Source organism: Tasmannia lanceolata, unplaced genomic scaffold (genome assembly GCF_043159265.1).
Source record: "Tasmannia lanceolata isolate RefF3 unplaced genomic scaffold, GAP_Taslan_0.1 ptg000020l, whole genome shotgun sequence".
NCBI classification, from domain to species: domain Eukaryota; kingdom Viridiplantae; phylum Streptophyta; class Magnoliopsida; order Canellales; family Winteraceae; genus Tasmannia; species Tasmannia lanceolata.
The window spans coordinates 8,939,861-9,084,039 of NW_027518697.1; the positions used below are offsets into that span (position 1 = coordinate 8,939,861).

At 38.6% G+C, this 144,179-nt stretch overlaps 7 protein-coding genes, 2 long non-coding RNA genes and 3 pseudogenes across 17 annotated transcripts; 6 read left to right on the forward strand and 6 right to left on the reverse strand.

Annotated features, from left to right (window-relative positions):
* Positions 1–878: 878 nt before the first annotated feature.
* On the forward strand, positions 879–9,452 carry LOC143855124 (cadmium-induced protein AS8-like). Of its 3 annotated transcripts, none has more exons than XM_077365319.1 (3): positions 879–1,006; positions 2,597–2,843; positions 8,761–9,452. In XM_077365319.1, exons 1-3 carry the CDS (start codon positions 935–937, stop codon positions 9,042–9,044), a joined length of 603 nt encoding a protein of 200 aa, XP_077221434.1. In that variant the 5' UTR covers positions 879–934; the 3' UTR covers positions 9,045–9,452. The 3 variants fall into 3 exon arrangements, with proteins under 3 accessions (XP_077221434.1, XP_077221435.1, XP_077221436.1); XM_077365320.1 differs by having other exon boundaries at positions 885–992; XM_077365321.1 differs by having other exon boundaries at positions 948–992; positions 2,582–2,843.
* Positions 9,453–20,096: 10,644 nt separating this feature from the next.
* On the reverse strand, positions 20,097–21,240 carry LOC143855201 (uncharacterized). 2 transcript variants are annotated; one of them, XR_013237728.1, is made up of 3 exons: positions 21,132–21,240; positions 20,651–20,761; positions 20,097–20,581 (listed from the first exon to the last, which is right to left on the reverse strand). It is a non-coding gene; the product is annotated as an uncharacterized LOC143855201 (long non-coding RNA). The 2 variants fall into 2 exon arrangements; XR_013237729.1 differs by having other exon boundaries at positions 21,004–21,223.
* Positions 21,241–22,242: 1,002 nt separating this feature from the next.
* LOC143854035 (F-box/kelch-repeat protein At5g60570 pseudogene) lies at positions 22,243–25,918 on the forward strand (annotated as a pseudogene). 3 transcript variants are annotated; one of them, XR_013237341.1, is made up of 5 exons: positions 22,243–22,478; positions 22,618–22,694; positions 22,796–23,029; positions 23,854–23,944; positions 24,181–25,918. The product of XR_013237341.1 is annotated as an F-box/kelch-repeat protein At5g60570 pseudogene, transcript variant X2 (transcript). The 3 variants fall into 3 exon arrangements; XR_013237340.1 differs by lacking the exon at positions 22,618–22,694; XR_013237342.1 differs by lacking the exons at positions 22,618–22,694; positions 23,854–23,944.
* Positions 25,919–33,170: 7,252 nt separating this feature from the next.
* On the forward strand, positions 33,171–42,415 carry LOC143854418 (small ribosomal subunit protein eS7-like; annotated as a pseudogene). The gene is made up of 7 exons (XR_013237513.1): positions 33,171–33,719; positions 33,801–33,840; positions 40,492–40,571; positions 40,652–40,725; positions 40,820–40,944; positions 41,254–41,436; positions 42,096–42,415. The product of XR_013237513.1 is annotated as a small ribosomal subunit protein eS7-like (transcript).
* On the forward strand, positions 37,661–39,074 carry LOC143853738 (uncharacterized). The gene is made up of 4 exons (XM_077363479.1): positions 37,661–37,924; positions 38,027–38,131; positions 38,220–38,445; positions 38,527–39,074. Exons 1-4 carry the CDS (start codon positions 37,661–37,663, stop codon positions 39,072–39,074), a joined length of 1,143 nt encoding a protein of 380 aa, XP_077219594.1.
* Positions 42,416–44,930: 2,515 nt separating the features above from the next.
* LOC143854417 (cysteine-rich receptor-like protein kinase 43) lies at positions 44,931–52,317 on the reverse strand. The gene is made up of 5 exons (XM_077364391.1): positions 51,975–52,317; positions 49,965–50,175; positions 46,675–46,912; positions 45,719–45,869; positions 44,931–45,593 (listed from the first exon to the last, which is right to left on the reverse strand). Exons 1-5 carry the CDS (start codon positions 52,164–52,166, stop codon positions 45,234–45,236), a joined length of 1,152 nt encoding a protein of 383 aa, XP_077220506.1. The 5' UTR covers positions 52,167–52,317; the 3' UTR covers positions 44,931–45,233.
* A 1,330-nt stretch (positions 52,318–53,647) lies between these two features.
* LOC143853740 (uncharacterized) lies at positions 53,648–56,275 on the reverse strand. The gene is made up of 3 exons (XM_077363480.1): positions 56,242–56,275; positions 55,334–56,106; positions 53,648–55,006 (listed from the first exon to the last, which is right to left on the reverse strand). The coding sequence occupies exons 1-3, from the start codon at positions 56,273–56,275 to the stop codon at positions 53,648–53,650; spliced, it is 2,166 nt and encodes a 721-aa protein (XP_077219595.1).
* Positions 56,276–64,413: 8,138 nt separating this feature from the next.
* Positions 64,414–66,447, reverse strand: LOC143854322 (uncharacterized). Of its 2 annotated transcripts, none has more exons than XM_077364207.1 (2): positions 66,308–66,447; positions 64,414–66,049 (listed from the first exon to the last, which is right to left on the reverse strand). In XM_077364207.1, exon 2 carries the CDS (start codon positions 65,569–65,571, stop codon positions 64,759–64,761), a length of 813 nt encoding a protein of 270 aa, XP_077220322.1. In that variant the 5' UTR covers positions 65,572–66,049; positions 66,308–66,447; the 3' UTR covers positions 64,414–64,758. The 2 variants fall into 2 exon arrangements, with proteins under 2 accessions (XP_077220322.1, XP_077220321.1); XM_077364206.1 differs by having other exon boundaries at positions 66,192–66,329.
* Positions 66,448–70,711: 4,264 nt separating this feature from the next.
* Positions 70,712–93,271, reverse strand: LOC143854109 (AMSH-like ubiquitin thioesterase 1). Its single transcript, XM_077363892.1, has 14 exons — positions 92,595–93,271; positions 88,593–88,657; positions 88,346–88,421; positions 88,062–88,253; positions 87,700–87,800; positions 81,668–81,773; positions 81,545–81,591; positions 80,981–81,296; positions 80,256–80,345; positions 80,098–80,160; positions 79,927–80,001; positions 71,380–71,442; positions 71,195–71,247; positions 70,712–71,107 (listed from the first exon to the last, which is right to left on the reverse strand). The coding sequence occupies exons 1-14, from the start codon at positions 92,703–92,705 to the stop codon at positions 70,933–70,935; spliced, it is 1,533 nt and encodes a 510-aa protein (XP_077220007.1). The 5' UTR covers positions 92,706–93,271; the 3' UTR covers positions 70,712–70,932.
* A 7,417-nt stretch (positions 93,272–100,688) lies between these two features.
* On the forward strand, positions 100,689–102,561 carry LOC143854384 (uncharacterized). The gene is made up of 3 exons (XM_077364332.1): positions 100,689–101,632; positions 102,076–102,153; positions 102,275–102,561. The coding sequence occupies exons 1-3, from the start codon at positions 100,844–100,846 to the stop codon at positions 102,278–102,280; spliced, it is 873 nt and encodes a 290-aa protein (XP_077220447.1). The 5' UTR covers positions 100,689–100,843; the 3' UTR covers positions 102,281–102,561.
* A 28,686-nt stretch (positions 102,562–131,247) lies between these two features.
* LOC143854985 (zinc finger protein GIS3 pseudogene) lies at positions 131,248–132,207 on the forward strand (annotated as a pseudogene).
* Positions 132,208–143,275: 11,068 nt separating this feature from the next.
* LOC143854709 (uncharacterized) lies at positions 143,276–144,052 on the reverse strand. Its single transcript, XR_013237576.1, has 3 exons — positions 143,938–144,052; positions 143,600–143,670; positions 143,276–143,482 (listed from the first exon to the last, which is right to left on the reverse strand). It is a non-coding gene; the product is annotated as an uncharacterized LOC143854709 (long non-coding RNA).
* Positions 144,053–144,179: the final 127 nt, after the last annotated feature.

Here is a 144,179-nt window from a genome sequence, read left to right on the forward strand (position 1 = left end):
TCCGGAAAACAGCCTCTTTTTTCCTTGACAAGACAGAATTCTGGTGTTCACTTGCTTTCCAGGGAAAATAGAATTACACATGTGAAATTTCTGCAATAAGTCAAAAAATGACATGGAAAAGCCTATTTTCCACCCTTTCAGTTCCGACAAAAAACTAGTGCAAAAAGAAGGGCAAGCGTTTTCCCTGAAAACCTTTTCCTGCGCAAGTGAACAGTCCAGGGAAATCTTTTCCTGCACAGATTCCCTGGATTTCTTTTCCTAATCCTAATGCCACATCAGATTCCGAGGAAACATTTTCTTTTCCTTTTCCGGAAAAACAAGTGAACAAAAGTGTTCCCCCAAAATTAAGGCTAAGGCTTAAAAATAGCTGTAAAGACGGATCACTATATTACTGATATTGGCACTGACATGTCTTAATAATTGCACAAAATTACCTTGTCTGTTAAAGTTTAACCACCTGTTAAAGGTTATTATAAGGAATAGTGGGGATTTGCTAGCCAATTTTGTGGCAAGCAATTTGCAGCTGGGTTTTGCATGTGAGAATAGACACCTTAGATGAATTAAATAAATAAGACAAAATATGCCAAAAAGTGGTGTGGGCCTCATTGTACATAATTAGTTGATCTAAACCGTTCATTTGACGGACCCCAAAGTAGATCGGCCGTGCCCCAAAAATCTTCTCCGATCTCCAAAGATCGGATGATTAGAACATCCAATGGAAAAAGATAAGTCGGATACAGCCTATCTATGTTGGGCCCAACAAATGAACGGTTTAGATCACCCAATGACGTATAGGCCCCAATCTATTTTTTGCTGCACGTGCCTACACGACCCTCCACCAAATAAAAACTCAGATTATCCAATGGGAGAAATGATATTTCCACCCTCTTTCCCATATATAAAAAATAAAAATAAAAAAACTCAGATTTATCCAATGTCAATTGGCTCCATGCGCGGGAGAAATTTTGTTCCAGAAAAAAGGAGCGTGAATGGTAATGGAAACCCGGTAATTTATTTTCTTTTGTTTTGTTTTGTGTTGTTTTTTATCTTTCATATTGTGGTTTTAAATGTTTCAATGTTTTTTAATGGTTGAAGATGATCTTAGTTCTCTTCTAGGGTTTAAGGAAGAATTTTTTTGGATGTGATGTACTGAGGTTTTGAGTTTCCTTTTAAAGTTTTGATTTTTTAGGGTTAGCGAGAAATTATTATCTTTTAATTGTCCATCTGATTTATGAGTTTAGATTCATTACATGAATTTGTTTTATTTTACTTTTCTTGATAGGTTCTTGGATGAATTGAAATTTTGAACGAGAATGATCATTTTCTTATGGAAATTTTGTAGATGAAAATTTTAGACTATTCTCTTTGTTTAATTGTAAGTTTAGATGTTGTGGATGAAGAATTGCTATTTTTATTTTTGGTTTGCTTGAGAATGCAATGGGTTTTGAACAATTCTCTGGTTTTTTGGTATGTTAAGCAAATGGAGATAATGATGCTGAATAGAGTATATTTAATGGTTAATGCTTTCATTGATACTTTTGAGTGTTCAAATAGATATGGTAAAACAGAGGATGATTCAATTGCAATTTGTGGTTCCCTCTATTTTCTTAATTTATGACACTGTACTTCTTGGGTTTTGCTTTTGCACTTGTAACGTTTTGATTTCTTATGTTACAAGAGACCTTGAAATAGAATGTTCATTCCCAGTACCTTGGCATATGTAGGTTCTAGAATAGTTTCATTAACGTTTAAAAACTTGAAACTTGGCTTTGGACTCGATGGGGTCGAGTCTGAGTCAATTTGGAATGTGGTAAAATGCTTGATCAAGTTCATGAGTTAAAAACATATATGGGAAGCTGGTAGGTTCTGTAGACACAAATACTGTCCCAGGGGATTTGTTCCAAGAGTGAGGTCAAGATGAAGAGGAATCGCAAAGCTGATTTTCTCTTTCCAGCATTCAGAAGAGGAGGGTTGAGGAGACCTAGAAATTAGAAAAAGAGAGCTTTTATGTGCGTAGAAGCAGAAAATGAGAGTGGTGGTGGTTTATATGCATACATTTAATTTTCAAACTTCCTGAATCCCATCATTCTATTCTTCCCAATTAACACTATGGATTTCTACAATAACCCACCATATATAAAATTATACACACTATTGAACTTCTATTTCAGTTAGCAAATGTCAATAGTAATTTGGCCTTTATGGAATAGTAGGATATTTGGTCCATCCTTGTATTCTTCCCAATTAACACTATGGATTTCTAAAATAACCCACCATATATAAAATTATACGCATTATTGAACTTCTATTTTAGTTAGCACATGTCAATAGTAATTTGGCCTTCATGGAATAGTAGGATATTTGGTCTTTACTTTCAGCTCGAGTGGTTTTAACATTCCAAATGTCGTAAGGTATAAGCTCGTCTGTAACTATAACCTATTCTCGATCATTCTCTTTTCCTGTTCTGTCTCATATAACTATTTCATTATTGGATCCATCATACATGCGCTTTTTGTTCAAGTTTGACCACAATTTGGAGTTTCGTTTACTGGCTTTTAAGAATTCTAATTGCTTATCTTAGCATCTCTGATTGCAGGTCCTTATGATTATTAAAGGTTTGTTTAGGAGGTATGAAAGATGGAACCCTGTGCATCCAACTTCTGGAGCCTTTTGGGGCATGGGAATAGGCATTGGATGCGGTGTTGGATGGGGTCCAGGTTTTGGCCCTGAGGTCATTGGTTATGTTGGAGCAGGATGTGGAGTTGGATTTAGTGTTGGCATAACTCTGGCTGGTGTGGGTATTGGTCTTCCTACCAACTTCCTCCTTGAAACTCCTTACAATGGTGCGCTTTTTTGTTACTTGGATGTTTGCTTTTGTTTTCAATGGTTGATTTCAAACTTTCCCCTGGCGCTGTATCATGAGTATTATAAAATTTAAATGCCTATGTGTTGCGATTGATCTTCTATGATACTAGTAAGCTACATATTAACTAAAAAAAGATAAAAAAAAATAACACTGACCGCAACACATCCTGACCGAATTTCTTACATTGTATGCTACACATTGTATATTACAAAACTGCAACTATGTGCTGCTATGTATGGCACAGGAAAAATTTGCAAAATCCCTTTTGTATGCACTCACTCTTCCAAAAACCCATGAGTTCTCAACTTTAATCTGCCCCCGTCATTATTTTACTTTTTCAAGGACCTTGGAACTAGTGTCTGTCAGTGATTTTGTTTTTTCGAGTCCATTCGCTGCTATCAGAAGGTAATGGATTATATCATTTCTTTTTTCTGGTTGCCCTTCATTGTGATGGTTTTAGGGGGGAAAACGATGTGGTTCTAACTTCCCACCACAATCTATCACTCAGACCTGATTGCTATAAAGAAATTGGAATCGAAATCATGATAATAGTCTCTCATGCACACATTGCACCCCCCAAATGGTTCCCCGTGAGCCAGAAGTCCCTCTTTGATGCCATCCTTGCTTCTTCCTCTTCCTTTGTTGCCCGCACCAACATCATCCCATAAATAGGGTAATCTGGCATGCTAGTCAAATCTTGCCTCTCCAACCATGAGTTTGACTGTTTCGTGTTCACTCTAACTTGCTAAAATTCCTTGATGAGGACCTTCGTGGGCCCTGAATTCCTCAGGTTCTCACTTTTCTTTTAGCAAGAATCACTAATGAGAAGAATCTTTGGAAATTTTGGCAGGATCTTGGGCGCCCAAGCCCATAAATCTTGGTTATCTACATCGCCTGGCTTGGTCTCAAGAAAGCACCTGACCTTCTTCCCATTCTCTCTAGATTGTACCTCCCTTGCATGATGAGCTTTGCTGAAAATCCAGTTTTCTTTCTCCATTTTTCTTAGCTTTGCCGCTACTAGTACCTCGCTTGTTTGTTCTAGAAAGTGGTTTTAGTGTTGGATTTTAAGGAGAACCCTCTTTTTAGCCAAAATGGTGAATGCCTCTCCAATAGAAATAGGCAGAGTCGGTCTCTCAATAGGTTGTGCTGATAGAAGCGTGGCCTCAAGAGTGCTCATTCTGATCAAATTTAGGACCGATTTCACTAAACAAAGAGAGGGTTCTGTTCATGTGTCAACCTTGCGACTTAAAATACATTGGATAAATTTTTGACCTGTGATGTAGGAACATCATCATTCATCCTCAAGATTTAAAATAAGAAGACCTACCAAAAAAGAAAATAAAAAATAAGAAAGAAGAACATTGTATTTCTTGCCTTGACTATCTCGGTCTCGCTTTTCTTGCTTTAATGAAATTTCTCTATCTTTAAAAAAAAAGGATAATTCAAGTAGTTTTTATGAGTTCCATATGTTTCCATCATTTTCTTTTTGGTCTTCCTAGGATGTTTAGTAGTCATATGGACCAGAATTGTGGACAGAAACTGGATTTTGTGGTTTCTATATGGCTAAAGGTCATTTAGATATTGTAAAAGTTCGCTAGAGTTGTTTTATGTAGACCTTATCAATGTAGCGCATTAATATTTGCTTTTGGGGGCTAAAACTTTGATTTAAGCCACCATTACAGTTTTCTTTTAGGGTCAAGTTAGGTCTCTTAGGTTTCAAAGATCAAGGGCTAGGATTCGTCGGTACGGTACCTGAGATTCTTCTTGTGGAGTGCTTCTGGAAAGGTTCCTGAGATTCTTCTTGGGGAGTGCTTCTACAAGGCTCATGTCATGTGATACTGCACAATTAATGCTGTGATGCTAAATGATCAGTAGTGTGATGTTAGCAGATAGTAAGTTCTCTTGTTCTTGAGTGTGATACTTTCAGAATAAGATCAGAGTTTGCGTTCGGATTGAAGAAATACTCTTTGAATTTCTGCAATAGTTATAGTTTCTTGATTATTGTTTTAGTTGCTGGAAAATTTTTCTTGCACCAATAGTGGTCTTCAAGTTATATTATTTGTTGTTTCTTTTGTGAGTTTCATGTGAGTTTTGGGCTGAATTTTCATGTGATAATTCATGTGAGGGTTCGAGGGAGCTAAATGGGAGAAAAATGGAACCTGATGGGGATTTAACTGGAGAACTTACTTGGAGGAGTTAGTTATTCCGAGGAATCAGGGATGCACAAAAGTGTGTGTGGAGGAAATGCTTGAACTTGGAGAAATTGTTTTTTGATTGGGCTTCAAAGGGGTGGATATGGGGGGGTTTCCCTAAAAAGGCTAATCATGATGTTGGAGGGTTGGTTGGGGATGAAATGGAGAGGAGGAAATAGTGTTTACAGGACTAGGGGAGGGGGGGTGGTTATTCATTTTACTCCTATCTGACCATTTTATTAATTCTTTGTCCGTATTTGCATGAGTGAAGTACATAACTAAATGACGTTAAAAATGGAAAATGAAAGTAATGCTCTCGTACAAAAAAAATAAAATCCTTCTCCAATCTCCTCCTCAGGCTGGTGCATTGTTATCAATTGAGCTCAAGCTTTGAGGTAGATCCTATGTTGCATCGTACAGGTACGAGTTTCGGAATCCGACAGGGTTATGAGTGCTGGATTCAGCAAGCCTAAAAAAGAAAGAATAATGGATTCGCTGAAATATTTTAATCAATTATGAAATTTTTATTCCCGTGTAAAAACTTACCATTAGGATGGATAAAACTCAAAACATGTGGTAATTGTAGTTGTGGTAGTCCATTAAAAAAAATTAGATAAAAGAGATCTAGAAGTGTCGCATTGAATCCTGAAGTATTGGAATCCGACACGTGTCCGACATAGGTACTTTGCCTATTCAGAATAATCCATGTAACATAGGGTGGATACATAAAACTTTTCTTTTCCAACTATCTTGGAAATGTTTGAGCCAGTTTTACCTATTACTTCCTTTGAGCCGCATTCTCCCTAACAAAGTGGCAATCAACTTCAATATGATTTTTCATCTTGTAAACCCACTAGATTTAAGGCAATGCCTATGTATGCTTGATTATAACTTCATTGGATGTTCCACTATCGAATATTCATCCAAGTCATTTCAAATGTTGTGTGAGCATGGCCATATACACTGCTTGCATTTAGCCTTGTAACAGCTATTTGTTTCTTGGTTTTTGAAGGGTCGAGATTTCTTCGACCACAATGCAATATCCAAATGTAGATTTACTATCTATTTGTTTTTTTTAAGTTCCAAATGACCATTTTTAAAACACAAAATACTTTTCATAGGAGAGGGCATTAAGTATCTTAAAATTGTATAGACAACGTCTAGATGGAAATCCCATGGAGCATGCATAAATTGACGAACCATAGTTACAAACTTAAGCTAGATGACAATTCTATGATACATTGCCACATCTTCTAGTAATATTCCTTGTTGGTTATCAAGTCGACGGTTTTGTTGCATTGGCTATGAATAGGTCTCACTCTAAGTTTACCTATTCCACGCAGCAATTCTAGTGTGTATTGTGGAGAGTAGCTTTTATATGTGACTTAAAACACCATTCTATGTGTATATGAGTCGTGGGGATACACCACCTTGTATACGACTTATATACACATGCAAGTCACTTAGGATAGACTACCGTTATGCTTAGCAGTTTTGTATACAACCCGTGGACAATTTATGTAATTTGGTTTATTTTAGATATATGCAAGGTTTTAAATTTCGGATTTCGGTCCACACCGAAACTGAAACGTTCCAAAACTGAAATTCCCAAAACGTACCAAATTTCAGTCAAAATTTCGGGAGAAAATCCGTTGTTTCGTTAACTTCTACCGAATTTTGACCGAAATTTCAGGATTTCGGTTTCGGTGAATCCCGAAATTATAGCCGAAACCGAAATTTAAAACCTTGGATGTATAAAGGAGAGGATACAAGTTGTGAGACCTAACTTGTAATCCTTGAATTCCTTCGTGGCGTTTCTCTTTCATATTTCCTTTTCTCTCTTCTCCTCTTCTTTCTTAAATTTAATTGAGTATGATATGTATCTGAGCTAGTGAAGATCTATTGAAGCACTCTGTGAAGAGGACCTTCAAAAAAAATTCGTGAGGAAGCTCCCTCATATCTTGTCGTGGAGGTTTACTCATCTGTTTTGATATGTGTGACTTTGATCTAGACCATCTAAATTCCCTCGAATATCCATAGGGCAGTTCCTCCCTCTCCTGATGAGATTGGGTTAGGAAACCCTAATTTTATTTGGCAGGATTGAGAAGGGTCTTCTTGATGGAGTTGTTGATCCAAGAACCCTGAGTACTTCTTGCATGATCGGTGTTGGCCAATCGTAAGTTGCAGAGACTGGAGAGTTTGGGGTCGAGACTGGTGTCATCTCCAGTACTGGATTTATCTGCAGAGGAGGATGCTCACACAAGAAAATACCTATTATATCTCTGACTTAAAACCATAGAAAATACTAATATAGATAGCTATAACTTTAAAAAAAAGAAAAAAACACCAAGGATGGGCCTCATTCACATCAAAACTTGTCTTCTTCGCTTGTGTTGTTGCTCCAATCTTGGCTTTCCTTGCATCGGTTTTAACAACCTTTAGATTCTCCATCGCACTTACTGATCCACTTCATCATGAGGTTTTACCACGTCAAATCTGAATCATATCTCATAAATAACCTTATACTATATGTTGGCACAACATATTTGTTAATATTAGATGTGATGGATTGAGGGTGGCTTTGATATTCTACTGGTTGTATTCATTACTCTTTCTTACATAGAACCTCCTTCTACCAATTTTCTTAAAAATAGACTAACCAAATACTCATACAAAATAGCCTAAACCTTTTCCAAAGCAACTCAGCAATGTTTTGCATCTATTTTTGGAAGTCAGTGGATAAGATATCTAAACATACATATAACAGTCCCTCACTTTATGAAATATTCAAAATTTCCACCACCTAATTGTTAGAAATAACACATGGTTTACGTGTAGAGTTATGATGTAGGTAATTAATAGTAGTTTGGCAATTGCTTACTTTCATCCATATTTAAGTCATTTTATTAATGACTTGCATATATAAGCCATTTTTAGTGACTTCCATATGCGAGGCATTGTATTAGGGCTTTACATTAAATGATGAGACAATCAAGCTCCACTAGTCGATCATTGACTTCTCATCCGAATCCGAGTATTGCCCTACCAAGTCAATCAAAAACTCCTTTGACAGCAGAGTAATTGAAAAGTTGACCGCATCAATCATGACCATGGTTTAAAATTTCGGTTTCGGTACCGGTTTCGAAACCCTGAAATTTTGAAAATTCGACCGAAATTCCGAAATTTCGGCCAATTAACATTTCTTTCGTTTTTTTTTTTTTTTTAATTGCATTTTCTCGAAATTTTGAAAAGGCCGAAATTCAAAATTTCGGATTTTGGTCGAAATTTAAAACCATGTTCATGAGTGACTCACCCAAGTCGACTGCTTTTTAGCTTGACTGAGTTCTCATCCAAGTTCCGAGTTTTTAAATACCAGTTTTAACATGGTGTCAATCATCTGATATTGACTGAAAGGTTATCTCCATTTAGTCCAACAGAGTTAAAACTCCTACATCTCGAAACCCTAGTTTCCCCAGTTTTTTCTCTGAGTGGGAGACCCTAGTTTTTACTATTTTTCTCTCAAAATTCTGGCTTCTTTTTCTTTTAAACTATCAAAAACAAAACAATCACTGATCACAGAACTATTTCTATGCGCCGGCACATCTTCACAATGTACATGCAACTACTTGGACATGTCCCACAGATTTTCTCCATGCTGCCATGTGTTTAATTCTAAACTAAATGATTTGTTTTTCCTTTCAGCTTTGGTGGGAGCAACAAGCGGTGCTTTGGACTTTGGCAGATCCAGTGCTCTTCCTATTGTGAAAAATGTGGCAGGGGATGGTTGGAACCATGTTGTCCCACGCATATCCGGTTTCAAGAAAGAAGCCCATAGGAGGCTCATTAGCCTTAAGGTTGATCACTCCTTGGATCAAGTGGTTAACTTAACTGAGCTGAAGAAGAGTGCGACACAGCATGCTAGGTCAGCTTTGCAATGTTTAGGAGTATTCAGAACTCGATTCTTGCCACCTAGCAAAGGTACATGAGCCTTTTTCGTAGTTAAGTTGGGATTGAACCTCTGACCTCAAGGTTGCAGAACAAAGCCTTAACCAATTGAGTTAGAGGCTCGACTCTCTCAACATAATACACACATAATTCTTCTTTCGGAAAAAAAAAGAAAAAGAAAAAAAAAACATATACGTAATTCTTAGCAGATTATATCATCATCTTGTCTGTATACTTGACAGCCCAATGCTGAGAACTATTCTTATAGTTGATGCCATGGTTCTAGCTTGAGTTTCTCATTGCTTGTACTATGTTTTGATCTTTCCTACAGCCACCCATTAAAAGTTGAAGAAAAAGATCTCTATTGTAGGCTGTAAATATATCTTGAATGATGTAAATCTGCAACTATTCATGATTAATTATGGTATCTTAGATTATTATCTCATCTACATTTTGGTGTTCTGGAGAACTTGGGCATTGGTAAATCTTTCAATTGACAATTGCTGAGCAAGTACAGGAGCACAAATCTGCACTTAGAACATTGAAAGGGACAGTTACAAGAAAAAAATTGATCTGAAAGGAAATATCCAAAAGGCTGGTACTCATTAACGACAGAGCCAAAACCACATTGTCAAATTGGAATAGATCATTTTCTTGAGATTACTCTGTTTGATTCAATTTGTGAGCTATGTCCTAACCACTTTCCTGTTTTTTATGCCTTTTGGGGCCATACAATAGTGGCCAGCACATACAAATTGAAAATGAGGGGCATCAAATTAATTTACTCTACAGGGTTTTCATTGGAAAAGATGGACCCCGTCACGAAAAGGGTCCCACTGTTTTGAGGGTGAGTTTGACATTGCCGCTACGGGTGTCAACAGATCTACTTCGGATCAGTTCCACTTCCACCTGTCTTAGTTACGGTCCATTCAAATCTCGTATCGGTCGGATTGGAGTCATAGTGTTCCTTGGATCGGATTCATAGTGTTCTTCGGATCCTACTTGTGTCTTGGTCATGATCCATTTCAAATTGAACTGTCCATCAGAGTGTCCTAGTAGGTCCTACTTACATTTTACTCATAAAATTCTCAGAAGAGGGCAAGGGAGAGAGTAAGTGTGGGCCTTACAGTTGGCTGTGACGTTGAGCCACATCACCGGCCGGCAACACAGTGAGGGCAGTGGGCTAGGGACTTAGGGTCAATGGTTAGAGGAGAATGACTTCAGACTTGAGAGAGATGAATGAAAAAAATACTAAAAAAAAGTCATTCGAAAAGATGCATGTCTTATTTTTACTAAAATACCCTTGAAATGATATTTAAAGTTTAAAAAAAAATAAAAAAAATAGGAAGTATTTTCGTAAAGAGGGATGCTAAACTCAAGGATGCCTTTGCGTAACTGCGTAAGTAAGATGAAAGGGTGCCTCCATTGGTTGAAAGTCACCACCTTGCATTTATAATGGCCCCAAAAAATGTTAAAGTCAGAGACATTAAATCCACAATGTAACTTTCAACCAATGGGGTCGTCTTTTCATCTTATTTATGGAAGGGTGCTCCTGAGTTTAGCATTTCTCTTTAGTAAAATAGTGTAATAAAATCGGATATAGGACTGTCCTAGGACTTTTGTTAGTTGTCTTAATCCGATAGGTAATAATTTCAGATCCAGGGTCTTGAATTGTGTCTAGATCTCGTTCGTTTAAGACCTTTAAGTTAAGATTTGGATGGCCCATCTGGGTCCATCGAAACCCTAATTGCCCAAGTAGGACGGATACCGTGTTGTTTGACTTGCGTCTCAGCATCGCCTTTTTGTCACAATGTCACTCCCATCGAAAAAATTGACAGTCGGCACAACCATGTTTTAATAATTGCACAAAATCAGCATGTTTTTGAGAGCTTTAAATAATAAAAGACAAGATGGTTAATGCAATTATTAAAACACGGTTGTGCTAATATCATTTCCTTACTTCACTGGGGCAACTTTGTTTATTATTTAGGCTTCTGTTATTGGCACTACCATGTTTTGATTATGGGCTGAACTCACCTTGTCGTTTCTTTTTTAATTGGTTGAAGGGCTGCTGAGAACTTTTATAGGAATTGTAATAGCTTTTGACAGGTGGTTAAGTCATAAAAGATAAGGTGAGTTCGGCTCATTATCAAAACATGGTAGTAGCTTTTTTTAGCTTTTATTAATTAACTTTTCACGGCTATTACAACACCCAAGAGAATATCAAGATCCAATCAGAAAGTGGAAAACGAAGTGATAGTGTGATTATCAAAATGTGGCAGTGCCTATATCACTTCTCTTTTCTTTCTTTTTTTAAAAAGGAATGTTAATTAAACTGAAGGGTACCATTGCAAAAACACAACGCAAGGGCGTCTAGTTGCATCCACGTCACCCCAAATGCATTTATTACATCACTGAAAAATACAAAAGTAAAAGGTATGATAAATGTTGCAATGGGGCATACTTGTGGCAGTTTTTTTGGCAAGGGCACCCGTCAATTTCGTAGGGCTGCAACTCGGGTCGGGCGGGTCGGGTTTTGGAGAATCCAACCCTACCCGATAAATATCTCGGGTCGGGTCGGGTCGGGTGTTTTTTCGGAAAACCCACGATTCCCAAACCCGGCCCTACCCATGATAAATCTCGGGTCGGTTCGGGTCGGGTCGGGTTTTTTCATGTTGACGCAATTTTTTAACGAAAATTCTTGTTTGGCAAGGCAACTCAACTCATAGAAGCAGAAATTACACTCACTTTACACTTTGAATCAAACAATGATGTAATTACACTCACATTACACTTGAATCAAACAATGCTGTAATCAAACAATGTTGTAATTACAATCAAACAATGCTGAATCAAACACTTGAATCAACTCAACTCATAGAAGCAGAAATTACACTCACATACAATAACAGTGGGTGCATGAGTTTTCACTTTTAACTTTTAACCAAAAATAAAAAAAAATGTACATACTATAACTTATGTAACTCAGGTCGGATCGGGTCGGGTCGGGCCTCTTCAAACCCGGCTCGACCCTAGATTCATGCGGGCTTTTGAATGCTCAACCCGGTTCGACCCGAAACCCATGAAACCTGAACCCAAACCAGGCTATTTTCGGGTCGGGTCGATGCGGGTCGGGTAAAACCCGGCTCGAGTTGCAGCCCTACAATTTAGGATTCCTCTCTAAATATTCCGAATAATTCAGTAATTCTCGCATCTTCTTAAAGAGAATTTATATGATGCCCGACCGTCAAAATCTCAAGGGCTAGGTGTGAAACCACCTGCCCTTGGATTTTGATCCAAGTGTTTTGACCAGATCAAAATCTAGTGGGTGGTTTGCCAAACCACCTAGCCCTTGAGATTTTGACGGTCGGGCATCATATAAAAACTCCTTTTTAAAATCCAAATTTTAAGAATTAAATTTTGTCTTCTTGCATAATTCTTCAAAAAATTATACATCATCATAAATTGGTAATTGCTAGCCAATTACACGGAAAGCCATTTCACGGTCACGGCTGACTTTTGCACGAGAGAACAGCCACCACAGATGAATTAAATGAATAAGACAAAATCTGCTGAAAAATGAGCGTGTGTAGCTGTTGCAAAAGTCAGCCGAGAAATGGCTATCCCCGAAATTCCCTAGCAAATCCCTTGTAAATCTGATGAGAAATCCAAAATCATTTAAAAGGACAGTGCAGTGAAAAACTGATCCTACGTCCTAGGAAACACATGCACCTACCCATCATTTTTTTTTTGCTATGTCCTTTCTTCCGAAATCTTTCCAAGCATTTACTGAACTCTTCCCGAACAACTCTAGTAGCAGAAGACTGATAAAAAGTGTACTTTCCCACCCTCTTTGAAGTTTTTGGGGATTAACTGCTTCTTTAGATGAACAATGTGTTGCAGCTTAAAAGTTTACAGAAAAAGTGCATATAGTCCACAAACACTAAAATTATCTCTGCACACTTGCCATGGGACCACTCATGATATCATGAGTCCCGTTGCTTCCCCCCCATTGGGAACATGCCAGCCACCTTGGGTCCATGGAATCGATTCTGTGAGTTATTACTGTGAGACAGGCATTGGATGCACCCATCTGGGAAAATACTTGAGTCTGATCAGTAGCTTCTATCACTGTCAAGAAAATCTATTAAACAAGAGGATTTGCTTAGAAGCAACCTTCCCTCCATCCACACATCCCAAACTTGCCTATAGTTTCTTCTCCAATACTCCCAATGCCATATTTACTCACCCATGATCATGAGAGGAGACATGCGTTGGATTTGCCTGGAACTTACCTCGGAGAATAGTGATAAGTAGTGTTTGTGTTATCAACCATAACCCAATGTGGTTCGTAGCGGAATTGATTTTCCTTGAGGGAATATCAGCCTCTTGACCCACTTCGAGGGAAGGGTCGGTCCTCCTTTGTGCTAAAAGACACTTTCCAAAATAAATTTCTTCATTAATTTCTAAAGACTTGTTTACATGTTATTTATGTTGGGACACCCGGTAGAACTCACCCTTAAAAGCTAGCTGTTAAGGGGAGGGAACCCATTCCCTTATAAGCCCATCCACATCGTTACACTTTTCCGATGTGGGACTATTTTGCTTTCACGTAGAACCCCCCAACAATTTATTAATAAAAAAACTCACTTACCACTTCCTCTAAAACTCCTACCCTAGCTAATCTAGAAACCCTAACTCTTATATCTGAGAATGCTACTCAGATCAAATAACTAATAAAACAAATCTCACAACTTACAAAATCTAATCTAATTCATTCCACCCAAGTGGGACCAACTCATCTAGGCACGTAACATTCCACCCGCCTTGAAATCAATCTTGTCCTCAAGGTTGGAGATTAAGCCAATGCGTGAAAAATTAAATCTTCTTATGCAGATCTTCCTGAAATTCTTCTTTATTCTCTTCTTCTTCTTCTTTCCTTCTTGCTCCCTTTCTTCTTCTCTTCGTCTTACGATTAAGCAGCATTCCGTATTCCACCTTGATTTTGTCATTGCAGAAGAAAAACATGATCTAAGACCCTCCAAGGAGGACTGGAGTGTCCCCTGCTCGTCTTCGCAAGCGGTTTAAGAGGTTTTTTTTTTTACCTATAATAGATAATAATTAGTCAACCAGAATTGTGTACCTAACTAATACGCGAAAATCCTCGGGACTGATGGAACACGTTAGGCTAAGCCTCTTAAACTTGTCACATGCGAGGTTGGGTTCCACACAGTTCTATATTTCGGTAAGCCCCCACTTATGACCGTAACATTCCATCATGCTTCTGCATTTGTTGTCCTCGGTGGCCCACTTTGTGGCGGCTTTAACTCTGCTTTTTTCCCAGGTAATCCTTTCCTCAGGTTGTCCTAGTGGTAGTTTCACTTTTTACTAGTTAGTCATCTCTATAGGTCACCTCTTTTTGTATGGGTGTAACTTGGATCGGGTTCAACCCTGTTTTCCTCGTGTTGGGTTGGCGATTGTTTAGGTCGGTTCGGGTTGGAAAAAGGAACCCAAATATTTTTCTGGTTGGGTTAGGGCTGAGGCGGCGGGCAACCTAACCTGAGACAAAAACCGATCTTTGTTACTTTGTTTTTTTGTCACTTTTTATTAATTTTAATAGTCTAGTATAAAAGCTATTTTAACTTGAAACCCAAAGGAGCCGTTTGGATACGCGGATTTTAGAATCCATGATTTCTTCAAAATTGTAGTTAAGATATAAGAGAAGAAGTGGACCAGCCGTCGTTTTTTACTTCTCGCCCTTCTTTCTGACAGCAAGAGAGTAGCAGATCCTCCCATACTTCTAGGTTTCAGAAATCTCAAGATGCAAGAGAGATTTTTAAAACCTGGATTTTTCACTTAAAATCCAAGAAACGCTGTCAGGACAGCATACAGTTGCTTGATCATGAACCCTCTTTTACATTGTTTTCAAACTAAAATCTTGGATTCTAAAATCCGCGTATCCAAACGGCCCCTAAAAGTATTGTTGCATCTCATGTCGGGAAGTTCGTCGTTGGGTTTTCCTTCTTAAACCTTCTTCTCTGCCTCCCCTCTAGAACCCTCTTGAACTTGCATGAGAAACTCACATGTTTTCACCAGAAGGAGAAGAAACCCTCTTGAACTATGTTCTCTCTCTACCCACTAGTACCGCCACAAAGAAGGAGCTTATGAAGAAAAGTATCCACTCTGAGATCAAGAACGAAGACGTTGAAGCTTCTGGAAAGCGGTTCGATCTGGTGCTGCCACTACCACTTTCCGTTCACACCACGTTATCTTTAGATCTTTGGAATTTTGCCATTGCGCATTCATGCTTGGAGGAGAACTGAAGCTAGTCGACACCGATTGGTGTAAATCTCTGAAGGTTACGACCGTCTCGGGTTGGGGAAAAAGTCGGGTTTGGTTAGGGTTTGGGTTGACCCTCCTCGGTTCGGGGCTCGGTTTGGGTCGATCGAGTTATGTTGGGAAAATGCGCTTCTAGGTTGGGTTCAGGTTGGCCTCAACCTGACCTAACCTTGGGGCTGAGTTTCACCCCTACCTTCTCGTAACAAAAACACGTGACGTTGTGACTACTCTGATACTAAATGTTAGGTACCTAATTAATATGCCAAAAGCCTCATAATTGATGGAACGTGTTACGCTATGCCCTTTAAATCTGTCCCTTACTAGGCTGGTGCCCTCCTAGTCCCATACCTAGCTAGACTCCCACTAAGGATGATAACGGACTTAGCCAAATGTTAAATACTTTTTAAATAAAAAAATATCAACAAATCCTTAAATGCTACTTGTTTTATAATGTTAAACTTCTAGTTCTTCTTTTTTGACAAATTAACACTTCTCATTCCACTTCTCATTCTCGCTTAAAGAATCGAGCGGAAACGGAGTGATGAGAAATTTTAGAAACTGATATTTATCGCTTCGAGGAATCCTATTTTTTAGTCGACAAAGTAGCATAAATTTTGGAAACGGACCTTAGTGGGTCACGCAGCCGAACATGATTTTTGAGATTTTTTTTTGCTCTCGCATTCTCCACTCCTAAAAGGGGGAAATTCCGTAAAAGAATAGTTGCCGAACACACCCTTATTGTAAAACCATGTTTTTGCTTTCAATATTGATATGGAAAGTCCTCCATACCGTTCCAGACATTTCAAACGATGGAACTCCGAAACTCAAATGTAAGGGTTGGCCTAAAGCGGGAGAGAAGATAAGATGAGAAAAGAGGAATCGGTGGGGCCCCACTAGAAGCCACAATTCAAAAATAATTAAGTGCGATTAGACCCCCACATGGGGTGCACATGGACCTGGTACACGGATCCCCATTTAAAATCACCAAACTCCCATCTCGTTTTTTAATTGCCTTATTATCTTTACTATTTTTATATTCATGCCAAAAAATGTCTCAAAATATATCCCTTCTTTAGAGCTTTAAAGTAAAACATAGCAAATATTGAGGTGGGACCGGATTGTGTGATCCTAGCTGTTCATTTGATGGGTCCTACGATAAGGATACGGCTGAAATTCTTCACCCAACCAAATAAAGTCCACTAATTTAGTGTCTTGGATCATCTGCTAGATCAACGGTCCATGGATATGGGTTTCTTTGCATGTTGCTTAGGGCTACCACAAGTAGAAAGATCAGTTTCCTTGAAGAGGATTAAATCCTCAATAGTGGCAAGAGAAGTAAAATTAAAGATTGTCACATCTGCCTTGCTTTTGGACAAGTGGAAGTGGTTAGACCCTCCTAACATGACATATGATGGCCCACTTAGTTACCAAATTGTCGTCGTAGCTCATATCGGATTCCACCATACCAACAAAGGTGTGGATATATCTTGATATGTAGCCATGAGTTTCGGATGTCTTTATACTCCGATGACATTGTTATTTTTTAAGTTTATTTATTATAAATCATGATTAATGATGTTTTTGTATGATTTTACTTAGAAATATTATTAAATTTAAGAAAACGTTCATCGTACTAATATTTTTTATTAATTTTTAGAGAAAACTGTTGGTGAGCTTCTGCAAGGTTTTCTCAATCTTTACAAGGATGTTTTATGCGAAATATATTGGGTTTTAGGGCACCAACTCTAACACCATTTGTTTGAGGAGTTCCATTGTAACTTGTCTTCTTATTTGGATAGAATTGGATGAGCAAAAGTCGAGATGGACAGACCAAACTCGTTGTAAATAAATGGGAGAAAGGTTTGGACGAATTCTAAGAGTGAGAAGTCCAAAAATCCGTCCCCCCTTCTCCCCCATGAAAAATTAAACGTACCATTTTTTCGGTGTGCTTAAGTTGTTATAACGCCTCTCATTGGTGCGCTTAAGCGGGACCCAAATATTTAAACGAATGGGAGGCTTTATAACAACTTAAGCGCACCAACAGTTTTCTCTAATTTTTAATATTATTATGCTAGTATAATTATCTATTTTTTTAGTAGTTATTGACTAATGTGACCTACAAAATACCAAGCAATAAATAAATTCATAACTATATAATATATTCCAATGACTATGAATCCCAATAATGAGAGTGAGTAGAGGAGTCACAATTGTCCTATTCTTGAGGCCCACTTTAGATGCCACCAAAATTAGTCCTTTTTTCATATGAGATTATTTTAATTTGCCCTTATTTGCATGTAGGGCATCAAGTGTATCATTTTCAAAACTATTATCATAACCATTATTTGCAAATAATTTTCAAAACTATTATGATAACAATGGGATTTGCTAAACAATTTCACATAAAGTCTTTTTGCAGCTCACTTTTGCAAGAGAGAGCATCCACCACAAATGACTTAAATTAATAAGACAAAATCTGTTAAAAAGTGAGCCAATGTAGCTGTTCTCTCCTTAAAAAGTGACATGCGAAATGGCTTTTGGCGAAATTGCCTAGCAAATCCCACCATATCCTTTAATATGGTTGGACCGTTTCTTAAATTACACCGTACACGTGTTATAATCAACTGCTCACCAAAATAACCAAATTTACCCCTACAACTGGTTTGGAATCTCTTTAAATGGTAGGGGCAAATTTGGGCAAATAACATTCGCCAATTAAGCGATGAATCAGCACTAGACACGTCCGCAACACGACAAACAAAGCTGAATAAGGGTATTATCGTCATTTCATCCACTCGATCATTATCCGAGAATCTCCATTAGCGAGGTGGTATTTTATTGTAATAAAGATCAAAGATAGGAATAATTTACAATAGAGGACTGATAAATTCGCACCCCTTTTAGAATAATTCGCACCCCTTGTACGTGAATTATTCGCAGAAGAAAAAGCCAAAGGAGGGAGTGTGGGGCCCACAGCGAAGAATGCGCATCGATTCGCCACAATGGGAAGAATCTGGCGGTGGTACTTTTTCCGTTAAAAGAAAGAAGTAACAGAGACCGAGAAGGATTGTCTTTTATCTCCATTTGTCCATTTATTTACGCTTTTGGGACTTTGCTTGCTTCAGTGGGAACCGAGTTTCAAAAGGTAATAGAGCTGACGGAAAGTCTCCGTTAATGGGACCAGTAACGGCACGGGCTAAGATCTGTTTGTAGCTTCCATTTGATATCCCCACACCTTTCGTTTTGATAAGGAAAAATTGCCAGTGCGAGATATCAAAATACGAGAATTGCCAATACGGGACACACTTTTGAAAAATTGTTAGAAGGGGGCCGAAATGGGGTTTTCATCAACCCTCTAATGGGGTAATCAAACTCTCGAAAGGGGGTTATGAACCCTCTTTAACCATTTTTCAAAAGTGTGTCCCCCGTTAGCAACTCTCGTATTTTAATGTCCTCCACTGGCAATTTTTCCTTTTGATAATGATAGTGCTCACTTTGTTACACGCTTTTTCATCCGACGTTGATAGTTTTGGGGAATTGCAAGATCCTTTAACCAAGGTTTTAAATTTCGACACAATCGAAACGTTCGAAACCGAACCAAATTTTAGAAAAATATTAATTTTTTATTCCTTCACAGAATTTCAGCCCAAAAAAAAGGACATTTCGAGAGCCGGTTAATGCCGAAATTTGGGGATTTTGGCTAAAATTTTGATTTCGGATAGGAACGAAATTACCTCCAAAACCGAAATTTAAAACCTTGCCTACAACCAATGATTTAATGAGTATTATATGTTGTGAGCCCTTATAGCACTGTATTTTTAAGAAACAACTGTACCGACCACATCATAGGATGATCCAAACCGTCCATGTGAGGGACCACAATGTAAATAGGTTAGAAGGGTGGCCGAGTACACGAAGCTCCCGCCATTGCGGAGGGTTAGGGAGGGCTATATGTACGCAGCCTTACCTCTACATTGCAGAGAGGCTGTTTCTGTGACTCGAACCCGTGACCACTAGGTCACAATGGAGCAACCTTACTATTGCGCCAAGGCTCGCACTATTACAACGTAAATAGGTTGTGCCCCAAAAATCATTTCCATAGGATGATCCTAGCCTTATGATCTATAGAGGTTTCCATAATATGTAGTTCCTCTATAGATCGAAGGGTTGGATCATTGTATAGAAATGATTTTCGGGGCACACCCTATTATGTCGTGGAGGGTTTGGATCATCCTATAGTGTGGTCCGTATAGTACTTTTTGAAAAATAAGGAACTACAAGGGCTTACGCCATATAAAATCTCTGATTTAGCATGCGATCATAAATTGATAAATTTAAAGAATGTTGTTATCAAAACAAGGGAGTGTTAATATAATTTTTCATTAAAGTAACGGGAAATGATAGGTGCGCCCCTTTTCTTTATTAGGGACCGCCAGCTCTAGTGTACGTGGCAATCAGGCCCCTTGGTTCCTTCCCACGTGGAGTATATCATCCCCTCCGCTGTCGTTGATAGTTGTCCCTAGTAAAAAGAGGGGGTAATATATCCCAAAATGACTTAGCCTTGTTTGTTTTGCATTTCAACAATTGAATCTGAGTCCAAATCTGATTATTATACTCAAAATTGCATTTAGGCCCTATTTATTTTGGATTTTAAGGACCTATTACAGATCCAAAATTGATTATTAGACTCAAAATTATGGGCAAAAACAGATATGATCGTGCACAAGAAGACGAAAAATAAAAAGAAAAGCAAATCAGAAAATCAACATTGAGGTTTTACTATGAGAAAGCAAAATTAAAAAAGATTACAACGAGATTAGCCTGCAAATCTACAAACCTGCAAACCGCAGCCATTTCTCTTACTCTCTCAACTAGGACCGTATATGAGAGTAACCTAAGAGAAAAAAAACCCGCCAGAGACAACCCGAGAAATCTCTCTCTCTCTCTCTCTCTCTCTCTCTCTCTCTCTCTCTCTCTCTCTCTCTCTCTCAGCGCTGATAACCCAAAGAATAAGCATTATTGCCAACGCTTGAAGTTCAATCCGTCAAACTTCTCATGCCAAGTGTAATCTTCACAATTCATATTGAACTAATCCGATAATCTCTTAAGATTGTTGAAAAAGTCGGGGTCAAGTAAATTAGTTTAACAATCTAATTTGAAAAAAATCAAATATCTAAGAATAAAGAATACAAGATTACCTTTGAGAAGTATATGCAAGCCACAAAGCCATATGCAAGACCTAAATCAAATATGTTAGAAACTAAAAGAGATTTGAGTGGTAGAGGCACGTTACTGGTTTAACACCAACCTTAAGATAGATTATCGCCCCCACCACAGTTGGTATGCAATCAGGCTTCTTTTGCGACCTATCTGCAGCCATGGTTTGAAATTTCGGTTCCGGCATAAATTTCAGACCTAGCTGAAACCAAAATTTCGGTCGAAATTCGGTAAAGATGTATGAAATGCGGCCGAAATTTGGTCTGGTAAAGGAATAAAAAATTAATACTTTTTTCCGAATTTCACCGAAATTGTCAAAATTTCCGAAATTTCGGCTGAAATTTGGTAAGTTTCAGCCGTTTCGGTTTCGGTGTCGGTCTTGACCGAAATTCGAAATTTCGGATTTCGGTCAAATTTTAAAACAACGTCTGCATCATACAATACCATTATACATTGTCTTCGACGGTGTGCACGCACAGGCTCAGACCTAGCATACTCGTTCTATGCTGAACAAATTTGCCCAAGTAAAAAGAAAGATTGCAGAGACTTTGAAGAATGGAAAAAGAGCAAACCTTTAGAACTTGCAAAATATACAAGTCTTATGGAGAGAACAAGAGAATAGAAGAGTAGAGATTTTCTATCTTCTGTGTTTGTCCAGCCAAGAGCAAAGTGAATGGAGCCCTAGTACACACTAGCAATGTGTATATCTACCCATTCCACAACGTCTCTTCCAAAAGCAAGAAACGTGTGCAGAGAATAAAATAGCCAAAAGCAGATTTTTTGTGTGTGTACACATGTCATATTCTCATTGCAGGTCCCATGCTCGGTGCTACTCTCGGTCTCCTTATCATTTTCCTAAAATAAAATGCAAATACTGTTAAAACATTGAACGAGGAATAAAATGGATAAAACGCTAAACAAATCATAAAAGATTGTAAACACAAACAGTTACAAAGTAAAAACATATAAATATTGAGTCAAACAGTCAAAAGCCTTTAAGGCTAAAAATATTAAATTATCCAACACTACTCACTCTCTCTTCTACACTTTTTTAACTGGATGTTGATAGCTTTGTAACGGCCCTGAAGTGTAAAACAAAATGAGTGGTGCCATTATAAAAAATATAGTAGTGGGCCTAGTGGCAGGAATGTGGAAAATTTGTCCACCTCGATTATTAGAACTTGAGCTAGATTCCTAAGTAACGGCCATTATACGGCGAGGAGATTTGTCCGTTTAATGACGTCATGCTTGTATGGAGAGTACGGATTCAGGTAGAATATTTATGGAGGGTAAACTCGTCATAACACGAAAAACCCAACTCGGTAAAAAGGCAAAACCAAAAGGGCTTCGCCCCAATGTAGGATAATGCGCCCCACTGGTAACGTGATTTGACGTTTAAATGAGGGCGCATTATCCTGCAGGGAGGGGCGAAAACATATCTGCCAAACCAAATATGACACATTCACATTCCGAAGCAGTAAACAGTGTTAGTTTCGTAATTTAGAAAAAAGGGGATGTCATATTCTCGGAGGGTATTTTAGTAATTTCGTTATCTCCATCGACGCGTTCCTTATCCAGTATGACAGACGGAGAACGGTATGCGAATTACCGTTTTTTTTCTTCCTTTGTTTTCTTTACTACGAAGTAAAAACGGGGTTGAAAACCGCTTTAAAACGTTGAAACAAATCTCAGACTCTGGAAGAGAAGGGAAATCTCTCTCTCTCTCTCTCTCTCTCTCTCTCTCTGTTTTTTCTCTCCGATGGGGATTTTCACTTGAATCGTTGATTTTTCCGGCGATCTTCCTGGGGGCATCTCCGGCGAGATTCCGGCCATCAAATGAAAGAGATTCCGTTCTCTGGCAGCGGCGATATTTCAATTTCCTAGCGATTTTCTGGATCAGTTTTCCGTTTTGAAATCTGGTGAGATTTCATCTGTTTCTGTTGTAATTTTGTCGAGACTCCTGTTTTTTTTTTTTTTTTTTTTTCTGAAATTCCGATCTTTCTAGTTCCTGATGGTTTTTAGGGTTGAGGATTTTGTGATTTGGCTTTCTGATTTCAGATTTTGATGTGAAGAAGCTTGATCCGATAAAAGGAGTTACTTTTCCTCGTTTTTTTCTCTGCCGATCTGAATCTGAGGTTTAGGTTTAGTAATTTAGGTTGAGGATCTTGTGTTGTGTGTCTTCTTTCAATGCATGCTTCTCGGATCTGAAGATCTGTGTTTTGTTTCCCTTGATTAGGTTAATTTATGAGATTTCTTGACGAGAGAGGCTGTATTACTGGCCGAGGAATGGACGATTGTTTGTTTTGATGTGAGATTGTTGGAGGTTCTTGTTTGAATCTGCTCTTTCTCCATGCAAAAGGCTAAAACGCGGATCAATTGATGGGGAAACTTTTCCTGCCAAAGCTGATGCAATTTCTCCCCCCTAAAAGCTGGGATTCCAATAGATAAGCAATGAAAATGTTCTTCTGAGGTAAGATTTTCCTGTTGATAGGTTCGATCATTTTTTTTATCCATGGAAGTTATGTTGACAGGGTGTGGATCACTTTTTCTTTTTATTAGAATTCTCGAACATTACAGGCGGTTTGCATGCATGGATTATATAATCCAAGATACAATCCAAGATTGTATAATTCTGGATTTTACAAGCTAAAACCTGGATTTTATAAGCCAAAACCTGGATTTTATATGCTAAAACCTAGATTTTACAATCCTGAAAATGTACAATCCAGGTTTTGGCTTATAAAATTCAGGTGTTGGCTTATAAAATTCAGGTGTTGGCTTGTAAAATCCAGGATTTTAAAATCCTGGACTTTAAATACCATGTAGGTTTTTCTTTTTACCACTGCCTGATGTTCCAGCTGAAGGATAATTGAATTATTGATTTTGATCTGTATAAAACGCTTCAATTAAATTAGAGAGATCTTTCAAAAAACCGTTTGCGATATATGTTGAATGTTCTCTTATTCAAAGAAGTGATTTGCTTTGGCCTTTCTGGGATTGGATGCTGAACATTTTTGCTTTGGAAACTGTAAAGTAGTAATTTTACACAAAAATGGGTAACTTCTTTTACAATCGTGGCTGTGTTGTTATAAATATAAATTATTGTTCTTTAGTGCTTTAATTTCCTCTGAAGCTGGTGTTTTTTAGCAGAGGTAATGAAAGAGAAGAGAAAGGGATGGTCATCATGAAAATGGCCACTTTTTTTTTTTCTAAATTTTGGCTGTGTTATTCTTGCTGGATGTTACATGTGAAATTTTAGTTTCTTCCATCTGAAAAAAATCATTTTTAACTCAGGTAGTTGGGCTCTTCATGATCACTTTATTTGGTAGATGACGAATTGAGGATGGAATTTAAGTTGTATTGCCACAGCTTTTCTCTAATGAAGGTTTGATATTTGTTTGGTTTTTTTTTATTCTGCTTTTATTTTGTACTGCTGGATGATTTAATCTTAAATTTATGTTGAAGGAGAAAACTGTTTGGCTTAGCAATCCATAAATTTTAGTTGATTGATGGGTGAGGTTTCCTTCACGGGAAGGATTTGATATTGTGGTTTCCATTCCATGTTGTTTATTGGTTTTTCTTCTTCATCTGTCTGACCGAAGGTGGCATGTTCAATTGCAGAGTCCTTGATGTTTTTGAGCTACTCCTTTAAGAAGCCAGATAGGAAAAAGGAAGCGCCGGATAGTAAATCAGAAGCCATGGTTGGGGCTCATGGATGTGTGCTTTCACAACATCCCAATTCCTTTGACCGGGACCGTGGATCTTTTCAGAAGAATTGGTATTTATTAGCTTACGTGTTACTAGCAAAAAATGGGGACTTGTTAAAAGATGTTAGGAAAAACATATTTGACAAAAATCTGTTTATACCTAGTTTGGAATTTATTGGGTTAAAGAAGGAAAGACTTAGTGTTAAGACACAACCTGGAGGGGATTACGATGGGCAAGCATCAAATGATTGTTACCTTCCCGGTCTTCATGATGACATGGCATTAGATTGTCTGGCCTGGACCTGTCGGTCGGATTACACTTCACTTGCCGGTGTGAACAAAAGGTTTAAATTGTTAATTGGTGGTGGTTATCTGTACAAATTAAGAAGGAAGCTGGGAATAGTCGAACACTGGGTCTATTTAGCCTGCAGTTTGATGCCTTGGGAAGCTTTTGATCCTGTAAGACAGAGATGGATGAGATTACCTAGAATGCCTTGTGATGAATGCTTCTCATCTGCTGACAAGGAGTCTCTTGCGGTAGGGACTGAGTTGCTTGTCTTTGGCCGGGAATTGTCTGGATTTGCTATTTGGATGTATAGCTTGGTAACACGTGTTTGGTCTAGATGCCCGCTGATGAACTTACCTCGTTGTCTGTTTGGTTCTAGCAGCTGTGGAGAAATTGCTATTGTTGCCGGAGGGATTGATAGGAATGGTCAAGTTTTAAAATCCGCTGAGTTGTACAATTCTGAGATGGGTCATTGGGAAACCTTGCCGGACATGAACTTGCCACGCAAACTGTGTTCTGGCTTTTTCATGGATGGGAAATTCTATGTCATAGGAGGCATCTTGAGCCACACAGATTCCTTGACTTGTGGCGAGGAATATAACATTGAGACGCGGACATGGAAGAGAATAAGAAACATGTACCCCCGTGGCAATAGGGCTACCCAACCTCCCCCTCTGGTTGCTGTTGTAAATAATCAGCTCTATGCTGCTGATCAGTCCACCAATGAAGTTAAGAAATACGATAAGTCAAATAATACATGGAGTGTTGTGAGGACATTGCCAGTTAGGGCTGACTCGTATAATGGTTGGGGTCTAGCATTCAAGGCATGTGGTGACAAGTTACTGGTGATTGGTGGGCATCGAGGGCCCGAGGGTGAAGTCATTGTGTTGCACTCTTGGCGTCCTGAAGATGGTAACAGAGGAGAACCTGCTGACTGGGATGTGCTTTCCATTAAGGAGCGAGCTGGAGTTTTTGTGTACAATTGTGCAGTAATGGGTTGCTAATGCGTGCCTTAGTATGCTTATGTTCTGGATAAAGCCCTGGATCGATGATGAAAGCAGAGTCACTTCTTTGAATTGGAGAGGCGACTTGTGTTTTCTGGGTATTCTCTATTTAAGCACTTACATTGATAACTTATGTATTTTATCACACAGTTTTATGATCTTTCTATCTGATTATGGTTTCTGAGGGATCAAAGTGGAGCATTGAGTTGATATGAAGGCTTATTTTTCCTTTTTATTAGTTCTCATTAACAGGAGGCCTGTAAGAGGTATGTGTCTTGAGGAAGGAAGCCTGACTTTAATGTTCGTAGAATTCATTTGCTAGGTTTAAGATTTACAGATATCATGGTACTCATATTTTTTCATGTTTTGTGGTTCTTTCCTGTAGTTTGCATCTTTTAAATTATTAGAAAATAATTGCTTTTATGTTTTTCTATTGTCAGTCGGCAACACTAAATTGTATCCTGCTCATATTAGACTGGTTAAGAAACTGTTATGGATAAGAAAATAGAAAGGATAGTTGTAGCATATCAATATGGATGGCCATCAAATTATTGGCTATTGAAAAATGTAAGTATTCAATTCCATCTACACTATGTGTTATACAACAATTTGGATACTAAATAAACGGCACAAGATGAAAATCTGTTATGGGAAAAGATGAGGCCATCAAACATGTCTACAAAAGTCTACTTTCATTACATAAAGATGATATTTAGGGCATGTTTTGAAACCATGGAAATTTGTTACTATTTTTTTTTCTTTGAAAAATATTTTTCTGTGAACATTATATCGCATGTAAGATATATGGTTAGCATTGTCAATTTTCAAAAAAAAAAAAAAAGGATATATGGTTAACATTATATTTATTATTACAACTGCTCTTGTTTATTAAAACTTACCATTATATTGCATATAAGATCTGGTTGCTCTTCTTGTAAAAATGTGTATATGATATCTATGTGCTTCATTTTGCATCCTTCTATTCTAATTTATGACCAACTGACCTTACTGAGGTTACTGCTATTTTTTATTTTTATTTTCGTTTCATTTTTTGTTTAGGAGAACTTTTCCTCATTAGGCATACCATCATGTTGTTGGAGCTGTTGAATTAGGTGTTATTGAAGATAGTAAAAGCTCTTTTGCAGAAATGAGTTATTTCTTGTCGGTTATTTATATCACACTTTAGGTTTAGTAAATGTTTCTTATGCCGCTTCACAAATCCTGTGTTTGACTCATACAACTTTACCTAGATCCTGGCCTAATTCATGCTTTATACCAAGATCTTGGATGGGTTGGTTTGGCTTCTCTCATGATGATTTTCCTAGTTTTATAGCCCTACTAATGTCACAGATTATATACTTCATTAGTAACCTCTAGAAATCTGGGAACAATTTGATTTTAATCCATTGTACAGATCCGACCCCAACTAGTTTGGGACAAAGGCTTAGTTGAGTTGAGTTGATCCATTGTACAGATGCTCGACAATCATCATCAAAACAGGTCCTGAAAGGGTTCTTGACATTGAGTTCCCGCTGTCCTTAAGGGCATGCTTGATAGCCATGGAAAAAAATCCATGGAATCTCATGTTTACCCAACATGAGAGGGCGGCAGAGAGTGAGGAGAAGTTGAGGGGCTGAAAAAATAGGGGTAAAAACTGGTTTGAGTAGGGGGGTTTCACCCTTTTTTCCAGCCCCCCTCTCGCCCTTTCAAGTCTCACTCTCTCCCGCCCTCTCTACCCCTCTCTCATGCGGGGAAACATTGATATTCCATGATTTTTTTTCATAGTTTCCAAACATGCCCTAAAAGTTCCTTGTTTGATGACTCTTTAAGTCCTACCATGTGTGAACACTAGGAGTTATAGGGATTTTGGTCGTAATATTTATCTCTATTTTTATTATTTTTGGAGGATATGTAACAGAAGTTTTATGCACTATCTTAAAAACTTCCCGAGTCAATTTGTTTTTACCTTTGGCATTTTCTTGTCCACTTTTGAGTTTTTAAACTCTAGCTTTGTGGATCCATTCTGCTGTTATGTTCTTATGACTCGTATGGGAGACAAACCATGTTTTTACATTTGGTAAGTCCACACTTGCTTGGACTTGTTGCTATAGGTTTGTTCGAAGCATTTAAGTAGGAGCGTAGGAAAATGATTGGTGTTACAATTTTAGTGTGCATACCTGTATACACACAGACGCACGCGCGCACACTCATCCATGCACGCACGTGTATATATAAATACAGCCTGCTTATATGTGTGTGTGTGTGTGTGTGTGTGTGTGTCTTTTATCCATATCCAATACTACCCAACACCCTTTTAGGAAATCCAAATCAACATACCATACCAAACAATTCATGAAACCAATATTTCCTACTGAAGATGGGTTTTATGGTCCTATTCTCTTCCACATATATGAAACCAATATGTGTGTGCGCGCGTGCGCACGCAGTGTACAGACCACGTAAATGTGCTCCCTACTTTACCATATCCCCCTTCTAGTGGCTTTCGACGTTTTAGAAAGACAAGATTCATTAGCTGTATGAAATGGGATTTTGTGGTAAAACAGTGAGCACATTTATCATCTCCTATCTCTGTGTAGGATTTTGATTTTTTTCCTGGAATTTTTATGGTTTTGTAGCTTTGAAACCCTAATACAGATTAGAGGGATCCTGGTCATCTTCTTTAATCTGTCTCTTCTACTAATTTACTCTCAATTTCTTGTGTTTTTGTGATTAGAGTCAATCACAGTAAGTAGTGGCATGTACTAGGTGTCCAGCCCTTCCCATAGTTATGTTCATTTTTGTAAGACTTCATTTTGGCATGTACTCATATCCATAGAACCAATTCTGTTCAAGAACTACCAAGAACAAATGCGACTTAACAATGCAACCGACCTTTCTCAGTTCTAAGTTCTAACTGTACTGCAATACCAATTGAATTGATCAAATCCAAGTCAATTTTCTTGTGGGAACCTACGGAAACTAATGAATCTAAAATTTCAACTCTGTTGCATTTCTAGCTTTTGGGACCAAACCTGTCAAAAACACACTGAAGACTTTAAAAGAATGTTAGATGGCGAAAAAATTCTCACACTATACATAAAGTTAGATGCAAACGGGTCGTAAATTCATATAAGAAATTCACAGGGGAAGCAGTAAGATTTCTTTTGAGTTCTTTCTGGAAAAGATTTCTTTGAGTGGTGGAGACTGGTCTCCAATCCGTGAAACTCTCTCAGCCAAAATCTAGTGCCAAGTTCCAAAAGAATGCTAAGGATCTTCACTGGGAAGTGGATCTCAAAGGGTTCATCTATCTAGATTCTTGGAAACAAGAATGTAAGATTTTAAAGAAGGTCTAAGATATCAAACTGGGGATGGTTCAAACATTTCTTTAGGCTTGATAAATTATGTGATGATTCCACCTTTGCTGACTATTTCTAATTTATTTAGGTACTATATCCTAACTTTTTTTTATCACCATTCAAAAATAATAATTATAGGAAATTTATGAATTCCAGTTTTATATTGTTTTAAAATATTTGTATAGTATGGATTTTATATTTATGAAAATTCAATTCCATTTACACCATGTGCCATAAATTGTGATTGAGAGTCTGAGACAGATTTTTGGAATTTGGGCGAGGACCGGCTTGGATTTCAGGAAAAACATTTATTGCAGAAAATTTTATCTCCAGTTTTTTTTTTTTTTTTTTTGGTTTCGGATTTAGAGGGAAATGATATGGTTATGGCATATTTAGTGGAATATCATTATAAATTGAAGGTCTATAAATGTTTAAAAAAAAATGAACTGTAATGGTGTAATAAAAAAATTTCTATAAATAAAAAAAGATTTTCCCAATTCCCCCCCCACCCACCCAACACACACAACATTACAAGCATGCCCAGACAGAGAAAAATACAAAAAAAAAAGAAATTAAGTAGGAAGAAAGTCGAAGAGCTCCAAAGCCTGCGTCACAGCCCCATCTTTAGCTAGCTTATCTGCTACTTCATTATAAACCTCTACCTACATGATCTAATTATGGCCTGTAATGCTGTACTGTAATGCTTGTTGGCTTTATAACTAGTATGGCCTGGTCTTCACTAAATCTCTTAAGAGCAAAATGTACAAGTTGATAAAGAAAGTAAATTTTAAATATAAATGATGCATAAAATGAAACATTGAAACATACGAATGGTAGTATATTTCTACAGTGCTGAAAATGCTGGAATAAGCTTCCCAAAATCATTATATTGCTCCAGAGACTCTGTTTACTATTTCACACTTATTAAGATATACATGCATTTATTTTACATTCTTTTATTCTTAATTATGATCAGGGGATCATGTTGCACTCCTTCTGACTCACCCGAGTTATAACCTCATCAGTCATAGGCTCTACCAACCTCATCAGTCATAGGCTCTACCGGTATCTGATTCCCTTTATGACTGCATCAATGAACAACTCAACCTCATCAGTCATAGGCTCTACCGGTATCTGATTCCCTTTATGACTGCATCAATGAACAACTCTGTTGTTTGGATAAGCGGATTTTAGAATCTTAGATTTCCTCAAAATCGTGGATGGGAGACAAGAGAAGGAGATTGTCCGTCGTTTTACGATTTATCGACCTTGTTTCCGTCGAGCGAAAGAGTATGAGATCGCCCCCTGTTTCCAGGTTTTAGATATCCCAGGATTGAGGAGGGATTTCTAAAACCTGCTCACTTAAACCCTTCTTCTGCATTCTACTTCCCCCACATCTGCAACCTACTTTTAAAATCCAGAATTTTACACTACTTTGAAACTATAACTTGGATTCTGAAATCCATGTATCCAAACAGGGGACTAAGGGGGAGAAAATCAAAGATCTCTAGGCTGGTGTTACGAACCTAAATCGGTTTGTAACTGATTTGATCTTCTTACAGGGAAGATCAGTCTCTTGACCCACTTCGAGGGAAGGGTCGTCCTCCTCTGTGCACCAAACACACTATTTTGGGGATAGAATTCTCATTGAACAAAGAAAGGCTACGTACAAGTTATTTATTAAAAATCCCTAACCTAGATAAGCCTTATCTCTAAGACTCCTAACTAACTAAATAACTACAAAGCAAATCTCACAATAACAAATATCTCAACCGATTTATTTCAGCCAAGGTGGGACCCAAATAAGCACGTAACATTTGGCCTTGTCTAACCTGCCGTAGCTAACCTGCAAGGGCAATTGAGCTTAGCAAATAACAATATTCAGGACAATTGTTTCCGTGGTCAATCTCACCAATTGAGTCTGGTACTGCCATATGCTTGACGAAAAACCCTAAGGCCCTGTTTGAAACAACCAATTACTCCAAAAGCTTAAGGGCCTATTTGTTTTAGATTATGACAACCGATTGTGGACTCCCCAACCGATTATTGGACCTAAAATTGCACTGAATTTTAGTTCAATAATCCGTTGGGGACTCTACAATCGGTTGTCATAATCTAAAACAAACGGGGCCTAAGATGTTACTGTCAATGTTATTTAATCATTTATGCTTCAACAACCACAACATTAACTAGGTGCATAGATTGGGAGATAAGTCTTCTCTTGCTCTCGCACCATCAATCAGTTGTCATAATCTTAAACGAACAGGCCAATTGGGAGGAGTCCAAAACCAATTAAGTCCAATAATTGGTTTTGGACTCCTCTCAATCAGTTGTCGTAATCTTAAAACAAACAGGCCAATTGGGAGGAGTCCAATAATTGGTTTGGGACTCGCAGTAGGTTGTCATAATCTCAAACGAATAGGGCCTAAATTATTGATTTGATGCCTAAGTCGGCGCAATTAGTCCTTGAATCCTCGTGGTTGCTTGAGTTTCCATTTATTTTGGAGCATCATATGTTTCAAATGCTTGATCAAACCATCACGGGACACCGAATTGACTTGATTCGAGGGGCATTTGATGCATCATAGGCGTGATGAAGCTCATTATATAGTAGGTATCAATTTGATATAATTTAATGGGAATTGTTTTTCTGATCCTTAAAACACCTATGCCGTATTTGCAAGCCCTAATTGAAGTGCACTCCAGGCTTGAATTCTCCATCTTTGCTTTTGTTTCTCAGCTCTAAAGTGTGTTTGCCACTTAACCTTTGCTCTTTTTGAGACCACCTATCCCTAAATATCTCTCCATCTCCTGAAAAACTAACGCCCCGCTTGTAGAAGAACAGGGCCTAAATATCTAGGGTGATACCACGGGTACCAATAGTATGACCGAGCGGAGAACCAATCAAATCTCTATTCGCCACATGGCCTAGAGAGCAAGGGTGCTTCATTTACTTTGAATATCAAAAGGGCAGTTTTAGTATTTTTAGGGGCAAAATACTGTATGGAGTAGATTATGGACGGGGCTCGCATATCATTTTCCAAGTATCAACTGTATGGCAAAATGTGGGGTGTCTACAGTTGGGCCATCACTAAGTGCGTGTTTGGCATTTGAAACACCGTTTTGCGGCCAAACGACTGTTTGGGAGTGTTTGTGTTCGCAGCCACCGTTTGAAACGCCGTTTGAAACACCGTTTTGAACCCTCAAAACGGCGTTTTGCAAACGGAGGCGGGGAGGTCCGTTTGCAAAACGCCATTTTGAACGGAGTTTTTGGGCTGTGGCTTTTTACGTGTTTGCCCTCACCAAAACCCATTTTTACATATATGCATGCGACTTTATGCGTTACGTCAAATACAAAAAAAGTGGGGGTATTAATATCATTCTTGAGGACACAAATTTGTTAAATTGTTAATATTTAATTCAAAACAATGGGGCTGCTGATATCATTATATGATCTCTTAATTTTGATTTTTTAAAGACAAAAGAATTAAAAGAAACCCCAGTTTCTTACTTTCTTCATCTACTTTGCAAAGTTGCAAACCACTCGTCTGCCTCACTGCCTCAGCGCCGCCACTCATCCATCAAATCCGGCCATTACGAAGAAGAAGGAGAAGAACTCCAAAGGTATAGCCATTTTTTTTTGCAATGATGTTTAATTTTAATAGTGTTTGAATGAGATCCTAATGACCTTTTAATATTGGGCCTAATGAAAAGAGTAGTTGATTTACATTGAGGCCAACCAAACAATGCCCTTTTTGGTCATTTTACCACTAAAACTCCGTTTTGGGGCATTTGCAACCAAACACACAATATCTCCGTTTGCCGTTTTGATCCGGCGAACCAAACATGAAAATGCTGTTTGGCAAAATGCCGTTTTGAACCAAAACACCGTTTTGCAAAACGGCGTTTTAAACGCTATTTCAAACGGTACGCCAAACACACCCTAAGTCCCTCTTTAGATTGCAAGAAAAACATTTATGACAGAAAAATTCCGCTATAGGAATTTCTTTTCTTCCCACGAATTAGAGAGGGAAATGATATAATTGTGGTTAGGGATTTGCTAGTGTCCATGGCGAAAGGCATTTTGCGGATGGTCAGTTGCATGTCACTTTTCAAAAGATTTTGTCTTCATTCATTCACGAGGTGGCTGCCATGCAACAGACCATCCGTGAAATGCGTTTTGCGATGGACGCTAGCAAATCCCGGATGGTTAATTTAGAAGGACTCTCTAAATAAAAATTGAAAAGGGTGGCACAAGTCATCTTTTCTCATATTTTTAGACATATTTTTCCTTTCCAACCTTTCCTAGAAAATCCCTACAATCCAAACAGGTAGTCCAGCTAAAATAAAAGGACCCTAGCCCAACCCAACTATTCACTATTTCTCCACAAAGAACGGGAAATGATATCAACACAACCACATTTTGATATTTTCACAAACCATCTTGTCTTTAAGTATACAAATATCTGTAAAAAGGTACCATTCAAAAACAAAAATTCTGTTAAAATGGTTATTTCATTTCCCAAAAAGCTCTCCTAGCCAATTAAAGAAGAAAAGACAGGTGGGTTTGTGCAAATATCAAAATATTGTTGTGCTGATCACATTTCCCTCTACATAACTAGTATTTTTGTGGGCCTTCCTCACGGCCCAGTTCTAATAAAACCCATATTCCATCTCTTAATCAGAGCCGTTCAAAAACATCAAATCATCTCCGCCGTTCTTTTGTCCTATTTATAAACCCTTCCCTCCGCTGACTAAGTTCTCTCTTCACTTTCAAAGCCCCAAAACCAGGGTTTTTCATTTCCAGGTTCTAAAATTTTCTTCACCATTCTCTAACCTTCTCTTCCTATTCTTCATTCTTACTGATTTTCACCCTTTTTTGTTTCAGATCTCAGGCTCCTGTTCCGTCCTCTCAGGATCAGATTTAGGTATGCCTGTAAAATTCTTTGTTTTTTTCTTCGAAATGGGTTCTTAGTTAATGCTTCAGATTCTGTTCTTAAATTAATGGAATAGGGTTTTAGGTTTCTGATTTTACTTCTCTAGGGTTTTGAGTTTGTGTTATTTGCGTGTTCTCGTTTTGAGATCGAAGGTAGAAAGCGAGTTTACTTAGCTTTAGTTTGTGGTAGACTTTTTTTTTGAAAAGGAGTTTGTGGTAGACTTTGATTTTTGTGGTACTGAAGAAAGGCGTTATGGTTTTTCTAGGGTTTTGAAGCTCTGGTTTTTCTTATAGTTCCCCTTATGAGATGATAATTCATGGGGTTTAGCTAAGTTGTATGCTGAGGATGTCATTTTTTTTAATATTGTTTGATCATTCTCATTCATTTATCAGCCAGGACAACTGTTTATAATTGTTGGAATTTGTGACTGAATGTTTTGTAGAGGGTCACATTTTATTGTGTGTTTTTTCTCTCCAACTTCAATTCATACAATAGGAATATTGATATTAGGTGTTGGGCCTAATTTTTTTGCTTGATAATCTCATATTATTTAGTAACTTTGTGTTAAAAAAATCCAGGATATCAAATGATTGGGAGATCATATCGAATCAATGAAGATTAATATCTCTCCATATTATTAAATGCCATTTAGAATAGTTTGGTTCCTTTGTATATCTTCAGAGAACATTGAGCCTGTAAGAAATTCTGCCAGTTCCTATAAATATGACTGTTTTAGGTCCTTTTTAACTAAACAGAAGATGAAATTATGTGCATTTGTACCGAAACTATTCAATATTTTGCTGAAAAATTATAAGTGATTGGAGTTCTGATTTCTCGCGCTATCCATGTATAAACGAAGAAAATGTCCAACTGTACTGCATCCTTGTAAATAGGTGTACTACATTACATCTATTCATTAATTAAAATTAAAAATAAAAAATTAAATTAAGTTTGCTTATGGCTCTGTTCGGTTTGCTGGGAGAGTAGTGGAAGTAGTAGTCAACAAGGAGGTGACAAGGATTGGAGATGTGTAGAGTTGTCTAGAGAAGAATAGGGGAAAAGTGGTTGTGTGTTTGGTTGGGCCTCAAACCATGTGGAAAATGTAGGGGTGTCATTACCAAAATACATAGTAGAAGAGAGAGAAAGGGAAGAGAGAGAGAGAGAGAGAGAAATGTAATGATTACACAAGACAAGACATATTCTACTCTTCTCCCTATGGGTCACGTAGGAGTCACGTAGGAAAAAAGCTAATAATGGTGCCCCCAAGCAACATCTCGCATTTCATATTCTGGGAAATGTCGAGCCATCTTCCACGTCTTTTGCAACCAAACAGGGCCTATGCGTTGTTACATTTAAATAGGATTTTGCATACATATATTTGCGTGCATTCATTTAACCATTGTACATTCAACATACAGACATGAATACTTTAACCTTTACATGCATATAGACCCATATACGCATGCATACATATATGCATGATTGTGTTTATATTCTTTTGTTCATCTCTCTTGAATTCTTTTATGGTGTCTTCTTAGATATTCAGGGAATTGGTTATGCAATTATTATATGTTTGTGTTGATATTCAAAATGATCTCTTGGTACATGTTGAAAGATACGTTCATTGGTAAGGCATGCTATTGTGGGCTTGGCACAATTTGCATTTGACATTCATTTTATGCTGATAAATAGGATGGGTTGGAGTTCCGATATAGAAACTAGAAACAAAAAAAGCATGTAATTAAGGCATCCTTTGTGATGGGCTTACCAATTCTCTCCTTTCGAGTATTGTTACAGGCAATTCAAAAAATAAACTTAAAAAGTAAAATAAAAAAGAAGAAGTTTGCTGGACCACTACATTTAGATTGGCATATAGGACATATAAATACATGACTGTATTTTTGTATTGCATGCATTGCACATTCAAACGTGCATTCATGCACACTCGATGTTTTGCATGCTTTTAGACTTGCGCATATTTGTTTATGTATTAAATGTATGTTTGCATGTTTGAGTGAGTTTAATTTAACAATTAATATTTCTCAAGGTAGAAACAGGCACATATACGTTTATGTATTAAATGTATGTTTGTATGTTTGAGTGAGTTTTATTTAACAATTAATATTTCTCATTTCTCCCTTGAAATATAAGTATTCTTTCCCACTATTCTCTATAGATTAAGGAAAACCCCCTATAGTTTGGGTCAAAACTCATTGACCGTCCATTTTCTTGGTTTTGTTGGGAACCATTTTTTTTTTAAAATCTGACTAGGAAACCTGAAATATTAATGTGTAAAGGGGCTTTCCATCGAAACCGTTTCCCTCGCTCAGCCGTAGAAAAGGAAATTTCCTCGACATTTCGCTCTCATCAAAACCTTCTTTCTACTCGAGTTTGCATCCGGTGCATCTCCTTTCTTCTTCGCGCAGGGTTGAATCTGGTGCATCTCCTCTCATCCTCGACATTTCCTCACACAAGGTTTCTCTCTCTCTCTCTCTCTCTCTCTCTCTCTCTCTCTCTCTCTCTCTCTCTCAGAAGATCTCACAACTTTCTTCATTCCCATCTCTTGGAAGATCTTGCAGCTTTGTTTGATTCACATCTTTTCATTTTTAACATAAACTCACCCCTTTTGAAACTTGGAAACCTTTACTTGAGAAAGGAAAAACCCTAATCCTTGGATTAAGGTTTTGCGGATTTTTTGTTTTTTTTCTTGGGATTTTCTGTTGTTTTCTGAGTTGTTCTTGTATTTTCGTTTTCCAAGTTCTCAGTCATTTCCCCCATCCTTTGATTAGGGTTTTCCAGCTTTGTTTTCTCACTTTCCAAGTTCTTATTTGTTTTCCTCCTGTTCGGATTTTATGTTCTTTGCTATTTGTGTTGTTACATGAATAGTCCTTTCATAGTATTTGAAAGATTTCAAAAAGATTAATCAAAAGTACATTAGAAGATTTCAATCTGAAAGTCCTACGATTAATCAACATAAACTAGACTATGTTGGGAAACTAACCCTATGTCTGTTCTGTTAGAAGGCACTTAGTAGTTTCTATTCGGTCTGGATAGATCCATTTTTATGCTGTTGTGTTTATGCTTTCTTGAGTTTGGGTTCTTTAGTAATCAGTTTTTTGTTGTTTGCTTTAGCTGGTTGAGGTTTATTACATTTGGACTAGTTCTCTGGATGTGTTTTTTGCTCTGTGGTGATCGAAGTTCATGTATTATTTGACAAATAACAAGTTATATCTTTTCATGTATGATTTGACAAACCTAATTATCTGCAAGTTAATGTTATGTTATCATATATTTTCACAAAGGTGAGAAACCATCTTATATGTTATCATATATTTTCACAAAGGTGAGTGTTAAGCTCCTGCCACCTTGATAGTGACAGACTGAGAAACCATCTTCTATGTTATATTCTCATGTATCTCTTCCTATTAGCATGGGACTGCCAGTAATGACTCCACCAGCGAAAGAAAAGTTATAACATGTTATTTAAATTTTAGGAGAAATTATATGGTGAATGCGCATGTAGATCGGTCTTGGTAGTACGACTGAAGTACAACCCTTGATATTTGATCCAGCAGCTCCATATCAATTTGAGTCCTCGTTCATTTAAAACTGTCCATCTCACAAATTTTGAGAAAGGCACATGTATTTTCATATGTTATCTGTGCTTGAAGCATAGGTGGAGCAGCTCTGCATAGGTTAGGGCTATTTTTTGTTAATGTGTTCTGATATGTTCTCCATTCATTGATAGAAGAAACAAGAATCCTTCGCTACATTTCTTATGGCTCGTCACCCTACAAAGAGGACAAAGTTGATGGTACAAGATGCTGCTTCAGTAATGACTGCGGCCACAGCTGCACTAGTGTTATTTCAACAACACTATGAACAATACCTTGCTAGAGCTCTTTATGAAAGCCACTACTTTAGGCCTCAGACGTTTGTCAGTCATCTTGTGCAGTCGGATGAAAACTGTCTTCACTTGCTTAGGATGAATGTCTACTGCTTTCGACGCTTTGTTCAATTATTCAGGAGCATGGGCCGGCTTCAAGATACTATTGATTGCAATGTGGAAGAGCAGGTGGCAATTTTCTTATATATAATAGCACACAATCGAAGGAATCGTAGTATAAGAGCATAAACTAGACGATCAGGGGTCACAATTTCTTATTATTTCAACAAGGTGTTGAAAGCTCTTGTTAGCATGCAAGATTTGTTTATAAAACCTCCATCAAGTGATACACCAGGAGTCATTCTGAATAATCCGATATGGATGCCGTACTTCAAGGTAGCCTCACATTGCTTATAAACGACACGTTCCAAGCGCACTAACTATTAATTTTAAGTTGACAATTAACACTTTACTTTTATTTTAGGATTGCATTGGTGCAATAGATGGAACTCATTTTCCTGTTAAAGTCCCCCCCATATCTGAATACAGGTTTCGTCGTCGTAAGCAACGGCCATCCCAAAACGTATTGGCTGCATGTGACTTTGATTTAAAGTTTACTTACATCTTGGCTGGATGGGAGGGGACAGCATATGACGCAAGGGTATTCGGAAGTGCAATAGCGAAGCCGAATGGGATTCCTTGCCTTCCAGGTATTATAGATATTATTAATTTCAAATGAGTGGTAGGCCTGGCTGATGAGGGTACTCATATATTGATTTCTTTGATTATAGGGAAGTATTATCTCGCTGATGCTGGATACCCTTTACGTCGGCATTTTGTCACCCCATACCGAGGCACAGCATACCATCTTAATGAAATCAGAGATCAAACTCCACAAACTGCGAGGGAGCTATTTAATCATAGGCATTCATCGCTTCATAATGTAATCGAGCGTGCTTTCGATGTCCTAAAGAAGCGGTTCAATATTATCAATGAAGAACCTATGTATTCATTTGAAAAGCTGATCGATATTGTGCTTGCTTGTTGTTGCGTCCACAATCATATTAGAAATGTGATGCCAACTGATTCACTCATAGATGATGTTGATCGGGAGTTATTAACAGAATTGTCGCAATGCGATGACCCTATCTCAGCTGGTAGTAGTGCTGAAGATGAAAGAGAAGGGAATAGAATTAGAACTTCAATCACGATGGCTATGTGGGATGACTTCCAAGGACATGCCATCGTTAGGATAATGTCGAATGATTATGTTATGTTTAACTACTCCGAACTTTTATTATATTATCTTAGTTCCGTGTGTTTGGATGGTAACTCATGATGTATATATTTGAATGGTATAATCATGATTCTGTTGTTTGGATGAGATATCATGATGCTGTTGAATGACTCAACTATTACTATTCGGCACATTGAAATGGTTTTGGACTTTTGGTTATTTGTGATACTTATTTTGGAATATATATGTTTGATGTAAATATTATGAATCATGCCTTCAATCAAGATGGAAACTGAATGCATATCTATATCATATATTTGATACTTATTTGTAAATATTACATTTGAGCCCCATATTTCATGCCTAGACTGCCACATATGGGTTCCAAATGATGGTTGAGATCAAGTCAGTGAAGTTTCTGTTGATTTTCCATGCAATTGAATGCTTCATTTATATTTTTTCTGGCTACTTAACGCCCATCTCACATGTTTTTCATTATGTTTCTTTTCCATTTCCTTTCCATTTGTCACATAATTTCCATTTCCTTTCTATGAGAACCAACTGAACGTACCCATAGGATTGTTTACTTATGACCATGGTTTTAAATTTCGGGTTTGGTATGTATTTTGGCCTTCAGCGAAACTGAAATTTTGGCCAAAATCCGGTACACCAAAAAACAATATTTTATTCATTACCAAATTTTGGCCGAAATTACCAAAATTTCAGAAAAATACTATATTATTAAAAAAAATTGAATTCAGTGAAATTCAATTACCAAATTTGGTAATATAGAAAAATACTATATCATCACCAAATTTCGGAAAAATACTATATTATTAAAAAAAATTGAATTTAGTGAAATTTCCGAAGTAGCAGAAATTTGGTCCTAAATTTGGTTAGTTCGAAATTTCGGATTTTGGTAAATTCCAGTTTCGGTCCCCACCAAAATCCGAAATTGATTTCGGATGGAATTTAACAAATAAATCCACTTGATCATAGCAGCCCAATGTGGTGGTGTTTTATCTCCTGGCCCAAATCATGGCTTTGTTTTTTGACCCCGAGGTCGGAGGTTCCTATCAAAGAAAAATCTCGTTGATTCAAGTTTGCAAGGCCTAAGGTGATTCCTGGGGGATTTTAGTGGATCCGAGTCTGAAGGGTCAAATAATTAAAATATATACACACTGCACACATCCATACATGCTCACAAAAATCATGTCAGCTGGACTATTAAGACATTTAGTTACAAATGGATGATTTATAAATAAATTTTTTCAAAAGTTGGCTTCACTGGTGAATCCATGATTTCCACTGTTGATATCTTTGCTTCATATCGAGGATTTCATTGTTTTATATCTTTCTATTGTTGATTGTAGATCTTAAATGGCCAATTCCCTTTTGCTCTTTTGATAAACTCACTCCACCTTTTTTCTTCAAATAAAAGATAAACTCACACTACCCTCGGCTGTGATCCTCTTATCTGTGGTTCTAATAATATTATGTTCTTTGCAAGTTATTCCAGTCAAAATGTTTACAGCCAGGAGGAAAATTCAGAAAGACAAGGATGCTGAACCTACTGACTTTGAAGAGTCAATTGCGCAGGTTAAACCTTCAAACCGTGTCTTTTACATGATTTAGCTTCTCCACCCCACGGCCAACCTCTGATATTTGCTATCTTGCAGTCTTTATTTGATTTGGAGAACCACAACCAAGAGCTTAAAAGTGACTTAAAGGATCTTTTCATAAATTCAGCACTGTAAGGGCAGTCTATCGCTTTCCTCAGAATTTTACTTGCACTTGCGGGGAATGTTAGTAAGCTTTTTTTTCTTTCCCTTTGAATATTTATGCAGTCAAATGGATGTCTCTGGAAATCGGAAGGCTATTGTCATTCATGTTCCCTACAGGCTCCGGAAAGCTTTATCGGAAAATTCATGTCAGGCTTGTGAGAGAGCTAGAGAAGAAATTCAGCGGAAAGGTGAGTTAGACTGAATAGTGGGTAAAAAAAGCCTGGAAAACAGAGAAACAAAAAACTCTTAGCCAAGAACTCCACCCGCTCTTCCCCTCTCTCACCACATGGAGAAACTAATTTATCATGAAAAAGAAATTTATTATGGTTGCCCATACAGGGCCTTAATATTTTCCATCAACTTGGCCAACCGGCCAACTTTTACAGGGGCTCTATCCAAATTTCTTCCGCGGGCAATTCATATCATTATTCTCTAGAAATGAACTTTAGATTTTTCTCAACCTAGTATATTCCATCATTAATTTTTTTCATCTGTAGGATGTGATCTTCATTGCCACCCGAAGAATAGTGAGGCCCCCAAAGAAAGGTTCTGCAGCCATTCGCCCTCGCAGCCGCACGCTTACTGCTGTGCATGATGCCATGTTGGAGGATGTTGTATATCCTGCAGAAATTGTCGGGAAGCGAATTAGATACCGTATTGACGGATCCAAGATCATCAAGGTAATTAAATTGCAGTGATTGGCATTCTTTTTCTTTGTTGACCTTGATTTACTTGCTCCTCTCCCCCCCTTCTGGGATTATTTCATAGGGGGGGTGCAAACTAGGGTTCATTTTCTGGAATTTGGGTTGAGCTTTTACCATAAAATCGGGTTGGGTTTGAGTTGATTCCAATTCATTCTTTTACCAAAATCGCAAACCAATCTGATCCAAGTTGCACCCCAGTATGTCACGCAAGCCTCAAAATGTCCGTGAAGCAGTCTTATCCCTTTTCGCTATGTTTTCTATGAGTTTTTATGTGAGGTAAGCCCTTATAGTCCCTTATTTTGCAAAAAGTACTGTACGGACCACATCATGGGATGATCCAAACCGTCCATAAGATGGAACACAACCTAAGTAGGCAGTTCCCCAAAAATCATTTCCATAGGATAATCCTAGCCCTCCGATCTATAAAAGTTTCCATAATAAGCAGTTCTTCTATAGATCGGAGGGCTGGGATCATCCTACGGAAATTATTTTTGGGGAACAACCTATTTACGTTGTGTTCCATCTTATGGACGGTTTGGATTATCTCATGATATGGTCCGTACAGTACTTTTGAAAAAAATAAGGGACTATAAGGGCTTACACCATACAAAATATCGTTTTCTATAATGTCTCAGATATATTTAGACCCGAAGGAGCGAAACAGCAGAGTACAAGCTGGAGACCGTCTCTGGAGTTTACAGGAAGCTTTCAGGAAAAGATGTGGTGTTCGAGTATCCGATTACGGATGCATGAAATATGATGGTATTAACTTATGAAGTTGCTTATTTATGATTTGAATTTTTTTGATTCTGAGACTCCTCAGAGAAACTGAGTTCTTTTTCTGTTACTGAGCATGCAACAAACTCCTTATTTTGGATTTTGAAATCAGCTTGGATTCATCTTTACTATGATTTCCATTATTGGGACTACAGCAAAAGTGCCATCTATGTTGACCTTTCTTTTCTCTAGTTCAAATTTTCAAGTTTTTCTTTCCTTTTTTTTTATTTTTTATGACATAGCGTATCCCCACCCCAATTTTTTAGGGCGGGGCCCCTTACGCAATCACCAATAAACCACATGTATCGGGTATGCCGGGGGATTTGAACTCACGTCCATGGGGAGCATTCCCATGACTTTAAGCCAAAGAGCCACACCGGTACGGGTTTATACCCGGGTTTTCTATGATCACTTAACAAGCTCTATCCTCAAGAAAGAAAATCTAATCTAATCTAATCTGACTACTATATATAAAGGCAAGATGATGGGTTATGTAAAGGCATTTGTGTCATTTGCTGTTATTTCCACCTGTGTCCCACCTTTTGATCCACACGTCAGCATTACTCTTTTACCATTATCCCCTTTGCTGATATCTATGAGAAATTATATGAGAAATTATTTGAGGGTAAAATCGTACTCTACATACGAAAAATACCGACATAGTGTGCCTGCCTATGACAATTACAACAAAAAACTACTAAGAAGAGGTAAAGACATATGACAATGACGAAAGAACTATTTTATATTACTCATGCAGGACACTTACAAAATACTGATGGATTCCGGGCACCTGAAGAGGAACAACAATTATGGAAACCCCTATCGATTGGAGGGATATGATCAGCCTATATCGATGGAGGGCTAGGATCAACCTATGGAAATGGTTTTACGGGCACAACCGATTGATGTTGTGTTCCATCACATGGACAGTTTCGATCAACCTATAACCCTCTATAGATCGGAGGTTTCGGATCAACCTATGAAAATTATGTTTGGGGCACAACCTATGTAGGAAGTGGCCAATCCAAAAGAAATTTCTTTTCTTTTTGTCTAGGATTTACATGACAGCATTACTCTTTTACCATTAACCCCTTTGCTGATATCTAACATCTATCTCTATGAGAAATTATTCCAGGGTCAAATCGTAATCTACATACGAAAAGTACCGACACAGGATACGGGCTATACCGTACATTTTAATAGAGTGAGGAGTGTGATCATCAAAATACGGTGAGTAGTGCCATTATAAAATATGGTATTGAGAACATTAGCACTATATATAATTTCAAAACGTCGTTGTTACTTGGATGTTCCCACGCAGGACAGGTTCAACCCGAATTTGGGTTGGGTCGGGTTAAGCTTTTTCGCAAATCGGGTTGGGCCGAGTTGGACTGTCGGGCAACCCGACCCGACCCAAAATCCGAATTTGGGTTCCATCTGAAGAAGTTCTGTATATGTGTGTTTTTCTTTTTCAGCATTGCAATAGTCTCCACAGTCCACAATGGACGGTTTGGATAATCCTATGGTGCGGGCCATACCATACTTGAATAAATTGAGGAAAGTCATCATCAAAATATAATAGTGCGGATAATATTTCCCTTTGTTAATTATTAGTCCCTGTTTAGTTTGGATTTTGAGAACCGATTGTGAGTTAAAAACTGATTATTGGTCACTCACTATTGGTTCTCAAAATCCAAAACAACCCGGCTTGAGTTGAGGTGGTCAACAATTGGTACCGTATCAAATCGGGTCAGCCCGACCCAACCCAACCCGAATTGGGTCGGGTTGACACCCAAGTTGCACCCGCGATTTCAGGAATGTTGATATTATGAATGTAGGACAACAATCATGGAAACCTCTATAGATTGGAGGGCTAGGATCAGCCTATGGAAATGATTTTACGGGCACAACCTATTGATGTGGTTTGTACAATTTTAAATGGATAGCACGTGCATTTTTACTAGTACATAAAAAAGGAAAATATCTAACTCAGGTTGAAACTGATACAAGTATGACGACTACAAATATATCTAGTTTCTTTATTTGTTGTTTTTCTGCATCGATTTGGAGGTTCACTTAATCTTTTACAGATTTCTGTCAAGAAGGTACTGTTTTGAATTACTGATATATCCACCCCTTTTGATTACTTGGAACACCCAGCAGCAGTGTAAGTGGCAATCAGCCCCATTGAATCCTTCTGACGGGAAGTTGGGCTGCTGCAGTCATTTGATACCCTGCTGCTTGGTGTCCCAAGTAATCGAAAGGGGCGGATATATCACTTCCCCATATTTATTTTCATCAAATAATTATGTGGAAGGATTTATAAAACAAAAAATATCTCGAATGAGGAAATTAAAAAAAAAAAACAAATAATTAGAAAATAGAGAAATCTCACTGTCAAATCCATTTCAAAATCGAATTTTAATAAAGGAAAAATTGCCAATGGGTGACACCAAAATACAAGAATTGTGAACGGGGGACACAATTTTGAAAAATTGTTAAAGAGGGTTGATAACTGCCTTTTAGAGACTTGATAACCCCCATTTCATCCTTCTCTAACAATTTTTCCTTTAATAAATATGATTTAATTGAAAAACCGTTGGGGGAGATGTGCATGTAATTATTTTGGTACCAATTTGATAATGCATATTTTTTTATAACTATTATACTAGTGATGTGATGACAGAATTAGGTCTTACAAATCAAAATATTATTAGAGGGGACCTTGAGGTTTAGATTTTAGGGTAACTTACAAAATGTGTGACTATTCCATTCCTTGAAACTGAAAAAAAAACCACTGAAAGTTGTAGATTCCATATAATTACAATGGTAAGAAGAATGTAAGGGTATAACAAGCTTATACGAAAAAAAATAAATAAATAAGGGAAGTGACAAATCAACTCCCCATGTGTCTATCTCTCTCCTCTTTCTCTCTCTAACCAGAGGAGAGAGAAAGACACATGGGAGTCGATTTATCACTCCCCATAAATAATTGTTCACCTGCCTTCCTCTGTAAAGGAAACAGAGATAGAATTTCTTGAAGTATCTTCTATAAAACTGCTACCAGTAGAAAATTTAGTAGCACCACTAATGTTTCTACCAGAGGGAGTAAGAGAAGCCGTAGAACTCCAACGTCCTCGTCGGCCCTGAAGTCCAGGTTTCCCAGGTTTTGGTAGTTTAAACGAATCGCTCAAGAGCATGAGATGAACTGAGTACATATCGGGCCGTTCTGACACACTAGCTTGACAGCATAGCAACCCCATTTGAATGCAAATCGCCGCCTCATCTTGATCATATGTAGTGAGACTACGGTCCACTAGCTCTAGTATCTTCCCCTCTTCAAAGAGGCTCCATGTCTGAAGAAGGGTCGAAAACAACAATGTTTGTATGTAATTTTAACTAGTTGAATTGAGATACACCGCCAATAACACAATGGTACTTGGGTTAAAGTAAAACTTTGTAGAAAATTCATTGAACTTACACGGATCAAGAGGTCTCCACTTTCAACATCCAACTGCCGATCATGGTTCTTTCTCCCACTCACTATCTCTAATACCAATATGCCAAAGCTAAAGACATCTGACTTCACAGATAAGTAGCCATGCATGGCGTATTCAGGGGCCATATAACCACTGCAATACCCAAATACATTGAACAGTGTTAAGGCATCAATTCTTGAAATTTGTGAAAGTTTCAAGTGCAATACCAAAAACCATAACAGTCATAAGTTTAGTATCTTATGCTAAGGGACAAAATCAATTGGAGAATGTTGAAAACCCTGTGATCTTTTTTGATTGACCTACTTAATTTGCTGGAGCTCAAATTTGAAGTCGATTTGCCTTATAAAAAGAAGATATCAATGATCAAAATGGTTTCACAGGATTCAGTCAATTATCTCAAATCGTGGGATATGAAGAGCAAGCATTTACAGTCCTTTAAGCGCCTTTCCTTGAATACCCGGATTTTGGTCCCTGAATTTTATAGTTAGGAATCTCACAATTAAATTTGACTGTCAATCAATTAATCTGTAAATACCACCTGTAGAAGATAGTTGGACCCTCTAATGTGCAAGGATGAAATGCCAATATATATACCAATATACACTTAGTAACTCTTTAGAAAACCAAATCAAAATGAGCGTAATTTTGGAAATTTATCGGTAGAAAATTAGGACACCAATTTTTTGAAAGATTCAATTGCACTTGACAATGAATATCTTGTAAATGATATTGAAAAATGATTAGAACAAATTCATTGAAACTGCAATGATTTTAGCATACATGAAAAACTGATCTTGGTTTCCCACAAGAGATGAGAAAAGATAGGAACAAGAAATGGGGGAAAAAAAACTTAACAAGGAGAAGCCTATCTAAAGAAGAAGCCATAAACCTATCTAATGAAGAAACAGTAGGTAGATAGAGTGAAAAAACAACTCACTGGGTACCAGATATCCTGATTGTATTGACATGGGTGTCATCCCCAGGGAAGAGCCTTGCCATGCCAAAGTCTGAGATCTTTGGATTCAGCTTGTCATCTAGCAGTACATTGCTTGCTTTGATGTCTCTGTGAATAATTCTAACTGGGGATTCTTCGTGCAAATAAAGGAGACCTTTTGCTATACCTTTAATTATCTCGAAACGCTTTGCCCAATCCAGAGATGCACTCTTGCTACTGTCTGAATACATAAAAGAGTGTTAACAGTTTATAGAACTGAGACAAAAGAACTCTCTACATACACATCACTAAATATGCTAGAGTAGTGTCAGAAAAAAAAGAAAAAAAAAGAAAAATAGGCACACCCTCCCTAAGTGGTCTCTCTCTCTCTCTCTCTCTCTCTCTCTCTCTCTCTCTCATGCCAAGACGAGAATGATTAAAAGGGATTCTACCTATTGACTCTCTGGGCTATTCAAGGCTGTAGCCACAAAGCCTTGTAGCCATAATCTTTACACGTCGGCTTTCAAGTATCTCCTTGTAGTCAAAGAATTTCTTAATAGCACTAATCCATTCAAGAAACTCTTCAGGTTGTAAACGACCATGGAACTTCGACAAATCAATCTTGATGGTGTCGAAATCACGATAGAACATTCCCAACCTAGCCTTCTCACTAGTATTGGCGAAGGGGTTCACACCGGACTCGTCACTAGAATCTCCACAGCTTGATCCACCCCGCTCCCTAAGAGCCTTTTGGCGTTCAAGTCGCATGGTAAGTTGCTCAACTTATCTTCGAAGCACTTGAAGTTCATCATCTCTTTCATCTCTCAAATCTTCCATCATTTAGTTACCATGCCTTCCCCTACCTCTTCGTGCCCCATGAAAGAAAGCAAATCAAAGCTAGCCCGAGAGAGTACCGTTAGCTCTGATGCCAGATAATGCGTGTGCTTAAGAGGGAAGAAGAAGAAATTAGAACTCAAGAACATAACTAAGAGAAGAAGAAGAAAATGGGAGGAATGCTCAACCCAATTGATATATTATCAATCACATAAGTTTATCAAAATCCAAAATCCCCCTCTAAAGATGATTTCAATCCCTTTAAATGAAAGATTCCAAGAGGAAATTCGTCCAAGCTCCTCCACTCTCTAGCTTATGGACATATATATCATAAATTACTTTGGACTTGTGACCTCATTACCCTTCTTATGAATCCATCAAGGGGGCTGATATTGCATGGTTCAAGAAGGGTAATGAGGTAAAAGTTACTACGTGATGTTTGGTTTCATTTTCTATGGGCAAGAATTACCATGATCAAGTTTGGTGTGATGTAATTCCTATGGATGTTTGTCATATATTCTTAGGAAGGAATTGGTAATATGATAGACATCTCAACCATGATGACCGTAAAAATACATACATCTTTCGGATGGAAAAAGTAGAGAATGTTCTTTTGCCCAGTAAAGAGAAAAATGCATCTAAATCTTTACAAGAGGAGGGTAACAATTTTCTCATTTCATCAAAGTTTGCAAAAGAAAGTGAGAGTAGCGGTATTGAGTTACCCAATGAACTTTCTCCTCTAAGAGACATTCAACATCAAATTGACTTGATTCTCAGTTCTAGTTTCCTTAACAAGGCTCACTACCGTATGAGTCCTAAAGAACATGAAGAGTTAAATAGGGAAGTCGTGGAGTTGTTGAAGAAAGGTTACATCAAAGAAAGCACGAGCCCTTGTGCGGTTCCGGCCTTATTAACTCCAAAGAAAGATGGAACATGGCTTATGTGTGGGGATAACTGTGTCATAAAGCAGATCACTATCAAATACCAGTTTCTCATTCTAAGAATTGATGATATGTTTGACATGCTTGCTGGTGCAAAGATATTTTACAAGATTGATCTTAGGAGTGGCTACCATCAAATTCAAATCAAAACCGTTTTCAAGACATGTGAAGGCTTGTATGAGTGGATTGTTATGCTATTTGGCCTCTCCCATGCTCCAAGTACCTTCATGCGGGTAATGAATCAATTCTTTCGCCCTTTCATTGAAAAGTTTGTTGTTTATTTTGATGACATTCTTATTTCTATTCATGATAAAAGTGAGCACGTAGAGCATTTGAGGGTTGGTCTAACCACTTTGACAGGTGAAAAACTTTATGTATACCACAAGAGTGTTCTTTCATGAAAACTAGCGTAGCTTTCGTAGGCTTTGTATTGACTTAAACAAGGATTAAAGTGGATGATGAGAAGATCAAAGTTGTCCAAGAATGTGCTATACCAAAGAGCTTGCAAGAAGTTAGCAGTTTCTATAGATTGACCTCATTTGATCGCCGATTCATAAGAAATTTTAGCACTATATCAGCCCCCTTGACGGATTGCATGAAGAAAGGTGGATAAAGGAGGCCAAAAAGAGCTTTCAACATGTAAAGGACAAGTTGTCTAGTGCTCCTGTGCTTGCTTTACCAAACTTTGAAAAGGTGTTTGAGGTTGATTGTGAAGCCTCACATGTGGGCATTGGCGGAGTACTTAGCCAAGAAAGTCATTGCATTGTCTTCTTTAGGGAAAAACTCAATAAAGCAAAGATAAAGTACGCTACTTATGATGTGGAAATTTTATTCCATTGATGAAGCGCTTTGTCATTGGCGATCCTATCTTTGTGGAGTTTATTTTTGAATTCCAATCATGAAGCCCTCAAGCACATCAACAATCAAGGAAGCCTAAATTGACAACATGCAAAGTGAGTTTCTTTCTTACAAGAATATACATTTGCCTTAAAGCGCAAGAGTGGAAAGTGCAACGAAGTAGAGGATGCTCTTAGTAGAAGAGCGGCTCCACTTTTTCTGTGAGTGTGTAACTCGAAGAGTTTGATGCCATTAGACACATGTATGGTAATGATGAAGACTTGGGTGAAATTTGGAATCTTTGCAAAGAAAAGAAGCATGGAGATTATCTTCTTCAAGTTGATTTACTCTTTAAGACGAGTCAAACAAAGTTTTTTGTTAAAGTAACTAGAATCAAAGTCTAAACATTGGTACTATTGTACAAAGGTCAATATAATATGCATTGAAAAGCAATAAAATAATGAAAATTACTATTGCAAGTGCATTAAAATAATGGAAGCATGGAAAGTAACAGATGCAACAACATGAAATAATGAATGGGTCCAACGCTGTAAACGTTATATAGTTGAATTTGATTCATAAGAATAGTATAAAGTAAACAACAAAGCTTTAAAATATTATAAATTTTCAACAGGTATGACATAGAGAGATTGAAAAAGTGAAGGAGTAAGAGGAAAGTACCAAAAAGGAAATGGTCTAAGCTCCGATTAGGCAAGTACTCGTAAACTAATGCAGTCTCGCCTCCTTCCCCGCAACATCCCAAAAGGGTAACTAAGTTTTTGTGTTGAACTTTCAAGAGTAATCTCACCTCGTTTGTGAATTCTCTCAAACCCTGTCGAGAATTCAACGATAGTTTCTTCACTGCTATTTCCTGTCCGTCTGGTAGCCTCCCCTGTTAAGAAGTCATCCAAACATATTCAAACCCCATTTTTCCTATTCATCCACGGAAGTAATATGGAAAGTCTAAATCCGACACCGAAGAGAAAAGGGTAGGGAATTTCGCGGAAAGGGTTTTGTGGCTGCCTTTTGTACGAGAGAACAGCCACCTCAGATGACTTAAATGAATAAGACAAAATCTGTTGAAAAGTGAGCCTATGCGGCTGTTCAGCTGTTCTCCCATGCATAATTATAAAATCGGATTTAGGACTGTCCCTAGGGCTTTTGTTCTGATCGGTAATAATTTCGGATTCTATGATACGGTCCCAAAATGGGCCCAAGGATCTCGAAATGTGTCTAGATACTTTCTGTTTAAGATTAAGATTCAGATTCGGATAGTCCCGTTAATTGACACCCTACTTGTACCTATTATAGAAGTAAATTTCTAAATAGCTATTAAATACCTTAGCCTATAATTTTAATAAAATGAACAAACTCAACTTGTCTTTTCCTTTCTAATGGGCTTCTGATAGCCTTCTAAAGGGAGATGATAAATTCGCAACCGTGTAGGATGTTTCGCACCCATTCGACGTGAAATGGGTGCCAACCATCCTATAGGAGCGAATTTATCATCACCCTATTTAAATTATAAAAGACAAGATGAATTTGTGCAATATCAAAACATAGTAGTGCCAGTATCATTAGCCTATTTTCAAGACTTGTTTAGTTTCTAAAACGGGATCTCGTTTTAGAGGGCCCTTGTGGAAGCAGGGCACTTTAGAGAAATTGGGTTTTTATGTGGTGGACCATGGCCGTACAAAACATACAGTGGAGCCCACCTAAAAGGATGATCTAAACCATTCATTTTTACAGTGGAGCCCACCATAAGATATCCTAAACCATTTGATTTGTGGAGTTTTCATTACTTGCCAATCCAAGGTAGAGGCCAAAAAATAAACCATTCATGTGGACACAACTATACTTTTTCAATCCATTCATATGGGCCCAACTATACTGTTTAGTCTGTCTTGTTTAGAGTTGGGCCCACCCACACAATGGTCCCGTCATTACTTTCCGGCCTGCCAGGCTGCCAGCGGTAATGGGACCTGTCCCATCCGCGGGTCAAAGCGTCGGTTGGATGCGACCGGTACGGACGTAGGGTGGGGGGCCCCATATAGATGGACTGTCAGGATCAATCATACATGACACTATTTTCCTAAAACGAAAGACGGATTTCACACTTGATAATTATGGGACCCACGCTTCCTGCCTAATTTCTTTGGTGGGACCGGGTTCAATTAAAGAGAGCAAAACCATGCGTGAGTATTGGGGTCGCCGGTCGGCGTACCTTTAGATAATCATATACCCAGGCGCACGTTAGCCAATTTGATAATCAGAGATATTTTAGGGGCAGTGCTCCGCCCCTCTGATGGCTATTTTCCCCTTTAACAGTTTTCGTTAACTTTTACGAAGGGGTGGAGAAGCAACCGTTAACTCCAAAAGCATAAAAGTTAACGATTTCTGTTACACAAGGGGGGCGGGAGGGTGGCGGGGGATATTTTAGTTAACCTCCACCGGAAACCGATGGAAAGAAATAAAGGGAAGTGACATATTCGCTGAACTTTGTTACGTGGGACAGCCCCAACTAGTGTATTTATGAGTTTATGACTCTGCTTTAGAGGGGGCTGTCCCAAGTAAAAAAGGGGCGAATATATCATTTACAAAAACAATCAAAGGAGAAGAGAGATTTCTGGTTTCTTGTTCGAATTTAAGGAAAAAAAAAAAGAAAGGAAAGGAAACAAGAGATGAAATTACCTTGAAAACAGGGCCAAAACCTCCGCTCCCAAGGCGATTTTCGTCAGAGAAATTATTTGTGGCGGTTTGAAGAGTCTGAAGATCAAAAAGCAAATCCCAATAACCCTTGTCTTCATCATTTTCTCCTTTCTTAGATTTCTTCCCCTTCTTCCTCAGCTCCAAACAACAACAACGGCGGTAGAGCCCTATCATTGGCGATCGTCAACCGTAGGATTTCCCGTTGGCGATTTTCCCCGTGATGAAAATAGGAGGGGGATTTGTCTATCGTTTTACTCTCTAATAAAGGGTCAGCTCTTGGAGTCAATGCCGCGTTTTTCCTTACTTTTCACCAGTAGATACGAATCGGTCGATTAAATGGGTGAGTGGGCCCACCCCAGGTATGAGACTACGGGGTATGGGTTAAAGAGAAGGGAAAGGGAAATGTGTGCGTACTCGGGTTGAGTAGATAAGCTTATCCTTTCGCTTTACGTAGAAAAAGAAGATAGGTTAATTGAGGAAAGCCAGACCTCCAAATACTGTAGGTTCTTTTATCCTTTCGCTTTACGGTTCAACCTTTCTTTATACTAGTTCTCTTCTAACCAACGGCTCGAATGCGCTGCTCCTGCCTTCTGTTTGGTCCTGATGGCAAAAGGGTTGTCTTGACTTGTGGCTTGCACTGAGAGACAAACGGTTAGGGACACTGTTACGAGCTTAGATATGATGTAAAAATTCAGAGCAAGAGCAGAGGTTTCTGAGGAAGAAGAAGAAGATAAGAAGAAGAAAAATCTGTATTTCTTGAAAGGAAAGAAACTGCATTGACTGGCTTCGAGGCACCAGAACCTCCAAAATACAAGAAAAGTAATTTCAACAGAAAAATATCACATACTCTGCTTTTCCCCTTTTTCTACATTTATAGCCATAGTAATACCCTCAACTGTCTCAACTACTTCGTTCTGTGAATGACAGCTAAGCCCTCAGCCTTGCTGGTAGTTCCCTCTTTCTACTACTACTAGCCCTCTTGCCTAACTCAGTAGTCCTTTGGCTCGTAACAATTGCCTCCCCTTGAAAAGGAACCTTGTCCTCAAGTTTCAAGGTAGGGTAATCATGTTTCAGAATTGAAATATCCTCCCATGAGCTAGCTTCAAGAGGTAGCCCATCCCATTGTATCAGCAATTGGGGATTGTTTTCGTCGTTGCGCTGAATTACTCTATGATCCAATACAGCTAGAGGCTGACAAAGTGGCTGAGTGCCAGTTGACATTTGTGGTAAAGCTACCACTGTTATTGATGGATCTCCAGTAAATTTCTTAAACAAAGAAACATGAAAAACTGGATGGATTTTTGCTCCTTCAGGTAATTGCAATTTGTAAGCTACTCTGCCAATTCGTTCCAACACCATATATGGGCCATAAAATCTGCGAGCAAATTTATTTGAACTCCGTTGTGCCACTGAAGTCTGTCGATATGGTTGAAGCTTTACAAGGACATAGTCTCCTACTTCAAAGTGTTTCTCTTGCCGATGTTTATTTGCTTGAAGTTGCATTCTCAGCTGAGCTTGCTGAAGATTAGTTTTCAGCTTTTGTAAAATATTATCTCGTTGTAATAATTCTTGGTCCAAAGCCTCTAAATGAGAAGTACCCTGTTCATAGCGCAAAACAGTGGGTGGTTTGCGGTTAAACACAGCTTCAAAGGGAGTCATTTTCGAGCAGCAGAATGGAATGATGTGTTATACCAGAACTCAGCCCATGGTAAGAATTTGGACCATTGTGCAGGACAGTCGCACACATAGCTTCGCAGATACATTTCAAGACAACGGTTTAGAGCTTCAGATTGCCCATCAGATTGGGGGTGGTATGCACTACTCATAGCAAGAGTAGTTCTCTGCAACTTAAACAACTCTCGCCAAAATCGACTGAGAAAAACTGCATCTCTATCACTGACTATAGATTTAGGAATGCCATGGAGCTTGCAGATATCTTGCGAATTTGGAAGGCTGGTAATAAAATCCATTGCCCAATCCTTCAATATTTGTTCCGGAATTGGTAATGGTTGTAAAAGTCCAGAAGGTGTTGTATGTTGAGATTTCGTTTGCTGACAAATGACACAGGTAGAGACAAAGTCTCTAACATCCTTCTTTAACCCTGCCCAATGAAAATTTAGGCCAATCCGAGCCATAGTACGAGAAATTCCAGCATGACCACCTACTGGTGAAGAATGAAATTCTTGTAATAATGTTGTCTTCAACCCCGAATCGGTAGGTATGATGATCTTCCCTTTATAAAGTAGCAATCCATGACGCCAAGTATAGTGAGTAGTGTCTGCTTTTATAGGAGCAGTACCAAATTTCAGAGGGATAGCATGGTCATGTGATCGAGCCGGAGGAAGAGACTTAGGTTCTTCAAACACATAAGCAAAATGGTCAAGCAAGGACTTCAACTCGTTGTTTGGATTAGCCTCAATTGCAGAATTTTCTAGTTCAATAAGTTGTAGTTGGAAATACATCTGAACCCCTGAAGTTAGAGCTAAACGTTTGAAGGTATGGAACTGTAGAGGTTCTTCAACTATCCGATTCTCCCCTTGTAAATGAATAGCCTGATTTTTCCATTGGAAATCCATAGTGAGCCGTTTATAATCAAATATAATTGGTCCCAATAACTCCAACCACTGAACACCCAGCACTATGTCTGCCCCCATGAGTGGAAGTACAAAAAGATCGACTTGAAATTTATGATTTTGCATAGCAAGAGTGACATTTTTGCAAAGACCTGAACATTCCAATCGTTCGCCATTGCCTACCATTACATGAAACTTCATTTCAGGAAACATTGGTAATTGTAAATATTGTACCAGTCTCTCCTGTACAAAATTATTGGAGCTGCCTCCATCAATCAGAACCCTGATAATTTTCCCATTAATGTTTGCTGTAACCCTCAAGGTCTTTGGATTAGCTTGACCTGTTAAAGCATAATAAGAAATTTCTGGATTCGCTACAGAGGTATCCAAGAGCGATGTACTTCCATCCGTAATCAACGCCTCTGACTCTAGATACTCATCCTCATTGAAAGTAAAAAAAATTGTTTATTTTTGCATTTATGACCTGGGTTATACTTTTCATCGCATGTATAGCATAATCCTTTATCTCGTTTATCTTGTAATTCTGCAGTAGTCGATCTTTTAATTGGACCACTTTGGGGAGGTAATTTGGTGTTTAACGTAGAACTCCCAGCAGAATTGTCATTTGCAGAGCCATTTACAGGGGAAAATGGAGCTTTGAAACTGGTTTTGTAATTAATTAATCCTTTTGGCATCATTAATCTTGGCTTCTACCATTGTTGCTAACCCTACAGCTTGAGATAAAGAAGTAGGTAAGTGAATTTGTACCTTATTTTTTATCTCTGGTTTTAGTCCAGACACAAAGCAATCGACTAGAAATTGTGAAGGCAAATGAAGTGTGCGATTTGCCAAAGCATCAAATTCAGCCTGGTAATTCCCGACAGTTGAAGTTTGCATCAATTTAGCCAATTTTCCTTGAGGATTATCATAAATGGAAGGACCAAATCTGGTTTGTAAAGCCCTAGCAAGATGTGTCCAAGAACCAAAAGGTTGTTCCCTTTCCATGGCTTGAAACCAATCATATGCTTTTCCATCCAAATGGAATGAGGCAATCTCCAGTTTCAATTCATCAGAAGTATGATGAAATCGAAAGAATTTGTTAGCCTTAGAGATCCACGCTGTTGGATCAGTGCCCTCAAATCTTGGAAATTCCAATCGAAGTTGTCTTGCAGAAAAACTCCCAAAATTATTGCCATCTCGCATTCCTTCTTGAATGCCGTCTCGCATTCCTCCTTGAATTCCATCTCGCCCTCCTGGAAGAAGATCGCCTGGTTCAATTCTCCTTGATAATTGATTAACTCTGCCATCCAGAGCTGTAAGTTTGTTAGAAATGGCCAGCAACACATCTCGTTGTTCGATGGCGAGTTCTTGCTGATTCTGTAATCGAGTTTCCTGAGATGTTGTAGTGTCGATTAGTTTCTTGATCGCATCATCTAAGCTCTTCAACCTGGTGTTCTCAGCAATGAGGTGAGAAGTCAATGAAAGCACCAATGTTACGAGCTTAGATACGATGTAAAAATTCAGAGCAAGAACAGAGGTTTCTGAGGAAGAAGAAGAAGATAAGAAGAAGAAAAATCTGTATTTCTTGAAAGGAAAGAAACTACATTGAGTGGCTTCGAGGAACCAGAACCTCCAAAATACAAGAAAAGTAATTTCAACAGAAAAATATCACATACTCTGCTTTTCTCCTTTTTCTACATTTATAGCCATAGTAATACCCTCAACTGTCTCAACTACTTCTTAACTGAATTCTGTTAATGACAGCTAAGCCCTCAGCCTTGCTGGTAGTTCCCTCTTTCTACTACTACTAGCCCTCTTGCCTAACTCAGTAGTCCTTTGGCTCGTAACAGACACCCAGAGTTTGAATCTCTGGGGGAACCCTTCAACATTCAAGTCAGATAGAGGCAAACAACAGAATGAGAACTTAGCATTAGAGTTTGTACATTACCTTTGGTTTGGAGTGGAGGGTTTACTTTTATAGACAGAGATTCTGTGCTCCAGGGTGCGATGTTTCACCGTGTCAATCGCTGAAATAGGACACCGACATCTGGCATTGTACGGCCGCTGAAGGAGGAAGGTGATTGGAAGCTCTTGCGGTGTGGTACGGCCGCATGGAGTGGAAGGTACAAGGTACAAGGAATGGAGGTGATTGGAAGGTTTTAGCAGTGTCCTTTCTTTGGGCAGGTACATGATGTGGCGTGTTCCCCAGGAAGCGGCGCACAACAGCGAGTTGATGAGCAGTGGGGGCCTTGTATGGCCCCAGGAGGAATTGTATGTCAGTGAGTTGGCAGTTGATGGGGACCCAGTGTGCTCTTGGGAGGCAATGCATCAGTAGTTTGGAGGGTGATGGTGACGGATTTCGGCCTCTGCCGAGGGCCCCATACCTGATCGAGAGTAATGGAGTGCCGGTCGGCTGAGTGTTCTCCTCTTGGCTAAGGTGTTAGCGGTGCCGCGTAGCAAATCCCAACCACGGTTCTCACTCCCCCACCCCCCACTACAGCGCGGCGTCTTAGGGAGTTTTGGGCTTCCATGGGTTCACTTTCTATGGGTTCACTGCCGCGTGTTATCATCTGGCCGGTTGCTTGATCTTACCCTCAACAAATCAGATAATTACTTCCAAAATCAAGCAATTACAATGGTACTCTTTTATTTAGAAACTCATAAAAAATGAAATATAAGTAATTTGGGAAGGTTCCTGCCTCCTCCCTTATTTTCAACCTTGTCCTCAAGGTTGATTGAGTGCAAAATCAAGAAAACATTCACCAAAGATCTGAAAATTCTCCTATGTAGCATTCTCCACTAGCAAGTTGGCCCATTGAACAATACTTTTGTGATTGCTCGATTACCCCGCTTGATCATTCTATGATCTAATATAGTGTGTGGTTGGAATTGAATTTCTCCATTTTCATTGGTAGCAGGCAATTGGCTTTGAGATTTGACATGATCCCCACCTTTTTCTTTAGATATAACACATAAAAAATTAGATGTATTTTGGAACCAGGAAGAAGTTCCAACTTGTAAGCAATTATCCCAATGTGTCAAAGTACCTAATATGGTCCATAAAATCAAGGAGAGAGTTTCATAGATTCCCGAACCGTCATTTATGCTTGACGATATGCTACAAATATAGATGCGCCCAACCTCCAACTTGGAATTCTCATTCTGATCAATGCTTACCTGTCTGGTGCTTCATTCTTGCCTGCGCTTGGTGGAGATTATTTCGAAGAGTTTTTAGCATACGATCTCAATCCTTTAACTCACCATCCACTTGATGCACCTTGGTAGATCCATGAGTGTAGGATGTGATGAGTGGTGCGGAACAACCATAAACAATTTCAAAAGGTGTTTTCTTTGTTGAAGAGGGATACATTGTGTTGTACCACCACTCATCTCAAGGCAGCTATAGCTTTGATTCATCTCTTGAAAAACACCTCGAGTAGTTTTCTAAGCATCTGTTGACCATCTCTGTTTGTCTGACCATTTGTTTGGGGGTGGTATGAAATACCCATTTTTAGCTCGGTTCCTTGCAGCTTAAAGAGTTCTTGCCAAAAGTGACTGATGAATGTTGGGTCGCGATCACTAACTTTGGATTGTGGCATCCCATTTAATTTAAAAATATTCTCAATGAATAACTGGGCAATAGTCGCTGTAGTATATGGATGGGATAACAGGCAAAAATGAGCATACTTTGTAAGTCGGCCCACCACCACAAGTATGACACTCTCTCTTTGTGAGAGAGGCAACCCATCTATGAAGTCCACAGAAATATCTGCCCAAATTTGGGTGGGGATGGGCAATGGCTGTAGTAATCCTGGATTGACAACAGTTTCACCCTTATTTTTCTAGCAAACATCACATCCTTTCACAAACTATTTGATATCCTTCTTCAAGCCACGCCAATAAAAAGCCTGAGCAATACATTTGTATGTGTGTAGAAATCTTGAGTGATCAGCACTAGGAGATGAATAAAGTTCATTAATGATCAAGGCCTTCTGGGTAGAGTGGGTTGCTAAAACAGTTTGACCGTTATGACGAAGGTCTAATGCATCCCTTGTGTAGTGTGGGGCGGAACTTGGATCTTGTTGTAACCGTTGAATTAGTACTTGTATATCATTGTCTTGTGCCAATTCCCTCCATATGTAAGGCCACTAAATATTAGAATTGACATGGTTGCAATCTCCGCATTCTCATACATTCTTGAAAGTGCATCTCCGGCTACATTCTCCTTCCCTTTATTGTAAATGATTTCAAAATCATACCCCAATAATTTAGAAACCCACTTTTGTTGTTCCATGGATGAAATTCGTTGATCCAAAATATACTTGATGCTCTTATGATTAGTTCTGATATGAAAATGTTGACCCAGTAGATATGGCCTCCATTTTGTTGTCGCATGAATAATAATCACCATCTCCTTATCATACACTAACATGGTTTGATGTTGGCAAGATAAATCCTTGTTGGTCTAAGCTAGAGGCCATCATATTCCTGTAAAGCTCATTAGAGTAATTTTTTTTAGTTGTTTTATTACTTCGGGGATAGTTTAGCCATTTTTAGTCCTTCTATGTGCATTTTAACCATTTCATTAAGGGCAGTTTAGAGATTTAAACCTTGTAATGGGCTATATAAAGGCTCATTTTCATTTTTGTGGGAGCTTTTGATGAATATTATTTGAAACTTTAGGGGTTTGGGGAGAGAACCTGTTCTACAAGGAGAGAGGAAAAGGCAAGCTTGTATTCCAAGCTTCTTTCAGCAATCTTCATTTGTTTTTTTCCATGTAGATTACAAGGATTCCTTCCAATTGCAGAAGAAATTGGGCATCGCCAAGCTCGATTCAGCCACTTTGTTTGAAAATCCTCAAAGAAGCAAGAGGTTTTTGTAAGTGATCCTTCATTTCTGTTAGTTATATTCTATTTCCTTGGATTCTCTTCAATGTGGTCAAAAGAGGTATGTGACAGTTTCACGAACTATGCAAAATTTAATGATTTTTTTGGTATCCTATGTTGCCACTTATGTATTGAGAATTAATGGCTAATGAAGACCCTCTCAATTTTGGATTGAAAATGGTTCTTTAGCATCAAGAAATGGGAAACTCTTAGATCTGACCAATTTGCAAAGAGGTCAAAGGAAAGATACCGACTCCGTAACCTCCCACTTATGTATTGATAATGCTTCTGCTCCTTTAGCCTTTTTGGAAATCTTTTTCCACCTAGACGGATTTGGATCCAAGTTGTCTTACAAATTCAGTTTGGTGTTTTGATTTAAACCATTGGAATGCCTATGCACTAAAGACACAATTTCTGTGTTCCAACTGTCCAAAATCTGCTCGGGAAACAGATTTTATAACAATCATTCGATCCTGTCCTAGTGAATTTCAATAATAGATTTCCCCTATAAAACCACTTCCTATACTCAGTGGAATTTGACACCAAATTGGATGAAAACAATGCTTAGTCCATGACTGCGTTGAGCTACTATTGACCGTCTCCTCTCAATGTTGCCATGAAACTAATGCCCAGACTACAATTCGGATTCTTACAAATCTGCACAAACCGAGAGTGTTATCTGCTCTGAGCATTAGCATGAGGAATGCTAATGAATTGGCGGATGTTCTTGTACCCTCTCGTATCCCTAGTTGTATTTAGATTTGAATCTGCGTCGGTTGTGTTTGCAAATGAAAGGAAATGACACCAATGGCTATTGCATTAACTGTCCATTATTGTGAATTCAATTGGTGGAAGCTTGGAGTGTTAAAGCAACAAAATTCTCCAGATGAATCTGTTGTTACATGGACTGTAGGATTTCAACACACTTAAGGGCCGTTTCGATACGCGGATTTTAGAATCCGGGATTTCTTCAAAATTGTAGCTAAGAGACAAGAGAAGAAGCGGACCAGCCATCGTTTTTTTACTTCTCCCCCTTCTTTCCGTCAGCAAGAGAGTAGCAGATCCTCCCATATTTCCAGGTTTTAGAAATCCCAGGATGCAGGAGAGATTTTAAAACTTGATTTTCTCACTTAAAATCCAAGAAACGCTGCCAGGACAGCGGCAGCAGCTTGATCATAAAGCATCTTTTACACTGTTTTCAAATTAAAAGCCTGGATTCCAAAATCCGCGTATCCAAACGGCCCCTTAATGTTTTGAAAAGTTAGAAATGCTCATGTTCTTGAATTCTAGATGGTGGTCTTGAACCTTGTTCTCTAGGAAGCAGAATCTTCAAGAAGAATGCCTATAATAGTGGAATTGACCTTTATGCCTGATTTTAAGTTCGATCCACAAGTGTAAGTTGACTGGTTAATTATGTTTTATGATCACCAAGTGAACTCTGAACTTTGAACTCACCAAAATATATAGCACATTAACCTGAATTGTAGTGAGTCTTGAATTTCCATTTGGACAGCAATTGAACCTCAGTACTTGCCGAAGGAATTCTTGTTTGCAAAGAAAGTCTATTGATCCTAAATTTTGTATGATGTCTTGAGCATCAGCTACCTGGTTCCAGTGATATCCACTTTTCCTTGAGAGAGTTCAAAACACTATTCTAATTTTGGAGTGACGGCCAATCAGCTTTGTTAAGCCCAAGCAGTGCTCCCACACTTAACCTGCATCAAATTGGTATCAAAGCAGGCCAGCATGATTCCTCAATCTTGCTTATCCTGGACATGGTTGGCAGGGGTGTCATGATAGGTATATTTGCACTGACAGCTTGTGTGGCTCATTTTATCCATGTAGTTTATGTTGTGGCTGGTATAGCTTGTTTTGGGTAGTGGCTTCGGCTTGGTTATTCCTGTTTGGTGCTATTGCTTGTGACGAGAGAAATATTATGTTGATTGGCCGAGAGAAATATTATGTTGATTGGCCCTATTGTTCATGATTGGATGCTATTGCATGACTTTGATGTGGTGAACCTCACATGTCAAGAATTGTTTGCTCAACTTGTGGAAAGTGGTCGAAAACAATATGCTATGTTAGAAGAAATCCATGGCCACAACCGAAAGTGGGATCAACTTAAAGTTCAATGTGTTGGAACCCAGGTAGAACTCACCCTTAAAAGCTAGCCGTTAAGGGGAGGGTGCCCAAGCCCTTTTAAGCCCAACCACATCTCATCACTTTTCCAATGTGGAATCTTGCTTTTGAGTGGAACCTCAATACAACGGAACCAATCCCCCTCTAGTAAAGAACACTTTTCAAGAAGGGGAGCGGGTTGAGATGCCACCTTCGTCATTGTGACCAACATTGGAATTCTTATATTGGGACTTGCATTCCCAAAGTCTACTGCTTAAGCTTTTGGAGTAATTGGTTGAAGTATAAAGGAGAGCTGCTTCAAATTCATTGTTGCCAAGGAGAGCCGCTTCAAATTCACTGTTGAAGTATAAATGATCAAATAACACCAACTCTAACGGCTTAAGATTTTGGAGTAATTTGTTGTTTCACATGGTACCAGACCATTCAAAAAAAAAAAACCAGAGCTATTTCCTCACAGCACAAATGATTAAATAAAACCAACTCTAACTTAGGAGCTGCATGGATGAAGGTTGTAAGTTCATATTCAAGTTTGCATATCATAATGTCGGTCAAGATAGAGATTGTTGGGATCGATAAATTGTATCATATTAATAACTAATCACTATGGTAATTCTGTACATTTAACCCTAACTAGTGGGGCTAAAGGTAATGCCCTTACTCGTGAGGTCACAGGTGAGCAGTGCTCCCATGTCCATGGCGCTCCGAAGCAGAACTCATTATCTAACCACATAAATCTTGATGTGTTTCGACATTTTTTTTTAGTGAAGTTGAATTGAGACTATAAGTCTGACTCATGCCGTTGGCCCCATCGCACCTTGATCCAACGATCATCCTAGCTCCTCGATCCATCTAGACTATTAGGGCCCTGTTTGTTTTTTATTTTGAGAATTGATTGTAGTCTAAAACTGATTATTGAACTCAAAATAAACGTAAATTTGAGCTGAATCACTAATTTTTATAGGGCTTTATCTCGTGGATGGAATGTCCTATCAGCATCGGGTCAGGACAATAGGTGCCTCATGATGGTATGTGATCAATGGTCGCAACCACACATGCATGTCTCGAATACTTTGAGGTTTGAATTGTCAGGAGGTCGCCAATTCAAAGTTCTCTTTAGACATATACTTTGAAATTTTGTAACATAGTTTACAAAGAGTAATGCGGTTAAAAATAAAAGATTAGTGAACATTAAGATGTCGTCCTCATTATAGTTTACAAAAAGTTTGATGAACCTTTAGGATCTAATTTGATTAAAATCGACATGGGTACTAATTTTTGTCTGGTAGATCCTTTATGCATTCAATTTGTTTTGGTATGTAAGCTGAGATTGAACCTCCAACCTCAGGGTTAAAGAACATAGTCTTTACCAATTGAGCTAGAGGATCATCTCCTCCTTTATAAATTCATACTTCAATATCTGATTAGTGATTAGGGTCTGAAAATTAATTGATCCATATTTGAGATTTTAAAAAATTGGAAATTTGATTGAGTATTACAAAAATACTCAACATGTTTTATATACTTCAATTTTAACTTTAAACCCTCCCATTGGTTCGTATAGCGGTCCACCTTTGCAGGTCAACAAAAAGTGACGAATGGGAGGCTTTATAAGCCATTAAAGCGCAGGGAGCTCCCTCCAGCCGGCTCTTGCATGATAGAACACCCACCTATGATGAATTTACTGAATAAGACAAGATCTGTCAAAAAGTCAAGCTGCGTGGCTGTTCTCACACGCAAAAGCCAGCTGCGAAATCGCTATCTGCAAAATTGCATCGCAAATCCCACATAACAAATATGTAAATATTCACTCAGTGCACTAGGTAGTAACAACTACATTGCATAATTTTCATAATGATAGTAAAAGTCTTGTTGGATCTTATACCGAACAGTCCGAATCTGAATGTAGTTGAATTTAAACAGCAACAATTCCTAGTAGATTGTGACCTAGATATGCGTGGAACTCATCCTAATCCGACCTGTTGTAACCCATCTTTATTTTATAAAGGATAGTTAGTAAATTATACTAGGAGATTTTATATGGTGGGTGCACGTTAGTCCAGTATTTTTTAAAAATATTCTCCATAAGATGGTCCTAATTCTTGGATATATAGAGGTTTATATAATGTGTCACTTCAAAACTACATTTTATAATCATTCAATTGTTGGCACCAAGGATTTGTTTGTAGAAAGGTCGAGAGAGACCCAAATTGGTAGAAAGGTCAAACTAATATACAAACACAAGGCCATCGTTCAAACCCGCCTTGATCGAATGATCTAGGCCCTCGATCTAGTAGGCCCCATTTGAGGTTTCAACAAGAGAAGCCATGGGACTTAATCTTCAAACGAGATGTCCTTTCGGCTTGTACAAGGATTAACCTTCATGGTTGTGCCGTGTGGGACACAATACATTGTCGTTAGGCTTGATCCTAAGCTCCAATGGGAGCTTATCTCAAACCATTAAACCAACTCTCCTAAAAGAATTGAAATGACCAAACTACTTTGTAAATAGACATCACATGATATTAATCTACAAATTTATTAAGATTATTTTTAGGGGAAAAAAAGAAAGAAAAAAGACCAGTTCCAATCATTTTCCAAAAGAGTAAACAAAAGGCCGGAATACCTAACTACCCATGATTTGATTAAGCATATAATATGGCCATGAAATCTTCATCTGCATCAAACCATTAAAAAACAGAGTAGGAACAAAGTGGTAAGTGGTAAAAAAAAACCAAAATATTAATAATCGATTATCAATCAAAGGAAACAGATATTAAAAAAACAAAATGTAATCACCAACCTAATGATTAGACAAGTAGAAAATATGAAAAACCCAATATTAATAATGGATTTCTTTCTTCTACATAAGCCACTGCTTTTACAGAAAAGAAAAAGGAAAATGTAAAAGCCTTAGAATATGCTAAAGAAATAAAGTAAAATCCAACAACATCAAAGGAATTAGACAGCCATGAAAGAAGGTACCTGTTCCTCTGTCTCCCAAATCTTCAACATTTCAATAAGCAAAAACATATGAACAATCTCACACACACTGTAATTTCCTGTTCCCAGCTAACAAAATACTAAGACATCATCCAAATTCAGGTGTAACAGTACATTATAATGCAGAATTTTATGGTAGATCTATTGAGAGAAAATTGAAATACCCAATTAGATTCTCTCCCAGTGAGAAGGATGAGGAACTGAGGATGATTTTTTCTTGTTCTTGGTAGATTTTCCTGTGATGAAGAAACTGAAGAGACTAGTTGTTCCTTTGGAAATACAAGGAATTTGGACATTCAATATAGGATTGATACGGACACCTCCATTGCTCTGAGACCCATAAAGGTTTCTTCCACTAGAATTGTTCTTCTTCAATGGAGGCTTTTGTGAGGATTTCCAACTATCTTTCAATTGGGAGCCTCTTGGATTTGGATTTGGATTTGTCGAACCCGTGGAATTACTTCTAGATAAAAGTGGTGGCAAAGAACAAATCAAGCTTCTCTTATAACTGCTTGCACAATTGAGACTGCTACTTCGCGTGAACCCCCAAAATGATTTGGAGTTGGGTTTTTCCTCTGGTTTGGAGACCTCCATGATCTCTTTTAAACTCTCTTTCTTTTGATTTTGCGGTGGTGGCGGGCGAGGAGGAAGAAGAGATTGCGGTGGATTTGATTTTGGTTGAGGAATTTCTGCATTGGGGAGGGTAAAAACTTGGGTTGTTTTGGATTGGATTTGAATGGGGAGAGGAAGGATTTTGCCATTCGAGAAGAGCTCATCCGCAGAAGAAGAAACCTCCTCACATGGGTCAGTAATGCAGAAATCGAAATCGGGAGAAGATGAGTCTAAAAGAGAAGAATCTAATCGGTGGCGGTCGATGGGAATGTTTTCGGTTTGAGATAAATCATGAGAGAAAGAGATTCTAGGACTCAGTGACCAACTCGGAGACGAAGAAGAAGTCTCCAAGCAGATTTCTATAGCCATTGTTGATACTTTGGTCGAGTGCTTACCAATATGCCAAAAGCTCCAGAGATGATAGAACGTTAGGCTAGGCCCTTTAAACTTGTCACATACCAGGGTCTCATATAGTCCAATACCTAGTGTCACATATGCCTTTTCCTTCTGTCAAATCAAACTCATGCGGCACCCCCAACATACTGTGCAAGGCTCTGAAGGCACAACATGCCCAACACCTCTTGATGCTTTTACTTTGCTAACAATCTCCAAGCTATTCAACAGGCGAAATCAGGATCATAATACCAACTGAGTCCGATGACACTAGGCCAGGCCCCTATTGAGGATGATAACAAAATCCAATCGGATATTAGAGAAAATAAGCCATTAAAAAGTGAGAATACTTCTCTTTCTCTAATCTTCTTTTCCATTCAACTCCATTCATGAAAGTATTGAGAAATTTCTTGGATGAGGGAGAGAGCGGTTCTCCTTTTTCTTCCTCTGACACCTGAAATTGCAGACAAAGAATTCGAGGGTGAAAGGAGATTTTTGTAGGCTGAAATTGGTTAACCCAGAAAGAAAATGAAAACCGGGTTGTTTTTTTCAAAGAGGGTCAGGAGCAGGCATTTAAAGCAGTAGAAAAATCAAACCTGTTTGAGGCAGAGAATCTCTCGTGCAAGTCAAAAGAAACTGAAAACGAGAGAGAGAGAGAGAGAGAGAGAGTTAAATAAAAATCTGTGAAATAAAACAAAGACAAAAGAAGAACCTGGAGTGATCTTTCAACACCACGCTCAGAATCTCTTATTTCAGAGAAAGAGAGAGAGGGATTTAACGGACGTTACGGAAAAAGTCTTGGCGGGAGTTACGAGGCGACGAGGAGCAAATAATAGACGACCACGACGTCGTTGCCATTTGCTTTCATTTCAAATTTTCTCCGTTCCTTTTAGTCTTCTTATTTTTGGAGATGATTTCCCCCCCACCCCGGTAGGATAATACGCCCCGCTTGTAACATGAATAGTTTGCTTACAATTCATGTTAAAATGGGGCGCATTATCCTACAGGGAGGGCGAAAAAATCATGGCCTTTCTTTTTTTACGCTGCTGATGTTGGCAGACGGCAGTACCGTGTTTTGATAATTGCAGTAAATCCTGCTGTCTTTTATTGTTTAAATACCTGTCAAAGGCTTTTATTTTTTATTTTCAATCCCAGCTTACGATTAAAAAATGACAAGAAAAGGTTATTACCAAAAACCTCTCCGAAGCTGATTAAAGAAGAAGAAACAAGTTGAGCCTCTTCAATTATTAAAACATAGTAGTGCCGATATCGGTAGCCTTTTTTATTTATTTAAAGATGCATAATCAATAAAAAATGGTTATCAGACTTGGATATTCCATGTCACGTCTTCCGGATTAAATTACAAAACTATCGGCAATTAAATATTTTGATAGTGGCACTACTCTGTTTTACACCTTTCTAAATAGTTGGATGTTTCTAGCACCTAAGTATTGTAACAGCCCCAATAGGCTAATTCATGGTGGAAAACAAAGTTAGTAGTGCTATTATGAAAATATGGTGGTGTGAATATAGCTGACCGATTTTTTAATTACTGTATAATCTCATTTATTTATTATAGAGCCTTTTGCTTGGGAAAGCATGAGAGGACAAAAGTCTAAGTAGGACCCACTTATTCAATAATCTAAACCTTTTTTATATGGTGTGTGGGCATAAAGTCCAGTATTTTCAAAAAGTACAATGGAGCCCACTTCATAGGATGATCCAAACCGATCATTTCTCGCTCTATGGCCAACAGATGAGCGGTTTGGATCATACTATGAAGTGGGCCCCATTGTACTATATGAAAAATGATAACATTTAGGGAGATGATATTTTTCACTCCCCTACATTACGCGCATGCTCCCCTAATAACGAGATTTGACGTGAAAAATGGGCAACTTTAACGCTTTTTTACATCAACTCATTATAATGGGAGCGTGCGTATATTGCAGGGGGAGTGAAAATATCATCGCCCATAATTTACGACCCCCACACTATATAAAATCTCATCATTTATCTATTAGGCCTTGCAAATGGATGGGCTATGCACCAAAATCTAATCCCATAATATGATTCTAAGCCTCCAATTTGTGGAGGCTTTCTTGATGAATGTAGACCGTTCATCTATTTTCTCACCTCTCATCTAACGGCCACAATTTTGAGGATTAGAATCATCCAACGGGGGTCAATTTTGGTTCATGACCCACCCATAGCAAGGCCTAACAGTTCAACAGTGTGGATCCCCCCCGCTGATACGTCAGTTGATAATATTGTGATAGGAAAGTACACTGGTCCAAGGCTTTAGAGTAGGTGTCTGTTTTGTCTGGTTGATTTGGGAAAGCAATGCCCATGCTTCTGTGACATATAAGAAGATTGAAATGGCTAAGATAGTAAGAGACTACAGGCTTTTAGCTGCTTTCAGATACCTACTTAAAGCCATCTTTATATGAAGATCATCTAGGGCAGATACCCTGTACATTTTTTTCTAAAACTTTGAAGCAAAATGGAAAGATGATGCATCTTTTCGCGATGCTTACGTGCTCTAATTAATGATACCATAAACTATTAGGGGTGCAACTTGGGCCGGGAGATCAGGATGAGGCCGACCCTAACCCAACCCAAGGTAGCATTACCTTAACCCTAACCCAACTCAACTCAAACCTCTGGTTGAGGAGGGTCGACCCTAACTAACCCACTTCTAAATCTCTCAGCCTGTCTAACTTGATTACAGATCGGCCGGGGTTGGGTTTGAGTGGGCTTGGGGTAAAAACAGAATAACACACAAAAATGGATTTTAGATTAGGGATTGAGCCAGGTTGGGTTGTCCTCACTTGCGGCCCCTTATTTTTGGTTGGCCATACATGTGGATTTTTAATATCAATGAATTGTTGGGTTTTGAACCCGGGGCAATCACTCTGATACCACTTAAAACAACCAGTTACTCTAAAAACTTAAGCTACTAGAGTTGGTGTTATTTAATCATTTATACTTTGAACAAATCGGGTTGGCCTTTTCTTACCCTATTCCAATCCCAACCTAAGGAAAATGCCAACCCAACATGAGCGAAAATCGGGTTAAACCCAGGTCAAGCCTGACCCAAATTACACCCTTATGGACAATAATGAAAGGGCGATGATATTTTCACTCCCCCTGAAGTACGCATTCGCTCCCCTTATACCGTGAACAGTGGGCAACTTTAACGTCAAATCACGTAAAAAGGGGAGCGGATGTGTACTGGCAGGGGCGAGTGAAAATTTCATTGCCCTAATGAAACTATCAAATCCTCAAACATAATTTCGGTTTGCTTCCAAATCTTTAAATGTAACTGGGAACAATACAGCAATGCCTTGTTTTGATATTGGCACTCCTCTCTTTATTTTAAAATTGCAACTTCTCAAATTGGCTCAGGGCAAATGGAAAATAAAGAGAAGAGTGCCAATAATTTCAAAATTTTGAAGGGGGGGTATTTAGACATGATCACACCTTGGCATGTGACAAGGCTCTGACATCCCCAATCAACACCCTTTGGATCTAAGACACTCCACCCACGTGGACTTGTAACTGACATATATCAGTCACAAAGGCATGTGTCACATACTCACATTATCCAAGTCCCCAATGTATTGTATGATTCTCTGGCAATGTACGACCTTTTACATCAGTCCTTTGAAGACCCTCTTGTAGAATTTACAATGTAGGATTCTATAGCAAAGAGATGGTAGAATCGCTCCGGTGATTTTCTTGTAAAATTCTTAGAATGGAGGGAGTGGTGGGGACTCTTTGTTCCTTATGCATAGCAATCATGCTAGTAAGGTAGCTTTCTTAAAAGAGGAGATGAGAGGGAGAAAGCCAGATGGATGGAAAGTGAAAGGGACAGAAGTATAATATACACATAAATGTATATATAAGTATAATACACACACACACACACATATATATATATATATATATATATATATATATATATATATATATATATATATATAATGCGAGAGGAATGCTAACTTGAAGGCCCTTAAGGGGTCCCCATTGGACCATCTCACTAAAATGCTACATTTAATTTTATATTTGGGATAATTACATTTACACCCCCTCTAGTTTCTGACACATCCACTTCCACCCCTATTGTTTAAAACGTGACAAATACACCCTTGTAGTTTCAATTTGTTTAAGGTAGGCCCCCTCAGCTGAAGGTTCGTCCATAGATTGAAGGGTTAGGATGATCCGATAGAGCTGATTTTTTGGGCACACCCTATCTATGTCAGGACCCATCAAATGAACGCTTTGGATCATCCAAATAATGTGGGCCCCTACCCGAATCCAAACACTACCAAACTCTCTCTCTCTCTCTCTCTCTCTCAACCATGGTAGCCCTTAGGGATCTCAAAAGTGGCAATTTGGAGACAGAAAAGAAGGCCAATGTTTAAAGCATATCCCGAACTTTGTTATCTCCTCATATATTCGTCCTAAAAGATGAAGGCCTTGCACTTTACTCAAGGGATTGGAGTGACTTTGATTTCACCCTTTTTCTCCTTTCATGTTGCTTTCATCTTATCTACATCAAAACAAAGTGTAAAAGAACAAGCACACATACCCATGAAAAGGATGGTCGACCAGCTGTATTTGGATCTAGCATACCTCAACCTATTAACATCAAAAGGCTCATTTAAATGGAAGCAAAAGAAACCCACACTCATTTGTACTCCCAAGTTATAAATTTATAATAGAGTACATGATCTAATTTATAAAAAAATTTCTAAGAAAAGCTCATATCACCAGACATTAACATTGATCTAGCAAGCATATTTCAGTTTAGTCCATCTCTTTATTTAATGTAGTGCAATGTCTTGCCATGAATCCCTCCACCATATGGATCGCCAAGTGTACCCCTTGTTTTGTGCCTTGCTTAAACTAAATTCGATCCAGTAATCGCTCTGCATCTTTCAGTGTTCAAAAATTGTTCCTCTAACATGTAACTGTGAGTTTTTCATTCTGTGTCTCCCTCCGATTCAGTAGATAATTCTCAGAAAATCATTTGATTTCTTATGCAACAGGTAATCGAGGTGGCCTTGACTCCATGAACAAATAACATGAGAGCAAAATTGAGGAAAAAAGAGAGGTCAATATGCAATCCTTTTTATTGATTTGTGACAAATTCTGTCAAACCTGACGAAAGGGTGTCATCTAGTCCGTAAAGATTTACACTCAAGAAAGCAATTCCTGATTTTCTTTTTACAAAACCAGACGTATCAAGCACTGATTACTATATTTAAAACTTTATCATGATACATGATTACTGAATAAACTGAGAGATCACAACCTCTAAACTAATCAAGCTTATCGAAGATCGATAATCTCAAATTTTAGGTTGGGATTCATATAGACATCTGTACAGTGGTCGTAGATGGGACTACCATCTGGTGGGTCATCGTGAGGATGGAAGCCACGTTGTTGGCATTCTCTTATAACTGACATGCCACCTGGAGTTGTCAGTCGGAAAATTCCATGGGTTCTGCGTGTGTGGAAAACGAGCAATCAAATCACAAAAGTTTAAGTACATGAGAATATATTTCTACAGTTAAAAGGGGAAGATTCCTACCTTGAACTGTCTTTTGGTGCCATTACAATTGCAATTGCTTCTGGCAACATAATCTAATGATATTTCAGCACCAGCAATTAAATTACACAAATTAGCAAATGGAGGGGTAGCGTTAATTGTAAGTTCCAAGAGTGAACTGTAAAGAACAGGGGAAACATAAATGAACGATATTGTAAAGGGCGCACCTGGTATGAATAATGGGTGTGCAGATCAATTGATGACATAAAACAAGTCTGGGAAGGATGTGTCTGAACATTGAACACAAAGATATGGTTAGAGGAGAAAAAATAAAAGAAAAGAAAACAGGTTTGACAGAAAACAAGGTAAAATACTCAAAGCAGGTGTAGTAAAATTCATATAGCATGCCAACCCATGAATGGGGGAGCAACAGAACCTTGTTTATATCAACTTCATCCAAGCTATAATCCAGAAAGAGAAGAAAAAAAACTGTCTGATTTTCCTCTAAACACAGAATGCTGACTGCATAAATTTCTCACTGTGTAATAGAAAGGCGGAGTCATGCTAAGCAAGTGCAGCCATTTAAGAAAAGGAAGTACCTTAGGGTGTGTTCTTTAACCTTCTTTTAGAGTGATTTTCCGTTTTTTAGTCTAAAAAATGAGAATTGGCGTTCTCTAGCGATTTTAACAACTCGTCTAAGAATTCATCCTAATTTTTAGGCATTTTTTATGGAGTGAGAGTTTCTCCCTCCAAGGAATCAGGCTCTGTCTCACGATCTTCCCCTCTCTCCACTCTCCAACTTTTTAGCATGAAACCACATGTTCCACATCAACTGCCCACAAAATCGAGAATTTTTAGAGATGGTTAAAAAACACAATTTCAATTCCGAAGGACTCTAAAGGATAAAAATTAATTCTAATTTTTAGGACTAAAATCTCGAGAATGGCTAAAGAACGCACCCTTAGGTGCTGCTTGGAAGGCAAAAGTGTAAATAACTCGGTCAAACAACTCCACAAGTATATTATATAGTAGAAGCATGCCATACTACATATCTTTCAAATAAAAAAAGCATGTCATAATACATATCTTTCAAAAAAAAGCATGTCATACTACATGAATGGACCTCCTGAGATTCTCCATTTGCTACGATCTGTGGACATGGATTCGTGTGTCGAGTGTCGACACAGATATGGGGTGTCCGACATGACAACCCCTAAAATCTAGAAATGAGGACACGCTCATACACATACTTACAAATAAAATTAATGGTTACTTATCATAATTTGCAACAAAATACATATAATTTTCGTTTAATAAACTAATAAAAGCAACTATAAGTCTCAAAGAAGAATGAGATAATCAAATAAGAGTGCATTCATCAATCTAATCTTGTAATTGTCGGTCTCCAAAATGCATCTAAAAAAGTGATCAATAGGATATAATGAGTATAATATTAGAAGTTTTTGTTTAGTGGAGGGGGAAAACAACAAATATTAGTTAAAGAAGAGCTAATGATAAAAGAGGAGGTAAACACCATATTAGATAATTAATAACCTCTCGATGCACCCACACTAAGTCTGACAGTTCTAGCAATACGTTTACAAGTGTTGAAAAGAGCGTCAACACGTGTCTAGTGTTGCGCCTTGGAAATGGAAAGGAGACGGAAAAGGAGGGTATTTTCCGTGGAAATGAGCTAAAATGGCCATTTTGTTGGCGGGATAAGGAAAGCACAAGTCCGACGTGGAATCCCACTTATCCCACCTGTCAAGGCCATTTCCCCCATTTCGAATCCGTGAGATATAGTCGGATTTTGGTTATTTTCCGAGACTTCCGGCACGAGAATAGCGTTAAAGTCATTTCTATCGCCCTAAACCCACATGCGACTTTCGTCTTCAACTCAGCAGCCGTAAACCCATTTTCTGTTCATCTGCAAAAAGGAGATCAAGGTGCGATCTCCACTCCTCCGTTTGGCTAAGAGCACCTCAGCTAAGAGCTCCTCCACTCATCCCTTTCCCCAACAAGGTATGCCTCGTCTCCTTCTCCTCATTTTGTTTTTTTTTTTCCGCGATTCCTTCTCCACCCGTCTCCTATGCCTCGTCTCCTTCTCCTCCTTGTTTTTGGAGGTGTTTCCTTTCCTGTTATTTTTTTTAATGACTAGTTTGCATTGGAGATCTTGGAGTTCTTTGTTTCATCTTGAACAGGGTTGTTTCTCTCTTTCAGATGTGGGTTTCAATAGTAGCACTGTTTTTTTTTTTTTGTTTATATTTTGCATTTCTATCTTCTCCTACAATGCAAAGATCGAACTCTGATTTTTTTTATCTCTCTCTCTCTGTCCATCTCTCTCTACCTCTCTCTTTCTCTGCCATTTTTTCCATTTCTTTGTTAGATTAAACTTTAAAGTGCCATTCAACTCTGATTTTCGTTTTTTAGGGTTTATATTTTAGGGTTTCATTGAAACTATTTTAGGGTTTCACTGAAATGGCTTGGATCTATTTATATTTTGTGGGGGTGGATCCATAAACCACCCTTTTTTCATGTTAATCCTTTCATTTATTTTTGCTCTTATTTGTCTTGCAGGTTGTTGGTGTCCTCATCTGAGCTTCATTTTCAAGAACTTTTTCATTTTTTGCAAGGTAATCAATACTCACACTTAATTTTTTTCCCTTCCATTTCTGTTAATAAATATATTTAGGTAAATGTGCTTGTATGTGTTTGCAGGATGGTTATGGATGGATGGATTGTTTATGGATATGGATGGATGGATTGTTTGTGTTTGTCTTGTTTGTGATTGTGTTATGGATGGATCGGTTGTGGATGGATCGTTTGTTTATGGAGGGAGGATTTATGGATGTATGGATTGTTTGTGTTTGTCTTGTTTGTAATTGTGTTATGGATGGTTATGGATGGTTTTGGAGGGATGGGTTGTGGATGGATGGAATGTTTATGGGTGTAGGGTTTATGGATGGATGGATTGTTTGTGTGTGTCTTGTTTGTGATTGTGTTATGGATGGTTATGGATGGATGGTTTTGGAGGGATGGATTGTTTATGGAGGGAGGGTTTATGGATGGATGGATTGTTTGTGATTGTCTTGTTTGTGATTGTGTTTAAGATGCCTTGTTTTTTATTATGTTGTCTTTTCCATTGAGTTATTGACTACTTATTTAGAGTAAGATGCCTCGTCGTCCTACAAGGAGGAAGAAAAAGTTGATGCGAAGAGCTGAATTGAAGCGCAGGAATGAGCTAGTTGGGTGAGCAGTCGCACTATTAATGGCTGGTGCAGCTGCTATGTTAGTACTCTGTAAAGAATACTACGAACAATATCTTGTTAGAGCTCTCTACGAAAGCCATTACTTCACGCGTCGTACGTTCATTCCTTTTGTCATCCAATCAGATGAATATTGTCATAACTTGCTACAGATGAACGTCAGCTGCTTTCATCAATTTGTCGAAATCTTTAAACGAGCAGGAACCCTGAAAGATACAATCCATTGTAAAGTGGAGGAGCAAGTTGCAATCTTCTTGCATATTGTAGCACAAAATCAGAGGGTTCGGAGTCTTCGAACTATTAAAGCATGTGCTAGGCGTTCGGAGGCAACTGTTTCGACGTATTTCAACAAAGTACTAAAGGTAATTTTGGGTATGCAAGATTTCTTCATCAAACCGCCGGCAGGTGAGACACCATCTCAGATTGAGGGGAATCCAAGGTGGATGCCATATTTCAAGGATTGCATCGGTGCAATAGACGGGACATACATACGTGCTAAAGTCCGAATTGAAGAAAAACCTAGCTACTTTTGTCGTAAGCATTTTATAGCTCAAAATGTTTTGGTGGCCTGTGACTTTGACCTAAAATTCACGTATGTCCTAACCGGATGGGAGGGTTCAGCTTCGGACTCGAGAGTATTAGCGGATGCATTAACAAGGGCTGACAAGATTCCACTTATTCCAGGTACATTGTATATGACGTAATTCCATTGTAGTAAACAAGTTTCCACTTATTACTAGTTACTGATATAGAATCTATTTTTATTTGTAGGAAAGTTTTACCTCGCCGATGGCGGCTACCCTCTCTTGAGACATTTCATTACCCGCATCGTAAGACAGCATACCACCTAAATGAGTGGAGAGGGCGGCGTCCACGTACTGCTAATGAGTTGTTCAATCATAGACACTCGCTGTGTCGAAATGTCATTGAGCGCACATTTGGCGTCTTGAAGAAGCGTTTCAATATTCTTAATGAAGAACCGATGTACAATTTCGATAAACAGATTGACATCTTCTTGGCATGTTGTTGCATCCATACTCATATTCGGCGTTTCATGCCCAATGATTCAATACTAGAAGATGTTGACAACTTTCTAGCTAGACAACTCTTGCTACGAACTGTGGAAGATGAGGACATACCACGAGATCTTCCTCCATCAAGGGATCATGACAAAAGAGCAGGTGAGGAAATTAGAAACACGCTTACAGCACAGATGTGGAATGATTTCAGTAGACGTCAATCTATATATGGTTGGAGTAACTTTGTAACGTTTTGATGGTTGTATGACTCTTTTACTGTTTCACTTCATATATGGTTGGAGTAACTTTGTTATGTTTTGATGGTTGTATGACTCTTTTACTGTTTCACTCCATATATGGTTGGAGTAACTTTGTTATGTTTTGATCATTGGTTATGTTGGTTGTTATATGGATGTATGACTCCTAACAAACACATGTGTGCATATTGAATCAGAATGACAACTGCTCCACAAACATCGCAGAAGAAGGGGAAGAATGTTATTTGGAATGACCAAATGGATAAGGTGCTAGTAGATACACTCATAGTTCAAATCGCAAAGGGGTACAAAATTCCAAATGGTTTTAAGGAACCCGCTTACGTAGCTGCGGCCACTGCAGTGAATACATTTTTCAACATCAATCTCAACAATGAGCACATAAAGAACCGCATAAAGACTATGAAAGAAACATACAAGAGTGTTTGCATCATCCTCAGCAGAAGCGGTTTTGGTTAGGACGATGACACCAAAATAGTCACCTGCGAGAAAGAGGTGTACGATGACTACATCGCTGTAAGAAACACTTCCTCTCAAAATACAATCTTCTTATAGTAATACCATATCCAATATCTTCTTATTTTTTATGCTCCTTGTCACATGCTCATCCAAAACATAAGAAACACTTCACTACACATCATGTTTTACATGACAATATGTGCAAAATCTTTGGAGATGAATTCGCGAGGGCAAGTCTAGGACGCATGAGACTCCAAGCATAGCTAGTTCGCAGCCAGTCAGTCTTGATGACACTGGGGAGAACTTCACAGATGACCATACCCCCATGTCTCAACACCCACCATCTCCAGAAGCATGTCCCATTAATGGTGGTAGTGAGACATCTCCCCTAAGACGGGCTGGTACCAGACAACAGAGGACTCGCCAGGGTGGGGCATGTTTAGACAGTATGTCGCGTCTCTCATCAAGCATGGACAAGGTTGTCGATGCCCTCACAGGTTCGAGTGCCCCTGCTTACCTTGCACAGCTTCGCAAAGCTGTTAGAGGGGTTGGTGGTTTTTCGCAGGATATCTTGTTGAGGACCACAGAGTATCTCATAGTAAATCCATCTCAAGTGCATCTTTTCATCATGTACGAGGAGGAGAGGAGGTCGTACATCCGAAGGAAGATGGCTCATTTCATCAGGCAGCAGATGGATGATTGAGGGAGGAGATGGCGATGAGCAACGTATCTTCTATCTTTTCATTTCATAGAAGAATACTTTTATGGCACTTTTTGGGTGGTAGTTATGGTGATATAAACTTTATATTGGTTGTTATAGTGGTAGTTACTGTTATATGAACTTAAAGTCTTTGTTTTATTTTGGATGGTGGTTATTTATTTTGGATGTTGGTAGTTATGGTGGTAGTTTTTATTTTGGATGTTGATAGTTATGGTGGTAATTATTTTTATCTGTAATGATGCTTTGACATTTGGATGGTAGTTAACTATGTGATGGTGGTAGTTATCTTATTATGATAGTATTAAGGTAAGTGATGGTGGTAATTAACTTATCTGTAATGATGTTAATTATTGTCATATTATTATCTTATATATTTGGATGTGATATGTTGTCTTTTTGTTAGGTGAGTATGGGGAAGCAGAAGTACTATGCTATCTTTAATAGCAGGCGGCCTGGGATTTACTATACTTGGCCAGAGTGCCATGAGTAAGTTGACAAATTTAGCGGAGCATGCTACCGCTCATTTGGGACGTTAGCGGAGGCTCGGTCACAGCTAGACGCATATTTGGAGAGAGTCAGGTATCGGAGCAGCGAAAGGGTTGAGGATGTGCAAAGGGTAGAGGAGATGCAAAATGAAAGGGCAGAGGCAGTGCCACAGAGGGTGTTACCATGGGTTTCCCTCTTTCTTGTTGGTTCCATTTTATTGCTTTTAAAATCTGCTGCTTAAGTTTTTTTGAGTATTTAATTGTGTTAGTGGACTATTTGGTAGGGCTTAGGGGGCATAACTTGCTTTACATGTGGTGAAAAACATATTCTGTGCTGTTTCTTTTCCGTTTCCCTGGCAACTGAACGCACATTTCTGTTGTTTCTTTACTGTTTCTTTTCAGTTTCTAGCAACTGAATGTGCACTCCTACTGCTTTCTTAGCAGTTTCTTTTCCTTTCCGTTTTTTTCTGCCACGTCATTTCCTTTACGTTTCCTGAGCGCAACTGAACAGACCCTTAGTCATGCTTATTATGAATATAACCACAATTGACAGAATTAAGGCATTCAGGGTCAAAAAAACCCACAAGAATGCATTGCCTGAGATTGTTCATATTTTTATCACCAAAACTGGAAATTAGGTTGTTTCAGGCTTTAGTCACAAATATAATCACATTTAACAGAACTATGCCATCAGTGTTTATTATTGCTGATTCTAAGGTGAATAACCCCAATTGAGTACACAAAAAATATCAGGGAGTTGACCTTAATTGAACCATCTAGGGTCAAGTTATAAGTGTACCTGGTTTTTTCTAGATTGCAACAAAAATTCAATCAAGTTGTCAAAAACTTGAGCTGCTGCTGTCTTGATTTAGTCTTCACACCATGACTAACTCCACATTTATAAAAAGAATAACTGAGCAGAGCCAGAAGGTTACTTGTTTCAGTTTTGCTTGATTTCTTTTTTTAGGCTCCAAGGGTATGGTTTGGTCAGAGTTGACTCGAACAATACTCAAATCCCATTTTTTCCTCTTCCACCCTATCTGGACCCTAAATAAATTGATTTTAAGTTGAATTTTCAGGATTCAATTCTAAAAGCCATTGTTGTTGTTCCCCCCTTTACGAATTTTGAGGAAACGATTAGTATGTGGTCCACTGCCTATCTGTCAAATGTTTCAAGGCAAGAGAGATTATATGGCTTCGCTCTCAACAAAATCCGCCCAGCAAAGTGAAATAACCGATGGATCCAATCCATTTGAGTGAGATCTTCTTCTTTTTTCACCAGATAATCTAAAGTTTTCCACTGGGTTGTACCACACCAACCACGAAAATGCCACACACCAACCACGAAAATGCCAAAGGAAAAGAACGCGGTGTCACAACATGCCAATTCTCTAATAGCTTTCAATTAAAAAAAATAAATGAAACGAGTTCTCTAATCTCAGACCTAGATCAAATATACCAGATCTGATCAATAAAACCTAAGGGTGGATGGGTGTATCCCTTCTTCCTCACAAAAAAGTTCTTGAATATTTTTCTCCTTTTCATGAACCAGCAGCTTGGGTCTTTAATGGCCCTGAGACCATGCTAAACTAGATTGAAATTGAGGAGAAATGTAGGAGGAGGAGGAGAAAAGAGAGGAGAGAAAACCAAAGTACCAATCAACACGAACTGTTGTGGATGGAGTCCAAGTTCAAAGTCACTACTTCTCTCCTCCCCCTTACATACTTAAGAAATGGCAAATTACTTCAATTGCCCTTTGGCTGTACACAAGACACAAAGGCATGAAGGTAGTTCTAACCTATGATCTTATAAACACTCGCAGATATGTATATTTAATCCCTAACCCACGACTTACCACCCATATAGAAGCTACTTTCCATAGCATAAACCGCATTAAGTTTCATTAAGGGGAACTGAAAGGATGTGCCCACAACAAAAAGTGGACAGAATCCAGGCAATTTTAACAGAAGTTTGAAAATAACTCTAAGAAACACAGAGCGAGAGATACTTGATTAGGATTCAATGCAAGGATAGAGAAGACCAACACTGCATGAGATCTGAATGAGCTGGAATTGACTAGATAAAAGAGAGCAATGAAAGGAGACCAGAGCAAGAATGGAAGACAAAAGGAGTTTCTGTCCATGATCCACTTCAGCACAAAGATGTGGCAGCCTTTCTTATCAATAGGAGGAGATAATACACACCCATAAACAAACTTGTTGAACTTTAAATGGCTCCAGGTTCTATGGAATTCTGTATTATTAAAAATCCAATATAAAGAGAAAATTGCATCCAATCCAAACCAATCATAAACTTTTTCTCAGAGTGATAATTCATATAGTGGTATTAATAACCCGTACATCGAGTCGATGTTACTATACATTGAGAAAGTGAATAGTCGAGCATGACAACATATAGCATTAGAGGTTTAGAGTCTGGTGTTGTATCAGTTTCAATTATTAAGAAGATAAGCTCATATAGACTCTCCATAAAATAAAGACAATTAAAAGCAAAATGTAAAATCATGCTGAAAACCATTAAATACTCACATGAATCCAACCAAGGGGGAAAAGTGATTGCTTATCCTGGATGTCAAATATTTCCTCTTCATTCATAGTTTGACACTGATCAGGGAGCAATATCATTACTATGAGAAGTAAAAGGTTGTATTTCAATGAAACAGAGACAAAGTGCCTTGGAACATCATAGCAATGTCTTACCGAATCAGACGTTGATTCCTGCTTGGGGATGATGAGAGCTGTCATATAAAATTTTCTGTTTTTCTGTAAATTAAAAAATAATAAAATAATAAACTGAGAATCATTGATATTACAGGAGTTAATGTGGTTGAACAATGCAAAAAATTGTTTGCCCTTACAAGTGAACCAGCAAGAACACCACAAGTTTCTAAATTCTTTTCGGTATTTGACATCGCTAGCCTCATAAAGCAGTCCATCATTTCAGTTGACTGCAAACAAAATGTGAGAACAGTTGTAGGATAACGATAGAAAGAAGCGTATAAGAAACTCCTCACTAAATAAAAATAGCGTCATTTCTGAAACTAGAACATCTTGGAGTAACATTAGGGGTGCAACTTGGGTCGGGTTCAACCTGATTTTGGCTTGGGTTGGGTTGGCATTTCCTCAGGTTGGGTTGGGTTGGGTTTGGGTTGGGAAAAGCCAACCCGATTTAATTTCGGGTAATGGTTAGGGTTGAAGCCATGGCAACCCAATCCGACCCAAACCCAACTTCCGTCATCTAATTTTATCTTGATTTTCTTTGGGTTATTGTATTTTTCTGTTTGGCCCTTTGTGAACCGGAACCCAATCCGACCCGATTTCGGGTTAGATGGGTTGGTTAGGATTGAGAGATTTAGACGTGGGTTGGGTTAGGGTTGAGAGATTTAGATGTGGATTGGGTTAGGGTTGACCATCCTCAACCCGAGGCTCGGGTTGGGTTGGGTTAGGGTTGAGGGAATGCTATCTCGGGTTCGGTTAGGGTTGGCCTCAACCCATCCAACCCGACCCAAGTGGCACCCCTAAGTAACATGTACTAAGAAAACAAAAGCAACACTCGAAGAATTGAAAGTCTATAGGATCTCACAATATGCAACTGTAAAGGAGATTCAGAGTGGACTAGCTCGTCCTGTAAGGACTTTGCAGCTCCATATCTTGAATCAGTAACTTGCGATGGAGAAATAGGAAACAAATCTTGTACATCAGCAAGAACAGGTGGAGGAGAAGGTTGTCTGATAATATCCATCTGATTAGGAGCTACTATTGTATCTGAGATAGTCGATAAATTAGGCTCCTCAGCACGGAGTGACCATCTACCATCATCCAGAGAAAGGACCGACTCAAGTACCGAATTGCCATTATCTTTTTGAGTTGTATCTCCAGTTACAACAGACGGATGCAAGCTGTTTGGTATTAAAAAAAACGCAGGATGGATTCATCACCATCAATTAAACGAAGATATGCATAACAATGACAAAATGAAAACCAGGAAGCACCCCATCGAAACTAGAGTCAAACAAAGTTGGAAATAAATGGAAACATGATACTCTTAAAAGTTATATCGACTGTTTTGTCCCTTGTTTACCTACATCCCTAAATGAAACAATAGAGAGAATGTGAAATACTAAATGAATTCACTGGGAAAACTAACCTTGGGATCTCAATTGGAGTTATGTCAATATTCCTAGGATATTGGACCTGCCTCCACAAAAGAAAAGTAAAAATGGTTTCTGCACACATATGAACTAAAAATATAAAATGGATTAGATTATACCCCTCTGTCAATAATGGGTGCCTGCCACTGCCCATGAAGCCCATTTGGACCTAAGATAGAATGTCTCGATAGTGTCTCCTCCTTTGGACGTGGGATACTCAAAGATCTATACAAGATTGTCAAGCAGCATATAACAAAGTGAGAACCAGGGGAAAAAATAATGCATTATTATAAAAACCAGCTAAATGGCCGACCCCAACTAGTTTGGGACAAAGGCTTAGTTGAGTTGAGTTGAGTATAAAAACCAGACAAATGACTAAATACATAGTTTTAAAAGGAGAGTTGCGAGCAAAGCAGCCAAGTCAAAAGGAAAGTAAAGAATAATCTTCCAAGCATAAAGCATAATCCTCAATTGGAAAAAGTAATTTTTCTTAAAAAATACAGAATAGGGAAAATTATGAAAAATAGGAAAAGAATAGCAAATAATTAAGGAACCTAAAAATAAGAACACAGATAATAGAATGTGGACGACTCGCAATTCATCATTTTTACACAAACTCTACAACTCTCAAAAAAATAAATTTAATGCTCTGCATGAGTTCATGAATGATCACATAATCGATATATCAAATTATCAAACATTTTTTTTTTTTTATGGGTAAGCTGGGGTTTAGCGGGGACCCCTACCGATTTATTAGATAAAGAAGAAGATGATACAATAAAAGCACAAAACCATCCCTAACTCTTGGAACATGCGAGGGAGGGAGAACAAAGGCTCCTCACAAATGAGAGACAACTACTAAGCCTAACAAAATGGCCACTACTTGTGAATTACATAATCGGCTAATTTTGAAGGAGTATGTTGGGCTCTTTGTGAGCGTTTTGGCTAGATTTTCTTAGGAAATTCCTGCCATGATTCCTTTGATTCTTCAAGTTCTGGAGTACCATTATTCTCATACTCAACTGGAATCAGGTGGACTTGATTATGCTCCTCCGCCCATGATACATTCTTTTTTGGTTGTCTTCCTATTCCGAGGAGGATTCAAATGAGGAAACCACGTCAGGGTCAGAGTAGTCCTCTGATCCAGTGTCTTCTTCACTCTCTTCATCATCCGTCTTGGCATCTGAATCCTGATTTACATTGTGAGGATAGGTGATGCCGGGGTTTACCTCTTCTGCTTCTGCGGAATCAAGGATGCTGAAAGTGCTGGCCACAGTGATTTCAGTGTGAGTGGCCTGAGGAACATGTTGTTCTTTTTGCAACACCGATTCAACAATGGCTGCCTCAATTTCTTGAACTTTGGAGACGACTAGGCTATCGTTTGGAGCTTCCTTCTGGGATTTCTGGGGACAGGTCTCCACTCGGTATTGTTCTCACATTTAGTTATCTTCTTAGGGCAGGATGAGCTGGTATGGTTAAAAGTTTTGCATTCCTGACATGAAGGAGGACTCCATTCATGCTCGACTTTTTGGTCTGTTACTCCATGTGGGTTCTCAGCACCAGGTGATCAGGGAGCCTCGCACCTGCTTCAATTTCCACGCAGAAGCGGGCATAGCTGAGGCAGGAACCTTCCGTGGTTTCAGTGTCCATGTACAATGGTTTTCCAATTTTGCTTGCAATCTTACTCAGCCCTTCTTGAGTCCAGAACTTCAGACAGAGCTCCGGGAGACAAACCCAAACAGGGACAGAGGATAGAGAGAGCCTCTCAAGAGATATATCTGGGGTCCATTTCCTGAGGATCAGGGGGCGGCCACCATATGAAGTGTTACTTTGAAGGATTTTCTCACAGTCCTCAGCATTGTTGAACTTAAATAGGAAGAACCCCAAATGAATTCCTATCAGCTGAAACTCCCCTTTGATCTTCCAAACTCTTCTCAGGTGATCCCTTAGGGCCACGTAATACGGGCGTTTCCCTAGGAAATACCCAACCAGGGCGTTGTCCCACCTTTTTTCCGCCTTCTTCATACTGTCTTCGTTGAAAACTACCTCAAGCTCATCCGTCCTTGGGCTGTCATGGAAGTCCAGATTCGAGGAGTGGTTTGGTTGAGGTTGGGTAACCACAGCACTCCAAAGATTTTGCTGCGAACTCCGTTTCTTCTCTACCAATGGACTCGATAAGGCATGCCATATTCCTTCCCTGTTTCACCATCTAGACCTTGTTTCCCATTAGGGCCAGTTTTTGAGATTTTTTTCATTTCCCTCCCTAATTAGGGACACAGTTCCCAGTTCAAAATTTTAATTAGAAATTTTCCGCTCTTTCTTTTGCTTGTTGGAGTCAGTCAAAGCCACCTCGCCTCTGACATTCCCCAGAGTTAGGCAGTCTTCTCTTCCATTTCTCTCATCATTCAACACATCAATTTCGAGGGGGCTAATGCTATCACTGTCATCCACGCCTTTTTTAGGATTTTCTATGTTATCTTCAAATATTTCGTTCAGAGAAAACTGCTCTGACCTGTCATCTGCAGGCATTGGGGCAACAGTTTCCAGAATTGCCCCCGCCTTCAACCTCTGGATTCTTGCTGCAACTGGGTTGGCGATACCCGACTCAGACTCAATGAAATATTCAACAAATGTGGGAGGCGGTGGTGCTCTTTTCTCTTCTACCAGGGGTCTGGGTGGCGTTACCTTCTTCTTGTTTTTCTTTTTAGATTTGCTGGACCCACCAGGGCTTTGTTGCTTTTGTTGACTATTCAAGCCATTCTGCGATGGACATTTCCTTGGCTCCTCTACAGTCTCGCGTCCGGCCAGGAGAGCATTGATGTTCTTGAAAATGCTCTTCTCAGGATCAGGTGGTTTAGGGCAGTCCATGGACCCCAAACCAGAGGTAGCATTAGTTGCCCTTACGTCTTTATACCTTTGTACAGGTGGTAAATCAAATTATCAAACATCGATATGAAGAAAGAAACATAACTCATTATCGCATAGTAATAGATTATAATATTAAATGTTGACAAAAATCAATTCATCACTCATGGATCATCCATAATATCCATACATTTCACAATAGCCATGGCATTTGGACTAAGGCTTTCCAGCCCCAAAAAAGATGATATACCTGGTGATGGGTGGGGTAGTGTTTGGACTTTAAACAAGAGAATACACAAAAGAAGGTCACAGAGCATCATTTCTTCTGGAGGTTTACACTTCACAATACAAAAGTTAAGCTTCACTAAAATGTAGCCTCAATAGAATCTCTGAGGCTATATAGTATATGGCCTACACCTTGCTTGAAACAAGCCTCAAAAAGCTTCTTATACCAAGCTAAAAAGAAATATGAAGTTTAGTCTTGATCACTAATCCTTGCCCGTCCCATAACTTTCAGAGTCTCTTGAACGCAGATTGCAACTTACACATGGCATATCTGCTGGTGATAAGGACCGCTGATTTGGTGCACCACCAAGACAAATAGGGTTCCATGTTAAACAAATGACCTTCCTTTATTTTGAATTTTAGAGGAGATATTATTAAAAATCAAAAAGTAAAACAAATCGAAAGCACCGAAGGGAGCTAACAAGCTTCACTTCTGGCATTCCTTGCTAATGCAAAATCTCAGGCAGATTAACATCTACATGTGATAAGCTGTCTCTCTTATCTGCTGCCTTCTCTATGAGTATGACATATACACACTTCTGGTAAAGAAACTAAAATCAATTCCAGTTCACTAAGTTTTGAGAGAGATCACAAATAAGGTGATGGCTCTTTCGCCACGTCGTCTCACAGAACACTACCCATTCTTTCATGGTTCAGTGTGCATATCTTGGTCCTCCGCCCCCAAATCTGAGCTACGAATTCTGTGGGCCTTCTCACTACATCAAGAAAGTCTCAATAATTGGGCATTGCTTGAAATGTTGCTTGTGGATTGGAACTGCACGTGGAGATCAAATCATCACGAAGAAAAAAGCATGTTGGAGAGCATGATCAAATCCATTTCAAAGAGAGGGTCTTCCACAAACAAGTTGATGAGAAAATTCATAAAACTGAACCTCTGGCCGATCATCTAAACCCACCTAATTACTACTGTAGTTAGTTTAGGTAAAAATAGCTGTCGTTGAAAAAAAGAAGTTTGTGAAAATAGCCATTATATCAGTTTACACTGAAGTTAGCAAAATCGAGCAAATTGAATGGTAATGCTTAATGTAGCAGATGAAAAATGAAATTTAAGTGTTTTTACATATCAATTAAATATATGTGGTGTAATGTGCATATGTTATCAATTAGAAAACAATGCCCGCACGCCCACGCTCTCTCTCTCTCTCTCTCTCTCTCTCTCTCTCTCTCTCTCTCTCTCTCTCTCTCTCTCTCTCTCTCTCTCTCTCTCTCTCTCTCTCTCTCTTCTACTTACCTGGATGCATCATCATCAACTTCGACTCTTTTAGATTGGTAACAGAGCAAGGATGCATCTCCATATATCCATCATCATCGACTTCAACTTCTTTACATGGTATCAGAGCAAGGGTGCATCTCCACGGGATTGCATTCCTCTTCGTTTGCAAGGTAAGCTCTTCAATCAAAGTTATATTTCTCCTTCCACTTCCACTTGAAAACACCAACTCATATCTCTTATTTGTGACTCTTTTTTAAAGTCTTAGTTGACTTGTCAACCAAGCCAGCAATAGATTTTTCACTAGATTATTTTTAGGGACCACTATTCTCATTTTAAAAGCCCATTCTTGACCACCTCGGCATTAATAGACTTGCTGGTCAAATCCGAATGGTTATAAATGCAGAGTTGGGGTGCCCAAAAGGAGCAAGCACAAGGCCTAAGAGCATCCCCCAGGAGATAATTCGAATCTAGATCCAAATCAATATCCCGGGGTTCCCAAATTAACTGCTTACCTAATTTTCAAAAAAAAAATTAACTGCTTACCTTACCTTTCCCCGGCTATGTCACAAATGTCGTTCTCGGGAATTTCTCGGCAAGGGAAAATCTCGGGATATATTAATTTTTACTAATTTTTTCAGGTTTATATCGGGAAATAAACAGTGAAATTAAAATTATTTAAAAAATATATAAAAATATTAAATTTAAGAAAAAATATAAAATAAAATTATCGGGATAATATCGCGATATTATCGGGATATTTTATGATAAAAACGAAAATATCGCTATATTTTTAAATTTTCGTTATTAGTTGGGGATTTTGTTGTTTATCAAAATCTCACGATAAAAACGCTATATTTTGAAAATATTGGAGATATTTGTGACATAGTTCCCCGGTATGGATAGACTATATTCATTCATAAGCTCCAACAATTATCATTTTTTCTACAAATTTTCAAAAGAAAGAATAGAATGTATCTCTAAAGTTTTTTCAAAGGGATGGACTATATTCATTCATAAGCTCCCACAGTTATCATTTTCTCTACAAAAATTCAAAAGAAATAATAGAATGTCCTTTTGAACTTCACTTTTTGTAATTTAATATCACCCACATCAACTAATTAATAGACGTAACTAAAAACCTTCAAATATTTCTTATAGCCTAATAAAAGACCCTCTTAAAAACCTTGTCCAAGAAGAAGAATGAAACAAAAGTAAGAAGCATCTAACTAAAACGAAAGATGCTTCCGTGAATAGATTGCTTGTCAAGATAAGGGTTTGACGACATATCAACCATCCAATTCCTCCTTCGTTGCACCAATATTTATAGACTTCTGGGTAGTTTCAAGCTCCTTATGGCCAGCCATATGTCATGCTATTAAATTATTTGCCATTTGCAAAAGAAGTCTTTTCATTTTGGTGATCAAAGGGGGAATTTCTATACAAGTTGATCTTGAAATGAAACAATTTTATCATCTTAAAAATGAAAGGCATCAAATGAGTGTGCACGTACTTGATAATATTAGCAAAAGAATTAACCAGAAGATTTCATTGAAATAAAATATAAATTAGGTAACTGGGCTCAGACAATGCCTGCACACAAAATTTTGGATTAAATAATTTCAACTTCTATGCAGTTATGAAACCATTATTCACGCCACTAAAAATGTATTTTTTCTTTAATAAATGTCCATAACTCAACAGCCAGTGTTGAGTATTGACTTCCTACTATTCAATAGATTTTGTATTACACATTACTATATTGCTTACAATTTGCGAAATTGCTCCTCCATCGCCATAGGACGTAAGGACTTATCTTGACGAATCCATGATCCTTGAGCTGTGTCATTTTGTCCAACAGATCGTTGTGCCTGTAAGAAGTATATGGGAAATAGTATAATTTGTAAAAGGGTAGAAGAATAACCAATGAGTGAATCACCAAAATATGGGAAAGAATCATCAATTCTTGAATTAATAAATCCATACTATTCACAAAAAATAAAAACTACAAAATGCAACTAGCATTGTGATGAATACTTCAGTATGGCGTGTATTCTTTAGTTAGCATTTGTGTGTCTTCTTTGAAGCCAATAGTAAATCTCCAATGGTACAATGAGACCTCATTTTTTTACCTGTCGAATATCATAATGGGCTGGAGTATGCTTTTTGACAGGAGGCCACTCCAATGAAGAAGTTCCAGAAAAGGTGGGGTGAACCTGATGCCGCCGAACTACTTCATTCGTATGCTTTCTTTTCAATTCCTCAAGCCGGCTTTGAACAACTGGTTTCAGAACCTCCAGCTCACTAATGGCATTCAATAATTTCTATATAAAATAGAATTTCATTAGTCAATTTGCACCAAAAGGACTTGCAATAAGTCTTGGAGAAAAGTAGACAAAAAGCTCGCTGAGGCTACCTTTTTGAAGTAATTCTTTTCTCTTTGTAAAGATACTAGGTAGTCATGATGACGTGGTATAGTTTCGTTGATCAAACTGTAGCAAATAAAAGTCCATTAGTCTGAAAATATTGAAATATGTATTTGAGGAAAATAAGAATGAAAACCTTGATGAAAAATTAATAACAACTTCGCAAGCTCATTTCAAGGAAAAAAAAAGGAAAACCCATATAAAATGGAAAATAATATAGATGGCCTCTTTTCTGACCTTGAAAACCTCAGAAGCATAATATACAGGTCTATAACATTCTTCTCCTCTCGATAGATGTTAGCCTGCAAAAATCAATATTAATGACACTTGAAGGTTGAAAAGTCACACTAATACCATAATCACGAGCATCAGCACAAAAAGCAAAAAACAATTGAAAAAAAGGCAAAAGAAAAACGCAAGAATATGTGAAAATCACTTTAAAAAAAGAATATGTGAAAATAACAGCTGACAGGCTAGGAGCCTAGAGGACAATCAGAATAAGAGAACGATGTGAAATTTTGAGATGCCAATTCAGAAATAGGTACAAGAGCTCCAAACACATCCCCATCTGTGGAAGATGCAGATGTTCCAGTGAGATCCTTAACAATGACCAACAGCCACCAAGTCGGATTTTATCAATTCCATAAATGTGCCGATTATTAATTGTGCAAAACCTCAGGAATCCTCATGTTAGAGAAGCAAAAAGAATTCTTCATAAAATTAATGTGATTTTTTTTTTGGATGATATGATAAAATTAATGTGATAATCAGCAATTATTACAGGAAGTGATTGGAAGATGGTTTTGCGCACATTGCAAGTGTGTAGGATGTTAAGCCCACAACAGGACTACAGAATATCTCACATGAAGGAAACTGAAACACATTATCGCAAGATTAGTGGTAATTATAGATCCAGAGAGCACTCAAAATTGCACCAAATCTCATGATTCGTTCAGGACAAAAGCACATTAAGTAAACCATGTCTATAAAGGAAAAGAGTTGAGAGCAAGGGAAGAAAACAAAATTTAAACATGCACAAAACCAAGTTACAAGAAACTATGTCGAAGCTTCCTAGAATGATAAATTCAGTACATTACATACAACAAAATCTTCAAACAGCAACCTGTCAAGTATCAACTTGAGAGGAACAATAAAAGAGCCTTCATTTATTGTATTCCAGTAATATTATAAGTTAGATAAGTGTAGATAAGTTATCTAGACACTAGCTTAAAATACAGTGGATGGCATATTGTTTGGGTGATCCAAACCATTCATTTGATTGGCCCTCACATAGATAGGGTGTCCACAAAAAATCAGCTGCATAGGATCATCCCAACCCTATGATTTGTGGAGGTAAAATGGACGTGTATAAACCTTCACAAATCTGTCCATTTTTTGCCTCCACGGTTCGAAGGGTTAGGATGATCCTATGAAGCTGATTTTTTGGGCACACCCTATCTATGTGAGGGCCCATCAAATGAATGCTTTGGATCACCCAACCAATGTGGGCCCCCACTGTATTTTAAGCTAGCGTGTAGATAACTTATCTACACTTGTGTGTAGAAACCGTTTTCTCATATATATATATATATATATATATATATATATATATATATATATATATATATATAGAGAGAGAGAGAGAGAGAGAGAGAGAGAGAGAAATGGTTTCTGCACTCGAGCACAGAAACAGGGTGGGGCCACATTTTTTGGTGGGATCCAAAGCATTCATTTGATGGGCCCTTTCATGGATAGGGTGTCCACCAAAAATCAGCTCCATTGGATCACCTTAGGGTGTCCATTTGTGGGCCCAAAAAATGGGCAGATTGTGGACAAACAGTATCTGTCCATTTTTGGCCCCACAAATGGACACCCTATGGTGATCCAATGGAGCTGATTTTTGGTAGGCACCCCATCCATGATGGAGCCTTCCAAATGAATGCTTACGATCACCCCCCAATCGGCCCCACGATCACCCCCCAAATGGGCCCCCCACCCTGTTTCTGTGCTCGAGCGCAGAGCTTATCTGCGCTCTCCCTCTCTCTCTCTCTCTCTCTCTCTCTCTCTCTCTCTATATATATATATATATATATATATATATATTGTAATGTTGAGAGAAAAAAAATAGTATTTTGTTCTTGGATGGAAATGGTACAGGGACTAGTATTTTGTCAATTACCCAACTAATAGGATGAATAGTTAAAACTTGGGTGAATTACTAATGTGAATCCAACTCTTATGCCAGATTTATGTGAATCCATGGTAGCGAAGAGAAGAGAGAGAGAGAGTCATTTAGAGAGAGAGAGAGAGTCATTTAGAGAGAGAGAGAGAGAGAGAGAATTGATAATCTAATAATCAAGATCAAGAGCGGGAAAGATGAAGATCAAGAAAGATCAAGAGCAGGAAAGATTAAGATCAAGATCAAGAAAGATCAAGATTAAAAAAAGGGGTGATAGGAGTAGAAAATGAGGAGTGATTTATGAACCCAACTGGGAAGGGTGAATAAAAAAATGGGAAAAGAAGGGAAAAAAGAAATGGGATTAGAAAGGAAGAGATGTGAGAAGAAGGAGGGGGGGTGGAGAAAAAGATATAAGAAGTAAGATAAAGAAGTGTTGGCTTTTAATCCCAACCGAGAGTGAATAAGAGGGAGATGAGAGGATAAGGAAAAGATAAAAGAAGGAAAGAAACATAAGAGTTCAGGGGTAGAAACTGACATGACATGAAGCATCGCACTTCAGAAGAGGCATCACATATACACAGGTGAGACAACACTTCAAATCTTTATTCATTCCATCATTTCATAGCATCGAAGACACTCCCATGACACTTTTCTATCATTCAAGAGAACTAGAAAGTTTTAAAACAATCATTTCTATCATCTTCCCAAATCCCAATACCAAGACACTCCCACTCTTTAACGCATGCAAACATACATACAACTCAACACATGATATTTCCTCTTTCCCCTTCAGTATCATTCTACAAGAACTCTTGTTGAAGCCTTCTAGTCCAACAAATCACACTAGCCCAAGATATAATAAATTAGGACATTCGACAATGTTGGCTAAATTAATATAATTCGAACCCCCAAGATAAGCGAACTTTATTCCAATTTGATAGTTTCCTTTCTACTCTATCCAAACACAGTATCCCAAAGCACCTCCCTCGTTTTACCAATGCAAAGTTGGAGAACCAAGTAGGAAAAGGAAAAGGCCCTCAAAAGACACCGGAACAGGGAGGCAATTTCCCTTCCAAATTCTCATTTATAAACACCCAAAAAAAAAAAAAAACTACGGAATAGGGTTATACACTGACGCAGTGACGCGTCACAAGAAAAAAATAAGGTATCATCCGCGAACTACAAATGTGTGGTATGAAGGTCGATATCAACATAAATTGAAGCAGTAAAAATTGAATAGGATTGGTTCAAGCTATCATTTTTCATACGTAAATAAAGTAGGAAATTTTGGAAATAGTTTTCCTTTCCAAACTTTTCCATTAAATTCCTGCAATCCGAACGAGGCCTAAATCTCGTCTATACTCAACTCAGCTCAACTCAACAAAGCCTTTGTCCCAAACTAGTTGGGGTCGGCTAAATGAATCCTTTAGAAAAATTTCATGAAAAAGGTGAAAGGAATCTATCCGGCTCTAATCCTGGATCTAGTTGGGTTTCCTCCATCAAATTGGCACGAGTCGCCTCTTCTCAATGGAGCATCCAAAGGCCTACGTTGGATATGTCCAGACCATCTTAAGCGGTGCTCTCTCATCTTCTCCTCAATTGGTGCCACCCCCAACCTTTTTACGAATGTCTTCATTTTTAATTCTATCTAACCTTTTGTGGCCGCACATCCATCTAAGCATTCGCATCTCCGCTACACTCATCTCGTCTATATATAAGAAATAAAACAATAAGAAACAGCTTTGTGACAGAAATTGCTCAAAATTACTCATCGATTTCGCAACATTAAAGATAATGAAACCAAGAATTGTGTAGCTCGGACGTAATTCACATTCCTAATCAGTCCAATATCAAAAACCCTAACTGAATTCATCATATGCAACATCAATTCTGAAAAAAAATGGAGTAAGATCAAAAACCCAGATAGCAAAATCATGTCAATTGCAAATACACTGGTACGAAGCAAGAAGAATCAGACAAAGAGTGGGTAGAATTGAGACAAAACAGATGGAAAACAAAAAGGTCATGGAATTATAAATAAATAAAAAAGGAAGAATTACCTGCTTGAGGAGATTATCAGCGATACGATAATAGTAACGGAGAGAAATACGATTATCAACATCAAGTTTCTGCGCGCTCGCCGCGATACTGATCCCGCCGAATGATCCCATTTTAGGGTTTTTATTTTATTTTCTTTTTTCTCTTCAGGAGGATTGCATCCCGGCGATAGAAGAAGCGAAAACCCTAACCCTAACCCTAATTTCAAGGTAGAGGGTGGTCGTCAATGGTGGGGAGAGAGAGAGAGGGAGTTGTATCCGAATTACGAAGTGGGTTGAAGGGGCAAATAGGAAAGAGTATTGGAGAGGGTATAACGGGCCTGGTATGGGTCGGACCCAAACAGGTTAACAATCACGACCTCAAAGTTGGGTAGGTCATGGTCTCAAATCCAGACAATGAGAGGAATATTTATAAAAAATAAATAAGGGGCCAATGACTATTAATTTTGTTTAGGTAAAGGATCTTATATTTTCCCTTGTTGGAGGAAAAATGGGATTCTAGTACAGTGCTTGCATGTGGCACCACCACCATCAATATAGGATCATCGGACCATATCAAGAGACTGGTGATCCCTTCGTTAGAGAGCCCGTTCATGACTAGATTGAGGGACCCTAGGCCAAGTATCCCTAGCCTGAGTACTCAACCAACACTCCTCTCCGAGTGGTAACCTCCCGGAACACATGGTGTCACCCCCCCTAAAAGACCGCTTAGCGTCTTGTCACTATCTAACGCTGCCACCTCCAACAATCATATCAGTTCCCGCCTCCACCGTACAAGATTCTACACATGCCAGCCGCCAAGCTATCATCACCTTTAGTAACAGAGCGCATATCCCATCACATCACCTCCCAAAGTCGTACACGCATGATCATCACATAACCATTGGACCGGGTTAATATCTCATTGTTGGATTACTTGGGTGATAGATTAGGGAAATATGCTTGATTAGGCAGCTAAGCTAGATGTAGTAATTAGGTTAAATTAGAATGTTTCTGTCTTTATCTCATTCCACAATTGATGCTATTCTTTATATGTTTATCCTTCGAATGTTATATATAAACACTCATTAGGCCCTTTGTAATAAATCAAGATTTAGTGGAATCTCTAATTCTGTCATGGTATTAGAGCGGTTAATCCGTGATAGTTTTCGCACGGATGACGGATCTAGATGTTCGCCGGGCTTTGCATCTACTTTTTCTTTTTCTATCCTATCTTCTTCCTTTGATGACTCATTTGTTAATTTCAACATCGACTTAGGGCTCCTCACAATTTGGGTAATGTCGTTCTCCGGCCGTCCACCGATCCACAATAGCTCTTCACTATCCGCTGCAAAAACATTCCCCCTGCAAATCTAAACCCTTATTTCTTTCTCGTCTTCCTCTCATCTCCCAAGTAACATCCACTCGCCCAACCATTTGGGATCTTGCTCTCAAGCACCACCATGAGGACAAGATCATGAGGGCCATGTCAGGAGACAGATGATCCCTTCGATAGACAGCCCGCAGAGGAGGACCCTAGGCCGAATGTCCCTAGCCTAAGTCCTCAACCAACACTCCTCTCCGAGTGGGAACCTCCCAGAACACGTGATGTCAACCTCCCTCATGCACTTGTGAAGACAATATTAGGCCTTATTTATTTTGGATTTTAAGTTTGGAGAACTGATTATGAATGCCAATCCAATTCGGACTCAAAATCACATCTACTTTGAGTCCCACCCCATCTTATGCTCTCCTCACTGGCTGCTTTCGAGTCTCTCTGCACACCTCTCTTTGCCCGTCTGTCACCTTGCGAAAACAAATGTTCCATGAATTTTAATTTCAGGGTTACCAAACATGCCCTTAAATCTCTAATTTCATATCATCTAACTGAATCAAACAAAATTAGTAAAAAAACTTTAATGAATCCCAACTTAGACAATACCAAAGTAGAGTACCCCATTAAAAAAGGTCCGGTACCAAATTTTCCCTCGAAAATTTCTTTGAAATCATCACTTCTTTTTTTTCCGAAATTGCAAGTGCTATTATCTGTTTATGCATGGAAAAGTTAGGAAAATAACACTAAATTGCAAGTGCTATTATCTGTGTATGCATGGAAAAGTTAGGGAAAATGTTATGCATTGAAGTTTTTTATCAAAAATTATAAACTTTATGCATTGAAATCATTCACCAGCTTCCCCTTTCCCCTATTTTTATAGCAACACCCTTGCACCATGAAGTTCTAAACAAAATACATATTTTTTTGTCTCAACAAGTCGGAGGATTTCTCTAGGGTTTTGATGGGTGTGGATCTGTAAGAAAAACTCAATTAGAGGTTGAGTGGCCTCCTCTGGAGAAGATGAACAGGGGAAAGAAGATGGAAATAGAGGAAAATTGTGGAAAATCAATCTATCTGCCCATCACAACGATGGGTTCTGTCATTATATAATTGATTCCCTTTACAATCTCTCTCTAACAACTAACAGGTGTCCTAATTTTATTTGCTCTTTTCTAACAACTTTAGCCTTTCCTTATGCAGATGGTGGGCTTTAGTGAAGGGCAGCTGGGCCTTTAGCCCATGTGCACATAATCGGCGAGATGGCTTGGGCAAAGCCTGTGCCTGGCTAGGACTCTTGCTGGTGTGGCATCACTAGATGGCTGGTGACCCAGATGGCCAGGTGTAACATTCTTTCCCCCATCGAAAGGAACCTTGTCCTCAAGGTTCAGGGCAGGGAATAAGCACTGAATTTTCGAAGCGTCCTCCCATGTAGCATCTGAAGGTGGTAGTCCAGACCACTGAATGAGGACCTGGGGACAGAGGGACTAACCACGTTGAATTGTTCTAGTTGCCAATACTTGAGAAGGTTGGACCAATGGATGGGACTCTATAGTGAATGGGGGCAAGGGGATGGCATGACTAGAGGGTCGCCTACACATGGTTTGAGGAGGGAAACATGGAATGTGGGATGGATCTTTGAGCCCTCGGGTAGGCTTAGACGATAGGCGACATAACCGATACGCTCCAGGATTTGGAAGGGACCGAAGTAGCGGCGTGAGAACTTGTGGGAGGTACGACTGGCGGCGGTGGATTGTCGATAAGGTTGTAATTTGAGGAACACCCAGTCACCCACTTTATATTCACGATCAGCTCGATGCTTGTCGGCTTGGTGTTTCATTCGGAGTTGGGCACGGAGGAGATTAGCCTTCAGTAGTTGGAGAAGTTGATCACGTTGGAGCAGAGCACTGTCAACTTGATCCACCTTAGAAGAGCCACGAATGTAATCCGGGATTGTAGGGGGTTTGCGACCATAGAGTGCTTCAAATGGGGTCATGCCGGCAGCTGAATGATAGGTAGTGTTGTACCAATATTCCGCCCAAGGTAGAAATTTGAACCAATGGAGCGGTTGATCCATGACAAAGCATCGCAAGTACTATTCGAGACAACGGTTGAGTACTTCCGTTTGGCCATAAGTTTTTGGGTGGTAGGCGGTACTCATTTTGAGTGATGTACCTTGTTGGCGGAAAAGTTCTTGCCAGAATTTGCTGAAAAATAAAGGATCGTGATCGCTGACTATACTCCGGGGCATGCCATGGAGTTTATAGATGTTATTGGCAAAGAGTTCTGAAACTAAGGGCGCGGTGTAGTGTGGGGGTAATGGGAGGAAGTGAGCATACTTAGAGAGTCTGTCAATGACGACGAGTATAGCTGTCTTGCCATGGGAGTTGGGCAAATTGGTGATGAAGTCCAAGGCTATATCCTCCCAAACCTTGTCTAGTATAGGTAGGGGTTGAAGAAGGCTAGCAAGGGAGCAGATAGCATATTTAGTTTGCTGGCAAACTTGGCATTCAGCCACCAATTGTCGAATGTGTGAGCGCATTCTTGTCCAAAAGAAACCTTGTTTGATGCGGGCCAAAGTACGGGTAAAACCAGAGTGGCCTCCGATGGGGCTCGTGTGAAACTCTTTGAAAATGTTAAGGCGTAGTGAGGATTGGGACGGGACAACCAGACGATCTTTGTAGAAGAGGAGGTTGTCGGTAACTCTATGGTTTGGGTACTCCCCTGGTCGCTGAATGATAAGTTGGATTAGTCGCTGAGAGTCATCATCAGATTGTAATGCGGTCTTGAGCTGGGCGGTTAATGTGAACTGGGGGCTAGAAATTGCTGAGAATTTGGGACATCGGGACAGAGCATCTGCTACAATGTTGTCCTTCCCCGGTTTGTAGACTATACGGTATTGAAAGCCTAGAAGTTTCTGCAACCAATATTGTTGCTCAGGTGTTTGGATAGACTGGTCCATCAAATGTTGCAGGCTGCGATGGTCCGTGCGAACAATAAATTCACGGCCGAGGAGGTAATGGCGCATTTCATCTGGCGAAAGGCGACGAATGGGTAAACGAGGACTTGGAGGCGGAGAAGGGGGGAGGGCAGTGATGATTGGGGGTGGAGGGAGTAATGGTGGCAGCGAAGGCTTTGATTGGAAAAAACGAGATTGAAATCGGCGAGCATCCGCGTATTGATCAGCTTTGAGCTTGGCGAGGCCAATGGCCTGAGATAAGGATGTAGGTTTCTGCGATTGAACTTCGTGGCGCAGCTCCGGCCGTAATCCGGAGATAAAACAACTGAGCATGAAGGATGGAGGTAATCCCACGGTTTGATTGGCCAGAGCCTCGAAATCAGATTGGTAGTCGTCAAGTGTCGTTGTCTGTATGAGTTTGGATAGGGCACCCTGTGGATCGACATATTCAGAAGGGCCAAATCGCACGGCGACGGCGTCGGTGAATGCAGACCATGATGTTAATTGTTTGTTGTTTGTCATCCATTGAAACCAAGCAAGGACTGGGCCGTCCATGTAGAAGGAGCTGATGGTAAGTCACTGCTCATCAGGGGTATTGTGATAGGAGAAAAATTGGTTGGCCTTGAAGTTCCAGCCAAGGGGATCGACGCCATCGAAGCGAGGAAAATCCAGCTTTATCAAACGGCCAAGGTGTGGGTCTGGGAGTGCGAATGATGGGGAAGATGGCCGTGGTGATTCAATCCGACGCGGATCGAGCTGTCCCTTGATGGTTGTAACGGCGGCAACGAGCTCTGCAAGAGTAGTGGTGATGGAAGAGAGCTTGGTTGTGAGGGAATGGATTTGGGTATTGTGGGAAGAGGTGGAATCATGGAGCTGGTGAATGGCTTCTTCTATTTTCTTGAATCTGGTACCTTCTGCCATTGGGTTGGGAGAAGGCAATCTTCTGCCATTGGGTTGGGAGAAGGCAATGAAAGCACCAATTGATGGGTGTAGATCTGTAAGAAAAACTCAATTCGAGGTTGAGTGGCCTCCTGGAGTAGATGAACAGGGGAAAGAAGATGGAAATAGAGGAAAATTGTGGAAAATCAATCTATCTGCCCATCACAACGATGGGTTCTGTCATTATATAATTGATTCTCTTTACAATCTCTCTCTAACAACTAACATATGTCCTAATTTTATTTGCTCTTTTCTAACAACTTTAGGCTTCCCTTATGCAGATAGTGGGCTTTAGTGAAGGGCAGCTGGGCCTTTAGCCCATGTGCACATAATCGGCGAGATGGCTTGGGCGAAGCCTATGCCTGGCTGAGACTCTTGCTGGTGTGGCATCACTAGATGGCTGGTGACCCAAATGGCCAGGTGTAACAGAGATTGAGAGGGAGGGAGAGAGAGGGAGCATACCTGGGACAACCAGAGGCCATCACGTGGCACACAGGAATTCTTGAATGAGGTAGAAATCCGGACGGCACAACAGTATGACCCAAGATTCCCTGACTGCTTATCTCGGAAGACCGTACGGCGACACGTCGGCCGCCATACCATTGACTTGCAATTTCTGGAAGGCCGAACGAGTAGGCCATACCGATACCATGCCTGCCAACACATCGTCGACTCGTCATTCCCTGAACCTTCACCTGTAAAAGGGAAACCCCAACTCTAATTAGAGGGTAATGCCACACCTCAGGTGCACGAGGCTGACTCTTACTTCTCGGGACTCCGAGCTTTTTCTTTCCTGCTCAGTTCTCACATGTTGCCTCGTCTGACTAGACTATGGAAGGGTTTCCCGGGAGTTCCTGTCAGAATATGTGAGATCTCACCATTGGACTAGGTTAATATCTCACTGTTGGATTACTTGGGTAATAGATTAGGGAAATATGCTTGATTAGGAAGCTAAGCTAGATGTAGTAATTAGGTTAAATTAGAATGTTTTAAATTAGAATGCTTCTATCTTTATCCCATTCCACAATTGATGCTAATCTTTATACGTTTAATTGTTTATCCTTTGAATGTTATATACAAATACTCGTTGTGCTCTTTGTAATAAATCAAGATTTAGTGGAATCTCTAATATTGTCATGGTGTTAGAGCGGCCGATCTGTGATAGTTTTTCGGTGGACGACTGATCTAGCTGTCAGCTTCGCATCTGCTTTTTCTTTTTCTATACTATCTTCTTCCTTTGATTACTCATCGGTTAGTTTCAACGTTGACCTTGGGCTGCTGCCCACAATTCTGGTAATGTCTGGCCGTCCGCGCAGGCCACCATAGCTCTCCACTATCTGCTGCAAAAAACATTCTCCCAGCAAATCTAAACTCCTATTTCTTTCTCGTCTTCCTCTCATCTCCCAAATAACATCCACTTGCCCAACCTGGGACCTGCTTTCAAGCCCTTCACCCAGCCACCGACACAACACAAACCGGGGATTTGGAGACTCCGAAGCTTAACCTCGAGAGAGGAGATTTTTGAAGTGACTGAAAGTCGGTCTTGCACTAGGAGTGATTCATCACCATTTTCTCCGTACACCGGCCTTGAAATAGTTGCCGTCAAAGAGCATCAGTTTGAAAGATAAAGATAAAAATGGAAACATACTAATCTAGCCTAACTACCACATTTACTTATTCGCCTAATCAACGTGACTCAATCTATCAAATCTAACACACTAACAATCCAATGGTGAGATGTCTCACACTAACAGTTCCGACTTCGGGCATTCTTGACTCTCTTCTTTGAGTGCAGGACACCAAGACGAGCCTACCACCCTTCTGTCACAAACCGAGAGGGATCCATCCGAGCACTAGGTCGGATCGGGCCGCAGCACCAGCCATAAAGAAATCCAAATCTTATGGAGATGATTTTCGGGCTACAACCAAGTTACCTCGTGGCCTATCAAATGAACGGTTTGGATCATCCTAAGAAGTCGGCCCACCATACTTTCGTAAAAATAAACGGGACTTCACGCTCACAGATTACATCTCATAAATATCAGGGAAATCATTTTTGTGATACCCTTATTACGTACAGTACGGGTACGCGCTTACACCATGTAATATTTGGATAAGGGTATTTTCGTCATTCTAACATAATAAGAGCATTTCTTGCGCGACATTTTTTCCCGAGTGCCGCTATGGGGACCGAAAAGTGGAACCAAGAGCGTAGACTAACAAATCCTCTCATGGCACATGGCAAGACAGGTTACTTTAGCAATTTTCATGGCCAAAAAGGCAAAAATCAAGGAACATATTTCTAACGTGTTAATAGACTATTTGTTAGGTTACAATCTCGGTCTCCCATTCGGTTACCATATCATTATTCCAATTTTCCCGTTTTCTCTCGTTTTGAATCTCGACCAATTAAATCTAGTCTACCGCGTACTCAAACATTCGTCTCACTATGGAGCCTCTATAATACTCACGGTGCGCAATACGCACACACACTCCCCGCCAAATAATCCGAAACCCTCCGTACCTCTCATCAAATTTCCATTCCTACCCTTTTTCTCATATAACAAAGGAAATCAATATATATAATATTCCCCCCCTTTCTACCCTAGACCATAGCCCTTTAGTCTATTTATGGGGTAGCCCAAGGAACAAAAAGGGTCAAATATATCATTCCCCTATATAAAAAGGGCAATAATAAATTCGCACCCCCTGCAGTACGCATGTGCACCACTTATAACTTGATTTAACGTCAAAAAGCGTTAAAGTTTCGCACTGTTCACGTCAAATCACTCTCTAAGTAGTGCGCATGCGTACTGGAGGGGGTGCGAATTTATCAGTACCCATATAAAAACCCAAAATCCCACCGCGAACGTTAAAACCGCTCATATCTCTCTCCCTCCTACGTTTCTCGGCCACTTCAGAAACCGTGGAGGATTACTTCTCTCTTTATACCAAAACCCTTCAAAATCCCTCCAACTTTTTTCTTTTCCTCAACCCGAAAAAAACCCTCAGAAAGTTCAAAAAATCCCTCCGATCCGATCTATGGTGATGATTTCCGGCGAGATCGAAAAACGGCGTAAATTCACGGCTCCGGCCGAGAAATCTCAGCCTCTTCACAATTTCTCGATGCCGTTCTTGAAATGGGGAAATCAGAAGCACCTCCGATGCATGAAAGTGAATCCGAACGGAGAAATCAACGGTCCAGATCGCAGATCGTCTTCATCTGAAGTCGAATCTGACGGTGGAAAGGGAGAAGATTCTGAGAATCGGAGCTTACGGAAGCGTTTTTCTTCGTCTCCTTCTCCGGCGAGAAATTTGAAATTCCGGCCGCCGGCGATCGGAGCTTCCGGCAAGTCAAAGGTGGAGAGGGAATTGGAAAACGGAATTGAAGAAATTAGGGCGAAGCTTTTGGTTCATCTCCGAACGGCGGCGAGGAAGATGAAGTTTCCGGTGCCGGAATCCGGCGAGGAAGAGGAATCGGCGCTGAGGAAGATGAAGTTTCCGGTGCCTGAATATGGAGAGGAAGAGGAATCGGCGGCGAGGCCATGGAATCTTAGGACGAGGAGATCTGCATGTAAGGATCCGAATAAGATCCGATTAGGTTCAAGGAATGAAAAGCAGCCTTCTCCTTTGTTGATGCCGGAGAATCTGGTGAAATCGGTGAGATTGAGAAGCGCGGCTCCGGTAAAGATGCTGGAGAAGAAAGAACGGCGGAAATTTTCAGTCTCGCTTTCACGAGATGAGATTGAAGAAGATTTCTTTGCGATGACGGGATCTAGACCTGCTAGGAGGCCAAAAAAGAGGGCTAAGATGATACAGAGGCAATTAGATGTAAGAAATTTCTAATTTTGAATTTTTGACTAAACCGATCTACTTTCTTTTTTTTCTTTCTCATGTGTAATTTCATTCAATTTTATTGTTTTTTTGTCCTTTTGAAATCTGCAATTTTATTTTTTTTTTGTCCTTTTTTTTTGTACAATTTCATTTGATTTCTTGTTTGTTGTGTTTTTGAAATCTGCAATTGCTTGTAAGAAATTTTTTATTTTGACTACACTTTCATTCAATTTCCTGTTTTTTTTTTCTCATGTACAATTTCATTCAATTTCTTGTTTTTTTTTTCTTTTTGAAATCTGCAATTGGATGTTAGAAATTTTTAATTTTGACTTACACTGATCTGCTTTCCTGTTCTCTTTTTTTTCCTCATGTACAATGTCAATTTGATTTCTTGTTTTTTGAATTTTTGAAATCTGAGAAAGTTTTTATGATTTTTGCAGGCATGTTTTCCTGGTCTATGGTTATCTGAAGTCACACCAGATTCATACAAAGTTGACGATTTTCAAGAGCCTGCGCAGGTAAATTACCCTCCATTTGTTTTTGTATCCTGTATTTTTTCCTCCTCTGTTTCCCCATTAATTTGAATTTTGTTCTGTAACACATTGTGGAACTAACAATCTTTGATTGTGAATTTTGCAGATGTAGAATGATGGGAACAAGGATGCATGCTTTTATGAAATTATTGTAGGATGACCATTGCGACATTATGACCTCAATTACAGGTATAATGCATCATCCATCTGTAAAATGGAAATTTTAATAAAATGGCGGATTCCATGCTTACTTGTTGTGCAAGTTTTGTTACTTGAAATGCTAATCTGATTTATTCAATTGCTTCCTCTTTAGATTTGTGATTAGAATTCTCATGGTTGGGTGTAACCTGTTACTTTCAAAAGTAAAAGGGATTGAGATTTGTGTTGGGTTTACTTTTTTCTGATAATGTGAGATGAATCAGTTTTGATGTTAAAAAATTGTTGGGTATTGAGGAACAGTTACACATGAGCAGGGGAATGGAATGTAATGCCTTGAAGAAATTAATGTTTATAAATGCCTGGGCAGGCCTCTTATTCTTGAAGAATTTCTTATTTTTATAGCTGTTTTTTTTTTTTTTTTTGAAAGATTGTTTTTATGGCTGTTTGATATATTCTTGTTGTCTAAAAATCAAGAGCAAAGTGCGTACAGCTTGTTAGGCACAAAAGAACTCTTGATTATATTCCTTCTAATGATCAATTCATTGAAGGATGAACAAATTAGATCAAATGCTCAGAAAAAAAATATTACCATAAAATGTGGGTTTCTGTTGTGTTCATTTCCAAGTGCTTGAGATGGGTCCAATCCATTTGATCATATCCCTTGCATCGTATTCTTGAAGAATTTCTGAATATTATTATAGCTGTTTGATATATTCTTATTGGCTAAAAACCAAGAGCAAAGCGGGTACAGCTTGTTAGGCACAAAAAATCTCATGATTATAGTGGAAATAGTTGATTATGTTCCTTCTAATGATCTATTCATTGAAGGATAAAAAAAAATTAGTGCAAATCCTCAGGTAGAAAAAAAATTTGCAATAGAAATGTGGGTTTCTCTTGTGTTCCTTTCCTAGTGCTTGAGATGGGTCCAATGAATTTGAGTAGATCCCTTTTTTGTTTCATACTCCAGTTTAAATTTTGTTTGTCATACATGGCAAGGAAATAGTAGAGCTTGTCATTGAGATCTAATTATGCGTGCCATAAGTGTGTTGGCAAATGATTTTATATTTTTCAGAGTAATCAAATAGCTAGGATTAAGTAAATGACAGTCAAAACTTCATTGCTTTTCTTCTCAGTACATTTCCCTTATCATCAAAAAATATTGCACACCCTGTATATCTTTTTCACTGTTTCTTTACGTTCATTCTGTTCAATTTTCTCACAATCCATGATTAACCATGAAGAAAGCATGAGCTATTTTACTCAAGAAACAGAACCTGTATACTAAAGCAACTACATCTGCTTCCTCTATAGCACTTCTTCCATCCTGAGAGATCCACTGGAAATCGAATACCAATAGCAGTTTATATGTAGATATCGGAAACTATTCTGCCATTCTTCAGGTTTTCTTGGGCAAAAATCCAGCTAATGTCAGTCAAATTTGAAGATATGTGGCTTGACTGATGATACTAAAAAAGAACTGTCCATTTGTAATTGTAAGCAATCAAGAGTAGGAGTCTCAATGGACCAAGATGATCCGACGGATCCAAAGGGTCCGAACTTAATTGGACAGGACTTGGGCACACCAGTAGGAGTCTAATCGAGACTCTGTTTCTCTCCCCTTACTTTCTTTCCCTCCACTCATTCTCCTTAACCTATGTCCTAACAAAGTAGGCACTAGCCTAACATATGTGTTTAGATTAATTTCTTTATTTACAAGCATTATTTTACTTATTAGAAGTTTAGAATAGTTACAGAGAAGGAATTGATTTGACTGAATAAACTGCATGGACACACATTAATAGTGGAAAAAAAAAATCGAACTCTTCCCAAATTTCTAACCATGTACAATGTAGGTAAGACATATGACACTCTGTTTCGATTCGAATTTTAGATCATATCCCAATTGGTAAAAGTAGGATACAAAGAACATTGAATATGATCCGACTAATAGTGGATCCGATCTGAATTGGATCCATCGACACCCCTAATCAAGGGAAGTTGGAAATATATCTTAAGATATTAGCAGTTAGTCTCAGAGAAAAGTAGGAAATCTTGTAGAATGAGTGGCAAGTTTCTAGGCTTTTATTTCATATTAGAGCATTCTGTAAGATTTGAATGAGCGCAGTTTCAGTTACCTTGCAGTGGAGAAGAAGAGAGATTATGTTATGCTTGTGGTGCACACATTGTATCACAGATCAGCTGCCCCACTCCATTCTCTTCTTTCATATATGGACCAGGTGACTAAACCCCTTTCTATCCATGTTTAGTATATAATTATTGGGTCCCATATTAGCAAATAGGCTACTGATATCCACAAACCATATTTTGATAATGGGGTAAAACTCATCTTGTTTTACACTTTCTCATTGGCTGCCAAGCATAGTTTTAAATTTCGGACTTATCTAAAACCGAAATTTCGGGCGAAATTTGGTATTGCCGCACGAAATCCTGATTTTTTAGGACGAAATTTCGATCAAAATTTCGGTAATTTCGTTCGAAATTCTTTAACGCAATAAAATAGTATTATTTTACTATTAGTTTCGACGAAATTTCGGGAATTTCGGTTTTGGTACCATTTCGTTTCGTTCCTCATCGAAATCCGAAATTTAAATTTAATAAACTTTGGGAATTTTGGTTTCAGTACCATTTCGTTTCGTTCCTCACCGAAATTCGGTTGAAATTTAAAACCATGCTGCCAAGAGGTTTTTGTGAATTAAAGTAAACCTCGAACTAGTCAAGCAATGTAAATCAAGGTGTGCTCGCCACATTATCAAAACATGGTCGTGCGGATATCACTTGTGGTCTTTTAAGGTTACTAAATTTTGCACTCAGCTCAACTAGGTCTTTGTCCCAAACTAGTTGGGGGAGGTTACTGATATTTGCACTACCATGTTTAAATAATTGCACAAAATCAGCTTGTCTTTTCCTCTTTGATTGGCTTATGCAACTATGCTGAGTTTTTTGGGAAATGTTGTAACCTTTGACAGCTCTTTAAATAATAAAAGACAAAATGAGTTATTGCAGTTATCAAAATATGGTAGTGCCCATATCAGTAGTCTAGGCAATACCTTTTTAGGTAGCCAACTACTTTTACAGGCATGTCAGTCTTTTAATGGAAAAGGGCAGGTGGCTCCTAATATCCAGCTCTTCACCTCAGACGCGTACACGGGAAATGATATATTCGTCCCGTTCTCTTCCCTAGCCACCCCTTGTAGTGTAACTGTGTAACAAGAGGGGCCAATAAAGAAAAGGGGGTTAATTCGTCACTTCCTTTTTTTTTGGTACGTAAGCTGGGGTTGAACCTCTATCTCAAGGTTGAACAACAAAGCCTTACCATTGAGGCAGAGGCTTAATCCCCACTTTCCATGTTAAAAGGAGGAAGACACTTTTTAAAAGGAATTCCATTTTGGTAAACAAAAGATGCTTATAATGACAAAATTATCCTTATTTAAGGGTTGAATTTTCAAACAAATTACACCTTAACTAACAGCAACATCTGCGATCAGATCGATGCGTGCCAATGGACTCTGGACTCTCTCCACCTGGCCAATTGAGAACCCAATCCATAAACTAGATTTGGGATTTGTTTGGCTGATACACTTTCCTTCACCATTGGCAGGGGTGTCAACGGATCTAGACGGTCTGATGGATCGTCCGAATCCGAACGTTAATGAACGGGATCTAAACATATGAATAGGATCCATGGGCATATTTCGGATCATCAAATCTGGGATCCGAAAAATTCTGGATTGTGTATGGGCACGCCACAGATGCCCATTGGATAGTCACGATCCGAAATGGTTTACAAAAATACCCTCAAAATTTTGTTTATGCTAACCGTTCTATGAAGGGTATTTTGGTCAAAATCTCTCTTATCACTTAATGAATTGGATGGGAATGCGATTTCACTCATTTTAGTCGTTTCATTTCATACTTTCATGAAGAAAAAGAGAGAGGGGTTTTGTTCTTAATGCATCATATTCTTTGATAATAGTTATACATTATATTTGTGTATTTAATTTTGATTAGTTTTATTGTTTACAAGCATTATTATACACATAGATTAAACATAGATAAAATTTTAATTTAGTTGAAGAAAATGCATAAAGACACACTAATAGTGGACTGACATTCTATTTCTTTTTTAAAAAATTAATTGTTTACTTACCTTAGTGGGACATAATAGGACACTCCGATGGACGGTCCGAATTAAAATGGATCGTGATCATGACGTGCAAAGTATGATCCGAAGAACAATCTGACTCTGACCCGACCGATAAGGAACTTGAATGGATTGTGGCTGTGACATAAGTGGATCCGTTGACACCCCTAACCTTCGGTGTACCAATTTCCGCCTACTTGCATCGTTGGACTCTTCCCCAATGCAATATTGGATGGGTGAACAAATCCATGTAGGCTTTGTTTCTTTTGATGAAAAAATGGAAGTAAATTTTGTTTTATGCTCATTTTTACATCATAAAACAATTTTTCCGTCCAAAGAACGGAGCCGTAGTTGGTCGCATCAAGCCACTCGAGACTGCTAGCAATTTTTATTTTTATTTTTTTAAATTACTTCCCAAATTAGGGTATTTTGGTAATTTTGTTAGAAGAGAAAAATAACTATGACCACTCTCATCCTCTTTCATGTTAGAAGAGTACACGTGCCTCATTCTCTTTTTAAAACTAAAACCGGTTAGACTTGATAACCCCTAGTTAGACCTTGATAACCCCTGGTTAGACCTGATAACCCAAGTTAGATCTTGACACCTCCGGTTTAGACCTTGATACCTCCTGGTTAGATCTTGATAACCCTGGGTTAGACGTGATAACCCCCGGTTAGACCTTGATAACCCCGGGTTAGACCGTGATAATGCGTGATGAATTAAGTGAAAAAAAAGTTAAAAGGGCTTAGGGGCATTTTCGACTTTTGAAAATTTAAGGTTTGTCCGAAAAGAAATTCAGATATTTTTCGGCTCCCAAGTGAAAAGGATCCACCGCTCCCTATTATAAAACTCGTCACGGTAGTGCATGCACGTGAAGGCCAAAAATCCAGTGGGCCCACATTATTTGGATGGTCCAAACCCTTCATTTGCTTGGCCCCGACATAGATAGAGGTCCCGGAAAATCTTCCCCATAGGATGATCCTAACCCTCCGATTTATAGAGGTTTAAATAGACGGCACAGTGTAGAAACCTTCACTGATCGGAGGGTTAAGATCATCCTATGGAGAAGATTTTCTGGGTGGACCACCCAAACAGTGTTGGCCCACTATCTTTTTTGGGCCGCATGTGCATGCCCGGCCGTCCATATAAAAAATGGGACTAGGTTTAACGGTAACGATATAGCCACTTCTGGGACTTTTCCAGAGAATGTGAGGAATTTTTTGGGACTTCTCTTCATTTTTTTGGGTAGTTTCTGGAATTTTGACCAACCCGAAGAATCCCTCGTTCTCTTGTCTACAAGGGCAAAGTTTTTAGGGTTTTGAGTATGGGTTTATGGAGACATTTCAGGTTTTTATTGTTTTCCCTTCTCTGGCAGTAAAAAAGGAGACTAGAGGGGAAAGAGTATTGTTCATTTTTACTGTCAAGAACCCATCAATACGATCTTGGTTTAGTTCGTTCCAAACGGATTTCCACGAAATTTAATGGAAGCTTCTTCTGGTATGTGATTGTTTCCTTGAGTTCTTGCTTTCTAATTTCTAGTTTTGTTATTTCTTTTTTCAATTTTTTTCTCTATAATCCTCAGATTGCAGATGAAAACCATAGGGGTTACATGCTACTAACGAGGCGAAAAATTCCATTTCCATTTACTTATTTGGCCTCTCCCCATCTTTCTCTGAAATATCAAAACACGTTTGAGGGAATGATAGTTTTATTGTTGAAGCAATCTACAGAACCCACTTATCACTTTGCTGCTAAATCTTTAAAGGGGCAATGCAAACCCCCATAGTTTCAAAACTCTCCCGCTTCATCGTTGACTCCCCCAAGTCAACTCCTTTTTGTTGGGATCGGGCCAGTAATAAGTGTGAATTAAGGCGGAATAATATAATATAAACTCTGAGTTTAGGGAGCCACACCAAATAATAATAAATAAATAGTAGATAAGATGGATCAGGGACACCAAGATTTACGTGGAAAGCCTCTTAGCACAGAGGGAAAAACAACAAGACAGCTCTAAGAAAATTTCACCTCTCACCTTTTCCCACCGCTCAACTCACAGTGAAAATAAAAACGCAGTACATAGTACTTACAATTACCCAGAGATAGATCCCACACTATTGGCTTGAAATTTCTCTTTCTCTCTCTCTTCTCTAGAGAAGATTTGCTCTTCTAATTGGGATGATCAAATGAGGAGGAGAATGCCTCATTTTATAACCTTTTAGAGGTGGGTGCCGTCATAGTTGGTGGCCTACCTTTGTTGACAAGGGAGAGGGGAGGTGGCTACCAAATTTGACAAAATTTGAGGCACATGGGTGGCTGCCCATGTGCAGTCACCATTTTAGACCACGTTGGTAGGATGTGACTAACAATTGGTATCAGAGGGAGTTTGATGTACTCGTTGGTCTGTAACCAAACATAGCTTATGCTGTTGGAGTGGTTAGCAGGTTTCTTTCGAATCCTGGTAAAGACCACTGGGAAACTGTAAAATGGATCTTCAGATGCTTGAGAGGAAGCTCTAAGTTGTGCTTATGCTTCGGGGGATCAGAACCAATTTTGAAAGGTTATGTAGATGCTGATATGGCTGGAGATCTTGATGGTAGAAAATCTACATCAGGATATTTATTCTCTTTTGCGGGGGGAGCTGTATCTTGGCAGTCAAAACTGCAGAAATGTGTTGTCTTGTCTACGACGGAGGCAGAATATATCGCAGCTACAGAAGCATGAAAGGAGATGTTATGGATGAAGAGGTCCATCCATGAACTCAATCTAAAGCAAAAAGAGTGTGTGGTGTTTTGTGATAGTCAAAGTGCTATTGACTTAAGCAAAAATCCACGTATCATTCCTGCACGAAGCATATTGATGTGAGATATCATTGGCTACGCCAGGTGATAGAAAAGACGCTAATGCAGCTGAAGAAGATTCATACAGATAACAATGCAGCCGATATGATGACCAAGGTCATTCCCAGAGAGAAGCTGGAGCTGTGTGCGAAGCTCGCAGGGATGGACTCCAATTGAGGGGTCGTTGAGCAACTCTCCCTCGAATGGACAGGAGGGGGAGATTGTTAGTCATATCTTGCCAACTTGGTCTAAGATTGTTAGTCACATCCTGCCAACTTAGTCTAAAATGGTGGCTTCACATGGGCAGCCACCACTTACCACATGCACATGGGTGATGGCTGCACATGGGCAGCCACCACCCACCACCCATGTGCCTCAAATTTTGTCAAATTTGGTGGCCACCTCCCCTCTCCCTTGTCAACAATAATAAGCCACCAACTATGGTGGGACCCACCTCTAAAAGGCTATAAAATGAGAAATTCTCCTCCTCATTTGATCATCCCAAGAAGAAGAGCAAATTTTCTCTAGAGAAAAGAGAGAAAGGGAGAGAGAGAAAGAAAGAGAATGAGAGAGAGAAAAAGAAATTTCAAGCCAATAGCGTGGGATCTATCTTTGGGTAATTGTAACTACTATGTACTGGGTTTTCATTTTTCACTGTGAGTTGAGCGGTGAGAAAACATGAGAGTCTCTGAGAGTGATATTTCTTATATCATTGAGGGTCTCAAATTTGGGTAGAAATTTGAGACAGAGTTGTATCATTTAATTGATAGTGGAATTTTCTCAGAGCTGTCCCGCTGTTTTTCCCTCCGTTCTAAGAGGGTTTCCACGTAAATTTTGGTGTCCTTGATCCATCTTTTCTGTTGCTCTTTATTTATTATTCTTTGGTGTGGCTCGCTAAACCTGGAGTTTATATTATTTTATTCCGCCTTGATTCACACTTATTACTGGCCCGATCCCAACACTTTTTACTTTGGCCACGTTCTTTGTCTGAGTCGTATTTTGCCCTACAAAGTTAATCAAAACTCCTTTGACTCTCCCTTTTGACTCTCTTGAATTATGATCGCATGAATTGAGTACTCAGCTGCGTCAACCGAGTACTCATCGGGTCGTGCCGAGTCAACTAGGATTTGATTTGGCCGTGTTTTGACACGCATCCACGTATTGAAACACTGCAAGCCCCAACTGGATGTAGCTTCAAAAGTGTTTAATTATAGTAATCGGAAGAAAAAATTATGTGTTGCTAGTTAAGGATAAGGTGCCCCCCAGGCCCAAGTTGTTCAGTCGCTAGATCGGAAGAGATTCTTGTGCCGATGCTCTTAGTTGGACCAAAGACTAAATTACTTTGAATAGAAATCTTAACAATTTTATAATAACCAGGATAGCCACTGAAGTATTGGATAATACAATAGGCAGGGATAGGAGTGCCTGGAGTAAGAAAGAGGATTCCTCATCAAGGGTGAAGATCTTGGCCCGGGAAAGAAGACCTATGAACACCAGTCCTCATTTTTAGAATATAGGTGTTGTCCTTGGAAATGAAAGAAGTGTTAGAAGTGATGCAGTTAATGGAAAAGGGACTTTGCTTAACACTTGCTCTATGAATCAGAACAGCTTAAAAAATAACGACCAGATGATGATATAGAGTGACGCTGCCAGTAGTAGTAAGGATGCCAATATTGTTTCTTTCATTTTTAGTTCCCCAATAAGGCATGATACTGGGTCTGTTTCCTCTATAGAAACATTGGAGAAGAGCAAGTGTCGAGGTGAACTCTTGTGTAGTACTCCTCACGGGGAATAGGTGATATCCAGTGCAAAGAATTGAAAGTCAGGAGAAGGTCTTTCCACACTCGAAGAGCAAAATATCCGGCTCTCTCCCTCGCTCCCTAGGTCGAAGGGAGGCGTCTCTCTCTCTCTCTCTCTTCTTGCCCCCTCTCTCTCTGATCTCCTTGTTTTTATCTCTCTCCTTCTCTCTTTATGATCTCTTCCTCTCCCTTTGGTCTCTCTCTCACTTTCTCTTGATGGGCAAGAGAGAAGATGGTGGTCGGATGTTGCCCAGAGATGGGCCGATCTCGTAGGAATGGCATAGATGGTGGCTGGAGGGGCGGAATGGTCGGATCTGGGCTCGAGAAGGCCGGATTTAATGGTGAAAGGGCCGGATCTGGTTAGGGTTGTCGGAGGCTATGGAGGGGCTGATGTAAGGAAAAGGGTGTCCGGATTCAGGGCAAAATGAGGAGGTTGGATGTGGAGGTGAGGGGGGTTGTGGACAGCGGCAATGAGACACATTAGTAGCCATGTAGGGTTAGGGTTTGAAGGAGGAGGAGGAGGGGAGTATTAGGGTTGTTAGGGTTAGGGTTAGGGTTGAAGGGGGAAGGAGGAGGGGAGTATTATAGTCTTTAGGATTACGGTTTAGGGTTAGGGCTTGGAGTATACTTTCAGATGGGATGATTTTTGGGTTAGTAGAAGTAGGTTTTGGTGAGGATGATGGATGGATTTGATATATTTTTAAGGGAGAGCCGCTGGTGTTCAGGGGTGGTTCGAGGTGGAGGCCTCTGGAGATCGAATGATGATGTTGGGTGGTTGGCTATCGTACACGGTTAGGGGCGCACAATAGCTCTGGGCGGCTAGGCCTTTAAGCGGGATTTTTGAAAATCGAATTTGCCAGCTGGAATGTGGTGGAGAAATCAGTGTGACGTGGCAGATCATGATCTTGACTTGGTGGACCCCACAAATATGGCACTTTTTTACTGGATTCGATTCAATTGAGGCTATTGGGTAATGTAAGGGGTAATGGGTTTTTCTTTTGGGCCAAAGAGAATGCTTCTGGGCAATTCATACTATGTAAATCTAGTGGGACTACTGGTCCCCATTGTAATTTTGCTGGTATGAATATATTTGTCAATTTAAAAAAAAAATTTAAAAGTCTGGCGTTCCATTCTCTAAGAGCTGATATATGCCCTAATTACGGAAAGTCCTTTAAAACATGAGAATGGAGATAATTGTGCAGTTGGTGTCAGCTTGAAGAATAGCTTGTGTCATGGCAGCCCAGATCAGTCTCACTGCTGCCTCTTGCATGGTCAGATGATCAATACAAAGAGAAGGTCTCAGGTCAGTTGTTCGTTGGGCCCTGTTTGTTTTAGATTATGACAACTAATTGTGGAGTCCCCAACCGATTATTGGACCGAAAATTGCACTTTTGAGTCCAATAATCGATTCACTCCACAATCAGTTGTCATAATTTAAAACGAGCAGGCCCTTATTGGTGTTATAATTTATATAAACAGATTAATCATTCTTTTACATGTTGGTTGCCAGTAGCAACTCTATTGATCAATGCTGAAGTTTCTGGTCTATGACTTAAATGATCTAGCTGTCAATAAGTCAATTACTAAGTGATGTATATGATTCAAGACATAGCTTTTGTTAGTAATTATTATTATCTTTCCTTTCACGAAGTGTCGGACACGGCAAACCCCCAAACTTTAGAAACGGGGACACGGCTAAAATAGAAAGTATATGTACTCATGATTTGTCGATATGGATTCGTGTGTCCAGTTTCGACATTGATACGAGTTGTCTAAATGAGGTAAACACAATATTCAATAAAAAACATGAATGTCACACTTGACACGGTACAAAAACATGTCAACACACCCACATTAAGTCTAACACATCCAGCATTACAAATAAAAGTGTCCAAAGGAGTGTTGACAAGTGTGGACATGTGTGTCGTGTCGGACACGGCAGGACACGTGAGTCGGCAATAAATTCGAAGTGTCGGCCAAATCATAGGATCTATCATAGGTAGTGAAATTTGTAACTATTTTGATTCTTTTTTTTTTGACAAAAGGAAATTTGTCCTGCTTTCAAACTTCTGAGAGCTTGATTTTCTCAATACAATCCAATGAGAATACTGCAAATTGTTCTCTTCTGTGACCTTGCATGTGACCTACCGAGGACAATGGAGAAATTCCAAGATCATAATCAGAGAAATTTCTATTTTGGAACAACTAATAACTTGGATTGCCCTTGGATGGGTTGGTAGAGTTGAAAGTTTGAAAGTTGTGTGTTCGAGGCAAAAGGTTTGATCATATGGCTGAAGTGTGAGGCATCATATTTACTTGGCAACTTGGCATTTATGATGCATAGACACGGACTCAAATGCGGCACATACATAGGAACAGAGATATAGCATGCCCCCATAATTTTAAATTTCCACCGAAACCGATACAAAATAATTGAAATGTTTTTGTTTCCATCTCCACCAAAGAACATATCAAAACCGAAACACATAGAGAAACAAAAAATGTAAGTGTATTAGTGGTATACTATACTAGTATGTAATACATAATTATATTTATATAAATTGCATATGAAATGTGGTGCGTGTATTATGTATAAATATTTATATGATACATGTGAAATGTGGTATGTATTGAATTATTAGACATGCTCGCGACAGTGCATTTCACTAGGTGTTCGATGCTGTTAAATCATTGTGAGTGATTTCTATTGCTTATGTGATAGTTTTTTAGTGTGTATTTGTGCTTATTCTAAGAGTTCCTGAAGTTTTAATCTTAAACGTCCATCATTTACGTTTGCTTCCATGCGTTTTTTGTAATTTTACAAGATTTCCACCGAAATTTTCATCCGAAACCGACTTGTTTCTACTTCTATCATGACCAAAATGCACACTGAAACCAAAATGTGAAATCTTGCCATTTTAAAATGTAGGATACGGATACAGTTACAGTTATTCTATGCCATGAGCTATGACACAGATCTATAAATAAGACAACATAAGCTTAAGTAGATTTAACTTAGACAATGGAATTAATAAGAAATTTGAAATAGGATCTATAAGATGCAAATACTCATAATTATTATTACAAATATTTAACAAACAAGCAGAAAACATGGTAGTTAATTCGAAGAGAGTGACAAGATTGAAATGTAAAAGTTATTTGGCCAACATAAGTTTCCATGAAGTATCTGATACGAGTATCAGTTTTTTGAAATGTAGGATACTATTAGTTGGGCCTCTACAAGTATCCTAGTATCATAGCTTGGTATCCCATGTATATCTCCAGAGGTGATATGATTTTCATCCATATTGCTTAGACACAAACATGGGCGTGGCTCATTAGAAATCAATGTATAAGTATGTGATGAGTATTTGAAAAGTCTCAGGAGTAAAGTATACTCAGCTACTCAACTCAACTAAGCCTTTGTCTCAAACTAGTTAGGGTCGGCTAATGAATCCTTTCGAAAATTTTCATGAAGAAGGTGAAAGGATCTACCCGGCTCAAATTGACTAAGTCTAATCCTGATACTAGTTGGGTTCGTCTACATGGATCATTTTCTTCTATTCTCTCCTATCCGAGGTCATGTTCTCTGTTATGTTCCTAGCCCTTAAGTCTTTCCTCACTGTTTCTACCCAAGTTGTTTTCGGCTTGCCCCTACCTCTTTTTACTCCATCAACTTGGCACGATTCACTTCTTCTCACTGGAGCATCCAAAGGCCTACGTTGGATATGCCCAAACCATCTTAAGCGGTGCTCTCTCATCTTCTCCTCAATTGGTGCCACCCCCGCCTTTTTACGGATGTCTTCATTTTTTAATTCGATCTAACCTTGTGTGGCCGCACACCCATCTAAGCATTCGTATCTCCGCTACACTCATCTTATGCACATGCTGCTTCTTGGTGGTCCAACATTCTGAGCCGTACAACATGGCTGGCCTCACAGCTGTCTTAAAAAACTCTCCCTTCAACTTGGTAGGTATTTTATGGTCGCACAGAATTCCTGAAGCAATTAAAATATGGGATTTACTAGCGTCCATTGTAGAACGCATTTCGCGGATGGTATGTTGCATCTGACAGCAGCTACAGAGGCTCACTTTTCAGCAGATTTTGTCTTCATTAATGAGGTGGCTGCCGTCAGATGCAACATACCATCCGTGAAATGCATTCTGCGATGGATGGTAGCAAATCCCTGAAAATATATGTACCAAAATGTTATTGTTGAAGGGACAACTTGTCCCCAGCTTTGTAATTGGTTCATTTAATAAAAGTCATCTTTCCAAAAAAAAAAAAAACAAAGTTATTGTTGAATATTTATTTCACCAGATACGTTACAGAGCTAAACTGGTGAAGGCCTCATTGTATTTATGTTTCAATGTGACTATGTTTTGGCATGACTCTTTAAGCTTTTACTTTATTTGCTTTAATTTGATATGGCCCATTAATGGAGGACCGTGATGACATATTATTTTGTTTTTTATTAAGAGAATATTATAAAAGAACATGTGGGAAGTTGGGAAGTGGCATTGGTGATATCTGCCTCCATCTTGGTGTAAATTGCTGTTGCTTGGTATTTCTCTTGGATTGGAGTATTCAGGGGCGGAGCTACATGTGGCATAAGAGGGGCAGCTCCCTTGTTGAGTTGGGCCAAACTCGTTAATGGGCCCAGCTCCCTTTAAAATTTGAAGCCTGCCCCCCTTATGTATAAGCCTGCCGCCATTATGTATTAATCCTGGCTCCGCCACTGGGGGTATTGATGGGTGCGGATTCCTTTGCACGTTAGTGAAGTTTTGTTAGAGAGTTAAATCAGTGTAGGCCCGTTGAATTTATGTTTCAATGCTACTCTTTATGTTGTGACTCTTTAGGTGTCTACTTTAGTTTGATAGATCCTATCATTGGATGGCCCTAATGCCATATTATGTAATTTCTACGAAAATATCATAAAAGAACACTTGAGACGTGGGGTTGGTGTTCTCATTATCCATGGCTTCCCTTTCTCCTCCTTTCTCCCTTTTTTCTCCCCACTCTCCATACAAAAGTGTGTTTGGATTACATCATCAACTTAAACAGGATGTTTGTTTTTCTTTTAGTGTATTTATGTTTGGTAATTTGTTAGCTTATTGGTGGATTTTATCAATCCCATCAATGTCCTTCATATCGTGACTTGCAAACTCAGTCTTCATTAATATCACGACGCACGTGATTCATAATTATAACATGAAAAAGAAGTGATTCATGATTGTTTATGTTCTTTGGAAGCACTAACCACATTTCACCATGAAACCATTTTTACCAGCTTTGAGTTGTTGCATAATATTATGATTTCGAGTCATTTATTAGTAGCAAATATTGAAACAATAGAAAGTCAGGAAAACTGTGAAGAAATTAGGAATACGAAGTTACGAACAAGCTAGTCTAACAACCATAAATAGTCAATAATAAAGGAAAAGTCGTTGCTGGTAAAGTCTTCCAAGTCTGTTATTCGTGCCAATAGACTCTAGTGATGTAAATTTGAGTCCAATTATGATATTGACGCACACTGACTTTGCAACACATGGATTTGTGGTTCAAGAAGTGGTTGTAGAGATGTGGGGTGAACTTCTCTATGGTTTCTTCCTCTTTGACTGCTTAATAGATCTCGAATAGAGACTCAAGAATCCTTTCTTTAGAAGAAAACATGGTTACCTTTTACTGCAACTCTGCCCCAAGGGCCATGGATGGAATTTATGGTGGTTCAATTCCAACATCTTACATTTTTTCTCAATTTTCTGCTGTGCTGTCAATACCAAGAATCATGTGAATACGAGTTAATAATGTCTTAAATGCTTTAGCCTGAATTTGATCATATATATTCCAGAGAAATATGAATCATCTAGAATATGAGGGATTACTAGACAATATGGAGCTGTAGAGTTTGGCTATGTGAACAACGCAAGAGTTAAAATGCTTTTGATTCAGCTAATATTTGGCTATGTGAACAACGAGTGGTATTTTCCAGCAAAAGATGGAGTCGGTAATTGCTTCTTCTCGTTGTATATGAAGCGTGAATAAGAAGCCTCGATGCTTATTTTATTCTGTAAGACGACTCTTAGCACTGTACGGAAGTCATTGCATGAGTTATGTTCATTTAAATGATTTCATCTCCTTTTTTATGAGACGGGAATTGGGCAAAGCGTCGATCCGTCAATTGCATTGGCAAACATCATAGCCAAACTCTGAACCACAGTGAAAATACCACTCTAAATCATCTGGCAGTACCAGACGTATCTTGCTGGTAACTTAATTTGATTAGTTAATGTTTTGGTTGTAGCTGACAAATTTGTTACAATTGGAAAATTGAATAGACAAAAGTGTCATTTTGTTTTGTTTAAATGGGAAAATGTTCCTGGCCATGCTAATGGTCTCCATCTAGAAAGGACTTTGTTTTGATTATCTTCTTCGTCATTTTTCCAGGTCATATTTTATGTAAAGGGCCACAGAACCCACGTGTTGAAAATTCGGAAACTTAAATCTTTAGAAATAACAAAACTAGAAAGATAGTAATGCTTGACTAGTGCAAAATTTCACCTGGTCTGGCCAGCAACTGTAATGGTGGGGCCATTATTCAGTTTTCTGGAAACTGAAACATGACACATTTTATTGAAACTGAAACTCACAAAAGATACGTTACCCAATGTTTGGTTTGAGCAGAACGGCATATATAGTCATTTGCTCAAATCAACTATCACAATTCAAAACAATGTGGAGTGTTGTCTATATATGGGAATTATATGGCGTCCAAGAGCATTCTGGTGGCAAAAGTACAAGCTCGGTCTACTGTTTTGGTGGTCCAAACCGTTCATTTCCTATGGCCAACAATCAATAGTCTGCGACGAAAAATCTCCTGCATCAGAAAATATTAAGTTATTAACCCTCTCTAAGATGGGCCCCAGCCGTAGGGTTGCTGGCCCAAGCACAAAATGCTATTTTACTCAGTCAGAGAACTGTATACTTCCTATTTAAGAAAACACTTGGAAGCATGCGGATTGAACATGCACAATCACGCAAGTCACTGTTTGGCTTTTAACTAGCTAGTCCTTCTTTCAGTTTATCTCACAAGCTTTTTTTTCCAGGACAAAATTTGAACCAGCAGTCCCCGGATCTTGACCTTGATTTCTCTGATTCTGCAACCTCGACACATGCAGGAATTGTCAGAAGTGAGAAGAACACAGATCCATGTAACAAAGTTTCCAGGATGCTTGTCATCAATCCTGTTGGCATTGGCTTAATGGGAAGCAGTTTCAACTGTGTGGGGGAAGTCATTTCAAATGCTGAATTGTTGTTTGAGGACCTGACTTTATGCGGTGTTGATGGCATGGGAAACTTCTTTGTAAACCCTATTCTCCTTGAGAAATTGGAAACTCTTGCTGACTCTCTGTCGAGAAGTCCCATGTGCACTTTGAGCCTCAAAGAGGACAAGGAGAGACAACAACTTAGGAGATTTGGCTGTATGATAGAGTGATTGGATTCAAAATATAGCCATTACTGAACTGTTGGCAAAGAATAGTTTTTAATGTGAAAGCGGACATCATAGCATGGAGTAGAGTGGGGAAGGGTGCACCAATTTACAGCCTAGTGGGCATTCTTAGGAATTGGAAGGCCATCATTCATGAAAGAAGATGAAGCAAGTCAAAGCACCAAAATGGGTCCCCCCTTTGAGCAGATGGATAAAAATGAACCTTGACGGAAGCTCAAAAGGGAATCCAGGTCAAGCGGGCAGGGATTCTGGAGGCTCCATTCCTCTCTCTTACTTCGGACAGGCGGGTTATTGAGGATCAAATGAAGTGGAAGTCCGGGCATTACTATGGGGTTTGAAGTGGTTTGCAAATCATGGGAGTGGAAATCTAATCATTGAAGGGGACTCGACAAATGCAATCTCATGGGCTTCCAACAAATCAGTAGGCCCATGCGAGTTAGCGGATGTCATTTCAGAAATTAGGGATCTAGTAGCATCTATTTCCCCAAAATTTCAGCATATGCGTCTTTCTGCTAATAAAGAAGCGGATAAACTAGCAAAAGAAGATGCGCAATGAGAGGGGTTGGTCCTAATCCAGAGGGACCCATCAATGGAAAGGAGGAGGTTTGAAGAGGCAGATGAAGGGTTAAGAATTTAGTCCTCGACCTCCCTCGCAGTTAGGAAAGGCTTTCACATAGGAAAATTGTGGGTAGGGAAGAATTGTTTACTGTAATTGCTATTACAACAGCGGGACATCTTGTCCCCTCGCTGTAATTCGATTATAGCTCATTAATAAAATCGTTACCTTTCAAAAAAATAAAAATAAATTATTGACATTACTGTAAATCTATCTTTAGGACATGGAGAAAACTGCCCTTGTTTATGAGTAGAGAGTAGCTGACAAGTGAATTTTAAGAGGAGATCATAAGGTGGAGGGATTTGACTGAGAAGATTTTGGATTGAGATCATAGAGAGGGACATGAACTATTCTGGATTTTGTTAAAATGATGGGAATTTGTGAATAGGTTATGAATTGAAGGTGTTGGTTCTCTGTCCTTAGATGAATGGCGTAGAATGGTGTACTAACATTTGTATTCAATGGTTAAGTTGATGAAGCCAAAATATTACAGATGACATCGTAATGAACTGCTGGAGATGCACCATTTCAAGAGGGGAGATAATCAGATAATGAAGGAACTATGGTTGGCCTTTTATGGCTTGCACACTTGATGCTTTTGATTGGCTTTGGCCTGCTTGTTATAGGGCCAAATCAATGTCTATTATCAGTGTTTAAAATAGGGTTTTATACCTTTGATTTGGAAAGCTTCTAAATTTAATTTCAGCAACCAACCAACCAACCGTAGAATTATACGATCAGTGGCTTTGACAGTCGGTCAACAATAATGAGTGCTAATTTATGCTAGATCAATGTCAATTGAACTGGGCTTAGTCCCTAATCTTTGTGATTGAAACCGATTCTAAAAAGAATTTATACCATTTAAAAGGGCTTATAAATGTATTATGAAATGGTGTATGAATTATGATTCAACTTAAGGCTCATTAAAATGATGGTTAATATAAACTTCAATGGTTCTTTTTGAAAAATATCAAACAAATCCGTTCGGTTTTAATACCACTCGGGAAATGCTTCTATGTATTAGAAAATAACACTGATCATCATTGAAGTACAAAGGCCTATAGGGGTAACCAATGTCAAGTCAATCAAGAACCAAAGTGAGTTGCCTACAACATGAATAATTTTGTATGATGAGCACAAGGAAGAAATTTATCCGCTTTACTATTAGTCGAGCAACGAATGTCTAGAACGTGCTGAAACTGAACTGAATGTCCCTCACCATAATCTCATCGGTCAACTCCGCGAATATCTAAGGGTGAGGATAACTACCATCCATCCATCTAATGACATTTAAGGAGTCTCCCTCTACATTTAGGGGTTGTTTGGATACGCGAATTTTAGAATCCAGTTTTTTAGTTTGAAAACAGTGTATAAAGAGGGTTCATGATCAAGCTGTTGTAGGCTGTCCAGACAGCGTTTCTTGGATTTTAAGTGAGAAATTCAGGTTTTAAAAATCTCTCCTACATCCTAAGATTTCTAAAACCTGGAAATATGGGAGGATCTGCTACTCTTTTTGCTGACGGAAAGAAAGGCGAGAGGTAAAAAACGAGTCAAAAACGACGGCCGGTCCGCTTTTTCTTCTCTCGTCTCTTTTAGCTACAATTTTGACGAAATCCCACATTCTAAAATCCGCGTATCAAAATTGCCTCTTAGTATGTTTAAAACATTATTTTCAATTATGAACTCCATGAGAGACGTCATCAAATTGCATTTATAATACATAGTATAAACAAATGTACAAGTAATGGAATAAATTAATGTACTTTAATGACAGGGATCCAATGGGAGAGCCATTGCGCAGGGCGCCCTTCAATTTAGCATTTCTGTTAGCTCATGTAGGGCCATTTTGGTGATAACAGAAATGATAATAAGGGCCATTTTGGTGGCATCCAAAGATGCCCTAACACCGAGTCTAGACATGTAGGACCTAATTTTGGCCCATTGAAACCTGGATGAAATTTTAGCCCAACAGGCCCGCTGGTTATCCAGCCCATTTATACCTTCTTCTGACACAAGGACTCCGAACAAACAAAAGCTATTGGCACATGGAAAATAGATCTTTTGAAAAAGGGATTATTATATAATATATGCCCATATTTGGGAAATGATTTTTCTTGGAAAATATGAGCGATCAGATGTCACTCGTTCAACGATCCAAACCATTTGCCTCGTGGGCCCTTTAAGGGACGGTTCTAAGTGTATTGTTTTGCCCTTAAATGGGGAGTTGAAATATTTAAAAATAATAATCAACAGTCTACATTCGTCTAGAAAATCTCGACGAATCAAAGGCTTAGAATGATCTGAAGGGTGAGAATTTCGATCTATGATCTATCCAAAGCAAGGCCTAACAGATTAATTGTTTGGATGGTTGAACAGGAGGGCCTCATCTGTTCATATTGTGACCCTGTTCATCATTCGAAGCCTATATCACATCTTGGTTCTAATGAAATAATTGAGACGTTATTGTAAATACATAATTATCTTAAGGGAAATAACGTGTGCGCCTCCTTTCTTCCCCGGAAAAGTAGTCATAAATACACTAGAGGTTTGGGAAATGGTTATGGAGGTTTGGAGAGGAAAGAGACCATATTTGGAACAAGGTTATTGAATGCAAGTATGGCTAGCTCTTGGACTCGTAGGTGGATCTATGTAGATAAGTACATCCTATCTCCAAATTGCTTATTGCCCCCCTCTACGCACTTAGCCAGAGTGTGGATTGTCCTAGCTCCCCACAGATTAGGTGCGCTTCGGTGGATTGCGTTGTGGAACAAAATTCAGATAGCTGACAACCTCTATTGCCTCCATATGCTCATCATATATCACTGCGCCCTGTGCATGGAAGCAAGTGAAACGGTGGGTCACATTCTTAACCATTTTAAGTATTATAGATTTGTGTGGGCTAAAATTCTTCACAGGTTCGACATCTCTTGGGTGTTTCCCATCTACTTATCTGACGACATGGAAGCATGGTTTTTCACCCCGTGGCCTAGGAAAGGCCTGAGTTTTTGGAAGCTCATCTTTTTAGCCACAATATGAGTTTTTTTGGAAAGAGCAAAATGCTCGTACCTTCAAGAACAATGCTGGAAGTGTTTCCTACTCCTCGAGGATCCTTACCGTAACCATTTCTTGGGCAAGGATCCTTCCCCGCTTTAAGATATATTTAGCAATGGATATCAAACGTTCATGGAAGGAGATTTGTGCTAGTAAGGATTATGAGGTGATGGTATTCCCCAGATGGATCCCCGGGACCTTGAATGGTTTAAATTAAAATTCGATGGTTCCAGCCTTTGCAACCCAGACCTGGATGGTACCGGGGGCCTAGTCATAGATGATGCTGGTGAAACATTTGGGCCTTATCAGGTCTAATTGGATTTAAGGATTCCAACGAAGCAGAAGTCAAGGCTATTCTACAGGGGACAAGACTGCTTGCTAGAGGGATGTGGAGTAACATTATTGTAGTGGGAGACTCTCTCAATGTAATCAGATGGCTTGATAGTACCCCTAGCATTTCACTGAGATGATTGACGATATTCTGGATACTTTGGAGGGTCACCTAGTTAGGTTCCATCGCACTTGTCAACCGGCTAATGTAGAGGCAAACCGTCTAGCTCAGGCAGGAGTTGATCACCCCTCATTAGGGATCTTCGATTTCACACCACTATGATTTTGTTCTCTTTTTGTGATCTTTGTCCTTTCGAACTCCTCAGTCGTTTCGATTTTATTTTCTAATAAAATCCCACCATTTCAAAATTATACACTAGAGGGGGTGGCCCAGAGAAGAAAAGGGAGCGAATATATTACTTCCCTTATCTTAAATATTCCATTCACATATTTCTTTATTTTTCAATAGCCTAGAAAGTACCTAGTTAGTAGTAGAGATAGTAGTAAATAAAACCTTATTCATTCATGATCAAAATTCAAGTAAAGTACCCTATTGCAGGATTCTTCTCACATCTTTTCTCTCTTTTTTTTTTCTTTTTTTTGTTTTGGGAGTTTCACTAGTTGTTCATCAGGCAAATAGACTGGAAAAGGTCCAATTGGGTGTGCAGCCCAAATTGCAATCCCAAAATTAAATAATAGACCGAAAGGAAATAGTGACAGTTATCTGTTGGTGCACTACTTTAATGATAATAAAGTTGGGAAAACCATATACTGGGTCATTTCCAATTTTTCTAAAAGCTTCCAGAACTGCCTTCCTTTCCTTGCTTTTCCTATTCATGTTCCCATCTTTATATCCAAAGCACTCAATTCCAGAATCTAGAGATGACTTAATCAACTAAAAGAAAAAATAGGTAGAAACATTATATTATAAAGCAATTGTAAAGCAAAGCTTACATACATTTTACATGAAAGAGTACGTTTTGACTATGGTTTGTTGAACCCACTTTAAAATTTAAGGGAAACCCCATCACATCTACTCAGATAATTTAATCCCAAATAGCTCCAAAAATTCAAAGATAGTTTATCCAAGATTCTTTCTAAAGCATGCACGTCATGTTGTGAGAAATTGCTTACCCTCTTCATAAGACAAGATCATGGTGGGAAATCTAATCACATACTTCTTTTCCTTTTTTTTTAACTTCTATTTGGTCATGTGCATTGATCTGTACGTCAACATGACATTGGAGTTCCATATTACTTGGATACCACTACAATATATATAGGGAAATGATATAAGCACAACCATGTTCTTATAATTGCACTAACTCATCTAATCTCTTATTATTTAAAGAGCTGTCAAAGGTTATCACAGTTCCTAATTAAGAACCTCCCAAAAGCCAATTAAAAAAGAAAAGACAAGCTGAGTTTGTGCAATTCTTAAAACATGGTAGTGCCACTAGCCTATATGTATGTATGTATGTATGAAAAATGATATTTACATCCCCTTTTGCAGTATTTCCACCCCTTTTGTTCTCTTTTCCTAAAAGTGATTCCATTTTCAAGAGACATAAAAGTGGTGTAATTGTAGTAATTTTAAGGAAAAGACAAAGAGAAGGGGCATGGAAATGCTTTAAAAGGGGGGTGGGGGTGGAAACATCAATTCTCAAACTCAGCTCACGGACTGCTTGTGAATATTTAAATTCACACGAAGGAATTAATTCTACACTCTAGAAATCTTAAAAATTCTAGACTGTAATCTATGGTTTAGATGTATGTTATTTTCCATAAAAAACGTACTACTTCACATGATCTACCCGGCATTTATTCATTAGTTTATTGAAGTAGGTAATGTCACTTGGATTACATGGAGGTTTATTTTATTTCTTACCCACATTGCTTGGATTGTTAACTTGCTTTGAACATATCTAAAAAGAGATATCAACTTAATAAATAAGCCTCACTTCTTTTATTATTTTTTGGGGTGGGGGCTTCCAAAATAATGGTTGAAAAAGAGAAAGAGATGGGTGTTAAGTTAATGATCTTTGTATTATATTAGGGAAAGTGTACAGAACCCTGTTCTTTATGCATCATATTGTCTAATCAACATGGAAAGTTTCCCTTCAGTAGCACATCTTGGTGGGCCACCCCAAGATTTGGAGATCAGAAATGCTAATATCTGCATCTCTTCAACATCTCTTCAATCAACAACAAAGTAAGCATGATTAGGGCCGGTAGAAGTATTTTATATTGGATGGTGAACACCATTACAGCATGAAAAGCTTGCCACCCAATGGGCAAGAGAAGAAAATACTTTTGATTAATGGGCAAGGAAGATAGAGAGAGATTAAAGAATTGCAAATGTTTGCGTAATCGTAGAGCACATCTTTGTCAATAGTGACTCGAACACTGAGAGACCAAGTAGATGCATCTTCACATGTGTTCCCCTCTATCAATGGAAAAGCCATGTGATTCCTTACACCTAGTACATCTTCTCTTGTTACGCGCTTAACATGTTTCATCATTTTTACTCATCTCAAAAATAAATAAAAATGTTTCATCATTTTTGTCTATAAATTGATGATCTTGGGGGACCAATTTTTGTTCCTAGTGATCTAAGGCAAACCAAACCCGGCCATCATGATAAAGGGAACTATGAAGAAAGAAAGAGCCAGTTCATTTGACAAGGAGGAAACCTGTGTTCTCTAGTCATTAGGACCTTTAATTGAACTCTCCAACTACCTTGATAAGAAAACATGATTCCCCAAAGCCTCTAAGTAGGGTCACCTCATTACTTTCTTTAGGGAGACAAATTCATAGAGCTCTCCATGGATGGGAGAGTGGGCCCAAACCAGCTTCTCTAACCCTAGAATTAGGTAAGACCTCAAGTCAAAGATCATTAGCCCCAGGGATCTTAACACAAGTTATTAAGAAAGAAAAGTGTGGGTTACAACTAATAATATCTCGTGATATTCTCAAAATATAAAAAATATTTCCATCAATCATAATTCACCCTTGTAATCCAAGAGTGACCTCACCGTAATATTGAAAGTCAATCCAGATATCCCATTTGTGCCTGCATCTTGGATTGATCACTCTTATCGGACAATCCTAACCTCTCATTCGATGATCAGAAGGGATTACATACCATAATCTACCGTTAAAACAAGTTAAGATCATTTGAATGGAAAGCATCCGACGGACGATATGGGTCGATCAAAGGTGATATTTCATGGAGGATTTTTAAAATTTCATTTTTCTCGTATCATACAATAAATTGCCAAGAAAGATCTAGCATATATGATAATGATGGTTATTTAAAAGCAAGGGGATTTGAATGGGTGAAAGGTGAAGGGAGACAAGGTGGACCCACTTTGGAGTTGTGGGAAGACTTTGTAGGGAGTTTGGAATGATAAATGTACTCATTTAAAGTAGCATTAAGAAGATGAAGATATGTTCTTTTCAAACCCTCCTTTTCTACGTAGTTAGTAAGATTCGATGAGATTTCCCTTCTATGAAAATTAATTAAATATAAAAAGACAAAGGGGCCAACGTCAATCACGCAAACACCGAACTAACGTTGCCCACCACCATGGCGTCAACGTCGGCCCCACTATGAAATCCTTGGTTACACCTCTTCCTCTAAATTCATGTATTTTGGCAAGGAAATGATAATATTTCATCTCTTTTTATTTGTCTTTTCTTAAAAATCACTGTCTTTCCTGCTCCTTCGGTTTGTCTTTTCCTTAAAATATTCATTTTTCGAAAAAGATAGAGAAGGTTTGTATTATAAATCATATACCATGTATCTTTTTCATATGTATTTGGGGTCACATTAGAGACATATGTCGATAAGTGATCTCGTCGTAGGTTACTATTTGTTCATTGGACTCACTCAACCATATGACGCATCTGAAACTTTCATTTTTTATTTTTTTTTCTAAAATTTATGGGATTTGAAATAATTTTAAACCTTATATTTTAGATATACGTTTGGTTGCCGGAATTTTTTGGTTTTAGGGATTTTTGTGGAACAAAAAACTTCCTGGGAGATTGGTGGGAAAAAAAAACTCCTTGGAAGTATCCCGGTAAAATAAAAATCCCATGTTTGGTTGACCGGACTACGGTGGGAAAAAAATGCTTTATTTGGTTGCTTTAACTGTTGGGAAGAAAAAAAAAAAATCTTCTGCAGGCTTATTTTTGGTTCTTGGGATTATTTTGGTTCCTGGGATTATTTTGGGCTCACCAACCAAACGTGGGTTTCCTGTGGAAATTCCACAAAAGTCTCAAGAGTAAAAAAAATTCTTCATTTGATTTCTCAATTTTAATTATATGTTATATACCCTTATATATTCGCTTTGGGCATGCTCGGATTGCAGGAATTTTTGGAAAGGAAAAGTATTTCTAAAGGTTCTTATGGTTTTTTACACACGAAAAAGATGGCATGAACCAACGCTATTCAACTTTTACTTAGAGTGATCTTCAAATTATGTTAATATCCTGATACATTAACCATAATCATGCCATTTCCTTCTAAATTTCCTAAGAAAAAAATTTCCATAAAAAATGCTTTTCTTGAAATCCAAACAGGGTCTGTACATAGATTTGTTAGATGTCACCCTAACGTGCAACAACAAGAAATTTGTCAGCCAAAAAATTAAATTTGACTTAATCGTCATAACCATCATCACAGATAGTGGACCATTTTAGGTTTATCATAGATTTCGAAATATTTTAGGTCTACAAGGAAGTTTGAATAAAGTTGTCACCTGCCGTGTTGAACGCGGTACAGGTGGACAACTCACATGCCCTAATGTTTTAGGTTAGAAGGGGTCGATTTAAGACATACGGGGTCGATGTATCACTGAATTTTGAGAATTTTGGGTTGAATAATCAGAAATTCGGGATGAAATTACAAAAATCTGAAATTTCGGCCCAAATCCGGTATCATTTTCGGGTAATGTTAATTTCGGTTTCGGTGCTGACCTTGAAATTTCAAACCATGATATTTAAAACAAAGAAAAGACAACAATAGAGAGTAAAAAAGGAAAAGAAAAGAAAAGGTATAAGTGGAGAAGGAATGTGGACAATGGAGCGTGTGAGGTGAAGCTAAGCTCTGCCATTACTTTGGCTCCTCCCCCTGTAAAAAATGGCAGAGGGAGATGGGCTTCATAGATCACATTGGGTGTCGTTCCATTAAATCCAAACTTGGTTGAACTACCACTGTACCACATTACCCCTTTTATAATAATAAGCTTGGATTTAGAACTCGGACACTAGACAAAATGACAGAAACACCCTCGGCTTTCTTTCCTCGTGGGCAAAAAGCAAATGAAAATAAAATAAGTTTTAGGTGCTGATAGCCGCACTACCATATTTTGATTAAGGCACCACTCACTTTGTTTCAATTCTTTCCCTCGCGCCCTTCTCCACCCTTCACACAATTGGGTCCATGAGCATTCCATGAAATAATTTTTCATGGTTGGGTATTCTAGTAGTCGAGTGAAGCTAATTCAAAAGGTAAAACAAACCAAGTAGTGCCATTATCAAAACATGGTATTGCGGTAGTGGATTTTTTTTATTTTTTATTTTGGGTGAAAATGGTGGTGGTGCGGTAGTTTATGAATAGAAAATAACATTAAATTACCTTTTCTTTACTAAATTGCATCATGGGTCCAAATATCCGGTTGGGTTGGGATAGAATTGAAATGATTTCCCAACTTGATTAAAATACAGATTAAATTTGACCCATCCCACCTCGAATATGAAGAAGAACTTTGAATCTTTCGTGTAGGAAACATTCAAATTCTTTGTTATGACTCGTGTCCTTGTGTGTATGAAATTCTATTTGTGTAATACTAATGAAATAATAATTGATTGAACCAGAGTTATGGTTTATTACTCTGTTCATATATGTCTAGACTTTCATGTTTGCTTATATTAACCAGCTTAACTATATTTTTAATTGAGTTTCAATTGAACGCGGCCGAATTTCAAACGGATCGATAATTCTAATGAAAATTTCAACTTGAAAATGAAATTCAGACCAATTATAAATAAGAATCGGGTCATGTTTGGAGAAGTGGGTTTGAAATTTTGGTTGGGTTCATTGAATTGCAGGTGGGTCAAGTTACACCTAACATGACTCAACAAGACTTGCATCCCTAGTTTCTGATAAGTCAAGGTAAACTAGGGATTTGCTAGCTTCCATCACATAACAACCGATTGTGAGTGCCCAACTGATGATTGGACTCCAAATTACATTTAAATTTGAGTCCATAATCGGTTTGACACTCACAATCGGTTGTCATACTCTTAAAGGAACAGGGCGTTAGACTCGTTCAAATGGTGTACACCCTAAATATGGAATATTTTTATTTTTCCCAAAAAAAACTGATGGCAAAACCGCAGTTTTCTACAAGATAATGTGCATATTTACTTATCCTGAGTTCAACTACCAGGAGACATTCTCATGGACACAACACACCCATCATTAGTAGAAATCAAAAGCTTAAGACATTCAATAATTATTTAAAATATTATTTATTAATATTAAAATTTAATCTCAGCTCATTTTAAATTTAATCTCAGATTATTATAATTCCTAGAAAGTTAGCACGGGTCAATCAAAGAACAGTTTAATAAAGTAATGAGCATAGTTACAAAGTTCGGATTCAAGAATAAATTGGCAAGACAAATGTTTAAAAATTTCAAAAAATGTAAAGCAAAGTTCGGATTCAAGAAAAAAAATTAGTGAGGCGAATGTTCGGAAAATTTTAAAAATATTATGGAAAAGTTCAAAAAATAGGAAAAATGCATATTTTTTGTTTCTATTTACTACATGTATATCCACCATAAACAATTTTTTTTCTCTAAATAAGACACAATAAAAAGCGCGGAGAGACGGTTATGCGTAGAATAAGATGTGAGTTTAGTTTTCATTTTAACTTTCTCATTAGATTTACAAATAAGAGAATTTATATGATGGGTGGCCGTGAAAACACGTGAAGTCTAAAAAACGTAGGTACGGCCCACTTTTTTCGATGATCCAAACCGTTCATCTGTTTGGGCACAACGTAAATAGGTTGTGCCCCAAAAATCAGTTCCATAGGATGATCCTAACCATCTGATCTATAGAAGATTCCATAAATGATTGTTGGAAATCTCCATATTCAGATCAGTTCAGATCGGAGGGTTAGGATCATCCTATGAAACTGATTTTTGGGGCACAACCTATTTAAGTTGTGCCCAAACAGATGGACGGTTTGGATCATCAAAAAAAGTGGGCCGTACCTACTTTTTTAGACTTCACGTGTTTTCACAGCCACCCATCATATAAATTCTCTACAAATAATACATGAGAATTTGAAAAATTATTTACCGAATTCACATTTAATTCATAAAATACTAGATGATTTGAATCAATTTGTTTTTAGAGCATATTTTCAACCTTGAAAATTTGAAAAATAATAAATTTTCAAATGTTTGTTAATATATTTCTAAGAAAAATTATTCCATTTAAAACTTTTCCCATAAAAACCTTAAAAAGTTTCACCTGAAATAATTTTACCCAAAAAATACCCTGCAAACATATTTTTTAAGGAAAACAATTTAGGAAAAAAAACGTCTATTGGAATTTGCACTACCGGCCATGTTTTGATAACCGCGGGGCTAACTCACCTTCTCTTTTCTTTTTAAATTGGCCGGTGAGAGTTTTTTTATAACTGTAATAGTCTTTGACATCTGGTTAAATAATAATAATAAGCTTGCCTCATTATCAAAACTTGGTAGTGCAGCCAAAAAATATTTATGATTGCCAAACATACACTCATTCAGGTCATGTTTGGCAACCTTGGAAAAATTTTCCATGGAACATCAGTGACCCATTTTGTGCTAGATGAGTGGAGGGAGAGAGTTAGAGAGGATGGGAGTTAGGGGATCGGAGGGTAAAAAGCCCCTATAAAACAAGGGGAGATACTAAATTTGAAGTAGCCTACGTTTTTTCTACTCACAGAGTTGAGCCAACGAATATTCCATGGAATAACTTTTCATAGGGTCGACAAACATGCCATTAATGTTGAAAATGGGGTATTAAAATTAAGGTCTTTTTAAAAATTAAAAAAAAAAAAAAATTTATTGTCAAAAGGAAAGGGGTGAAGTTATCACTTGTCTTAAACAACTCCTAACAAGGAAAAGAAGAAAGAAAAGAAATAGGAAGAATTGTGTAGTTTCACACATACCTCCCGACCAAAAGAATAGCAATACGAGATTTTATACTGTGTAAGCCCTTATAGTCCATTATTTTTCAAAAAGTACTATACAGACCAAACTATAGGATGATCCAAACCGTCCATATGTTGTGCTCAAAAAATCATTTCCATTGGATGATCCTAGCCCTCCGAAGATGAACTGCATATTATGGTGCATATTATGATTGGGGGGCTAGGATCATCCTATGAAAATGATTTTATAGGTTATGGCTATCATATGGACGGTTAGGATCATCCTATAGTGTGGTCGGTAGAGTACTTTTTGAAAAATAAGGGAGTATAAGGGCTTACACATTATAAAATCTGAAAACAAGCGCAATCCAAGTCATTGTGTATTAACCGGTTATGTTCCCAAGACCACTTTCTCCTCCTTGGGATGTCCGCACCCAACTCATCTCTCTCTCTCATATATTATCAGTCTCTTTTATCTTATATAAATACCACAAACATGCAATGAGCTCTCTCATCTGTTCTCTCTTCTGATCTCCAAAACCCACCAATCCCATGCTCACTAAACCCTTCCCTTAAACCCTCTTTTTTCTCTTCTGTATCTTCTCTTCTCTCTGTCTCTAATGGCAGAAATTCAATGCCAAACCAAACCCAACAACACTAACACCAACGTTCCTTTAAAGCTCTTTGGTTTCCACGTGTCCGAAGAAGAACAAGAAATAAATTCCGGCAAAAACCCAACTAACTCGCCGGAACACGTCACTTTACCGGCCTCCGATCACCGGAAATACGAGTGTCAGTACTGTTACCGTGAATTTGCCAACTCACAAGCATTAGGTGGCCACCAAAATGCCCACAAAAAAGAACGCCAACAGCTCAAGCGCGCCCAAATGCAAGCCGTTCGAAACTCGGCGGCTTACCTGAGAAATCCCATCATATCGGCTTTCGCGCCGCCGCCACATCTTCTTGGTCCTGGCTCATTCATCCCCGCCCCGGCTCGGCAATCTCCTTCTTTGGTTTATGTCTCTCGAGCCAACCCACCCTTCCACGTGTCTCACGTGTTCCCGTCTGGCTCGGCGCGGAGCGCATCCTACGCGCAGCAGATGGGTTTTGTGGCCGAGGCACCCATAATTAGGCCTCACGCCTCCGTTCCTCCTCCGTTGAGAAGATTCTCGGGCTTGGATAGGAGCACAAATTACAACGATGCCCTAGGCTTGGATTTGCATCTAAGCCTGTAGCTTATGATAGTTCGGTTCGGCTTGGCTTCACTCGGCTCCGCTAAGAGTATGCTGCTTGTTTCGGTCATGTAAATTTTTCATTTTTCATTTTTTTAAGAAAGCATTTTTAGTTATCTCCTCTTAGTTTTCTTGGGTATATATGTATTCATCTCTCTCTCTCTCTCTCTCTCTCTCTCTCTCTCTCTCTCTTCTTTTTCTAATATGTTATATATGGTTGAGACTTGAGAGTATAGATTGTAGATTATATACACATAAGGTCTTACATTATGCAATCCAGAAAAAAAAAGTAGTATGGTAGAGAGAGAGAGAGAGAGAGACTAGGGTTCTGTTTGTTTTGGATTTTAAGAATTTATTTTGGAGTCCAAAACTGATTATTGAACTCAAAATTACATGTGAGACTCTATTCGTTTTGGTTTTTTAGAATTGATTTTTAGTACAGAACTGATGATAGGACTCTGATATCGAGTTTAATTTTTGAGTTCAATAATCAGTTTTGGACTGAAAATCAATTCTCAGAAAACAAAACGTGTATTGCTTAATCTTGAGTCCAATAATTAGTTTTGGGTTCAAAATTAATTCTCAGAATCCAATGTGAGCATGGCCTAATTCGACAATACTATCGGGATGGTTCAATTCTAGGCTCTCAGAATTGAACTGGCTTTGCCAATTGTAGAGCAGTTAACCTAATTTGAGAATAAAGGCCTCTTCTTCTGTTGATGCAGGTGCATCCAACGACCCTTTTTATTTACAATCATTATCCTTTCTTCTATTTTCTTACTTTCAATCTTTCTTGTGATAACATCTTTAAAATCATCATCCTTTCTTATATTTTCTTACTTTCAATCTTTCTTGTTATACCATCTAAAAGAAGGTATTAAATTTCGGTTTCGGTACCTATTTCGGACCCACTGAAATCCGAAATTTTGGCGAAATCTGAAATTTGGTATTAAGCTTCGGACTGAAATTTCAGACTTTTGGCCGAAATTTTGTAACAATTTTTGTTTTTTTTTCCTAAAAAGCCATTTTCTCCGAAATTTCGGACCGAAATTCCAAATTTTGGTATTTCGCGAAATATCAAATTTAAGGAAATTTCAGTTTCTTTCTATTTCGGATTTCGGTCGAAAATTAAAACCACGCTAAAAGCTTCCGTTACAGCGCACGTATCAAAGCTTATGTGTTACGGTCCTAAGTGGGGGCCTGCCTAGGTATGGGGCTGGGTGGGACCCAGCCTGGTATGGGACAGGTTTAGAGGGCCTTGTCTAACGCGTTTCACTAGCTCTGGAGCTTTTGGTGTATCAGTAAGATACCTAACATTTGGTATCAGAGCAGCTACTACATTCGGTGTTCGAGTCACGGAAAGGGCGACTTGTGAAAAGGGATACTTAGAAAAAAGGCTAGAGTGAAAGCCGTCACAGAGTAGGCCGCCGAGGACGGCGGGTGTGGAAGCGTGGTGATATGTTACGGTCCTAAGTGGGGGCCCGCCTAGGTATGGGAGTGGGTGGGACCCAACCTAGTATGGGACAGGTTTAAAGGGCCTTGCCTAATGCGTTCCATCTGCTCTGGAGCTTTTGGCGTATCGATAAGGTACCTAACATTATGTTACTACGCTGCTTCTCGGTTTATTCTCGTCATCTTACGTAGAGGCCATGCTAAACCATTTTGTATCGTTCCTTCCAATTTTACTGTACAACAAATAATTTTTTAGAGAAGCTAATAAAAGAGGAGGCTGTAAATATATGGATTGATTATCCACTAAAGTTTATATCTTGTTTTTTTCTTAGGCAACTGATATTTGCACTATCATGTTTTGATGCAAACTCACCTTGTCATTTCATTTTAATTGGCTGCTGTAGCTTTTTGGGAATTGTAATTAATAGCTTTTGACAGCTGGTTAAATAATAAATGACAAGGTGAGTTTGGTAGTGCAAATATCAGTAGGATTTTTCTTATTGGTTGCTTTTTTACATGTAGCCTCAGGACTCTTTTGCTAAGCTCAATATGTGAAATGATATATCCACCCCACTTTATTTGTCTTTTATTAAAACTGACTTCCTTATCAGGAAAACAGAAAAACAAAGTGAGTGGAAATGCTGCATTTTTAGATAAAAGACAAACAAAATTAAAAGTGTTAAAATGCTCCAAGAGTTGGTGGGAATATCATTTCCCTTTTCCATATACCGTTCTACTTTACAGAATGAAAGAACCTATGTCAAAAGATGTGAAATGCCAGGGTCATGCTAGCTTAGCATGCTTTCCATGGATCTCTGAGCTAGCGTCAAGAAATTCTTTGATTGTTACTAGTCCACACTACCATTTTCATTTGGTTTTAGAAGAAGGTGGAGTCATTCTCATCCCATATGTGAATGGGAGGGATGACTGAATGTGGAAAGGTAAGTCACTTAAGGAAAGGCTAAGTCTTCAAGACTTGTTTTCCAATAAGGAAAAGAAGAGTATCCTTCATCGATGAGCTTTTTCTTGTACTTTTGTTTTTATTCCTCCTCAATTTTGGTTGTACATTGATCATCTCGATCCCCGGGGCTGATCCCTAATTCTTATTTCATCAAAAAAAAGAAAAAAGAAAAAAGAAAAAGAAAGAAGAGAGTAAAAGTTGAAGCTATATGTAGCATCTGTTTGAATGAATGAATGATACATGAGATAAAGAGTTGCTACCTAGAAAATAGAATTTAAGAACCCATCATTGAATCCGATCTGATTGATCACCTCCAGAATGGGCATGTGATATAGTTACAAGATTGGAAGGTATTAGACACCATTGCATACTCATTTTCTACTAAGCACTGTAAACCATTTTCTATTCAAAGTATCAATATTAGAATGTTAAAATTCATGAAAATTAACGTCCAATTAAAACAAGTCTTGATTAATTTCTTAAGAAAATTATTTTTCAAATCATTTTAGAACACAAGCATTCTGAAAACATTTTAAATTTATCTCTTACTATTTAAAATTTTAAATCCATCTTTTGGTTAAGTCCGTTTGGTTGCCGGAATTTTTTTGGTTCTTGGGATTTCTGTGGAACAAAAAACTCCCAGGGAGATTGGTGGAAATTGTTTGGTTGCTTGAACTGTTGGGAAGAAAAAAAATTCGTTTGCAAGCTTATTTTTGGTTCCTGGGATTATTTTGGTTCCTGTGAGTATTTTTTTTCCAAGGTAAGGTTTCGTGTGGGGTTATTTTGGTTCCTGGGATTATTTTGGGCCCAACAACCAAACGTGGGTTCCCTGCTGAAATTCCACAAAAGTCTCAAGAACCAAAAAAATTCCGGCAACCAAACGGAATACATTGGTTGCATATTTCAATAAAGATGTCTATATATATGCAACAACCAGGTTCGTTGAGTAGGCCCTACTTAGCCATCGTATACCTGCCGACTTCACAATGCCATCTGCGGACCCAAAAAAGCTAGCTCCAAGAGCTTGGTTAACTTGCTTCAGTTCCACACTAATGTGAACATAGTCTATCTAGTAGCAAGAATAATTCCTCATTCTTTTTTTGACATAGTCTATCTCCTGGTTTATGATAATGATATAGTCATCAAAAGTGGGGACTAACATGAAATTAGTACACTTTTCATTATATCTCGAAGTGTTTCACATGTGTGACTTGGGACCTCTACATTTCCTTTCGGGCTTGTAAGTCTCAAATCAGCCCCCGGTTTGAATCTTACACAAACAAAGGTGGTCTGGTGCCAACCTGTCTCCACGCCTGTAATCTGCGAATCGAAACTCCTTGCTCTAAAGGATGATCTCCATCCTGAAACTACATTAAATAGACCAGATATCTCATATTAGGTTTGTCAATTCATACAAAAAACCCATGAATGTATCCTGCAGTGTATAAAGGATACTTCTTATATTTCATATATCCCGTAATGCCGACTTCACAATGCCAATGCGGAAGCAGACTCCCTTGCCAAGAAAGGAGTCTTTCGGGCCGCGTTCGAGTGCTTTGACTATCTCCCTCCTTGAGTTATTGTAATGCTATGCTTGTATTATCTTAATTCCTCCAGGATCATCTCAGTTCTGCTTCTTTATATATATATATATATATATATATTCTGCTGCCCTTTTCAAAAAAAAAAAATATCCCGTAACTTCTCTTTTGGGGCTTTCTTTTATGCCGACTAGCTTGATTCCCCACTAGGAACTAATTTGACTTCTTCTCTAGTGTTAATCACATGGCAGATGATTTCACCAAGGATCTTCATGTGCGTCGATTTGTATGATTTAAGAGGCAAACTCAATGTGGACCTCACCCCTCATTATGTTAGAGGGCCCTTTCCTTGTATATACTTGATTGGATTTCTACCCAAGCAAATTATCATGTTACAAAAGAAACTACCTTCATGACAAAAAGATGTGTTAAAATGGAGTTTAGAATTTCTAAAAAGTTCAAAGGAGTTGTTAACCCTCTTTTGAATTTACAAAATTTTTGTTAAGTATCATCAAAAATATCTTTTATATTAAGTGACCAAAATACCATTTTTAATCTTAATCCTTGTAAACAGAATTATTTGAAAAATTCAATTACCCATAAATGTATGGTATTGTGGACCATGGTTCCTCTCTTCTTTCATTTCATGCAAGTAAATGGTGAATCAAGTTTAGACAAGCATAGCTACGAGCACCTGATATTTTACTTCAGTGACCAAAACATGTGGTCTCTAGCATTGAAAAAAAACCAATGCTTTCATAAAATAAAATCGATTGCAAGGTACCATGTCTTTTCCACTTTCTCTCAATCATCTTGTATCCAAGAACTAGGGTTCTTCACATTGCATGTTGTAGAGAAATAAAAAGAAAAAGAAGAAGGAAAAGGAAAACAAAAAGGTGCAGTCACAAGAGCTGCGTCGTGATGCGATAGGACCATGAAAATGGATGGAGAGTAAGAAAAAAATGGAAAGGAAAAGAGAGTGCTAGGATCAGACTAATGAAAGGGAGTCTAAATCAAGGTTTTAAAGGGCCAATTTATTGGTCATTTCGTCCCATGGTAGGTACTGATAAACTCGATATCTTAAGATTTATTGGATGGGAAATCTTTCATTCATTCTTTTGTTTTTTTTTTTGTAGTTTTTTTATATAAATCCCTAATTTGCTAACTATTTGTCAATCAGTAGCTGAAAATTGAAATGGCCAAAAATTCAAAAAAAAATTCCAAAGAGTCCCTAAATACTATAAAACAACTTTTGTTTATGGAAATGCCCTTCAATGAATTCTAAAATCATTAATTTTTTATGGAATTTTTTTTTTTCAAAAATATTTCCGATGACTCCCAAATACTATAAAAAAAACATTTGTTCATGGAAATGCCCTTCAATGGAGAGGGAGAGAGACGGTTCAGTCAGAGAGAGGGACAGAGAGCTTCGTCGAGGAAGCCTTTTGGGTTTTTTCTCGTCTCAGAGAGAAGCTTCTGTCGAGGAAGCCTTTTGGGTTTTTGTTTTTCCAAGGCACGTATGTTGAGTGGGCCCAAATATCAACCAATAGCAAGCCTCTTAGAAACTCTTCCGCACCTAACTTGCATACGTTTGAGCGTGCAATTCTTTTCCTCATATATATATATATATATATATATATATATATATATATATATATATATAGAGAGAGAGAGAGAGAGAGAGAGAGAGAGAGAGAGAGAACTGTTGGTGCGCTTAAGCTCACTATTTTTTTGGTGTGCTTAAGTTGTTATAACGCCTCCCATTCGTTTAAATGTTTGGGTCCCGCTTAAGCGCATAAATGGGAGGCGTTATAACAACTTAAGCGCACCAAAAAAATGGTGCGCTTAAGCTCGCCAACAGTTTTCTCATATATATATATATATGAGAAAACGGTTCCTACACATATGTGTAGATAAGTTATCTACACACTAGCTTAAAATACATTGGGGGGCACATTATTTGGGTGATCCAAACCATTCATTTTTAAGGCCCTCACATAGATAGGGTGTCCACAAAAAATCAGATCCATAGGATCATCCTAACCATTCGAAGTGTGGAGGCAAAATATGGACTAATTTGTAAAGGTTTAAAGACATCCATTTTACCTTCACACATCGTAGGGTTGGGGTGATCCTATGGATCTGATTTTTTGTAGACACCATATCTATGTGAGGGCCTTTAAAATGGATGGCTTGGATCACCCAAATAATGTGGGCCCCCACTGTATTTTAAGCTAGTGTGTAGAGAACTCTCTACACATATGTGTAGGAACCGTTCTCTCTCTCTCTCTCTCTCTATATATATATATATATCGGCCGGGATAAAAGCAATGGTCTATGTTCATCTTGGGTCAGACGGGTCTAAACATAACATTCCCCATAGAGAGATCACAAAGTGAAAAAAGGATATGGAACTAGGGCGGAGTTGCATGTGCTTTCCAACCATATGACAGTGTAACATATTTTTCCCACCCATGCGACATGGTAAGGCTTCTTCTATAGGCGCATTTTAATTATAGTCTTTCTACTACTCTCCAACCATCTATCTTTCATTATTGTTTACTTGAATAAGAACATATGCATTTTAAAGACATAAAAATAAAATTTTCTATTTTGTCATGTGGGTGATTGTTCCATGCAAGGACCCAAACAAATCCCAAATCTTGCCCTTCATTTAGAACAAAAACTGAATTACAATAGTTTTATACTTCTATTAGGAGATTAGAGAGAGAGGAGGGATGATGATGATGACTATGGTGGTGATGGTGGTGATGGTGGTTGTAAAATAGTTCTAACATGTAAGCACGAAAACAAGGTAGGAATAATGAAGCACCTAAGCTTAGTTTAGGGTGACGTATTAAATCAATGAGTGTCAAGAGTGCAGATTTAGACATGAGTGGGTGCAAATCTTTTGACTCAAAGCCAGCAGTTTTGCTGATCTACATGGATTCTATGCAACTCATGAGAAGATTTGGTGCTCTTAGAAAAAGTGAGCATGTTTGAAACTAAAAAGCAAGTTTCTCCCCCTCAATAATTCATTTCAAAACTTGTATACTGGAAAAGAAGTTTCTTTCTTACAGCTTTTGACATTAACAATCATCATGTCACAACTAATTGAGGAGGCAAGGTCAATTCATCTTTTTAAGCCACACCAGACAGTGTGTTAAACACTCAAATATCCTGTGGGTCTCTTAAATAATTGTGGTGGATAACCACTTCACTCTTCGAATCAAACACCATAGGGGACTAGAACACCCACTCTCAGGGAATAAGACTCAAAATCTTTCTAAAGAAGACAGTAAAGTATATAATAAGTAATCTTGTCTAATCATACTTATCTAGTAACATTATCAATCATATACCAAAGTGTAAGACTCCAAGGAACATTCTGATTGGAGGAGAAGATCAAGAGGATTGAAAGTCTATTGTGACGACACCTCTCCATAATCAGTACAATTATAATCAAGGTCATATGTAGTTACAGACACAATTGACATGAGCAAGGGACTGATATTCTAGTCCAAAGCATATGAAGATGGGGCCCAAAGGAACCCGAAGCTAGTATTCGTCCTCAACTTGGAAGACACCTGCTGATTGTTACCAATGTTGATCAAGATATAGATCCCCCCAACATCACCACTACCACCACCACCACCACAAAGATCAATAATTTTATCACTATTCATAGGGATCCAGGGATGGAGACTCCAAAGATTTGTAAATGGATTCTATCTAGACATTTTGATAGCTGTAAATCCTAGAAAAGGATTATGGGAGGTCCCTTTCATGAGAAACCATTCAATAATCATTTTTCCTACACAGAGAATGCCCAAGTCTTTATGACCCATCTCGTGTATGATGCAACTCCTTAACCACTTGGTTAGGGAACTCATGTGAGTGACATGGTAGCGACACCCTCGAAAACACTTCTAAGGGTGAGTTTGGATTGATGGAATCAAGAAGGGGTAACGGTATCTGATCACTACTTTGACGATTCCTGCGTTTGGATTCGTTTTTAAAATGTAATGGGAATCGATATTTTTCTCCCGAGGGAAAGAACGACGGAATATTGAGTGTGATTTGTTACCCTCCCAAGGGGGTGGTATTCTGATTCCCGGAACGGTGGAGAAAAAATAGGCGTGAACAGTTATCGAAATTAGGTTTTTCTTTTCGACTCATCTCCTCTCAAGCTCCCTTATCTCCTCGCCTCTACCCCTCTCTCTCTAGGCACAAACCGATCTGCCCACATTGGTTCCCCTCTCTCTCTCTCTCTCTCTCTCTCTCTCTCTCTCTCTCTCCCTCCCTCTGTCCCTCTACAAATCACCAAAAACATATAGTTACAAATACCCAGTTTTTGTTTTTTTGTTGACCTATGTAACCATGAACTTTTTGATGGGCAATCTTTGATTTGTAACCATTTTTCTGCTATTTTGTGTCTGGATTTGTGATAGGATTTCAATGGTTGAAATATAGATTATTTGAACTGTGACGAGTGTCGGATTGAATCAATTGAACTGATTAAAGTTTCCAACACTTCTGCTTATTTAGTGTTTGATGAAAGTTGTGACTTAGCAATATCTTATGGAGCACAACCACCTATGTTCATTGCCTGTGCTTAGAATTAGTAATTCAAAACTCATGCTATCCCATTTAGCTTTGGTGTTAAATGTGAAAGTGCCTGCCAAAACAAGACAAACATGAGTTTGATGAGTGTAGGGATTGAATTTTTCAAAGATTGGTTTCACTAGGATTGGGATTAAGCTCAATGAGGCTTGTTCCATTGACCTTTGCTACAATCAGTTTCAGCTGAACACTATATATGATTTGATTTATAATTTGCCTGTGAAACAGTGAATGTCCTCAATAGTTAGGTCGATGTCACGATTATAGTGATGAGTCATGGAGAAGTGGAACTCTCATGCTCTTCCCTCCTTTAATTAGTAGCATAAATGTTTTGGGATGAGAAATGGTTTTGGGCGAGCTAGTTATTAATTGAAATATTTATTGAAAAATTGATTTGATTCCAACGTTGGTATGGACGGTACCAAACGCTAGCATTGGAATCATGATTGATTCCCTAGATAATTCCAGTACTTACACAAACACTAGAATTGGAATTGTTATCCGTTTACAAGGGGAATTGGAATTGGAATTGGAATGGAATGTGATACCGAAACCGATTCTTGATTCCGGAATCCAAATGCACCCTAAAAGGAAATCTCAAAAACCCACATAGGAATTTCTTTTCATTGTGGGTCTAGGTCTAAAAAGGCCAATACCCGAGATTATGTCAATCCAACACAACTGTCTGGACACCAAAATAACAGATTTAGCCCACACAGACAAGTCATGCCAAATGCAAAGAAGAGAAGCCCAAACCCACCTCGGAGATTCATGTAATGGTCCTCACTAAGATATGCTACGTCTTTCTTACCTAAAGATAACAAAAAAGAATGTACATTTTAATGGAGAATGATTAAAAGTTAATTACATTTCACTGTATATATAATGATCAACAGTTAATTACATCGACTTTCTAGGTCACACAAATGTTTATCAAGAATTGTCAGCAACGAGTTTCGTCACTGTAAATTGATTAACCGGCTATGTTAGGAATTTATATTGAATATATCAGTAGTCAATATGTCATGCCCCGAACCAACACCATGGCCAACATAATAGCGCCACATATCTGCAAAGTAAACTCTGCAGGCATGCAAGGCTAAGCATATTCAGCTTATCGATTGTCATGCCCTTCGCCTTAACTTCACCGGATTATCAATCTCTGATCAACGAAAAAGCGATTTGCAATCTTACCAATTTTCAGCTTACTTTTTTCACATCATGTCTAGAAACCTAAGGAATAGTGCAACAAATGAAAAAGGCCCAAGAGCCGGCGTTTATATGACACCGAATATTAGAATATTTGGAAATCACCTCATGTGTGATGTGATTTTGCTCACTGCTTACATTTTACCTTTTAAATCTGATAATTTGGGGTTCTATAATTCATTAGAGATAATAGAGGGAGTGTTAAAAAGAGACCCACATGCTTTTCTTCTTCTTCTTGAATAGTAGAATATTTCATTAAAAGGACCAAGGTAGTAAAAAAATACAGAGAAAAAAATACAAGATAGAAATCAAAAGCTATACAACACGAGAGAAAAAACCGCTGGAGTGTCAAGGAGGAAGGAAGTCATATTGGCTCAACGCCTCCAAATGGACCCCTCTCTTAGCGATCTTATCCGCCACCCCATTAGCCAATCTTCTAATGTGACGGAAAGAAACGGAAGCAGAACCCACAATATCCCTAATCTCATTGAAAAAATCCAAAAAACTATGGGAGCCTGATAACCATCGAATCACATTTAAAGAGTCGCCCTCCACCACCACTCAATTGAAATCTTCCTCCATTGGAAATTTGACACCTTGGTGAACTGCCCGGACTTCCACCTTGTTAGAATCAGAGATACCAAAGTGGTTATTTCTTGGGTTTCTTCTTGGTAGAGTAGTTATTTTCCAATATAAACCTCTCTATTTTGCATCCTGTTGAGATCACTACACCTTAATCTACATAACTTGTTTCTCTTCTGTCATATAACCATAACCAGCAAGAACCATAGTAATGGCCCCATTTCATTTCTTTATTAAAATAAAAGAGACCTTTATTGTATTAGAAGAAAATCCTTATTCCCAAGCCCTTGTTCACACTTGCTCTTTATTGTATTAATCTCATTCATTTCATTTCTTTCTCTCCCAATAAAGCTTAGAAGCAAACCCTCTAAGACATTTCATAGAACAATTTTCTTTTTGTTGTAAGATCGCCTGAATTGGCAAAAGTTCTAATCATTGATATCCAAGAAATTACGTTCTTCTCTGCCATTTGCTTGAAAAAAATATCTTGCATTCTCTGTATCCCGGTGAGAATCAGATGGCAACAACTATATAGAAATAACTATGGAAGAATATCTTACATTCTCAAAGTAACAAATTACATGGCAACAACTATGGAATAGAAAAACACTTTCACTCATAAGCAATCAGTACCAGCTGGATGGATTTACGAGAATCAGTAAAAGAAATAAGTAAGAACAATTAGAAAAATAAAAGGAAAGGAAAGCATTTAAGAGTAAAAATTGAGGAATCAGACCCAACACCTAAATCAGACAGAAACCCAAGAAACAAGAACAAAACCAGACAAATGTCAGCTAATAAAACCACACAAACAAGCAAGAAAATAAAAAGGATAAACGGGGTTTAAAAGGCTAGTAAAATGTCTTATCAATGGTGTGTAGAGCCCCATCACAACATACTATAACAGCTTCCAACGAAGGGGACAACAACACATAAAAAGCAAACCAGTCGAGAGAATCCAGAGGAGATTCCTTTGGGAGGGGAATGGCGAATCCAAAGGCATCCATCTGATGGCGTGGGAGTCTAATGCTAGGAAAATAACAACAACAAACCACGTATAGAGAGACCAGAACAGAAAAAAGACAAAAATGAAAAACAGAGCTTGTAGGAAAAAATCAGAAATTAAGGCAAGGAAGAAACACATACCTGAAGAGGATGGTAAAGAAGCTGCCACCCATGCTTCCTCATTTCCAGCAACGTTCAAGTAGAGAAGAACTCTATGCAACCCAACGATAAAAATTAAAGATATTAAATGGCATGAACTCTATGCAACCCAAAATTAATAAAATCAGTATTATCATTGTTATGAACAAACCCCTCTTGTTTCCACGATTTGCAATTTCAATGTCAAAATAAAACAAAAGAACAAACACAAGCAAACACACAAAGACACAGATATTTATGTGGTTCAGCAAAGCCTACATCCACGGCATAAAATCCACTATACAAACAGAAGATTACAAGAGAAGATCAGTGTCTCTCACCAACAACCCATAAGAAACACTAGCACACGCTTTTCCCTTTTTACCTCTCAAACCCTCTTCGAAATAAGCCCTAAGAGCCCCTCTCTATAAAGCTTGTGTAAAGCGGGCCCTAACTTATTCTTTTTGGTATGGGTGTTCATTATTCTGTTTTAACTGAATAATCGAACCGAATTGAATTGATTCAGTCAGTTCGGTTCGGTTTTCTGCTAATTCGGTTCGGTTTCGGTTATCTCGGGAAAAAA

Bases quoted from the DNA above. Each gene is read 5' to 3' on its own strand.
- LOC143855124 (XM_077365319.1), top strand. From the start codon at position 935: ATGTCAATTGGCTCCATGCGCGGGAGAAATTTTGTTCCAGAAAAAAGG. The intron at 1,007-2,596 runs GTAATTTATTTT...CTCTGATTGCAG, and splicing joins TGAATGGTAATGGAAACCCG to GTCCTTATGATTATTAAAGG. The intron at 2,844-8,760 runs GTGCGCTTTTTT...TTTTCCTTTCAG, and splicing joins CCTTGAAACTCCTTACAATG to CTTTGGTGGGAGCAACAAGC.
- LOC143853738 (XM_077363479.1), top strand. From the start codon at position 37,661: ATGGTACAAGATGCTGCTTCAGTAATGACTGCGGCCACAGCTGCACTA. The intron at 38,132-38,219 runs GTAGCCTCACAT...CTTTTATTTTAG, and splicing joins TATGGATGCCGTACTTCAAG to GATTGCATTGGTGCAATAGA. The intron at 38,446-38,526 runs GTATTATAGATA...CTTTGATTATAG, and splicing joins TGGGATTCCTTGCCTTCCAG to GGAAGTATTATCTCGCTGAT.
- LOC143854417 (XM_077364391.1), bottom strand. From the start codon at position 52,166: ATGATAGGGCTCTACCGCCGTTGTTGTTGTTTGGAGCTGAGGAAGAAG. The intron at 50,176-51,974 runs GTAATTTCATCT...ACTTCTTAACAG, and splicing joins GTTTTGGCCCTGTTTTCAAG to GGGAGGCTACCAGACGGACA. The intron at 45,870-46,674 runs GTGAGTTGTTTT...TGGGTATTGCAG, and splicing joins ATCAGGATATCTGGTACCCA to TGGTTATATGGCCCCTGAAT.
- LOC143853740 (XM_077363480.1), bottom strand. From the start codon at position 56,275: ATGGCTATAAATGTAGAAAAAGGAGAAAAGCAGA. The intron at 56,107-56,241 runs GTATGTGATATT...CTTCTTCCTCAG, and splicing joins AGAAAAAGGAGAAAAGCAGA to AAACCTCTGTTCTTGCTCTG. The intron at 55,007-55,333 runs GTACAAATTCAC...ACTTTCAATGAG, and splicing joins AACCAGAGATAAAAAATAAG to GATGAGTATCTAGAGTCAGA.
- LOC143854322 (XM_077364207.1), bottom strand. From the start codon at position 65,571: ATGGCTATAGAAATCTGCTTGGAGACTTCTTCTTCGTCTCCGAGTTGG.
- LOC143854109 (XM_077363892.1), bottom strand. From the start codon at position 92,705: ATGGGATCATTCGGCGGGATCAGTATCGCGGCGAGCGCGCAGAAACTT. The intron at 88,658-92,594 runs GTAATTCTTCCT...TGATTTTTGCAG, and splicing joins CTGATAATCTCCTCAAGCAG to GCTAACATCTATCGAGAGGA. The intron at 88,422-88,592 runs GTCAGAAAAGAG...TATTTGCTACAG, and splicing joins ATGCTTCTGAGGTTTTCAAG to TTTGATCAACGAAACTATAC.
- LOC143854384 (XM_077364332.1), top strand. From the start codon at position 100,844: ATGGTGATGATTTCCGGCGAGATCGAAAAACGGCGTAAATTCACGGCT. The intron at 101,633-102,075 runs GTAAGAAATTTC...TGATTTTTGCAG, and splicing joins TGATACAGAGGCAATTAGAT to GCATGTTTTCCTGGTCTATG.